Source organism: Daucus carota, chromosome 1 (genome assembly GCF_001625215.2).
Source record: "Daucus carota subsp. sativus chromosome 1, DH1 v3.0, whole genome shotgun sequence".
NCBI lineage: Eukaryota > Viridiplantae > Streptophyta > Magnoliopsida > Apiales > Apiaceae > Daucus > Daucus carota.
Window position 1 is genome coordinate 24,155,839 of NC_030381.2, and position 144,179 is coordinate 24,300,017.

At 34.5% G+C, this 144,179-nt stretch overlaps 9 protein-coding genes, 1 long non-coding RNA gene and 1 other non-coding gene across 11 annotated transcripts in view; 8 read left to right on the forward strand and 3 right to left on the reverse strand.

Annotated features, from left to right (window-relative positions):
• Positions 1–6,967: 6,967 nt before the first annotated feature.
• On the reverse strand, positions 6,968–7,600 carry LOC135150828 (uncharacterized). Its single transcript, XR_010289196.1, has 2 exons — positions 7,496–7,600; positions 6,968–7,368 (listed from the first exon to the last, which is right to left on the reverse strand). It is a non-coding gene; the product is annotated as an uncharacterized LOC135150828 (long non-coding RNA).
• A 7,312-nt stretch (positions 7,601–14,912) lies between these two features.
• On the forward strand, positions 14,913–15,536 carry LOC108219545 (uncharacterized mitochondrial protein AtMg00810-like). The gene is made up of 2 exons (XM_017393046.1): positions 14,913–15,096; positions 15,151–15,536. The coding sequence occupies exons 1-2, from the start codon at positions 14,913–14,915 to the stop codon at positions 15,534–15,536; spliced, it is 570 nt and encodes a 189-aa protein (XP_017248535.1).
• A 13,559-nt stretch (positions 15,537–29,095) lies between these two features.
• LOC108219537 (uncharacterized) lies at positions 29,096–30,589 on the reverse strand. The gene has a single exon (XM_017393034.2). The coding sequence runs from the start codon at positions 30,587–30,589 to the stop codon at positions 29,096–29,098; it is 1,494 nt and encodes a 497-aa protein (XP_017248523.2).
• Positions 30,590–33,200: 2,611 nt separating this feature from the next.
• LOC108205217 (cold-regulated 413 plasma membrane protein 1) lies at positions 33,201–34,880 on the forward strand. Its single transcript, XM_017375081.2, has 4 exons — positions 33,201–33,481; positions 34,070–34,177; positions 34,265–34,335; positions 34,437–34,880. Exons 1-4 carry the CDS (start codon positions 33,303–33,305, stop codon positions 34,688–34,690), a joined length of 612 nt encoding a protein of 203 aa, XP_017230570.1. The 5' UTR covers positions 33,201–33,302; the 3' UTR covers positions 34,691–34,880.
• Positions 34,881–38,172: 3,292 nt separating this feature from the next.
• Positions 38,173–38,610, forward strand: LOC108219527 (uncharacterized). The gene has a single exon (XM_017393022.1). It carries the CDS (start codon positions 38,173–38,175, stop codon positions 38,608–38,610), a length of 438 nt encoding a protein of 145 aa, XP_017248511.1.
• Positions 38,611–48,177: 9,567 nt separating this feature from the next.
• LOC135149985 (small nucleolar RNA snoR83) lies at positions 48,178–48,311 on the forward strand. The gene has a single exon (XR_010288340.1). It is a non-coding gene; the product is annotated as a small nucleolar RNA snoR83 (small nucleolar RNA).
• A 1,411-nt stretch (positions 48,312–49,722) lies between these two features.
• On the reverse strand, positions 49,723–52,942 carry LOC108197990 (probable NAD(P)H dehydrogenase (quinone) FQR1-like 1). The gene is made up of 3 exons (XM_017365843.2): positions 52,748–52,942; positions 51,959–52,576; positions 49,723–50,181 (listed from the first exon to the last, which is right to left on the reverse strand). The coding sequence occupies exons 2-3, from the start codon at positions 52,507–52,509 to the stop codon at positions 49,941–49,943; spliced, it is 792 nt and encodes a 263-aa protein (XP_017221332.1). The 5' UTR covers positions 52,510–52,576; positions 52,748–52,942; the 3' UTR covers positions 49,723–49,940.
• A 2,271-nt stretch (positions 52,943–55,213) lies between these two features.
• Positions 55,214–60,772, forward strand: LOC108196597 (cytochrome c1-2, heme protein, mitochondrial). Its single transcript, XM_017363953.2, has 8 exons — positions 55,214–55,345; positions 56,059–56,138; positions 57,442–57,656; positions 58,119–58,398; positions 58,491–58,562; positions 59,904–60,020; positions 60,131–60,196; positions 60,281–60,772. The coding sequence occupies exons 2-8, from the start codon at positions 56,079–56,081 to the stop codon at positions 60,395–60,397; spliced, it is 927 nt and encodes a 308-aa protein (XP_017219442.1). The 5' UTR covers positions 55,214–55,345; positions 56,059–56,078; the 3' UTR covers positions 60,398–60,772.
• A 2,230-nt stretch (positions 60,773–63,002) lies between these two features.
• Positions 63,003–64,046, forward strand: LOC108219519 (uncharacterized). The gene has a single exon (XM_017393010.1). The coding sequence runs from the start codon at positions 63,003–63,005 to the stop codon at positions 64,044–64,046; it is 1,044 nt and encodes a 347-aa protein (XP_017248499.1).
• Positions 64,047–68,228: 4,182 nt separating this feature from the next.
• Positions 68,229–69,272, forward strand: LOC108223981 (uncharacterized). Its single transcript, XM_064083984.1, has one exon. The coding sequence runs from the start codon at positions 68,229–68,231 to the stop codon at positions 69,270–69,272; it is 1,044 nt and encodes a 347-aa protein (XP_063940054.1).
• A 73,486-nt stretch (positions 69,273–142,758) lies between these two features.
• LOC108215113 (putative polyol transporter 1) overlaps positions 142,759–144,179 on the forward strand; it is a 4,084-nt gene continuing 2,663 nt past the window's right edge. Inside the window, exons 1-2 of the mRNA XM_017387499.2 lie at positions 142,759–143,049; positions 143,353–143,715. Of these exons, the coding sequence (XP_017242988.1) occupies positions 142,764–143,049; positions 143,353–143,715 (649 nt within the window). The 5' untranslated portion in view covers positions 142,759–142,763. The remainder of the gene's footprint in view (positions 143,050–143,352; positions 143,716–144,179) is intronic.

Genomic DNA, 144,179 nt, shown 5'->3' on the forward strand with positions numbered 1-144,179 from the left:
AATCAAGAACTAGTACAAGATTATACAAGTACCCATTCAGCCAACTTTCCAAAAAGAAAAAATTGAACATGAAAAAGAGCTAATTAGTCTGATAGTATCTATGCAACAATGTCATGTCCGTCTTTAGTTTTGCTTGTTACACTACATTCACTCATGGCTTGTATGTTTAGTGCAAACCAAATTCTTCCTTCACTGCGAAAACACCAGACTTGCACAACCACATCCGACTTCAACTTGTCATCCTCCTTCATCACCACAATTGATTCCTCTTTGCCGCCCTTCTGAATCACCACTTCTTCCAATTTGTTATCATGCACCACATTCCTCCAGACCGTTATCAACACGTAGTTTGAAGACGAATTCAGATCCCATTTAGCCAAGTTCATTGTATGATACTCATGCATCTTGTTATCCACCAGACTCACTTCCACATGTTCCTTTCTCCTGAGTGTTTCTTTCTCAGTATCAGTCACAAACTTTTCGAAAAAAATCAGTGTTGATTATTTTAACTGGCAAAGACAAACGATTTTGACCACGACGAATGTCACTCGGATACAAGACCTTTTGTGCAACAACAACGGTGGAGCCTCCAATTTCAACCTACTAATATAATCTCACAAGTTTTGAGGCAATTCTGAGGGTGGATAATTTTGCAGTTGTGTTGTCTTTTTCCGAAATGTCATTGTTCTTTTCTCAGCATTCTTTTGCCTCTTCTTTTTGGAACTCTCCTCCTCCCTCTCATCATCATCCGAGACAATGTAATCTTCGTTTCTAGAGTGTGTTCTATACTTCTTGAATTATTTTCGTCCACCATCATATGAGAATCGTACAAATTGTCTCTCCCATCTTCCGCGCTTAAATTCTTTCCATCTATAATCACCTGAGTACTACACAAGTTATTTCCCACGTCTAAACTCTTTTCATCTACGATCAATTGAGTACTACACAAATTGTCCCCACCATCTTCCGTACCTAAATTCTTCCCATCTACAATCATCCGAGTACCACGCAAGTTGTCTTTATCCCCGCCTTCGGTACTCAAATTCTTTTCACCTCCTATCATCTTAGTACTTCGGAAGTAATACACATTATCTTCATGATTAACAGTCAAAATCCCGACAACAACTCGGTGAGTTCTTTGTCTTGTTGGCACAGAATTAAAACATGATCGACATGCTTTAATCAAATCCATGTCACCAGCAACTCTACACTAGAAATTCTTCATACAGATTCTTATCTCCATTAACAACAGAACATTGAGCAACATCTGCAATTTTTTTATCAGCATGAGAACAAGAATTCAGTTCCAACATCTCTAATCTCGTGTACTGCAATTTCTTAATTCTCCCCATAGACCCCATCTGCATGAATATCACACATTATTTGATACGATTAAATTTTTTTATCAGTATATTAAATCGAGGGAGTATACAAATATTTATTAACAAAAATTTAGTCCCTATTAGGGGTGTAAACAAACCAAACTATTCGTGAGCTACTCAAGTTCCGCTCGGAAAATATTCGAATTTGATTCGGTAATAATCGAGCCGAGCTCGAGCTCGAGCTATTTGGATGTTTTACCGAGCCGAGCTCGAGCTTCAAATTACTCGGCTCGTAAGGTTCGCGAGCCTTATCGAGCCTCTATTATTTTCTAATTTTTTTATTATAAATATATTTTTACAAATATATTTAATATTTTATTTATAATTTATATATTTAATCGAATCGAACTCGAGTCGAACCGATCATATTTCGAGTTTTTGTCAATATTTGGTGACTCGATTCAAGCTTTCGAGCCGAACTCGAGCCTATCAAACTATTTACGAGCCGAGCTTCGAACTTGAAATTAAAGGCTCGGTCGAACTCGAGCTCGAGCTCGAGCCCCAAACTTTTCAGCCGAGCCTGACAGCGTTCGACTCGGCTCGGCTCGTTTACACCCCTAGTCCCTATCATAAAAGACATAAGCGTAATTAAAATTAAACTCAACTACTGGAACTTTATACGATCAAGTACACAAAATCTAATACATAAACCCATTAGTTATACTACACATGCAGAGATTGATTATCATATTTATAAAATTTATAAAATAAATTTAAGTGAACTTAAATTTTTTTATTTATAAATTTAAATAAATATATTTTATTTATTTAAATATATTTTTATTTATTAAATAAATATATAAAATTTTATTTATTTAAATTTACTTATTTAAGGTTTGTAAATAAAATAAATTTGATCTCTTGTAAATTTTATTTAAATATTTTATTTAATATATTTTATTTAAATTTATTTTATATTTTTTATTTGAAATAAATATATTTTATTTATTTAAATTTTATAAATTTAAATTCAAGGTTTATTTTAAATTTATACAAACCTTCAATTTAATTATTAAATAAATATATAAATTTATTTTATAAATTTGATAATCAATCTCTGGATGTGTAGTATAGCTAATGGGTTTATGTATTAGATTTTGTATAATTGATCGTATAAAGTTCCAGTAGTTGAGTTTAATTTTAATTATGTTTATGTTAGATCATGCCTTTTATGATAGGGACTAATTTTAGTTAATAAATATTTGTATACTCCCTCGATTTAATATGCTGATAAAAAAAATTAATCTTATCAAATAATGTGTGATATTCATGCAGATGGGTCTATGGGGAGAATCAAGAAATTGTAGTACACGAGATTAGAGATGATGGAACTGAATTCTTGTTCTCATGTTGATAATAAAATTGCAAATGTTGCTCAATGTTCTGTTGTTAATGGAGATAAGAATCTGTATGAAGAATTTGCAGGGGATAGAGTTGCTGGTGACATGGATTTGATTAAAGCATGTCTATCATGTTTTAATTTTGTGCCAAGAAGACCAAGAACTCACCGAGTTGTTGTCGGGATTTTGACTGTTAATCCTGAATATAATGTGTATTACTTCCGAAGTACTAAGATGATAGGAGATGAAAAGAATTTGAGTACCGAAGGCCGGGATAAAGACAACTTGCGTGGTAGTCGGATGATTGTAGATGGGAAGAATTTAGGTACGGAAGATGGTGGGGACAATTTGTGTAGTACTCAATTGATCGTAGATGAAAAGAGTTTAGACGCGGGAAATAACTTGTGTAGTACTCAGGTGATTATAGATGGAAAGAATTTAAGCGCGGAAGATGGGAGAGACAATTTGTGCGATTCTCATATGATGGTAGATGAAAATAATTCAAGAAAGTATAGAAAACGCTCTAGAAACAAAGAATACATTGTCTCGGATGATGAGGAGAGGGAGGAGGAGAGTTCTAAAAAGAAGAGGCGAAAGAATGCTGAGAACAGAACAATGACATTTTGGGAAAATCCAACACAACTGCAAATTTATCCACCCTCAGAATTGCCTCAATACTTGTGAGATTATATTAGTAGGTTGAAATTGGAGGCTCCACCGTTGTTGTTGCACAAAAGGTCTTGTATCCGAGTGACATTCGCCGTGGTCAAAATCGTTTGTCTTTGCCAGTTAAAATAATCAACACTGATTTTTTCGAGAAGTTTGTGACTGATACTGAGAAAGAAACACTCAAGAGAAAGGAACATATGGAAGTGAGTCTGGCGGATAACAAGATAACAAGATGCATGAGTATCATACAATGAACTTGGCTAAATGAGATCTTAATTCGTCTTCAAACTACGTGTTGATAACGGCCTAGAGGAATGTGGTGCAGGATAACAAATTGGAAGAAGCGGTGATTCAGAAGGATGGCAAAGAGGAATCAATTGTGGTGATGAAGGAGGATGACAAGTTGAAGTCAGATGTGGTTGTGCAAGTCTGGTGTTTTCACAGTGAAGCAATAATTTGGTTTGCACTCAACATACAAGCCATGAGTGAATGTAGTGTAACAGGTAAAACTAAAGACAGACGTGACATTGTTGCATAGATACTAACAGACTAATTAGCTCTTTTTATTGTTCAATTTTTTCTTTTCAGAAAGTTGCCTGAATGAGTACTTGTATAATCTTGTACTGGTTCTTGATTTTATATACGAAATATGAAATTTCATCAACTTTACTTCAGTCTTTCTTATTTGGACCAATTTCTGATTTCCGAGTTTTGTTGATGCTATCAAAGGTATGTGAAATATTATGGTAGTTACCTTTGCTACTATCTTTTGATCCCCTGCTAAAATGTTTTCTCTTCTTAAAATATTTTCACATTAGTAATCTACCTGGCTTATAGATATGGTAATTAACCATTCTTCTTTCTCATAATCTATATATTGTCTTGTTGCTATGTTGTGAACTCTCAATCCGTTAACAAGAACATCACACTTATGCAGGTGCTTGATATTATTGACAGTGCACATGTTATTGTTAAATTTGATAATGGATCGCATGTCATGCCTGACCTATGATTGCATCCTCATTGACAACGAAGATGGAAACGATTTAATTAGTTCAAATTTCAAAAGATTAATAGCTCAAAAGAACAAACTCTGCTTCACGCTTCTACTTTTTGTTTTCTTGTCCTGTAAAATTTGTTTGTTTAGCTTGCTAGGAACCACTGGCTGCACCATGGTTCTAGTTATCTGGAGAACCTTAACTTTTTGGATGCAATAAGAGCAAAAAGGCTCAGAATCTCTAGCACCAGATTTAAATGGTGTGCTGATTTCAGTAGCTATAGGAGTTTCAGAAAAGAGGCAATGTGCTAAACTTATTTTTTGCATTATTTGAATATATAAAAAGTTTAAATATTTTTGTTGCACCTTGACATGGATGGCTAGAGGTAATTTTGTTGCTAGACACCCTTAGAGCTGACCAGCTATTTTAATGTTGTAATTTAGTAGTTGATGGCTGCTTGCAACTTTTAGTTTTATCATTCATGTGAATATAAATAGTTTAGTGATCTACTTAGTTGTAAATTTTGAATGTCTGTCCAGAACAAGATTACATATTGTTCAAGAAGGCATCATTCTTGGGCACAAGGTTTCGAACAAGGGTCTTGAGGTAGATAAAGCGAAGGTGGAGACAATTGAAAATCTTCCTCCACCAATCTCAGTCAAGGGGATTCAGAGTTTTCTTGGTCATGTGGGTTTCCATCGACGTTTCATCAAGGATTTCTCTAAAATCACCAAACCCTTGTGCAACTTGTTAGAGAATGATGTGCCCTTCAAATTTGATGAAGAGTGCTTGGCTGCGTTCGAGACTCTAAAGAAGAAATTAACTACATCCCCTGTTATTACTGCACCTGATTGGAATGAGCCATTCGAAATGATGTGTGATGCTAGTGACTATGCAGTGGGAGCCGTTCTTGGTCATAGAAAGAACATCTTTCATGTGATTTACTTTTCGAGTAAGACTCTCAATTGTGCTCAGCTGAATTACACTACCACGGAAAAGGAGCTGTTGGCTATTGTTTATGGGTTCGAGAAATTCAAGTCTCACTTATTTGGGACGAAGGTGTTGGTTTACACTGATCATGCTACCATTCGGTATCTGGTATCGAAGAAAGACTCGAAGCCTCGGTTGATTCGATGGATTCTATTGCTTCAAGAATTCGAGTTGGAAATCAAGGATAGAAAGGGTACTGAGAATCCGGTAGCTCATCATCCCTCTCGGCTGGAAGATCAAGCGCGGACATCCAAGGATAACACTTTGATCAATGAATACTTCCCAGATTAACAACTGTTTGGGGTTCAAGAAGAAGAACCATGGTTTGCAGATATAGTGAACTATCTTGTGAGTAATGTCATTCCTCCTGGTTTGTCTTCTGCTCAAAAAGAAAAAAATTCTTCATGAGGTGAAGTGGTATCGTTGGGATGAACCATTCTTGTTTCGACAAGGTTCAGATCAAATTATCAAAAGGTGCATTTCATACAGTGAGATTGAAGGAATTTTTCAAGCTTACCACGACTTTACTTATGGCGGACACTATGAGGAGAGAAGACAGCTGCTCGTATTTTGCAGGCGAATTTGTTTTGGCCTACTCTCTTTAAAGACGCTCATCAGGTTTTGTTAAAATGTGATCGTTGTCAAAGGATTGGGAATATCTCTCGAAGGGATGAGATACCCCTCAATGTACTTCTTGAGGTAGAGATCTTCGATGTGTGGGGTATAGACTTCATGGGACCCTTTATCTCGTCTTGCAACAAACTCTACATTCTTCTCGCTATGGATTACGTGTCTAAATGGGTTGAAGTTAAGGCTTTACCAACCAACATGGTTGTAGTCACTACTAGAAAAACGTCAATAAACATCGGTTAAACACCGATGTCTATGAAAACCAAAAAACGATGTCTTTGTGGGCGATGTTAAAGGTCACCCCATTTAACATCGGTTTTAAACTGATGTAAAAGATGACAATGACATCGTTTTTTCAGTTGGAAACTGATATATATCTCTTGATGTTAAATTTCTAATGCACATCTATTATTTATATATTATTATAATATGATCTTTTTATCAATTTAAAGATATGCAAGACAAGCAAAAATCTTCCATTTGCATAGTAAACTGATGTTACTAACATATCTCACATCGATTTAAGAAATAAACCGATGTTAGTAGATCCTTTAACATCGTTTCTTGACCTGGAACTGATGGCTAAGTAGAATGCACTGATGTCTATCAAATTAATAACATCATTTCCTTTTTATACGCCGTTGTGTAAAATGGGTTGCACTGATGTTGATTACCTGCTTTTAAAATCGGTTGCTTTTTAAAACATGATGTCTGATTTATCTGCTTTTAAAATCGGTTGCTTTGTAAGAAATGATGTCTGATAACCTGCTTTTTTTATGCAAATTTTAAAAACAGAGCTGCCAAAAAATTACCAAAACCAAAATACTACAAATCAAACAACCAAAATCGGTTGCTTTGTAAGAAATGATGTCTGATAACCTGCTTTTTTATGCAAATTTTAAAAACAGAGCTGCCAAAAAATTACCAAAACCAAAATACTACAAATCAAACAACCAAATTAACATCCAAACAATCTCCAAATATATATACCAATTGTCATTCTCCTAACCAACTTCTACTACACATCCAAACATCCACCAGCATCCAAATTAACATCCACCATAGCATCCAAAAATCAATAACACCAATATATCCCAACAGTATACTAAACCATCAAACATCAACTACTACTACTACTTGACATTAATTCATCCATGATTTTTAAGTTCTAACTGTACTAGCTAGCTAGCTACGATATCCGAAAACATTCAAGCGAAATATATAGAGCTGTTTTTATATTGCAAGACAAGTACTACCGGTCACCAGCAGCTACATGATGGATTGGATATAATCAAGCGTCTCATAGCGAACGACGTCAAGCTCCTCCCTTGTATAAGTCTTGCGACTCTTTAAAGCCCACTGGAACACAAATAAACCTATGTCATTCCTTAACCAACTGAAAAACTTATATACTACAAAATTGAGTACTGTAAAAGATTAAATACTGCTACCCTATATATACTTGAGTACTGAAAAACTTATAAACCTTGTCTAGCAGCTTCATCTCCTCGTCCGCAACTAAATCTTTCATATAACGCATGACCACATATCCACATTCTGTACCGCCTGGTTGTTTAGGGCAGCCCTATACTTGAACTCCGACTTGAGCTCCGACGACCCTTTAACCTTCAACTTAGCTCTAAACTCTAACCCTTTAACCCGACTGGAACTTCGACTTCGACTGGAACCTCGACTTGAGCTACAGAGACAGCCCAGAGAGAGAGAGAGCAGCTTCACAGCGCAGTGAGAGAGGTGAGAGAGTGACGAGAGAGGAGAGTGACGAGGTGAGAGTGAGAGGAGAGGTGAGAGTGAGAGGAGAGCTCAGCTCGACTGTGTTTTGAATTTTATGTTTTATGTTTTAAGTTTTATATTGTATGTTTTTTTATTATAATTTATATTTATTTTTAATTTATTGAGGAGAGCTGGACATTGAAAAGAAAAGAGCGGGGGTGGGAAATTTTGCTAAGGCAAAAAAACAGGGGGAAGTTTTAGGAGGGAATGAATTATTTGGCCAAGGGGGGAAAACGGGGGAAGGCGCGCTTGTTTATTTTTTAAAACAGACTTATAACATCGGTTTGACTAAAACACCGATGTTTATATCAACAAAAGACATCGGTCGTTAAAAACCGATGTGGGAAACACCTTTTACATCGGCGGATAGAGCAACCGATGTCTAAGAGGCGATGTCTATTCTACTTTTTCTAGTAGTGAGTAGTCATCAGTGTTCTTTAGAAGAACATATTCACTCGCTTTTGTACTCCTCGAGTTATAATCAGTGATGAGGGATCACACTTTTGCAATCGCAAGTTCACAATGCTGATGAAACGGTTTGGTATCAATCATAGAGTTGCTACTGCTTATCATCCTCAAACGAATGGGCAAGCTGAGGTATCTAATCGTGAAATCAAGCGAATCTTGGAGAAAGTGGTGAGTCCTTCGAGGAAAGATTGGGCGTTGAAGCTTGATGAGGCCGTCTGGGCCTATAGAACAGCTTATAAGACTCCTTTGGGGATGTCTCCATTTCAGTTGGTTTATGGAAAAGCATGTCATTTGCCTACGGAACTAGAGCATAAAGCATATTGGGTCCTAAAGAAATTGAACTTTGATATGACAGCTGCTGGTGAGAAACGAATGCTTCAAATTAATGAACTCGACGAGTTCAGGCTTCAGGCGTACGAGAACAATAAGCTTTACAAGGAAAAAGTCAAGAGATGGCACGATAGGAAGTTACTGCAAAAGGAGTTCTTCATTGGACAACAAGTTCAACTTTATAACTCTCGTCTCAGACTATTTCCTGGGAAGTTGAAATCTAGATGGTCTGGTCCTTTCACAATTAAGACGGTGTTTCCACATGGAGAAATTGAAATTTTTAAGACAATACCGGATAAAGCATTTAAAGTGAATGGTCAGAGATTGAAGCCATATATCAGAGGAACGATGAATCGCGAGTCGGTAAGCATCATTCTTGCTATTGTTTGATTCGTGGGACTTCACGTCAAGCTAATGACGTAAAACAACCGCTTCGTGGGAGGCAACCCACGCCTTTATTTCGAGTTTTTACTAATAAAAAAAAGAAAAAAAAGAGTTAGAAATTTTTTTTAGGGTGGATGCACCCTGGTGGAATGGGGTGGGCGCGGCACACACAGGGCGGGCGAGGCAAACCACCAGGAGAAAACAGCCCCAGAACAATCCCCGTCCCCTGCCATTTCCGCGCGCACGCGCCATGGGCGGCGCGCCCACCTCAAACCGACATACGCTTCATATATTAAAAAAAATTCACTTGTTTTTAACAAATCCAGTAGGCCTCCACTCTATTCCCAGCCGTTTTTAAGCACAAAAAACCCCTAATTCAGCCTCCCATCTAAATATATATACAAACCCATCTCTTCCACTCAATCACAACTATCATATACATATACATACACCTATATACACACATCTAACCCTAAATTCATCTCTTTTCACCAAATCTCTCTATTCTCTCTACCACAACACACACCTTCAATTCCATGGCACCCAAGCGAGCTAGGAGGTCCGAGAGTAGTAGTGTACAAGCCGGGTCTACGGATTCATCGAGTATGGGTTTCGGGGTTATCAAATTCACAACTCCGGAGGCTCAAGCGGAATTTACTCGGCTTATGGGTAAGCGAATTGCTAAGGAAATGGGTTTCTTGCCTTCATCGGGTGATGGTGGGTTGGTGCAGATGATTCAGAGTAGGGGCTTGGAGTCGTTTTGTGAGGCACCGGAAGCGGTGATATTGAGTATTGTGCGGGAATTCTATGCCAATGCTCGAGCGGATAAGAATAGGTATTCGGTAGTTCGGGGTTTGACTGTGGACTACACTTTGGATGCGATCCGCCGGATTATTGGGGGTACAGCGAGGCAGCCAATTCAGGATGATTGGGTGCTCAAGAACAAGGATCACATGGATTTGGGGCAAATTATCTATGAGTTGTGTGTTCCGGGTACTGAGTGGAAGCGCAATCCTTCCACTAATGTGCGAGTCTCTTTCCCTACATCTACTATGAACAGGTATGTCCGAGCTTGGAACCTGTTTATTTGTGCTAGTATTATGCCCTCGGGGCACCCACACGATGTCACTGTCGATCGTGCTATATTGCTGTATGGGATTTTGAGTGGTGAGGATGTGGATATTGCACATGTCATCTATCAGAACATTCTGATGTTTCTGAAGAGTCACACCAGTGGGGCCATACCTCATGCGACAATAGTGACTAAGTTGTGTACTGCAGTGGGTGTTCGTTGGTCGGATGAGGAGTAGTTGCAGATGCCGAGCGCTGCTATTGATCATGCTACTATAGAGAGGTTACCTGAGTGGGATGGTGGCAGACCCCATCCTAGAGGGTTGGGATATATTTTTGATGATGCAATGGGAGGACGTCCCGGGTCACCACCTCCGACCTCACCAAAGCGAGCTAGAGCAGGTACTTCTCAGGGAGTGGAGCGAGCTGGTTTCAGTGATTCGCGATATAGGAGGCTCACTCGGCGTATGGACACTATACATCATATGCATCGCCGTTTTGCTCAGGATTTGACACAGGCCTTGGGGACTGCTTTTCGTGCTACGGGCGTAGACATTGAGTGGCTTGTGTTCGGTGCTGACATGGTCTATCCTCCACCATACTCTTCACCTGATGAGGGTGAGGAGAGTACTGGCTCCGACTCCTTCTAGGTACGTGTCTATCTTTATTATCACCTTCAATGTGGACATTAAATATTTTAAGTTCGGGGTGGTAATCTAAGGATTAGTAGTAGTGTGTGTTCATATAGGTTGCATGATGCGTATAGTTTAGCATAGTATCTCATATTGTTTGCATATTAGTACATGTTTTTTATATATATGCTATTGTTTAGTATGTGCTGGTAGTTTCATATAGTTGCATTTGCATGAATCTTGAAGTTGTGTTCCAAGTTGATTTCCTATGATGAGTTTAATTGCATGATTTCTTGGGCTAGTAGTCTTGATCATATGTGATGCCTTGTTACTTGGAAACTACTTGTGTGGAAATTGTAATTACACTTATGCTCTATAGATAAGACTTAGACTAACTTATTTCTTGAGTCCTTGCGTTGAGTCGGGCGTAGAATTTGGATTATTCCCTTTTTGAACATTAGAGTTTGTAAATCTTAAGTTTGGGGGAGTTAAGGGATGAATATGCCTTTCTAAAAAAAAGAGAACAAAAATTATCAGGTACTCCTTTGAGATCAATGGGTAAAAAATGTCATGTGGAAGGGACGATCCATGTACCTGTGCTGGTATTAAGTGCAAAGGTATTAGAATAAGCAAATTCTTGGTGACTTTTCACAAACCTTGATTACTGGAGAATTACTTGATTAAAACAAAAAAAAAGAATAATAAATTAGCGAAGTCGAATGGCGGTCGTGACTCACTTAAACTGAGAAGCGCCCCAACCTTAGACTTAGCAAGAAAAAGAAAAAACAGAGTAGAAAAGTAGGAGAGGCATGGAATTCCTTTGGTGACCCTAAATTGTAGTTAACTCTTTAGTAAAGAATTGTTTAAACCTTATTCTGATTAACGGCTCATAGCGAGGACTCTGTTGAAGTTTGATAGTCTTTGTTTTGTTTCACGAGAGAGCATGCTAGCATACACGATGCACTTCACACTTGTAGTGGAAGAGAACATGGCTAATATGTGTAAGAGACGAATGCCGAGAATGTTGCATATATATTCTGAGGATTCTATGTTAACAAGGATTACACTTCATGATTCGATTAGATGTAGGCATTTAGTTGCATTCATGCATTTCATTAGTAGTATTTGTGTGTGTGTCTATGCTTGAGGACAAGCATCCGTTTAAGTTTGGGGGTGTGATAAGTAGATTTATATTCACTTGGAAGCCTTCGTTTTGACTTAAATTGATGATCTGGACTCAAGCTTTTGATGTTTTTGATATGTTTTAGTGTTGTGTTGTGTAGGTTTCCTAGAAGGAGGATGGAGAGGAGATTCATAGCTTCAAGTGAGAAAAAACGGTGAAGCAATCGGATGCACGAGGAGAAAAGCGCTGGCTGTGCAAGGCTGATGAAGTGGCGCGGCCGCCCCACTTGTGGCACGCCCGCGCCAGTGGCGCTCCCGCATCAAGTGTGGCGTGGCCGCCCCACATTCTGGACGGGATTTCAGGCCCGTTTTGCCCATTTTTGATCCTTTTGAAGGCCCGTTTGCTGGGGAACTTAAAGAAAGGCATGGGGAACCTAGAAACATTCTAAGGAGCACGTGACGGCTACTGAGAAGATCGAGGATCAAGTTTCATTGTTTTTACTTTTGTAATTCTTCGAAGTAGGCGTAACTTTGGATGCTCATTTCGGATTTGTTTCGCAAATCTTGTTTTATTACTTTGATACTGTCTAGACTATTCAGTACCATGTTTACTCTTATTCCTATGATGAGGAGTAGTTCGATTATGAACTAATTGTTGTCATGGGGTTTTAGTGGATTTATCGATGTATTTCAGTAGTTAATTTGTCTTATTCTTATATGATGGTTCGATTTCATCGTATTGGTTGTGCTTATTCTTCTTAGATGCGTAGCTAACATCTAAGTTGTCTTGTTAATCTTTATTGAAGCGACAGTGGATATTTTTAGATTTAGAACTTGCCATGCGAGCATAGGTTTTGTGTTCGATAACATGAATTGTGGTGTGATTTTAACCATCTTGCATCGCCCTATGTAATCTCGATAGATAACTTGCTCGTAAACCGTTATGTTTTCAAAATCTATAGACATATAGGGTCTAAGCATAATTGGTGTCTGTTCGACTTCTATCTTAATTGTGGATGTGGAATAGTAGGGTATGCGTTTATCGAAAGATAGCGTATATCAGTTTCGTGTTATCTGATTAGTTATCAACCATCGCATTAATTGAATATTGGCATAATTCTGAATGAAGTTTTTGATGAAACTAGAACCCCATGTTTAATTCTCATAAGTAATCCAGTTTAATCACTTAGTTATAATTCTTAGTTTCAATAATTCGAGTTTAATTAGTAAGTTAGATAAAAACCAACCAACTTGTTATTTGTTCGAGCATTGAATAATAGCCATACATTGTTGCATAAGTGCATATTACTTGATACACCAGTCTCTGTGGGAACGAACTGAATTTGATTCTATACTACTTGTGACCACGTACGCTTCTGTGATTTTGTGCGAACAATGTGACAAGTGGAATTTTTTTGTGAACCTTGTGAATTGGCAAAACATAAACGGTCATCTTATCCCTCTAAAAATAAGAAAAAATCTACTCTTTTTTCTACTATCCATTTTGATGTTTGTGGTCCATTTAGACATCCTACACATGATGGGTATAATTGTTTTGTTGTCTTCATTGATTGTCATTCTCGACTTACTTGGGTATATTTTCTTAAACACAAAAGTGAAGTATTCGAGCGTTTTAAATCTTTTTATCACATGATACAAACACAATTTAATGCATCAATCAAAATTCTTCGAAGTGATAATGGTACCGAGTATAACAAGCCATTTACATCTTATTTCGACGCACGTGGTATTATTCATCAACTCTTTATGTGTTAAAACTTGTCAACAACATGGGCTGCTAAAAGAAATATTGGTCACTTACAAAAAGTAGCACAGTCTCCTATGTTAACTATGCATGTTCCCAAATATCAATGTGGTGAGGCAGTCATGACTGTTTCATATCTAATCAACCATCTTCCTTCAAGTGTCTTACAATTCAAAACACCATTGTCCTTTGTTCCTCCACCTTCCTCTCATCCATTTCCTCTTCGGTTATTTAGAAGTGTATGTTTTGTTCATAATCATTCTCCTTCTAGGGATAAACTTGATTCTCACGCTTTCCGATGTGTTTTCATAGGTTACTCACCCATTCAAAGGGATACAAATGTTATCATTCTCCCTCGCATCGCACATTTGTGAGTCATGATGTTACTGTTTGGGGGTCTATTTCTTATTTCACTCCCAGCTCCTCCTCTTTGCTTCAGAGGGAGATTGATCACATAGTCATGATAGTGAAGTAACAGGATAGTCACTTCCATTTATTAATGTGCATGTTCCAAACACTAACCCAGACACCAACCCAAATGTTGTGTCTGCTCTAAGAACTAACTAAAACATTAGTCCAAAAGTGCTTGTTCCCAACACCAGTCCAAACACATCAATAAACCCTCCACATTTTAGTAATGAGATTGATGATCTGAGTAGATTTAACAGACCGAATTTGTTCACATATTCTAGACGGAGAAATAATGATATCACCACTTTACCACATCCATGTACTTCTAACCTCGAGGTAGATCCTACAGCTCTTGTAATTGAGCCTGATAACGGTAACACTCTTGATGCCTCTCTTAATCTTCCCATTGCTATTAGAAAGGGTACACGCTCTTGTACTAATCATCTTATCTCAAACTTTGTTTCATATAATACATTATCTCTTTCTTCACTTGCTTTTGTGTCATCCTTGTCTAGTGTTTTCATTCCACATACTTGGCAGGATTCTTTATGTGATCCTAAGTGGAAAGATGCCATGACAGAAATGGCACTTGGGACTTAACTTATCTTCCCGCGGAAAGGAGGGTAGTAGGATGCAGATGGGTGTTCACTGTGAAACAAAAATCAATTGGGATGACTGATAGGTTCAAAGAAAGGCTTGTGGCAAAAGGGTATAACAGTTGGATGTCAAAAACGCATTCTCACATGGAGACCTAAAAGAAGAGGTCTGAACATTCCACTTGGATTTTATACAGCAGCAAATCTTGGGAATGTATGCAAGTTAAAGAAGAGTATTTATAGATTGAGACAATCTCCAAGAGTCTGGTTTGGCAAATTTCAGAGAGCAATAATAAAATTTGGCTACAAGAGAAGGGTAGTTCGGATAACACAATGTTTGTAAAAAGAAGAGGTGAAAAGTTCACAATATTGATTGTTTATGTCGATGATATTGTGATAACTAGCAACGACACATATGAGATTGCAGATGTTAAACAGAGACTTGCTTCTGAATTTGAGATGAAAGAGCTGGGAAAACTACAGTATTTTCTTGGTATTGAAGTCTCTAGATATTCGGGTAGTATCTTTCTTTCTCAATAAAAGTATACACTTGACCTTTTAAATGAAACAGGTTTGTTAGGATATAGACCTGCAGATTCTCCAATAGAAGCAAATCATAAGCTGTGTGGAGATGTTGGTGGCATTGACGATAGACTTCAGTATCAAAGATTAGTTGGACGGCTCATCTACCTCTCACACACAAGACCAGATATAGAATATACAGTGGGAGTTGTGAGTAGATACATGCATGATCCTAGTCAGCCTCATTTGGACGAACTTTATATCATATTAAGGTATCTAAAAGTTGCTCCTGAAAAGGAAGTGATGTTTACTAAAAACAATCATCTCGGGGTTGAGAGTTATACTGATGATGTAGATTGGACTGGATGTCTAGATGATAGACGTTCCACTTCAGGATATTGTACATTTTTTGCAGGAAACTTAGATACTTGGTGAAGTAAGAAGCAACCGTATTTGTATTTTCTAGTGCCGGAGCAGAGGACAGAGCTATGGCTCGAGGTGTATGAGAACAACTATGGATTAGACTGCTCTTGACAGAACTAGGACTTGCATTAGCTACTCCAATGAAGCTGCATTGTGATAACAAAGCACCATTGCCATTGCACATGATCTAGTTCAACATGATCGAACTAAACATATTGAGATTGATCGACACTTTATCAAAGAAGAGATCAATAATGATATCATTAGTATTCAATTTCAAGATCAGAAGATCAAATAGTTGATGTCTTAACTAAAGGTTTATGTAGAAATGTGCTTCATCATCTTATTTGCAAGTTGGGCATGAGTGATATATATGAATCAACTGATATGTATGGATCAACTTGAGGGGGAGTGTTAAGATGATGTAATCATCATGAGGTTAACAGTCTTATGTCAGTGTAGGGTTTACTGTTCGATACTTTGGGGCTAAGTATTAATCCCTATAGGAGTACAACCTCCTCATCTTGTAATAAAAAATTGATATATACAAAAACACACCATGCCTCCATCCCCCTGTTTTATATACTACAACACACATATTCACACATTTTTATTATCTTCTGTTGGCTAATCCACACACTAATTTGTGACATAAGTAGGTGGTCTCTGCCACGTCTTATCAACAACACTACATCCTTATCTTTCCATAGATAACTTGTTAGGTCCAGATACGATTGTAGAAGGGGGGGTTGAATACAATCGTCACAAAATAATCGCGGCGGAATAATCTGATTGGAGTTTAACTTGTTAATCAGATTTAAATTAATTAATATAACAATTTTTGAGTCGTTATATAATTAATATGTTTCGTTTTAATGTCCACTACTTCGTAGAATAAATTTGACAGGAAGTATTCTAACTTAGCGGATTAAAACAACCGAGTGATCAAAGCACAGAAAACTGTGGATATAACAATAGCAAGTTACTAACAACTTGGAAGTTTACAAAGCTTTGAACAAGAACAAATGAAGAGGTTGAAGCCATATAGATAGGCAACCATTGAACTAGTATGACAAAGCTAGGCATGACAATCCTAGGAAGTGCTATGACAAACTAACAAAGTGCTATGATAATTACATTAATAGGTATGACAATCTAATACATTGTCATGGCACAAATGGTAAGGTATGACAATCTAAAGGATTGTCATACCATAAAACCATCGGTATGACATACTGACCTTGGCCACCAAGTTAAGGAGTGACATGACAATCATTTGGATTGTCATGCCTACTGATCTCGGTATGACAATCTTTGATTGTCATGCCTTGAACAGTCGGTATGACAATCTGTTGTATTGTCATGCCTTCTGATCTTGGTATGACAATCTTTGATTGTCATGCCTGGATCAGTCGGTATGACAATCAAATTGATTGTCATGCCAACTGCCAAAACGCACATATCAGGGTGCAGTATGATAATCTAATTGATTGTCATGTCGTGCCCAAAAACAATAAAACAATAGATTTTCTTTATATAATTAATTCAATAATTATTCACTTAATTATATTAATTATATAAATTCATAAATTAAATTAATTCAAATGTGAATCAATTTAATAAATAAATTATATAACTCATATAATTATTTTGAGATGTGAAATAATTAATTAAATAATTATATAGTGAATTTCCTTCAGCAGCAGGTCTTCTGACTTCCTTTAAAAGATCTGATTCTTTGTCTTGATTGAACGACCACCTATTGTTGATGCAGACTATTTAATCTGAGTAGCTGACACACAAATGTACTGTCTGGTTCATCTATATCTAGCTGAATCAAATATTCTTTATCCATTAAACATTTGAGAAGTGGCTTGTTCGTCGAGTCTTTGTCTTTGTAGTTCTTCTTCATAAGTAGAAATAGTTTGGAATCTTCTGAATAAATAAAGTATTAAAACTTTATACCTTCTGGACTTCTGGACGTGCTACAAAATATTATTTGTACACTGAGGCTTGAACATGTCAATGAACTTCTTTCAGTGGTGTGCAGCAGCATCCTGAAATTCTTCAGACATATGATTTTAATAAATCACTTGACGTTCTTCGTACGGATTCCTTCAATAGTGCTTGCTATTTACTTTCTTTCTTATCAGAGTTGAGTTGATACTCTTAAATACAAATAGGCTTAACATATGCCTTTCATAACTCAACATGATGGGGGACTCGATCTCGCGTAAAATATGGAGAGTGGTAGCAGCTATAGCTCTTTGGAACACATGGCTAGCTCAAAATGACGCATTATTCTCTCAAACATGGCAATCTCATGAAAACATTGAGGAGCTGATCAGAGCTCGAGTGACTGCTCTGGGTAAGGTTTTCAAATCAATTTGTTTTGGTAATGACCCTATGTGGCGAATAAACCCGTTAGGAGCAATTAAAGTTTATTACAGTAAATTATCATGTGATTACTTGAACACAAGATTTAATTCTTTTGATCTGGTTGGTGGTGTTGACGAGGCTTGGGGAAAATCTAATGTTGATGAGGCTGCAGGGGCCATTCGTGGGTATGTTAGAAATAGCAAGTAAGTATTGTTTATGTATTTTCAGGGCCAAGCAACGTAAACAATATAGTCGAGGCAAAAATCGAGGCCATCTTACATGTCATTAGATTGGTCCTGGCAAAAAAGTTAAACCACCAAAGAATATTGATTTGATCAGGCTCCTGGCAAGCAATTGAAAGCATTCGAGGAGGGCTGTCAACTTATATCCCAGTGAAGGACTGGATCAAGGATTTAAAAGATATGGTCGACCACATTTTCTTTCTCAACTATGTGCAATCGTGAATTAATTGAAAATTGAGATATTTTGGCTATTTTGGTCTTGAGAAGAGGTTGGTTTGCAGATTATTGGGCCTTGTAAATGAAATGGTTTCTCCTGTACTAGGATCTAACAAGTAAAACGGCACTAGGGCTATTTAATTCTTTTTATAGCTGCAATAAATGAGGTGGTGTAAGCTCCGTTCAAAGCTACTTACCAAGGTCTAACCTTATCAATATTATGTACTTTCTTTAGACAAACTTCTTGTATTGCTGTTTAATTTAATCCCCGAAGCCAGGCAACACTATGATTCTTTATATCTACTGCCTCAAGACTTTCCTGTCAATTCTCTTTTGTTCTCACTTTTCTTAAAAAAGAGATGTGGCATGGAGGGCTCCAAAAATAGGTACTGTGAAGATAAACAAGCAGTATGTCAGCTTGGAGAATCATCCTCCAAATGAGCACAACAACGGGGTGGGTGTCATCATCCGTGATCACCGTGAAAGGCAAATTTAGGGAGCTTCAAGACAATGCTTGGTCTCTCTAAACAGCAAAGTACATTGTGGGGTATACAGGTAGGTATAACACATGCTTATAACAAAGGCTTTGATAGAATGGAGGTGGATACGATGAACATAAAGGTTTTTGATATAATCGATTTCCAGTACGTCATCCTTGTCCCTAGAGCTTTCTCACATGTCGTTACTCAATTAAACACTAGACATTCAAAGTATTACGAGGCAGGGAAGACTGAATGTCACATCGTTGTTATTCCTGCCTTGATGAATGGCCCTGCTGATTATTTGGCCAGGTATGGAATGCGTTCCATGGAGAGTTTTGAAGAAACTACAAGCAACTTCGCTGACCTTCAGACCTACTTGGAGAGTGACATGCGTAGAGCTGTTCCAGACTTCCTTCTTGCTACTGGATCAGCTTTTGGTCAAGAAGAAGTCATAGATGCAGATCCTCCAGACATTCCAGAACTAATATGTTAAATGCAGTTGTATCTATTTTAGTTTGTTGTAGTATAATTAGTTTTTAGGCTTGTTAGTGTCTAAGGTATAGGCGCATGATGAACTACCAGTGCTATTCTCAGTCCAGTTCTATTCTCAGTGTTTGCAATATGGTCTCAGCTAGGGTTGTTTTCAACCTGAGAGATTTCCACCTTTGTTTGCTGCAATATTCTCCTATTATAATGCCTGTTTCTCTTAGAAAAAATAACTTTGCGTAGCGTGGTAATATCATTGTTTCTTATTGTTAAGCAACAATGTATAATGATATGGGTCATCTTCCACTTAGAACCATTAGCTTAAGAACCCTTAGAACTTTCCAGTATTAATTAGGGTTCTGCAGCAGAACTTCACATGCAAAAAGTTTCATGTTTATGTATTATATTTTAGAATTATTTTTGAACACATACAACGATTCATAAAAAATGTATTTAAATTTAGATCCTGAAAATCTATTTAAAATCTAGGGTTCCACAGCAGAAACTTAGTGGTTCCAAGGTTCTATTTTAAATATTAGTTCTCTCCTCAGCGCGAAATAATATAGTTTAGCTATAATCAATAACTTATATAAAGTAGATGCGAGGGGCGTGTAGGTGGCGCCTCTTACATCGCTTTGGTTAAGCACCAACCTGTAATATTGAAATAATATATTTTAGCTTTGTTTGTTGTAACTAAGTTTAAATATATAATTTGATCTGAATTCGAAGAATTATAATTCAATTAAATCATACTTTTAATTTTGATTATTTTATAATTCCCAAAAAAGTTTCATAATTTCATAAAAATGATATCAAAAAATGATCAAAATGTTGATTCATATACTCCATCATTTCTTAACATTTCTTTTTCACTACTCGACACGCACTTTAATGCGCTTGTAGAACATAGTTCTTTAACTTTTTTTTAAAAAAAATTTCCTGAATAAAAATTTAGACATTAAATTTTTATTCAGAAAAAGAAATTTTCTAAAAAAAGTTATAGAACTATATTTTTTAGGCGCTTTAAACTGCGTGCCACACCCCTGTATCCCAATGTTAAGAATTGAGAGGGACGTAGGGAGTAATCTACTAGACCTGCAATAAATATTTTAAAAATGTTTATAATCATAATTTTAGAAGAAACCTAGTCTTTGTATACCTAATTATTCTCGGCATAAAAAAGAATTAAATATTTCATCCGGCGGTGGGTCGATCTTCTTATTTGAAAGTCAATTAAGATGGAAGAATTTTATCACCTATACTTATATTTCGTTTAGCAGGTTGTGTTGAAGATGATGAGCAGTGGAAGAGCTTTGGAGGATGCTCGAACCAGACCAAATGAGGGTGGGCCTTATCTGAAACAAGTTCTTGCAGATTTTTCCAACACATAATCAGACATACTCATTATTTTAAGCTCTCACTTTCTGTGCATCTCAATCAATAACAGCTAATATATCCAATTATCCACAAGTCGGTAGGATGGAAATGATCTCCTATATGCAATCCTAGCATAAGGCAGTATACTTCTCCAGCCAAGCAGATGATGAGATGAAGACCACTACTTCATGTTACAAAGATTGGAAATCAAACTTAATCGGTTGAGTTGGTGATTTAGTATTAATCCAAAAAATGAATCGGATTGAAAATCAGATCTATTTTAATATTAAAATATTATTAATATTTAGATATAATTATATTAATCATTTATTAACAAATATATATTAACCACATCATACAATTCTATAATTTGTTTCATATTTAAAGTTATAAAATATTTTAATTTTAACAAATTATTATATATACTTCGATTAAAAAAATTTATAAAAATTAATCAGATTTTGATAATCGCATCAATAGGGCACATTGTAGGAAATTAATCTGGAATTATTCGATTAAATTATGGATTTTTAGAAAACTGCTCGTAAGTCTGCATATGTTTGGTGCCTCTTATTCTGTTCTGGAAAATGTCATTTACTGAGGTTTTTCTTGTTCCCAGTTTTACTATCATCTACTTAGTTTATGATTTGTGCCCAACACTGAATTATGTGAATTTTTTTGAATTTATCGTTTATTAGAGTTATAATATTTTTAATATACTAATATAAACTATTATCGTTTGGATATAAAATTTATTACGCAGTAACATATTGATATTTAATCCTATTTTAAATTTTACTTTTTTAAACAAATATTATTGTCAACATACATGATTTTATTTTAGAATAATTCTTTTTTTAATAAGTTATTATATTATTTTATGATTCTAATTAGATGAAAAAAAATCCCAACACCAACATATATAAATTGGCTCAAAGCAGGGGTGGACGCGGATCCGCTTAGCCGGGTTAGGAGTGAAAACACGACCCAACCCATTTAATTCGGTTTATAAAAATTCTAACTCGCACTAACCTAAATATATATTTTTAACTCAACCCTATTATTCATATATTAGGTTGGATTGTGTTGTTTTGGGTTGCATTTAAATCTTATTACGGTTCGGTTTTGAGATCAGAATACAAAATTAAAATCTATTATTAACCTGTGAATATTGAAAACTTGACGTAAATTTTGAAATTGAATTTTTTTTGACAAGAGAGCATGACCGAAAGATGACCAGAATAAAAATAATAAATGATCGAATATAAAATTCAAAATGAGGATGAGTTGTAGGAAGTGTATTCTAAATGTTCAAAAGATTATCAATTAACTACTATTTAATCGACTATTATTTAAAAGATTATATTCACATCATACCACCGTTATGATTTAAGCAACAAAGCTCATATATAAATGACAAGTCCCTAATTAATCATTTTGGATATACAAATACAGTAACTTTTGTACCTGGAATGATATTGTTGTTGTGTATTTTAAATTTAAGCGAAATTTATATCTATAAAATATATGTATTTATCAACTTTACAAACTAAATATTAATATATAATTTATATAGTATAACGGGTTGTGTTGGGTTAGATCAATGTTGAAATTTTTTAAAACTTGACCCAAACCAACCTATACGAGTTAAAAAAACGAACCTATTAAAACTTCGGTTTTGAATGGTTCGGGTTGATCGGGTTAAAAAAGGGTGGTTTGGGGTGGTTTTACGTGTTATTCGGGTTTTTATTCACCGCTAGCTCAAAGGGTATTCATTTTTTAGTACAACTTAATTTTTTTTAAATAAGTAACTGTTTAAAACATCTGATATGTAATATTATATGTAATACTAAATGGAATTATCATAAATCTAACGTTGATAGTTATTTGACACTAATATTGAATTGTAACAAAGATTTTAAGTTAAATAAATTCAAAACTAAATTGTTATTAAACTTTTTTGACAAAGTCTTGTGAGCCCATTTATTATCAAGATTAGCAAATTTTTGTGTGGAATGGGAATTTCATTCCCTCCGCTTCCATTAGATTATCTTTTCCCATACCTCTCATTTTTATTCCTGATCTTCATTCCCACCAACCATACAAACACACACTACTAGAAAAACGTCAATAAACATCGGTTAAACACCGATGTCTATGAAAAACAAAAAACGATGTCTTTGTGGGCGATGTTAAAGATCCCCCCATTTAACATCGGTTTTAAACCGATGTAAAAGATGACAATGACATCGTTTTTTAAGTTGGAAACTGATATCTATCTCTTGATGTTAAATTTCTAATGCACATCTATTATTTATATATTATTATAATATGATATTTTTATCAATTTAAAGATATGCAAGACAAGCAAAAATCTTCTATTTACATAGTAAACTGATGTTACTAATATATCTCACATCGATTTAAGAAATAAACCGATGTTAGTAGATCCTTTAACATCGTTTCTTGACCTGGAACTGATGGCTCAGTAGAATGCATTGATGTCTATCAAATTAATAACATCATTTCCTTTTATACGCCGTTGTGTAAAATCGGTTACACTGATGTTGATTACCTGCTTTTAAAATCGGTTGCTTTTTAAAACATGATGTCCCTAAACCTGCTTTTAAAATCGGTTGCTTTTTAAAACATGATGTCTGATTACCTGCTTTTAAAATCAGTTGCTTTTTAAAAAATGATGTCTGATTACCTGCTTTTAAAATCGGTTGCTTTGTAAGAAATGATGTCTGATAACCTGCTTTTTTATGCAAATTTTAAAAACAGAGCTGCCAAAAAATTACCAAAAGCAAAATACTACAAATCAAACAACCAAATTAACATCCAAACAATCTCCAAATATATACCAATTGTCATTCTCCTAACCAACTTCTACTACACATCCAAACATCCACCAACATCCATCCAAATTAACATCCACCATAGCATCCAAAAATCAACAACACCAATATATCCCAACAGTACTAAACCATCAAACATCAACTACTACTACTACTTGACATTAATTGATCCATGATTTTTAAGTTCTAACTGTACTAGCTAGCTACGATATCCGAAAACATTCAAGCGAAATATATAGAGCTGTTTTTTAGATTGTAAGACAACTACCGGTCACCAACAGCTACATGATGGATTGGATATAATCAAGCGTCTCATAGCGAACGACGTCAAGCTCCTCCCTTGTATAGGTCTTTCGACTCTTTAAAGCCCACTGGAACACAAATAAACCTATGTCATTCCTTAACCAACTGAAAAACTTATATACTACAAAATTGAGTACCGTAAAAGATTAAATACTGCTGCCCTATAATTGAGTACTGAAAAACTTATAAACCTTATCTAGCAGCTTCATCTCCTCGTCCGCAACTAAATCTTTCATATAACGCATGACCACATATCCACATTCTGTACCGCCTGGTTGTTTAGGGCAGCCCTATACATTCCAAAAAAATTTTAATGACACTAGGCATTTCACAAAAAATGAAAAATAACAGATCAAATAAATACTCACTAGAAGGTTTTTAACTTTGGGATTCTTGTTTACCCGTCCTTCCTGGGCATTAAAAGACCTCACTGCTCTGTAAAATGTATAATTAAAAAATACAATGTCAAATCAAGAAATTACTCATTACATTATATATATTATTATAAATTGAAGTAAAAAATTACCGCATTAAAGCCTTTTCAAGGTCCTGGGGATGTGGATGATGAGGCAATGGATTAAGGATGAAAATTTCTGACTCCCAAAACACAATCAATATCCAATGTAAACTGTTTTCATTATATATAAACTAATGTGAAAATTTAAACTGTTTTCATTATAATATCTAATATTATAATTAATTTACCAACAACTATATATATATGACTAATCAAGGCAATACAATATTGTAAAACAGGACGCATAAAAAAGAGACGTACTTGTAGTTAAAAGGCAAAAAGTTCATTCGAAGAACTCCGTCTTTGAGCCTTTGCACAACATAATCATTAAATTTATCATTGAGCTTGTACGTGGACGGATGAAGAAAAGAAAACATCGCTGACAAATCTCTACTCGGCATATCCCGAAACAATGAATACAAATACCTAAAAATACAAACAAAAAATTATATTTGGTGAAGAAATATCATTACTATATAAAATTAGACCAGATTCGAAAAGAATATAAAAAAGAAGCTTACCCCATGTATGTTGATATAGCAGACTGTCCAATCATTTTAAACTCTAGCAATGCAAGTACATTCTCTTCAAGTAGATAAATCGTTCGTTCAATTCCAAAGATTTCAAAATCACATGGAACCGGTATTGAGTTTCCACTTTCCTTCATGACTGTCGATGCAAATTTGTACAACACCCTCACAGAATTAAATGCTTTATGTACTCTCTGTACCTCACTCATCTTCCGCACCTTTTTAATTTTCTGTAAATAAACATTTAAGCATAGAAGCCGTATTATTACTAAAGTGCAAATTTGAAAACAATATAATATTACATGTATATTATAATATATACTTCAGAACCAGTACTTGTATATTATAATATATACCTCAAAACCAGTACATGTATATTATAATATATACCTCAGAATTTAAACTGTTTATTTAAATTATATACCTCAGAACCAGTACTGGAGATGTAGCTGATCATGTCTTTGGGCCATGCTAAATGAGAACCGATGACTTGGTGGACGGTTTCTATATCACCAATTACAGGAACAGGCACCAAAGCATCGCCCTGGATGCTTTCGTCCACACCAACACGAAAAAATCCTGGTTGTAGAGGCACTCCATGAACCAATGTACTCAATCCATCTTCCTCATCAAAAACAACACCAAAAGCTACCTTATTATCGATGTTGTCCACTGCCAGTTCACATTTGCGAGGACCCTAGTTTAAAATTATACATCAAAATAGACACATTACATTACCATTACAAACAATTTAATTATATTCGACATTATCAAACAAATGAATCAAGTAAACACTGTAACTGTATACCTTTTGTTCCGGAGGACCAGGAGGAGGAATAATAACCAAATCAGCACCCTTTTTATCCTCATTGGTCATCAATTCATCTGCCATCAATTTTTTTGCAACTTCCAGCTTTTTGGTCTTTTGTTCTTGTTCTTGTTCTTGTTCTTTCACCCCTGGACAACTTGCTTTCTCGGAATTTTGATGAATTGGTGAATTTTGATTGCCCCAAGCAATCAGAGCTTTAAACTCAGCAATTTGCAACTCAAGATTATGAAATTGCTCTTTAGTAATGTGATTCCTCAACTTTTTCGGTAAGTCGAAGTACAAAGTTGGAGATATGAAGTTTCCAACCCCACGAACCCTTCCCGCATGCTTGGGAGTTTCCAATACAGTGGTGAGCACATCATTAGTTCCATCCGGCATGAATTCGCCATTTTACTGCTTTTCAAGTAACGAATCCTGTTAAAAAAATGAAATTAATTAGGCATGCTATTGAAAATGAAAGAAGTAGAAAATTAGAAGTCTTACAATTTGTTGAAATTTCTTTTCCAGTTTTGGGCTAATATTCCCATCCTTTGGCATACAGGCATTTTTCCACATAATTGCCCTATCTGGCCTTTCAGCAGGCTCCGACCTCCCCGACCGTATCTATAAAAAAATTTAACACATTCATACAAATAGAAATGTGAATACTATAATTTAAATGATACGACTCTTTCTTCTTCTTCCAATCCGATGTATCCTTTTCTTGACACTCGGTGTGGATATTTCTGTTTTCTCACTCTCTCACTCTGTTTTCTATTCTCTTCCTGTATACAAACATATCTTGTTAATTACTAACAAGTAATGCAATTTTACTAACAAGTAATACAAACAAATTTTTAGTAACAAGTAAAGCACACCTGCTAATCTTTTGTGACTCTAACTGCAACGAATCGTCTCCATGCTTTCTTACCGACAAAAGCATATTGTTTTGGTGACTTCTGTAGCTTCTTCTTCTGTCCAACATAAGGCAGCACATATTCCGCTGTCAATTTAGCCTTGAAATTTCTCCATTTTGCGCCTGCCGACTGTAGAATCCTCTTCCGACTTTCAGGAATCAGCTCAAATGTATCCTGAAGCACAAATTTAACAAGTTCAGACAGTACAAATTCTATAAATAAAAACCATGACAGTACAAATTGTAACTGATATACCTCAAGATCATTCCATATTTTCTCTTTTAATTCAGGGTCAACCTTTGGCCAACTTGGAATGTCGATTGGCACCATTGTCCTTGCTAGCATGCCTATATAAGACTGCAGTTTGTGCCGTTCGTCTCCAACTAGAACTGCAAATCAATTGAACTGTAAATTCAATTTCTCTCCCTTCGCTTTCTTCATCACCACTTTGTGCATAGCACAAATACCTCGTGTTGCTCCAGATGACCTGCTTTTTTTAGATTGTGTACTACTTTCTGTGGGTTATGGAGCTGTCTGACGGGAAACAATGGTGTCCGCTGGAGTAACCGGGTCAGGCTCTGGTATACATGGATTCTCTTCCAGGAGAGCTGGGGATTCATTTATGTGCTTCTCATCCAAGGGTTCTTTAGACTGTTCTTTAGCTATCTTCCCTTTCTTTACCATATTTCCTGCATTCACCAAATGGAGTGGGAATATATAAGAGATACAATCAAAATAAATTGAAATAAGGCTATAAACAGTGAAAACTACTTAACAAACTATAATAAACATCATTAAATTAACCAAATGGAGTAGGAATAAGAGATACAATTACCAATGACTACACGTAATTTAAGACAATACTATTTCCACACAAAAAGATTCAGTTTTATATTTATTCCCGTAAAACTACTTAACATGCAATAATAAAACTCCAAGTCTACCACAACAAGTTCATAACAATCCATAACAAGTTTGCAACAAGATATGATCAAAAGTAGCTGATAAATATATTTTGCATAAAGATATTTCTAGACTTAAAAGCTGATAAATAAACTTCTTCAGGAATTTTAAGCCTCTAATCACTTCTTCAGCCAGATTCCCTCGCCATCCTTTCTTTTATTGCCAACATTAGACTCTTCGTCGTCATCAACACCAACATCAACTATGGGGATGTTAGAGCAGAATGGGGGGTTCTCCAAGATCGTATCTCCAAGATCATCATCATTGTAGATCTCGTGATAATCTCTGTTCGTTGAGGTCAATACGACTGACCATTTAGAATCAACGGGATCTTCCACGTAGAAAACTTGTTTCACTTGATGCACAGACACATATTTGTCATTCTTGTGGCCTTGTCGACTAAGGTCCACAAGTGTGAAGCCAAGTTCATCAGCCTTGACGCCTCTGTCACGGTCAGCCCATTTGCACAAGAACAATGGGGCTTTAAATGAGTGGTAATTTAGTTCCCAAATTTCTTCAATCCTCCCATAAAATGTCATATCACTTTCTACGGGATTTAAATCCTTAGCACTCGAAACTTGGACAGTTTTAGCAACTAAGAGACTCCACTATTTTGAACAACCCTAGCATTGTCTCGTTCCTCTGTAAAGTATCGGATCCCGTCAACTAAATACCCATCAAAAGTTAAAACATTAAATGATGGTTTGCCTGCAAGCCACCTTATCGTTTCTGAAACACCTTCGACTTTCTCATTTAATTCAATAATAACATTATTCTGAAACCAATCAGCAAACAACCTATTATGCTCCCCAATCATCCACTGAATATACTTTTTCTTTCCTTCATAAACTTTTTCAAGCAACTCCTTATGCATCCTTCGAAAATGCATAAATTAGTTAGTTACAAACTAAAATAATGCTTCAATTCTTATAGAATAAATCAAGAAAAATGGCTTACTTAATATATGGAAACACTTCACTGTTGTTTAAGAGGACGTGTAAATGCGCCTCATCTCGTTCTTTCTCTTCAACAGATTTTATTGTTGCAGCCGATAGTGGACCAGAAAGTTTGCCTTGGTCCTTCGGCAGACCAGCAGTTGTGAAACTATTTCTAGAGAACTCTGCACAGAATTCTACAGATTCTTCTTTCAAGTATGCTTCGGCTATACAGCCTTCCAGAAAATAACGGTTTCGCACATAACTTTTCAACACTTTATTAAAACGCTCAAATGGGTACATCTATCTATAGAAAACCGGTCCACATAAACGTAATTCCCTGACTAGGTGCACTATTAGATGTATCATTATATCGAAAAAAGAGGGGGGAAATATTTTCTCGAGCTCACATAAGGTTAACACCACATCGGCTTGCAATTTATCAAGTTTTGACACGTCAACAATTTTGTTGCACATAGTGTTGAAAAAGAAGCAAAGCCTTATTATGCTAACTTAAACATTCTTCGGAAGCACCGAACGAATAGCTACAGGGAGTAATTATTGAAGAAGTACATGGCAGTCATGAGACTTCATCCCAAATATCTTTAAATCTGCCATGGATACACAATTTCTGATGTTTGAGGAATGCCCATATGGCAGCTTCATTGATGATAGTGACTTCAACACTTTTCTTTTTTCTGCTTTTGTTAGAGTAAAACAGGAAGGAGGCAGATAAGTTTTTTTGACTCCTTGTTCTGGAGCTAAATCAGTCCTAACCCCCATGTCCATCATATCAAGACGAGACGCCTCGCTATCTTTGTACTTGAACTTTAAATTCAATAACGTCCCAATAAGACTATCACACACATTTTTCTCCACTTGCATAATATCAAGGCAGTGACGAACATAATGGAATTTCCAGTATTCAAACTCAAAAAATACAGAGTTCTTATTCCAAGCACAATCCACCTTCTTCGACTTCCTTACTTCCTTTCCAAAAGAAAACTTAATGTTTTCTTGTTGTTCTAACACCTCTTGTCCAGAAAGGGGTGGCCTGGGCTGCCCAAACTCTTGTTGACCGTTAAAGGCTACTTCATTCTTCCTGTATGGATGATGTCTAGGTAAATACCGACGATGACCTTGGTAACATATTTTCCTACTATAAGGCAAGTAGTTAGCAACAGTATCACCACCACACACTAGACAACCCAAATAACCCTTGTTGACACAGCCAGACAAATTACCATATGCCGGGAAATCATTAATCATCCATAACAAAGCAGCCCTTAAAGTGAAAAAAGATTTTGTGAAGGCATCATATACATTCGGTTCACCTTCTTCCCAAAGCTTTTTCAAATCATCAACTAACGGTTGTAAGAACACATCAATGTTGTTACCTGGTTCATGTGGACCGAAGACTAATATAGTTAACATCATAAATTTCCTCTTCATACATAACCACGGAGGAAGATTATATGTTACCAATACTACCGGCCAACAAGAATAACGATTGGTCAGCCCATTGTTATGTGGGTTGATACCATCAACCGCCAAAGCTAGTCGAAGATTTCTTGGCTCACTTCCGAAGGCAGGCCACCTGTAATCGATATTCCGCCAAGAAGGTGAGTCGGCAGGATGGCGCATCTGTCCATCCTGAATTCTTTGGTTGGTGGAATGCCATGTCAACAACTCAGCTGTCGAAGAAGATTTAAACATCCGTTTAAATCTTGGAATGACCGGAAAGTACCACATAACTTTTGCCAGGACTTTATACCGTTCTCTACCATCCTTACCCACCTTCCAGCGAGAAAGCTTGCACTTTGGACACTCCAAAGTAGTCTCATATACACCCCTGTATAGAACACATTCATTGGGACACGCGTGGAATTTTGTATACTCGAGGCCTAAATTCGAAAGAGTTTTTTTTGCTTCGTATGAGTTAACAGGTAATGTATTATCCTGAGGTAGGAATGAGCCAACTGTCGAGAGCAAATCATTGAATGCGCTATCACTAACACCATATCTCGCTTTCCAATTCTGTAATTTCAACATTGAATCTAATTTTGTGCAGTCGCTGCCCTCAAATAAAGGTTGTTGAGCATCGGAAACAAACCTCTAAAAATCATGCGAGTATTTATCGTAGTCATCACCCCCCGAATTATCCCCCGGATTACGATATGCTGCTTCACAAACTGCAGCAGCTTCTGAAGCACCAGCAGCCACCGCTTCCGATGCAGCAACCGCTTCCGATGCAGCTTCAAAGGCTGTAAGAAATGCATCTGCATTATGCTCCTCTTCCTGAGGGGGCAGTGTTCTACCGGCAAACGAAATACCAGCCTTGCCTCCGTACCAAATCCAATCAATATACCCGAGACTGAAACCGTTTTCGTAAAGATGACCCCTTATTATTTTTACCGGAAATTTCTTGAAATTAACACATTTGTAGCAGGGGCAAGGTATTTTTTTAGGATTTTTACAGTTTTGCTCTGCGCAAATCAAAAACTTTCAACCCCAACTTCATACTCCAACGAATCCCTCTCTTTTGAAATCCAATCTTTCTCCATATTTATAGGATAACCTATTTCCTACCTAATTTTCATATCAAATATTTAAAAACAAGCAACGTACAATCACAAAAGCATGGTCATATATATATATATATATATATATATATATATATATATATATACACACACATAGAAATGCAACTATATATTATATAGTATTAAACAATATAATATATATTATAATATACATGTACTAGTCAGGTTACCCAATTTAGAGCAACAAAAATGAAAACATCATACTAACAACAATACTCAATTCAAACTTAGATTAACATAAAAACATGAAATTATGCTCAATAAAATTACTACTAACAACAATAATATGCTAAACATCATATAATTACATCTGAACTGCAACATGAGAAATTTAAAAATTAGGACATGCTCTGTAACATGCACAATAAGAACAATCACTCATCCAATTACAAATTTAAAAATTAGGGTTTCGAACTGAAACCCCATGATTCTAAAATTAGGGTTTAGAATTTACCCAATTCAAGCTTTAACCTCCAAATTAGCTCTAAACTCCAACTTGAACTCCGACTTGGGCTCCGACGACCCTTTAACCTTCAACTTAGCTCTAAACTCTAACCCTTTAACCCGACGACGACTTGAATTTCCGACTGGAACTTTGACGGAGAGAGAGCTACAGAGACAGCCCAGAGAGAGAGAGAGAGCAGCTCGACCAGAGTGATAGCGCAGTGAGAGAGGCGAGAGAGTGAGCAGCTAGACCAGAGTGAAAGAGTGAGAGAGGGGAGAGAGGAGAGTGACGAGGGAGTAGAGTGTTTTTGTGTTTATGTTTTAAGTTTTATGTTTTATGTTTTAAGTTTTATATTTTATGTTTTTTATTATAATTTGTATATATTTTTAATTACAAGATGGACATTGAAAAAAAAATAGCGGGGGTGGGAAATTTTGCTAAAGCAAAAAACAAGGGGGAAGTTTTAAGAGGGAATGAATTATTTGGCTAAGGGGGGAAAACGGGGGAAGGCGCGCTTGTTAATTTTTTAAAATAGACTTATAACATCGGTTTGACTAAAACACCGATGTTTATATTAACAAAAGACATTGGTCGTTAAAAACCGATGTGGGAAACACCTTTTGCATCAGCTGCAAGAGCAACCGATGTCTAAGAGGCGATGTCTATTCTACTTTTTCTAGTAGTGACAGTCTAAAATGATCTTAGTACTCATTTGTTTTGAGCTTAATGTAGTTGAATGGGTTCCGGCTTATCGATTAACGTAAGTTAAGATTGTTTAGCTATCATATTTAATATCCTGAAACGTTCATATATTACTGACTTGCTCATCCTAAAATCGGTGAAAGAATCATTCGGTATGCATATCCTGCTGTATGTCAGTTGTCAACTGTGAATTTTATAAAATTTGTATATTTTATTGTTTGCTACATTTGATATATATATGTTAGATTTTATCCCAAATTTTATTTGTAATAAACTAAAAATAATATAATCTTTCAAAAAAAATTAAAAATAATATAATAATAATTAATATAATTTTTTCCTTTATAATTATTTCTGAATAATAATATGTGTAATATTTTTTATATATATGTTTAAATAGGTTTTCATCTTATTTAAAATCAAGTGATATATATATATATATATATATATATATATATATATATATATATATATAATTCAAATTTGGATAAAAAAATATTAACAAATTATCATATTTATAAAATATTATTCACACATTTCAAATATTATTAATCAAACAATATTATTCATTCAGGAGATGATTCATTCATTAAAATTATTCAAATATATTAATCATTCAATTCAGATTTGCCAAATGACCATTTAATCAGCAAATTACTCTTTTAATTGCAAGAATAGCAATTATTTAATATATTACTCATATAATCTTATTAAATAAATAAGTCGGTAAACAATATCTTGAAAGTTGAGTCATATTTAGATCCGGATCAGACGAAGGTGCACGTGGCACCACTGAAATCACAAAAATCTAAACAACTTTAAAATTCTTTGTTCCTGAGCCACATGCCTGTACACGTCGACAACATACCTGTCATAGATAAATAATGAATACAGCTCACTGATATGGCATATGTGCAAAAACCGCAAGTATTTAATATTCAACTGCATCACGATATAGTAGTACTAGCATTTATCAAGCACACAGATAACAAAAATTGACCAGGAGCTCTGAAAAATGTGGAAGGGTAGTTTTCTCAAAATGAAAACTGATACGGCGGCTAATTCAGTGCTGAGTTCTGATTTTAAAGAACTTGGACAAGTGGCTAAGAGACTCGCTGATGATGCCATCAGACTTGGTGGCACTGGTGGATTTTTTACTACTACTCTTGCATGGATCGCTTCTTTTGCAGCTATGTAAGATCACTAACACTTTACTTAAAGTTACTGACACACACACACAAGTGCATCAGGAACTAGAAAATTTTAGTTGTGCTTATATGAGGTTGTTTGCCTGGCTTTAAGTCATTCCTGGATTTAAACCGAAAAATGTTTATTCGTGGAATAAGTTAGAAGTCGGCTTAAAGTTAGAAATAAAACAGAAATTGACTGACTAAAGTCAGAAGTTAGTTTGAGATATTTTTTTCGGTGACTTAAAGTCATAAAGCGTTAAGCTCAGCCAAACGAGATATATGTCAAGTTCGAGCTTTTTACTGTCAAGTTCGTTCGGATCGAGTCTGAGTCTAAAAGGAATCGAGTTAGCTATGCGATCTGGTATGAGTTTTTGAGCTTAACATGTTTTTAGTGTACTTAATTCTATTTTTATTGTTGTTGATTTAAATAAGAAAGATCTTATTTGTGTACTTCTTTGAATTGAAGAAGGATAGGCAGTCATTTACAGTTCGATTGTTAGAATCTTTATCATTTGTATACTATAATGTGATACTATCATTCTTGTGGCAATAATTTCGAAGTTATTATACTAATCGTAGAATTAAATTGTAGTTATCTGTTGATCCTGGATAAAACCAACTGGAGAACCAAGATTCTAACGGCACTTCTAGTTCCTTACATCTTCTTGACTCTTCCTTCAATTATCTTTGACTTGCTCAGGTAATTATCCTTCGATTTTCTTTGAATTGTCATTTATGTTCTTTGGTCAGATGTGTTATATATACACTTAATTGCTTTGAATTGCAGGGGAGAAATCGGCAAATGGATTGCTTTTGTCGCTGTGATAATGCGTCTGTTCTTCCCTCAAAACATCAAGAGTATGATCCTACCTAAAAAGAAATGCACAGCATTCGTTTATAAAGTAGTTTGTGTTTGCAGCCCCTTGGTTTGCTGATAATTCCTATAATTTTGATTGCAGGTTATCTAGAATTGCCAGGCGCGATGATCCTTATCTGTGTAGTGGCACCTAGCCTGGTTTCCGACTACATAAGGAACAGCTGGATTGGCGTAGCCATATGTCTTGGTATTGGATGTTACTTGCTGCAGGAACACATACGAGCCTCTGGAGGGTTTAGGAATTCATTTACAAAGAGCAATGGGATTTCAAATTCAGTCGGGATTGTTCTTTTGGTGGTGTATCCAGTCTGGGCTCTGCTATTTATATTATTTTAGATGTTATATTGCATCTGCTTGCGAGTCCTTTAAATCTTCTGTACTTATGATCACACAGTTGTGTGCAACTCTGCCTTTATTTCAGTTGATCTTTTAGTTTGTCTCCAGTTTTGTGTTGCTGGTGATTGTCACTGTTATTTGCTTGAGCGTAATAATAAATTAACAGCTAAAGCTGGTTTCAGTTTGAAAATTTTGCTTTAGTTTTTCGCTACTCATTCCTACATTGGGTACTGCAAGTCAATAATGATCTGCAGAAATCAGCATAATTAGGATTCAAGGACAAAATGATTTTTACTCCACTAGTTCTTTAATTGCTCTAACTTTTTTCATCATTTCCAATTATTACATTGGAGGGTTCCTCTTCTACCACCATCAGGCGAGCATCGCTTGCAGAAACCTCCGCACTTATCACCATCAGGTGAGCATTGTTTTGCATGAACGCACCAACACGTTCATTGGAGCAGGAGTTTTGTCACATATTTGTAGTTGTAGAAATTCTGAGCAGGTAACTGGTATCTATACTCAGAACTGGTAGAGATATCTTTAGCAGAGCAAATAACCCTCCAAAACAGTTTATGATTCTTACCCTTGTTTTCTACACTAAAATATATTATGAACCTGTGAGAATGGTAATTGGACTACCACAGCCATGCCCTCAGGCTGCACATACAATATGTTCTTCCTTTTTACGAGCTGCATTTTCTTTGGAATCTCAAATTAAATCTTTCATGAGAAACATGTTTCACTGTGATTGATTATTGATAAATTTGTTATCCCTGATTTTTTGATTTATTCTTACCCTTATTTAGATTATGTAAAGAACTGGCAAATTGTTTTCTGGTAATATGATTGTTCTTGGTCTTTTTTGTGATTCAGTTCATATTTTGAAGATTCTCAGAATAAATTTATAGTAGATCACTAGTTAGTTATTCCTACTTATCTTTTTGAATTGTTGAGGTATTTTCTGAGTTGAGCAAAATGGTTATGGAATGCGTTTAAAATTCTTAATGGAGAGGTTAAGGAATTCAAGAAATTGCATCTAGAATGTCTGCACTGAAGTAATTGTGAGTACAACTACAACATAGTACTGCATAGTCTGATAGTTGATTTTGCCGTTTATCAGCTAGTTACCATATTACCAGTGTACCACTCATTTTCATTACAATCCTATTTCATTCAAGATTTAAATTGGAACTGAACTTATAATGATGTCTTCTATGACTGAATTAACTTCTTCACATTTCCACCTTGCAATGCTCTTGCAGAGAATGAAGATGGAAGTGGTCTGGAGGTGTCCACCTTGTATTCAAGTTTCAGATGCTTTATTTCAGAATTTCCACTTTGTACTATGTATTCAAGACTTCAAGTTGATTCATTTGTATTATATTTTTAAGTTGTGAACCTGCAATCAGCACATGTAATGTGATTTAATTTTATTTCCAGGGAATTTCATTGTAATCGGTCCTGTTGGGTGGTCAGGGCACGACACGGGATTCGAGTCATATCGGTATATCCAAAATTAAATTGAGTCATGTTAGGGTAAGATACATGGATCAGTTAAATTTTCAGATCGAGTTCAGGTTGAGTCAAAAATGCAACCTGAATTTTCAGACCAAACACAAACCCGAAACTGCCTGCCCTGTAGACCAGGCAATTGTGTCGTGTCGTGTACTTTCGTGTCGTGTACTATGGATATGAGAGATGAGAAAAAGGTACTATACAAGACTCCTGTTTGAGAGAACAATTGCTGTTAGCAAAGCTGGCATAGTCGTTGGCCAGCTAGATTATATAATCCTCATGTCCCGTTTGGTACTACTTGTAAGTTGTAACTTGCACTTGCACCCACAGTTGTTCAATGTGCATGCTCCTTCCAGAGTGATATAAATATTTCAAGGTTCACGTGAACTCGTTCTTTTGCACAACTCATTCCCGATCTTCAAATTCCTATTTTAAACTAAAATTTTGATGAATTTCCTGTTACTAAATAAAAGAGAAGTCTGTTATAGTATATAAAAACAATCAAACAGTATTTTTCAATACATAAGTTTCCTGTGGGAAGAAGAAAAATTGAAGAATGGAAGTGAGGATTTTTCATCAACGATCTCTTGATCTCTACGGCATGTTAAAATTTTAAAACCTTTTCTCTTTAGAGTCTAAAATGAATTGCTAATTATATAATTGATTGCTCGTATTCTTGTATTCACATAAAAAAAATTATTAGATATTATGTCTCTTGGGTCCTGTTCTCTGACAACTGGTTGTCAGGAACAGATTATATAACACACACTTCTGAGGCGTCGGATCTATATTTCAAAGTTTTAGATTAAAACTTTTCCTTTTTAAGTATCTGTTATAATTTTCTGTGGATAGGAATTTTTCCTTTCCGCGTAAAATTTTTTCCTTTAAAAGTTCCTATCCGCGGAAAATTATAGCGGATACCTGGAAAAAAAAGTTTCAATACAGACCATTCAAATACAAATCTGATGGTAATGGAGTTAGATAAGGCCTCCTCCCTGACAACCAATTGTCAGGGACCAAAACCCATGTCTCTTAGTCTAAAAAAAAGTGCAGATAAATTAGAACAATAACTGAATGTTAGAAATCCGAACCTTATATTGGATACTTCCATGAACGAAGCTATTGTTGTCCTTAGTGTCCGTCCATCCTAAAAATGCCAACACGACGAAACCGTATAGAAATTTCACCGTTGTATCGATCATGTGCATTACCATATGCTGCCATTGTAATTGCCGCTCTATGCTTTGTCCTTTATTGTTATCCACTCTTTCTCTTCTGTCCCTTCTGTTATGCAAGACCCAAATGCGCGTTTCTTCATTTTTAATAGTTTTTGAAGTTTCATGCTACTAAAATAAGGCCTATTCATAATTTGCTGTATAACTTAAAATTTGATGGCACACGAGTAGAAGAAGCCTGTTGAGTAGCGAGCTAAGAGAATCTACTTGTTCCCATGACTTCTCATTCAAAGGATTCCACTAACTATGTGTGTATAATGTGATTTGATGATCGAATTTTTTAATATTTTTGTAGGCATTTGCTTATTATTAACCGAACAAATTGTAAATTGATGATCGAATTTTTTCCCTTTATCATTTTGGTCGTTGAAATTTTAAATTTGTAATAAGATCACTGGACATTATCCTTGACATTATTTAAAAATAATAACAATATCTACCAATCATATTACAAATTTGATATTCGGGTCATCAAAGTATGAAATAGTGTTCAAGTTTGATCACAACTCTCTAACTTACTCGTATAATTTTTATGCGGACGTAGTATGTACTATATAATATACTGCCATTTTTGCAGATTTAGATCCCAGTCAGAGCATGCCATACAGGCAACAGCTGCATGTTCTTCCTATATAAGCCACAATCTTATTCTACAAGATCATTCATTTCTGATCTCCATTCTCTAATAAATTAATCTTAGTGATGGGCAACTTGTGTTGTTCTACCATAATGAGAAAAAGTGAAGTACTGAACTGGCCTTCCACAGCAAAGGTAATTCACATGAATGGGAGGCTCCAGGAATTGAGAGTGTCCATAAAAGCTACCCACATTCTGTCTCAACATCCAGACTCCTTCCTTTGCAGCTCAGAGTCCATGTACATTGGTTCACATCCACCTAAAATTCCACCTGATCAACAACTACAGCTTGGTCATATATACTTTCTCATTCCAACCTCAAGATTACATGTACCGCTTTCTTTACAAGATTTGTGCTCACTGGCTGTCAGGGCTAGCACAGCATTGCAGACAAAGAGTCTCAAAATAGTCCCAATGACCGGACACGGACACTTAGTGGCTAAGTCCAAGCGCAGCAGCAACCCTTTGGCTGCATTTGAAATTGTCGGAAAGAAATCTTTGGTGGCTGGCTCATGGAAGCCGGAGAATTGAAATCCATGATTGATCACCACTGACACTGGTAAATATCCCAACATTTTTGGGCTGATCTATATTCTAATGATGCATAGTGACAAGATTGTTCCTACATTTGATTTCTTGGGCATTTCCAACCATTTATATAGCATAAATGTTTAGATTTTCTTTTAGTATATGGGGCTTTTGATGTATCTACTGATAATAAATACTCTGATTTTCATTGTTTTTTTGAAATTTAACTTACCCTCTGTAAAATTGGTCTCAATACCTATATGTCTACGAAGACAGTTTCTTCATAATCAATCTTCGGGAAGCAACTGCTGTAGCCAACAAACACAAAAAAGCACTTGTAAATTAATACGAAATCACTTTACAGGGACCACAAGATTCATCAGAGATCAAACCAAGAATATTAATGATGCAAGACAACAAAAATGGTATGAAAAGAGGACAAATTCACAACTAAACTAATACATTACACCGGCTCTGATCTTCCAGAAGTTGTTATTAAACGGGATGTGCTATGGTAGAATGGAGTTACCATCGTATACACATCCGTAATTCACATTAGGTGTCGGATCAACCAGCTTGACTGGAATTTCGGCTCCTTCTTTGACAAGGCATTGAGCACTGAACCATTGGTATCTTCCCTTCCGCACCTTGCCTCTGAACAACAACCGAAACCTTAAATCGAACATTCCTTCTTCTAAGCTTATGGTGGAAACCAGCCAAATACATGAACTAGATCAAGTACTTTCTTGGTTGCCATGTCGAAGAGAAGTCGAAATCAGCTTTTAGTTCATATTAGACTTGCATCTTCCAGGATCGTGGAGATTAGCTCCCATTTCATTTAATAAAACACCATTTCTCAACCAATGCTGAGGGAAAGTGTGCGTGGAGAAAGAAAGCCATTGGGTTAGAAACAAGGAAGCAAGAAGGCCAGCTAGGATCTGGAGAAAGAAAAAGATCACTGTTGTCTTTTACCATTTCACTAGCAAAGCTCACCTTTGTAGTCCTTCAGCTTCTTGAGCAGCTTCTGCAAGCTATAATCAATCTCAGCCATGCTCTGTCCCTCTTAAAGTTGAGGTTCCAAATTCCCGAATAAGTTAATAAAATTAATTTGAGAAAGTATTTTATTTATGATAATTAAGGTAATCGTATTTTGATAACGGAAGGATTATATTCAAGGTAGAAAAAGATGGTACTAATCATAAACTATATAAGTTCATAATCAAATACAAATCAATCTTAAAATAAAAGCTAAAAACCACTATTAAAACTCTTTAAATTACTAAAGGCACTCACCAATATTAATTACAACCCACCATAGCAACCCTCCACCCAAATCTGCCAAGATCTTTCCCCTCATTCCACGTCGCCACTACTTTCACCAACCCCATTTTCTCTCTCTCTTCTTCCAACTCTGCACATCCGCCATCACTATCCACTACCGCACTGCTCCTAACTTCACCATCATCATTATTACCTCTGTCCAACCTCTCCCCACCGTCACCATCTTCATCCTTTCTTCGCCATCGTCATCTTCATTTTTTCTCTGCCATTACCATCATTTTCCTTTTCTCGTCACGACTATCTATCTCATCTATGTTCCCCTTCCTCGATCTTTTTCAAACAATCATTCTCTGAAGAATGATTAGAGCTCAGTCATGAATTTTAACGTTGTTAAAATTCTGATATAGCTGTTAATATATTTATAAAAATCGATGATTTATTCCGTCCAAATTAGTGATATTCGCTTTAGAAAATAGTGATATACGTTATAAAAATTAGTGATATTTGGTTTGGAAAATAATGATTTATGTTACAAAAATTAGTGATTCCTTCTAATAAGTTAGGGGTTAATAGGCTAAATCATAATCAAACTGACCTCTAAGTTGCAAATTCAAAACTGAACTCAAAAAGTTTGCAATCGACTAACTAAACTAATATTTAGTTGCATCCTCTTCGTTTGAATCCCCTTCTGAATCTCTATTTCTTAACTCCTTCCGACATTCTGTCATCTTCGATCGAGCTTCTTCAAGTGAGTATCTTTTCTTCCTCGCTTCTATTTCTTCGTAATTCATTCGAGGTTGATTAACTCAAATAGCTCTGGTTAGTATAAATGGATCAGTATTATTTTCGATTAATTGGGTTTAATTATTGGGCTTTTGGGTTATAAAGTCTACGTGGAAGGCAATTAAGAAACGTGGCAGCCCATTTAAAAAATTTAACGTCTCTCCGTTACAATTGAGTATAAGTTAACGGATGTGCAAGTTTTTTTCCGTTTAATTATCAAAATGCAACTAAATATTAGTTTAGTTCGTCGATTGCACACTTTTTGAGTTCAGTTATGAAATTGCAACTTAGAGGTCAGTTTGATTATGATTTAGCCTATTAACCCAACAAGTTAGTGATTTGTATCTAGTGTTATTGATGATTGGAGATAGCTCGGATATATTAATAATCTGATTGTAATGTGAGATGAATGGAAAGTGACGATGTACAGGATCTCATCGCACCTTAAAGATGAAGAAGATGAACTACAGTGCGTGTTTATTTGTTTTGTATGTATAGAATGTGTATTATGTAACATTAGAAAAGGTGGGCGGCTGTTCAAAAATTAATGGGCTGGGCTGTAAATTATTTGGGTTGGGCTGGAGTTTGTAGTTTGTAAAATAAGATGGTTTGTCGTGGAACAAGACTCTATATATAAATAGGATTTGAAGTAGATTAGGATAACAATATTTGTTGTCCCTATAAATAAAAATATTTGTAGGAGTACTATGTAATGGATGGCGGGAGTAAAAGCCCTTGACAAAAAAGGGGCATTAATAAAATTTAAAATTTAAGTTTATGCCAAATTTAATATAATACTAAATTTAAATATTTATATAATCTTCGTCTTGATCAAAATTTTTGTTTTATTTGATTTTTTCTGGCATAATTTATCAAATTTTGAATAAATATTACATATAAAATATAACAAGACATAATAAATTTTGTACCACTAGAAATTAAACTTTCTGTATTTTAATTTATATTTTCCAGATCCTTTAAATATAATAATATAAATAATAAATAATAGTCAAAATTCAGTGAATTAGACAAAACAAAATCAAGATGAAAGAGGTGGGACAGGTGGAGTAGTATATAAATAATAAAAACAATAAAAGTTCTATTAACACTTTATTTTATGAATCTTATGAGTAATTTGAAATTTGAATTCTGCTCAATAAAATATTAAAAAAAAGAGGTAATTGCATATCGCACCCCCTAAGTATCGTTCAAAAACGATAGAGTACCTATACTTTAAGAAACTCAACTCGCACCCCTTATCTTTACTTCTCAAAACCGAGATGCACCCCTTGCCGTTAACTTCCGTTAACTCGGTGCACTCCGTTAAGTCACTATATATATAATTGCAATTCGCACCCCCTAACTTATGTTCAAAAATGATATTGTACCCGTATTTTTGGAAACCCAAATCGCACCACCTATTTTTACATTTCAAGAACGATACGCACCCCCTCCGTTGAATTCCGTTACCTTCCGTTAAAATACTCCTCCGTCTCAATTTACATGTCCCTTTTGCTTTTTGAGGAGTTAAATTGACTAATTTTTGACCAACTATTTCAAAATATGTATTTATTAAAATAGACTAGATTTAATTTTTGATGATATTTTTTAAAAAGTTTTTTGATCAATTTTTCCAAACAAAATAATTAAAATTTATATATTTTAATCAATAGATAAATTTATGTATTATTTATAATAAATATCACATAATATTTATTTTTTATATTTAAAATAGTGTATATTCTAAGTACCTAATACATATGTCACTAAAAATTTAAAATCATTCAATATGTAAAATCATTTTGACTTGGGCATAACTTAATTAAACAAAAATTTAAAAAAAAATATCATCAAAAAGTAAATCTAGTCTAGTTGTTTTCGCAAATAACAGAGGGTCCGAATTTCGCAAATAATATAGGTAACTGCAATTCGGACCCCCTATTATTTACCTCTATTAAAATAGGCTAGATTTACTTTTTGATGATATTTTTTTAAAACAAAATTTAGTATATTTTAATATGTAACTTTCTATTTCCTAAAATAATAAATAAATATTTTTTTAATAGTTGGTCAAAAATTAGTCAATCTGACTTTTCAAAAAGCAAAAGGGACATGTAAATTGAGACGGAGGAGTATTTTAACGGAAGATAACGGAATTCAACGGAGGGGGTGCGTATCGTTCTTGAAATGTAAAGATAGGTGGTGCGATTTAGGTTTCCAAAAATACGGGTACAATATCGTTTTTGAAAGTAAGTTAGGGGGTGCGAATTGCAATTATATATATAGTGACTTAACGGAGTGCACCGAGTTAACGGAAGTTAACGGCAGGGGGTGCATCTCGGTTTTGAGAAGTAAAGATAAGGGGTGCGAGTTGAGTTTCTTAAAGTATAGGTACTCTATCGTTTTTGAACGATACTTAGGGGGTGCGATATGCAATTACCTCTAAAAAAAATTAAACTCAAACTCGAGAACTCAATTCAATATATTATTTTAAGAGTTTATTGCATTTTGCACCCCATGGGTTTTTCGAAAAGTCATTTCTGGCGTATACTTTGTATAATTTCAGTATGCACCCCGCTGGTTTAAATAGCGCGTCAATTCGAACCCTTTCCACCCGTTTCTGTTAAAGTTGACTCGACTTGACCAGTTAACATTTAAATTTAAGGGCAGTCTTGACCATTCATCCTTTAATTTATGTTTAATTAATTTAATTCAATAAACCAACGTAAAATCCCTAATTCCCTCCAATTCCCCATCCCCTTTAACACCGTTTTGTCTTCCTCACACCAAACACTACAAACCCCGTTACTCACACTAGTACCCCGTAAACCTAAAATCAACAACGATCGACAATGAGAGGGCGATTAAGGAGTGGTTCAGGCGTAAATGATGTTAAAGATGTGAAATCGAGCGACAATGCTGATTTAGCCGTATTGAAGGGGGTGATGAAATCCCGACTTATGCTGGTAAGCACGATCTTTGTCTCTCACAAATGATTGCTTTTGGTTGTGCTTATATGGCATTCGTACTGAGTTGAATATTTTTCATGCATGTTGTCTTTTTGTGGCAATTAGGGTTTTGTTTTTATATATGTTTGTGGTCCCATTGATACGAATATGCTCGATTAATTAAAGCAGTGTGGTCCCCTTGTTGTTTAAAGCTTGAAAACATAATTTTTGTATGTAGATATGAGTCCATACTTTTCGATAAAACTCCAATATGGTGGTCAGTTTAACACTGAATTTTTCGAATATGTTGGGGGTGATATTGCCTTTTTTGACATATGTTATGTGGAGGGTTTGTGCTTGTTTGAAATTGATGCTATGCTTGGAGTGGTTGGTTGTAGTACTGAGAGTATAGACCTCTGGTTTTTTCTTAATGAATTAGAGGTCACAGCAACTAATATCATGCCTATTGAAACAGAAAAAGACCTTGAGCTAATTAAAACCTTGGTAGAGAGTAATTACAAGTTGGTTAGGCTGTATACCACCCCTAATGGCCCTGGTTTAGATGATGAAAATTGGGATATTTCATAGACTCAGTTGGCTATAGATTAGAGGATAGAGAGGATAGAGGACATTAGAGTTGAAGATGAAGAAGCTGTAAATGATGTTGTTGAGGAAGGTACAGATGAGGATGAAGGGGAAAAAAAGTTTCCACGGTGACGATTCCAACATGGATGCCAGTCAGAGTGACTGTCCTAAGCCTAAAAAGAAGAGGAGGGTGCCTCCACCTAATCCACCATATAGAGCTAGAATGAGAGGTAGGTATTCAATGTTGATTGGGTTATTTAAGAATACAGAAGAAACACCAGTGGTGCTAGATGAAGCTGGTAATGATGTGACACTAAAAATTGTGAAGAGGAACACGGGTGAAGGAAAGAGCAGCCAGAGAAGTCAGAAAAATAAACAACCTATTGAAGACAAACAAAGTCAGAGTCAAAGAAAACCAGGGCAAAAGAGTATGAGCACTGAGAACAAAGATGGTGCAGTTAAACTGAGCAGTGACACAATTCTTGGTGAAGAGAGGTTAATCCAGAGTCAAGAGAAGAGAAAAACAAGGCAAAAGAGTGTGAGTAGTAAGGGAAATGTTGCTGCACAGAAAGTTGGTGAAGAGAGGTTGATCCAGAGTCAAGAGAAGAGAAAAACAAGGCAAAAGAGTGTGAGTGGTGAGGGAAATATTGGTGCAGAGAAAGTTGGTGAAGAGAAGTTTACTCAGAGTCAAAACAAGAAGAATAAGAGGGGTGAAGTAAATTTGAGCCAGAGAATGAGTCAGAGAAATAGGGAGAAGAGCAATGAAGACAAGGGTAGCCAGAGATAGGGTAGCCAGAAGAATATTGGAGGAGGTTTGAGGCAGAGCAAAACGGGGGGGCCTAAGTTGACTAAGAAATCTAACACTACACAAGCAGAAATGGAGAATCAGGAAGAAGATGGAGAAAATGTTGCAAAGGATGAGGAAGAACATGATAGCCCCAGCTCAGAGAGTGCATATGACAGCAATGTTGAGAGGATGGCCATGAGGTGGTGGTGGACTTGAAGCAAAAAAGATGTGCACGCCGGAATTGGCAGCTCACTAGAATACCTTGCTTCCATGTTGTGGCTTGGATTCAGTTTTAGAAGTTGGACCCCATGGATTTTATTCATGAATGCTATACTAGAGAAAGGTATTTGCAGGTTTACAATCACATTTTGAAGCCCACTAGTGGGGAGCAATTTTTGGAACACACTGAGCAGGAGGCCCTTTTGCCACCAATAAAGAAAGTTGCTCCTAGCAGACCCAAGAAAAAAAGTGAGAAAAAGAATGATGTGGTCCAGCCCAGAGAAGATAACCCACACACAATGAAGAAAACAGGAACTAGTCTTAGGTGCTCTAACTGTGGTGAGTGGGAGCACAATGTCAAAAGCTGTCCCAAAGAGGTATAATAACATATCTCTCTCCATATTAGGTCATATACATCTTGCTTGCATCTAATATGAGTTTTTTTGCCTAACAGCAAACTGTTGGGAACAAAGAAGGAGATGCCTTCAAGTGGAAAGAAAGAAGAACCAAATGCAAATACTGCAAGGAACTTGGACACAATGCCAGATCTTGCACAGCTAAGGTGCATTCTACTTCATTTTTTTGTGCCAATTTAGTGTGTATTGACTGTTTTCATAAGATCTAAGTTGTTGTGTGGTTGTTCATGTGATAAAACATGTAGAAACTTGATAGTGAGAAAATGAGGCAGGAAGATGAAGAAAATGAAGAAACTTTGCAACAAAAATTAGATGACCTCCAAAAAGCACAAAATGAGATGTTTGCCGACCAAGATTTAGAGATGAAGAAACCACCTAGGTTCAAGAAACTTGCAGGAATATTTCCCAGATGCAGCCCCCTCAAAGATGGTAAACAACTGCTCGTTCATGGAGTTATTGTCAAGCATTTCAAACCACCCGCACAAACAGGCCCATCAGGAGTTGAGTACTTTGAAAGAGATGGTCAAAACTACACAGCTCCTAAGCAATTACAGGCAGCATTGAGGAATAACAAAGGTCCCATGGTCTAGTGCATCTCATGCATACTTTTATTTGGTATTGACACTATATTGGCAACTTGGAATGTTTTGGTTGAGATACAACTAGTGTCTTTTGAGAATTGCTCTGTTTCATTATCTTTTGAGAAATGGTCAGTTTTCTTGTTATTGAGCGAATCTTATTGTAGTTGGCCGCTTCAAACTTGAAGTTCTTTTGGTTGGTTGTATCTGATCTTAAACATTTATGCTTTCCATCTGCTTTTATCTATGTCATTCATTGTGTTTGGTTAGCATTTATACTTGCTTTCTACTTTATTTGTTTTCTAGTTTTACTTCTATCCTCAACTGTTTTATGGTAACATCTGTCCTCATCTGTGCTATCATGACCTCTCAAACACAAAACAAACATAAGGGAACCATAACTTAAGAGAATTCATTTGAAACAAATACATTACAAAGTAAGTGCAATTCGAAGAAAATGACATCTACAACTACCAACCAACCTATTCCTCTACATCAACATTTTGCATATTGCAGAAACTATACGAAACAATTGCAATCCATGTCACAATTAACAAAGTAAGTGCAACATTGCATCTGCACTTCTCTTCTTTAGATCCTTTTAGGTACTCCATGTCCCTTTCACCCAGGAAACCCCATCCCCCTGCCTCGGAACACGCCATATGACCTCCGATCTATTCCGAACCAAAACCAATTCTCTTGCACTGAACTTGTTTTTGTTGTGCTTCGAGTTTATTAATTTTTCTCAAAAGCCCAGGGATTATTGATCTTGCATGGTCACAAAGCGGCTCATCCAACCACCGGAAAAATCGACATCTTTCACAAGAATAAACCGACGACCGGCATTTGATTCTGTCCAAGCCATTTTTGCTACCAACCAATTACCACATACACATCTTTTAGCCATTATCGATGAAGAGGTAAAGAAAGAAGGGGATAGATATGAAGAAAACAGAGAAGAGATAAGAAGAGAGACAAATAAATATAATTTACTATATGTATATATATACGCACCGAAAGGGTAATGGTACTTTTACTATGTTCAGATTTGGTCAAATGCCCCTCACTTAACGGGCTTCAATATACTTAATGGTTTATTGATGAAAGGGTTCGAATTGACGCATTCATACCGGCGGGGTGCATACTGAAATTATACAAAGTATACGCCAGAAATGACTTTTTGAAAAACCGGTGGGGTGCAAAGCGCAATAAACTCTTATTTTAATAACTAGATCTCATGTTTAGCTAAAATGATGTATGAGCTTTAAGTATCAGACAAGTTCAACGTTGTGGGAAAAATTGCTACAGAATTTAATAATTTGAAAAAAATGTTATATTATTTTTGTGAAATTAAATTTTAAATTAAAATAAATTTATGAAAGAATTTAGAATTTTTGAATCCTTAAAATTTAATATTCTAACTAATAATTCAAAAATAAATTTATAACTGTATAAATATAAACAAAATGAACTTCCAATTCAGAAACAGTGATGATTGTAATTTTGAAAAGAAAGAAAGAAAATAGTAAAGTGAAGATGTTAAAAATTTTTACGATAAAATTAATAATTATTATAATCTTATAAATCTATATATTTTTAGCAATAATTATGTTGAAATTAATACATTATGATTTCTATGTGAAAATTTAAAATTACAAAACATATTTTCTTATCATATAAATTAATAATATATAAATATTCAAATTTAAAGATATTGTTGATCAATTTCACCTCTAAATTTTTTATAATAATTTATATAATTGTAAAATGGAAGGCCGAGAGAGAAGAAAACGTAAAATAATGGGCCGGAAGACAAAACCCAGCAGCTACTAGGGTTTTGAGGAGCGAGGACTTATATATAGACCACTTCGGGATGAAAGCAGCAGCCTCTGTAGCCAAGAGCTGTATATCCATCTTCTTTGTTGCTTATTTATATTGATTTATATGTTACAATGCTAAGAGTGCCTCCATTAATCCCAGATAAGCTAAAGAATGGTGCTTAATCTGATTCATAGGAGGCCAATATTAATTCATATGGAAGTTTCGCTGATAACTCCTTCCCTAAAAATTCCCTAGAAGGTGTTTACTAGTAGCTTTCCATACATGTTTTCTCTATCTATACTTTCATCCTTCATTTCCCCCTTCGTACTGACAGAACAATGAACAAACAGATTTCCAGAAAATATTTTTATATCTTTAAAATTTCACATAAACATTTTATCATGGTGAAAAATGTCAATTTGTTTTATAATACATGTCTTGGGTGCCTTTTCTTGATCCGACTCGGCCAGTAAAGATTCGTTTTTCATGGGATATCTTAGCAAAATTAAATACTCTAAAAGTTGTGTTCACTTCATGGAATGGAATGAGGGGAGAATGGAATGAAACTATATGAACAAGTTTTATGGAGATTGGAGAAAGTATGAGGCAATAATGATTAAATGTGAGTGAGTTAAAATTTTTCATGAAGAAGATGATGAACAAATGGAATCAACATTCCTTTCAAAACATGTGGGTTAGATTTTTAGTTAAAATAGTTAGAATGGAATGAGTGAAGGAATGAAAATTATAAACAATTTCACTAATCACTCACAATTTATAATATAAATTTCATTCCATTCTCCCCTCATTCCATTCCGTGAAGTGAACACAACCTAAGAGGCCGCCTGTTTGAGTGATATTAAAATAAGTGTTTCTTGTTTAAAGTAAAAAAAGTGAATTACTCCCTCTGTCTCTCTCATTTTTTTTACTGTTACTATTTTGGGATGTCCCTCCCATTTCTTTACGTTATTATAAATAGTAAGTTTTTCTCATCATTACATCCACTATCTCTCTCTACTATCTCATATTTAACAATAAAAACTACTATTACACTTACTACTTTTTTCCACTATCTCAAATTTATTATTAAATATTGATAGATCCCACCACTTTACCCATTTTTCATCTAACTTTACTCATTTTTTATACGTTTTTTATACATTGTCTTGGTCTCCGTATCTCCCTCCGATGTAAACAATTGAGGGAGACGAAGGGAGTAGAAGATAGAAGCAAGTGATTAAAATGTTTGGAAAATAAGTACAAGACTTAAAACAAAAGTTATGATTTTTATTTTTTTTTTAAGTTTTTTGAAATTTTTTACACAAACGGGTCAACAAAAGTAAATTTGCAAGCACTTACATTTTGCATCCAAACAGGCACTAAATGTCTAAATGTTTATACTTTATATCTATACAATTTATAAGATTATAAGTATGGGTATCAGGGTATGTGCACACATCATAACATCTGATAAAAAATTTATTCATACCTGATTACATATTAGAAAATATGATAAAAAGTTGTTTATGCCTGGCTGAAGTCCCCAGTACTTGTTTGAAATTGCAAATTACATTTATTTGGTTAAATTGATTTGATCTCTAAATTCCGAGTATCCATCCGAGTTGTATTGACCTGATTTTTTGGTACATTCGAATAATAGTGTAATCGATCAATTTTTACAATACTGCAATGAGATGTCGAAAATAAAGCAAACATTTATTGTTTGACAAATCAGTGACACTTGTACAATATTCTCAACAATCAATCAAATATCATATGACAAGAATTGGGTGGCTCTGGGTTTTAAATCTAACAGCAAAAATGTTACAAATCATACATACAAACAAAACCATATCTGCAAATGAATAGAGAGCTGTATAGGTGGTGTTGATATTAACTAGCTGGATCTATGGTTTCATTCCGTAGATTTTGGCTGAACAAGTCTCTTGACTATCATCGCCATGTACTTGCCTTGGTGCTCTGCTAAAGCAAGCTCTGTATCACTTGGTTGTCTTGTGCCATCACCTGAGTAAGCTCCAGCGCCGTAAGGTGAACCTCCTCTCACAGTTTCCATGTTAAACATTCCGGCTCCAAATGTATACCCTACTGGAACATACAGCATTCCGTGATGGACTAATTGTGTGATCGCTGTCCAACTGCACAAGGAAAAACTTTATATGAATACCGCAAAATGTAAAACATTGTAAAGGAATGGGTTAATTTATCTGTTGTGACTTGTGAACAAAAAAATTGGCTGCATACATGAAGTTGAAGAAATATATAGAGTCCTGGTCTTGGATTTGGTTTTCATATGTTCATTCAAGCTAAAGCCAGATGGAAATGACTTGGTACCAATTAAAAATATGGTCACCATCAGGCAACAAGGCACCACAGGAATCACCTAAACTCTTTTTAACAACTCCGTGTTCTCCACGAAACCCAGGCTGTTGTAATTGTTGTCGGTGATTTAGAAAGGAAGTGCATTTAGCTTAAGTTGGGCTCCAGTAGAGGAAAAGAGAGGGAGCAAAGGGTAGAATTAGCTTAAATTTTCTGCAGGGACTTATCATCAGTTATATGGTTCGATGGCCCAAAACTGACTTGGCAATGCTAAAGTGCATCTCTTTCTTCACTAACAAATTCAATTACTATGAAATATATTTACCTGTCACAGCTGATAAATGAATTTCTTTTGCAAGTTTGGAATGAAGCAAATTAATTTCGGCCCAGAAAACTATACAACTGTGACGTTTGAAAGAAGTCCTAAACGACCACTAAATAGAGCACACAACAAGTTGATCAAAATGTTTGCATTTCATATCTTTAACCAAACATGTGTATTTCAAAGTCTATGTATATCATAATTTATCATTGTTTAAAGTTTTAGTCCCTAGATAAAACTGAAGTGAGCAACTACCATAGAGCTCAGTTGATTGTGAAGGTCTCGTAATTATTTATGTTAAATTTAGAGATGAAATCTACTTACCTTTAATATGAGCATGGATCAAGACAAATTAACGTTCAATTTCTCTGTGGTTATGACTTGAACCTGCTTCAACATCCTGTAACTACACTAGTCAATGCTAAGAGCAAGTCTAATGCATAGCTATAGTTAATCCTAAAGGCTAAAGCTATAATATAGGATCAAAATTATAAAACTCAACTCCAATGCATAGCTATAGTTAGTCCTATAAATGCATCCACTTGGTCTTATATTTGAACAAAAGATAGCAATACCTCTCCTTACCACATCATATATATATTAACTAAAATTTAGAATTGGGATACAAAGAGGTCCACTTTAAATGGATGAGTTGGAGAAATTTTTGGTTAAATTTGGAATTATTAGGTTGTAATATGAAATATCAATGGAGTGCAAGTGCTATTTTAACACCAAAAAGCACTATTTGATGCTATAATATAGCAATGGCTATAGTCATTTTACATTTAGCACTGGACTTGCTCTAATATACTCATATTTTGCATATGTTATGGTGAGCTTGTTTGAGTAAACTTACTCGGTGAAGGTTACCGATGGGAAGGAACAGTAGACATGCCATAACAAATCAGATGCAGATAATCTACACTTTGTTGTAGTTACTACTGAAACTGACAATAACTTTTATATAGATAGAATATCAAACCCATATAGGTCAGTAATAGAAAGGGAGTTATAGACAGGATTAGATTTTATGCCTTTTTCCTTTGTATGTGAATTCCCTAAAGAGCTAAACTTTGCTAAATTACATACAGTACACATTTCACCCAATGTAAAACAACATAATCAAACATAAACTTCACTTCATTAGTAAACAATTCAAGTAGTGACTCAGAGAGCAGGGACTCTCGCTAAACTATATTAAATAAGTATACTATGAATCAATTATTTCAGTAAGAATAAGACAACAAAATTATGTAAAAAGAATTTCAACTTACGCTGTGGTTTCTTGTCCACCTCCTTGCGTGCCGGTACTCACAAAAAAGCCAGCAGGCACACCAGCAAGCTTCTGCTCATTCCACAACTTCCCAGTCGAATCAAAAAATGCCTTCATTTGGGAAGCCATACTACCAAACCTAGTCGGAAAACCAAACAAAAAACCATCAGCCTCCACCAGATCATCAACAGATATCACTGGAATCTCATTCCCCTTCGGGGGCACCTTCATTTGCTCCAAAACCTCATGTGACATAGTTTCCGGAACCCGATACAAAACCCCTTCAACTCCATCAATCCCATCCACCCCTTTCTTCATCCTCTTTGCAAGACTTTCCACATGTCCATACATTGAATAAAACACTATAAAAACCCTCAATTTCTTGATTGTTTGCACCAAAACCTCATCTTGAATTTGAGGTCTTGCATCAGAAACTTGGCTTTGCTCCTCAACAGTGATTGATCTCTCACTAACTACATCTGGTGCATCTTGCTTAGATACACCCAAAGGTGCTTTCTTTTTGCTTGGAACACAGCCTCCTCCCTTTCCCATCAGTGTGTGTGTGAAGAATTTCAAGAATCAACAACCACAAAAACTGACACGGACCCTTTACTCAAATCTGAATCAAGAAATGAATTTTCAACTAAAGATTTGAACTTTACAACAAAATAAACATGCCCACTACATAACAAAGGGGTCTTGATGAAGATTGGATATGGGAATGATTCAAAGATTCAAGGGAATTGTTTTGAAAAGGTCAATTTAACATTAGGAATTGAAAAAGATGTACCTTAGTGAATGTCTTGTGTTTATTCTGACAAGGTTAGGTTGACTTGGGCATGAAACTCTGAGAAGGAAACTGGAACTAAAATACAATCTCAAGCTGTAAGCTTCGCTGGCAGACGCAGTTGCTTATCGTGGGAGACAGATTGAATATAACGGAGATACTTCAAATATTTCTTATTTAATTCTGATTGAGTATCACAGCAATTCTTAATCACATGACACTCCAAATATATCCTTCATGTAATTTTAGCCTATAATTTTTAAAATTTTATAAAATATATTTATTATATCTTTATATACAGTGTTGTAAAAGTGAGAATCGGACTTAGTCGGCAAAGACACCGTCTAGCGATTAATAGGATAATCGGGTATTAATCAGACTGATTAATCGGATCATTAATCGGAATCAATTTAATATTATTTTTTAAACTAGATAAATATAAATATATTTATATTTATATTTACAATAGATTTACAATCATATAATTCTATAAATTGAAAAACCAATGATTTTATCCACAAATATCCATTTTCAAAATATTTAGGTCAATTCATCCCATAAGACAATAGTACAATGTGTCTTAAAATTAATTTTTAAATTTTAAATTTTTTTACTATGATTTTTATTTTTTTTAAATTTACCAATTTTTTACCGATTTTTGCCAATTTTACCGTTTTTCGACCGATTAATCCCGTCTTTGACCGATTTTTCGAAAAAAATGAATTTTTCAACGATTAACGCTTAATCGAGACGGTGGCCGACCGAACAGCAATTAATGGATGATTAATCCCGATTAATCGCTGACTTTTAGAACACTTTATATATAATAAATGTAATGAACAATTGTTTCGAATGGTAGTCCAGAACAAATATGAAAAGTTAGATTTATTATTGGATGGACGGTGGGGATTATATAATAATAAAAAAATATATATGCGTAATATTGAATATAAAATAAAATTTTATATGTCAATTTTTTCGTTCTATATGATATAGCAAAAGGTTTTGTAAGTTGCCTTAATAGAATACATTGTTTATATTTTTATGTTTTTAATAAAACAGAGATTAGGTAAAAATCAAATAAAATTTATTTAAATAAAATTCAAATAAAAGTAAGTTTTGTAATTAGAATATAATTTATATTTTCTAGATGTTCTAAATACCGCAGTATAAATAAATATATTTATATATAATATTAAATATGAAAAATTATTTATATATTTAATGATCGAAATCAATTTGAAAAAAATTGTAAATAAAATATATTCCCTTTTCTGTTTGTGTTATAAACAAAATATAGGTAAATTTTGTGAATATTGAAAAGAATAAGGTTTGTAATTAGAATAAAACTTTTATTCTAATTATTATTCTGAATAAAAGAAAACAAATATTTATAAGTGGAATATGATTTTTATTATCATTTTCTCATTTCTATTCTCTGTTTTAATCAAATATAATTGTTGAATAATCAATAATTTTTTTTATTTTCACTCATTTGGAAATATTGACTTTAATCATATTTAACAACCTATAAAGTATTAGCAAGGGAATTCGTATAATTTAAATAATAATATATTATATTACATATATTAATAGATATATATTTTTTAAAAATATACACCTATCATATAAATTATTAAAATAACTTTATATTTTTAAAAAGGCTCAAATTGCATATTGTGTCCCCTAACTATCATTCAAAAACGATATTGTACCCATACTTTCAGAAACTCAACTCGCAACCCCCTATCTTTACATTTCAAGAACGATACGTACTCCCTCTGTTAAATTCTGTTAAAATACTCCCTCGTCTAAATTTACATGTCCTTTTTGCTTTTCGAAGAGTCAAATTGACTATTTTTTGACCAAGTATTAGAAAATATTTATTTATTATTTTAGAAAATAGAAAGTTACATATTAAAATGAATTAGAGTTACATATTAAAATAGACTAGAGTTACATATTATATGTAACTCTAGTCTATTTTAATATGTAACTTTCTATTTTAAAATGCAACTTTTTAGTCTATTTTAATATGTAACTTTCTATTTCCTAAAATTATAAATAAATATTTTCTAATAGTTGGTCAAAAATTAATCAATTTGACTCCTCGAAAAACAAAAGGGACATGTAAATTGAGACGGAGAGAGTATTTTAACGGAAGTTAACGGAATTCAAAGAGTAGAGTTCGTATCATTCTTGAAATGTAAAGATAGGGGGTGCGAGTTGAGTTTCTTAAAATATAAGTACAATATCATTGTTGAACGATAGTTGGGGGTGCGATATGCAATTATCTTTTTTTTAAAATAACAACTCGGTTACAAGCGAGTAACATAAATAATGTAAAAATGCCCCGAGGTGAGAAAAAAAAACCAGGTTATAATTATGATTATTGGTTGAAGTGAAGCGTGGTTGTGAGTTGGAGTGTTTGAGCTAAACACACGGAGATCCTCAAACACATTGCCATCACTCCCCGCTTGCGACTCGGAATATAACAGATCACATCACACCACCACCAACAACAAGATTGAAAACACTTCTTCTTTTGTTTCTTTGACAGAACTAACAAACCCTAATCTCTGTACCTCAGATCATCAACAGGTCATCCATATAACCTCATTTTTTTATTTGTGTAAGATATCAGAATTTCGTGTTGTTGATGTATAGCATATTTATTTGTGGTTTATAATGTGTAGAGCTTCTTATGTACATTTTTTCATGGAGGCATATAGTCAGTTTTGATGGATGTGTAATGCACCAACAATATTCGTTGATTTTCTGTGCTGATATCATTTTAGAAAGTCGACATTTTTTCCTGTGTTTAAAATGTTTGTGACCCGCGTTTTGCTAAATATCTTGAAGAATGATTTATTCCTTAAAATTGGAAAAGTTGTGCAACAGAGATTGCTCACTGGATATACAGCGGTGATGACTTTTTAGCAATTTAAATTGATAATGCCGAGCTAAAGGCCGAAGAGGCCAAACTAAATTGTGTTGATATTTTATTGGAATGACAATTCTAAGCTCACCGGGAGTTATATTTTGTTAAGGGAAGTATGCATGCATGTACTCAGACATGTTTTTGTTTTCTTAATAATGCTTGATGACTGGTGAAAGTTGCAACTTTTTTTACTTATTCCCGTTGTAATGTTTCTTATTTCAATATGTGCAATCTTTTTGCCTCTCTATCTGATAAGTACTATTCAATATAGTGACAAAGCTCTTTTAAAGAAATGCTTCCGATTTCAGTGGATTTTATCTAACGACCTTAGTTTTTCTAAATTTGATGGTCCTTCTTTGCTTTTGGTGATCAGTTCTTGTGAAATTGACTGAAATGGCCGGAGGTAGAGCATTGCAGCAGTTACTGAGGGCGAGACTGCAATTTCAATCTACTGTAAGTGTAGTTTCCTGCAATGCTACACTTTAAAATTCACATGTGCATAGGACAAAATCTTTGAACTTTGAAGCACGTATCTCTGTTGCTTAGTAGCTTTCCCAAGCATGTGCACCGCAACAATAGTGCAGACACAAAATGCCTTTTCTTGTCGACTTTATATTTTGGTTATCAATTTGACAATCTAGTTGTTAAAGTGTACTCTTCATTCTGATTTCCTTTATCTTATCAAAGGAACTTTTATTGTTATGCCAAAATTATATAAGTTAATGAGAATTATGATTGAAGAAGGATAGCTACAGATTCAGATACAAATGGTGCCACTAAATAGAAGCTTATTTGATACTAAAGTAAGGACTTGAAAAGGCAACCTTCTACTAGTTAAATCATACTGAGCCCGAACCAAACTTAACCAGGAACCTAATTGAGTTATTACTTCATCTCCATTGTGACGCAATCACCACCTACAACTGCAATTCCTCCCCATTGTGCAGAAAATCCTCTTACGGACACAGCCACCTATAAGGATCATTCTACCTTTGTTGCAACATCTGCAAATTGTTCTGGAATTCCAAAACTAAAAGAACTTGTTTATTAAGCCTGCTTTATGATTATCAGTCTTTAAAATTAGTAGATAACTTCCAGGATTATTGGCCATCCCAAAAAGCCCTCTTTTCACCCATGGAATTTAGCCCACAATTGAAATTTAACAGAGCAAAACAACAGCATGCAACCAACACACCCACTGTACTATGTCCAGCCTGTTATTAACTTGTGCATGTTGATACTCTCTTTAGCCAACATATTTGGAATGTCAAATAGATTCGTTTGCACATAGATGATTATGACATATATATTGTTTCTAATCCATCCCATTCCATTTTGACCTAATCGTGACTGAGGTTTTCAACTTAAAAAAGGATTTATATAAAATACTGGAATCCATGTAAATTATTATCTTTTATTATTACCTTGCACAAAATTATTATCTCTCTCTATTCAAAGGATTCAGGAAACCTGTTACTCGTGAATATTTTTGTAATATTGAGTGCTACTAATCCAATCTATATACCTCATTGGAAGTTGAGTTAAACATTGTAATTTGATTTCAAGAGCTATGTAGTCAGTATCATATATTGTATGGATCCAAGGAGGTCACAGCTCCCATGTAACATTTTTCTTATTCATTAGTGAAACTAGGAAGTAAAATTTAAAATAGTATATTATAAATTATTATTTTTATAGCATTCTTTAAAAAACAGTACTATCTCATTCTCTGCTTTCTCTGTTCCTAAATTTGCAGGCCCTTCCGGTTTTGTCATCCATCAAGGCAAAGAATGACAAAGAAGGAACTGTTTACCTGAAGTCGCTAAGAGCATTTGCACTCCTTGGAGCAGGTGTATCGGGGTTTTTGGGTTTTACAACAGTAGCCTCTGCTGATGAGGCTGAACATGGTTTAGAAAGTCCAGATTATCCATGGCCTCACAGCGGTATTCTCAGTTCATACGATCATGCTTCGTGAGTTTCACCCAACTATTATCTATCTTAAGCTTCTTAAGCTACCAAGTTTGTGTGACCTTCATTAATGGCTAATATAAGACATAATTCCAAACATGTCAGTTCATCTATGTAGTACATATCTTCCGTGAACATGCTTCATATGACCAAGTTAATTGATAGAAATGAACGAAATTTAAAATATTCACCATGATGTGATTTGAAAAATAATTTTGTTCCAAATTTAAAAATCAAAATAAGAAAAATCTTTGGACTATTTAGCAAAATAAATAAATAAATTGGACTAGGGTGAATTGTTTACAGAAGAAATCACTACTGGGACTAGTTGCAGCAGTATAAAAACACCCAACAACTTAGTTAGGAACAATAGAATTGTGTATTCTAACTGTTGCTATATGTGGAGATACATTATAATATACTATATATGATTGTTAATGTTGCCGCGCAACTCAATGTGAGCAGGATTCGCCGTGGTCACCAGGTCTACCAACAAGTCTGTGCATCTTGCCATTCAATGTCCTTGATTGCATATCGTGACTTGGTTGGTGTAGCATACACGGAGGAGGAAACTAAAGCCATGGCTGCTGAGATTGAGGTGGTTGATGGACCTAATGATGAGGGTGAAATGTTTACTCGTCCTGGAAAACTAAGTGATCATTTTCCTAGTCCGTACCCAAATGAGCAAGCAGCTAGATTTGCAAATGGAGGAGCCTACCCTCCAGATTTAAGTGTTATTACCAAAGTAATTTATGCCATCTGGTTTATTGTCTTGAATTTTTTTGGTTTATTGCTTCTTTTTTTTCCTAAAAAATTCTCACTATTTTTTCACTTCAGGCTCGTCATAATGGCCAGAACTACATATTTGCCCTTTTAACTGGTTACCGTGAACCTCCTGCTGGTGTGTCTGTAAGTTCTATATCTCCTCATTTGTTTTTGTATCTCTAATGATGCATAGTAGTACAGTACTGCAATGATATAATGTGATAACCTATGGTTAAACAATATTACAGTATATGTAAGCTACTATGTGCCTCAGTATGAATTATAAAAAAAAAACTATTATGCAATGACTAATATGTTGTTAGTGACACTGTATATTAGTATATGTGTGCGTAATATCTGCTTTTACTCCAACAGGAGCAATTATTGTTCATTCTTATGCTGTCATTCTCAGCACATGTACATTATTCCAGTAATGTTTTCGAATAGACTGAATTTTTCTGTAAGCAGAATCATGTACAAGTGGAGTCTCTTTGAAGGCACTGGAATATGAAATTGTGAGAGGAGATATCTGGTTGTAAATGAGAAAGTTGAAGCACGTATAGATATATAATATTAGTAATATTGCTCTTAATAAAAACATTCTTTATGATGGAAGTCCCATAGGAGCAAAGACAAGATTAGAAAGCAAATAAATAACAAGTCTGGTATTAAGTCAAGACTTATGTACCCAAACTCTTCATTTTGCCTCGAAGTACCCGTGTCGGATAGTCGACACTCGGACATGGACACTTGGACTAGGACACTTATTTTCAGCCAAAAAGATGTAAATTTTTCAGAATATTACCGAGTCAGACACATTGACACATATCCATGTCAGACTCTTCTAGCCGAGACTGAGTAACATAGTTCAAGACTTTAAAATATCTAAGCCCAAGCTGCTGCCTTACAGACTTGGATCTTCTTTTACGTTATGTTTTGGACTAGAATATCAAATCAGCTAGGAACTCTGACTATAGAATGCTGTTTCTTTAGCTTGTATATTGGGAATCATTACCGAATGGAATGACCTCGAACATGTTTGTGGCCATCTCTTGATGCTTCATACATCTGCATTGGAGGTACTGATAGAAAGGTATAATAATATAATAAGAGTATTTGTGTTTAGTTACTTTAGTATACTCCAATAAAATTGACCACCAAAATAACAATTCCAATTAACTATTAACATGAACTATATTGTCGATTGGATTTGTGCATTCATGTTGCTTATATCCCCTTCTACTGAGTGAGGGGCACAAGATTATAGTAATGTATAAATGTGTATTACATATAACACATTTATTGAGTCGAATGATGCTAAAGACAAGATTAGCAGTCACTGCATATTTGTCCAAAGAATGTAGCATATCCAGTCCCTTCTCTTGAGTCTTAATTAGCAGATAACTTGATTCAAGTATTAAGCATGAAATCTACATGGTAAGCTACTTTCTTTGCTTAACTAACCCCAAGAAAACGTTATTTTAGGTCCGAGAAGGCCTGCATTATAATCCTTACTTTCCCGGGGGAGCTATTGCTATGCCTAAAATGCTCAATGATGGTGCGGTTGAGTATGAAGATGGCGTCCCTGCAACAGAAGCTCAGGTTTGTACTAGATTTCTTTAGGGGCTTGTGGCAAATATTTGGATTGAGTTACTTATAATGCCAAGTGTTTAAAACTCGTCTCAAAGTTCTGATCCATGATGGTGCTACAGATGGGCAAAGATATTGTGACCTTCCTGGCATGGGCTGCAGAACCAGAAATGGAAGAGAGGAAACTGGTACACTGAAATCACATTAACATATGAAACAGCGTTGCAAAAGAGTAGTAGCCCGCTAATTCTTTGTGATTTTGTTTTTTGCAGTTGGGATTTAAGTGGATTCTTGTACTCTCTCTGGGATTCATTGCAGCAGGTTACCAAAGACGCATGAGGTGGTCCATTATGAAGTCCCGTAAACTTGTGCTCGATGTTATCAATTAATCAACAGTTTCCGGCTTATTCCTTGTTTATGAAGTCTTGAGAACCAGCAGTCATTGTTACTGTAAAAGGATCAAGGTTCTTCAAGTGACTTATTCCTTCATGTCCCTTTGGTAGTCATAATAAAGATGAAACATTATAGAAACATAGGGAGAAATAAGAGATGTGTGGGCAGTCTCTTAAAACCGAATCCTATGAACAAGGTAGAATTCAGAATAACTATGTAGCTACATTTGGTATCAAAGTACATTGATACAGTGTTGAGATTAGTAAGCTGGAAAAGTGATAAAATAAGTCCATAAATTATTTGTATTTTTGCTGACATATTCATTCACTCCAAAAACATAGCAATGTATGCAACGGAATAATCTTAGAACATATTGTTTGCTTTAATCTGAAAAAATAACAGTGTTACACTATCATCAGTGTCCTAACTCTCTGGCTTTCTCTGATCCTTCAAGTTTCATATTTTATCGTCCGTCCCTTTACTTGGAGTTTTACCGAAACTCAAAATCGATAAATATAATGCATTTGCTTGAGAAAAACTCAAAAAGTATGCACATTTTGGATCAAATGCCCATCCGCCGATGGGAGATGCAAAAATGCAAAAATATAATGCATTTGCTTGAGAAAAACTCAAAAATTATGCACATTTTGGATCAAATGCCCATCCGCCGATGGGAGATGCAAAAATGCAAAAATATTATGCGCGATATGAAAAATCTTTAGCTAGAAAATGAGTTGACATATAAAAAATAAAAATATAAATAATTACATAATAATATCGCACTTCAATCATAGTTTTCTCTTATATATAATTTTAACGAAATTTCTATAGATAACTATATTTATCAAACCATTACACATTTATAAGACTAAAATGATACATTCTATTTATAATAATATGAAATAATAATAAACTGATATATTTAAAATATATCAACTACCAAAATCAAATGTGTGATGTGTTACGGGTTCAGCAAATTTATATAACATGTATATGGATCCAATTTAGGCAATCATAATATCAAAAAAATTATTATTTTAGAAATATATAGAAATGATGGAACATTTCAAAAAAGAAACGGTATAAAAATGACTGGGACGGACGGAGTACAAGATTTTGGTTGTAGCAGAGAATGGCGTGCACCACGTGTAATGGTAAATGGCAAAGGCACGTAGTATTTGTTATTCGAGGACATCATCGGCTGTTATTGATGAGCTGGACAACACAGTTGGTGGCCTCAACAATTTCTGGGCTAATTTTTTTTTTTTTTTCACAACTGGGCTATTATTATTTCTGAAACTGTTTCCCTTTGTGGTTGGGCTCAAATCTCATTGTACGTAGCTTCACAGGTCGCCCTGGAGGTAGGATTGTTGGTCTCATTGTTGCAAGTGGAAATGTCTGTTTTTATTCACATTACTCACTCAGTTTACGGAAAATTCTTGCAACATGTAGCGCGCCCTTTTCTTTTTAAGCATAGAATGGAAACTAATAAACAAAAACTGATGGGAAATCTGAATATAGATTATATGAACGGTTAAAATATTTGAATAATGTGAATGTTTAATGAATAAAATTGCCAATTTAATGAATAAAATTGTTTGGTGTTGTAATATGGATGTCTAGAATTTTCTAGAAAATGGTCCCTTGACTTTCTAGTTCCTATAACTTGTGTCTTTTGGCTTTTTGCCTTCTTGTAACTCTCTTGTACATAGCCTATATAAAGGCTCTATTAGGTGCTTGTAAATGATCCATCTCTCAATATAATATATTAGTCTCTCTCAAAGGTGTTTTATCAATAATGTATTTGTAACACGTTATCAGCACGAAAGCGAAGCGAAGTGTTTAACAAGTTTCGAGCAAGGCCGCCATCATTTTATTTCTATTATCTGCTATACATTTCCACCCAGATCAGAGGTACAACTTAAAAACTTTTACTTTATGTTTGTTTTATCCTCCTCGCATGCTCCGTAATTGGGTGTACAAATAGTTGCTGTAATTTTAGAGCTGTATTACATTTATCGTTCATGATACATAGTCCGTATTGCAAACCTTATCATTTTTCTTTTTGTTATTGACTATGATTGATAATGAAAGCTCTGATTAGTAGCTTATAGAAATGACGTCAAGTGTGGTGTTACTTATTTGGTTTAGCAGAGGTCTTGTATGCAAGTCATCAAGTTGGTTTCATGCTTTGATGGATTTATTTATAACATGCTCTTATATGTACCATTATTAATACTTGTTTTAATACTTGCATAGTAGCATTCTGTTTGATTTTTTTCTTGTGGTTACTTGTGGTCAGCGATATAGGATATAATTTTTTAAAAAAAAAAAAAAAAAACTCAGTTAAGTGATTCATAGATGGTTTTGTCGTAATCAAATTTTATTTCTGTAAAGGAAAAAAAAATTATTTGTTTTTGGTTTATTTAAACAGAATATTATGTGCTGCTTCAATTATTTATTTAGGTCTTGTATTTTGTGTGTATGTACCTCATATGTTTACTAGTTTAAATATTGGCTTTCTAATGAGAATATTTTATTTGATTTGATTTAATTTAATTTAAATATTCTACTAACTTCTCACAATTTGAGTTTAGAAAAATGTCGAACTTTACAAAACTTGAATTTGAGGCTCTTGATATTACGGGAAAGAATTACTTGTCATGGATATTGGATATCGAAATTCACTTGGCTGCACAAGGTCTCGGAAATACAATTAAAGAAGAAAATCAAGAAACTGAGTCAAACCGCGCAAAAGCTATGATCTTTCTTCGCCGCCATCTCCATGAAGCACTTAAAAGTGAATATTTGACAGTGAAAAACCCACTTGAATTGTGGAAAAATTTGAAGGATAGGTATGATCATCAAAAGACCGTGATTCTTCCAAAAGCTCGTTATGATTGGATGCATCTGAGGCTCCAAGATTTCAAAACCGTCAGTGAATATAACTCCGCACTTTTTAAAATAAGTTCTCAATTAAAATTATGCGGAGAAAATATTACTGATGCGGATATGCTAGAAAAAACTTTCTCAACTTTTCATGCCTCAGATGTACTCCTTCAGCAACAATATCGTGAAAAAGGTTTTACAAAATATTCAGATTTGATTTCTTGTCTTCTTGTTGCTGAACAAAATAATCAGCTTTTGATGAAGAATCATGAGTCTCGCCCAACTGGATCTCGCCCATTCCCTGAAGCGAATGCGGCAACATACAATTATGGGCGTGGACGAGGTGGCGGGCGTGGACGAGGTGCTAATGGTCGACGTGGACGTGGTTTTGCTCGTGGACAAGGAGTCCGTGGTCGTGGATCTCAAATCCAAAATTACCCTATTTTCAAGAATGATAAATCTAATTCCAACCCGAAGTTGGAGAAAAATATTAATAAAGGAAAAAGGGTTGTTGAAAGTGAATGCTATAGGTGTGGAATGAAAGGTCATTGGTCACGTACCTGTCGTACGCCAAAACACCTAGTTGATCTTTATCAAGCGTCCCTGAAGGACAAAGGCAAGAATGTTGAAACAAATTTAGTTTTCGAAAATAACGACCATGCAGACAATCTCCTTGCAATGACTTATTTGGATACTGCTGATTTTTATGAGACTCCTGACGGCACCACTACCCTAGATGATAAACAGAATGCTTGATGTACTTATTTGATTTATTTTAAATTCGCATGCATATGATTGTATCTCTTCATGATTATCCTTACTAATTATATATTTATCTGTTATTGAAGCAATATGGAAATTTTAGATTTGAGATCCACGACCACGGACTCCTTGTCCACGAGCAAAACCACGTCCACGTCGACCATTAGCACCTCGTCCACGCCCGCCACCTCGTCCACGCCCATAATTGTATGTTGCCGCATTCGCTTCAGGGAATGGGCGAGATCCAGTTGGGCGAGACTCATGATTCTTCATCAAAAGCTGATTATTTTGTTCAGCAACAAGAAGACAAGAAATCAAATCTGAATATTTTGTAAAACCTTTTTCACGATATTGTTGCTGAAGGAGTACATCTGAGGCATGAAAAGTTGAGAAAGTTTTTTCTAGCATATCCGCATCAGTAATATTTTCGTGTTACAAATACATTATTGATAAAACACCTTTGAGAGAGACTAATATATTATATTGAGAGATGGATCATTTACAAGCACCTAATAGAGCCTTTATATAGGCTATGTACAAGAGAGTTACAAGAAGGCAAAAAGCCAAAAGACACAAGTTATAGGAACTAGAAAGTCAAGGGACCATTTTCTAGAAAATTCTAGACATCCATATTACAACACTCCCCCTTGGATGTCTAATTTTCAATAATCGTGCCTCGTTAAAACCTTTCTAGGAAAAAACCCATTGGGAAAAAATCCTAGTGAAGGAAAAAGAGTACATCGATTTTGAAAATTTTATTTCAAGTCTTTAAGTCGACGCATGCCAATCTTATGTACCAATTTTTCAAAAACTGATGGTGGTAGCGACTTCGTGAATAGATCTGCAAGGTTGTCACTTGAGCGTATCTGTTGGACTTCAATTTCTCCATTCTCTTGAAGGTCATGTGTGAAGAAAAATTTGGGCGAGATATGTTTAGTATTATCGCCTTTGATATAACCTTTCTTTAGCTGCTCGATGCATGCTGCATTGTCTTCGAACATTACTGTTGGTGTCTTGTCATGATGCATGCCACATGACTCCCGAATATGCTGACATATTGATCTCAACCAGACACATTCTCGACTAGCTTCATGGATTGCAAGAATCTCTGCATGATTAGAGGAAGTAGCAGCCAAAGATTGTTTTACAGATCGCCATGAGATGGCTGTATCCCCATAAGTGAACAAATAACCTGTCTGTGATCGAGCTTTATCTGGATCAGATAAATATCCTGCATCTGCATAACCTGTTAGCACTGCTTTAGATTTATTAGAATAAAATAAACCCATATCGGTTGTGCCTCGAAGGTACCGGAAAATATGTTTAACTCCATACCAATGCCTCCGAGTTGGGGCATTACTATGTCTTGCTAATAGATTCACAGAAAATGCTATATCTGGTCGTGTATTATTAGCAAGATACATAAGCGCGCCTATAGCACTGAGATAGGGTACTTCAGGACCGAGTATCTCTTCATTTTCCTCTTTTGGTCGGAACACGTCCTTTTTCTTATCAAGTGATCGAACAACCATTGGAGAGTTAAATGGATGTGATTTGTCCATGTAAAACCGTTTTAAGATCTTTTCTGTGTATGATGATTGATGCACAAAAATTCCATTTGGAAGATGTTCAATTTGTAATCCAAGGCAAAGATTTGTTCTCCCAAGATCTTTCATTTCAAATTCTGCTTTTAAGTAATCAACTGTTTTCTGGAGCTCTTCAAGAGTTCCGATGATATTCAAATCATCAACATACACAGCCACTATAGAAAATGAAGATTCCGTTTTCTTTATAAAAATACAAGGACAAATAGGATCATTCTTGTAATTTTCTTTTAGTAAATATTCGCTTAACCTCTTATACCACATTCGACCAGATTGCTTTAATCCATATATGGATCTTTGTAACTTAATAGAATAAAGATCACGAGAGTATAATTTAGATGCTTCAGGCATTCGAAATCCTTCAGGAATCCTCATATAAATATCTTTCTCAAGGGAACCATACAAGTATGCTGTCACAACATCCATTAATCGCATTTCTAATTTTTCAATAACTGCCAAACTAATAAGATAACGAAAAGTTGTAGCATCCATTACAGGGGAATATGTTTCCTCATAGTCTATGCCTGGTCTTTGTGAAAATCCTTGAGCAACTAAACGTGCTTTATATCTAACAATTTCATTTTTATCGTTTCTTTTTCGCACAAATACCCATTTATAGCCAACAGGTTTAGTCCCTTCAGGGGTGCGGACTACAGGTCCAAAAACTTCATGCTTATTAAGTGAGCTCAATTCTTTCTCAATTGCTTCTTTCCATTTTGGCCAATCTTCCCTACGTCGACATTCTTCGACAGATTTTGGTTCAAGATCCTCGTCTTCCATCATTATATCAAGCGCTACATTATATGCAAAATTTTCATCGACGACGATGTTATTTCGGTTCCATTTCTTTCCCGTGACAACATAATTTATTGAGATCTCTTCTATTTCAACATTTTTAGGTACCTGATCCTCTTCCGGGGTTTGGTTATTCATGTCACGGGTTTCTTCTTGAGTCTCTCCTTGAGATTTTATTTCATCTATTTGGGCATCATCATATTTTGCTCCTTTTCTTTTTCGAGGATTTTTATCTTTGGAACCAATTGGTCTACCTCGCTTCATGCGAGGTCTTGACTCATTTGCTTTGATAATTTGTCCTTCAGGAACTTCAATTTTTGCAGGAGCATTTGCAGCTGGTATGTGTGACTTGGTCACTCTATTGATATCATTGAATGCATCAGGCAATTGATTTGCTATGCCTTGTAAATGGATTAGTCTTTGAACTTCTAGTTCACATTGGTTTGTACGAGGATCAAAAGTGTTCAATGTTGATGCATTCCATGTAATTTCTTTCTCTAGCTGCTTATTTTCTCCCCCTGATTTTGGAAAAATTTTAGTCTCTCCCCCTAATTTTGGAAAAACATTTTCATCAAAATGACAGTCTGCAAATCTTGCAGTAAATAAATCACCTGTCATCGGTTCAAGATATTTGATTATTGAGGGAGATTCATAACCAACATATATTCCCAACCTTCTTTGAGGACCCATCTTTGTGCGTTGTGGTGGGGCAATTGGGACGTATACCGCACACCCAAAAGTTCTAAGATGGGAAATATTAGGCTCTCTTCCGGAGGCCAGTTGCAAGGGAGAGTACTTGTGATAGCTTGTAGGTCTGATGCGTACAAGTGTTGCTGCGTGTAAAATGGCATGCCCCCAAACTGTAACAGGGAGATTTGTTTTCATAATTAATGGTCTAGCAATCAATTGGAGTCTTTTAATAAATGATTCTGCAAGACCATTTTGTGTATGAACATGAGCTACAGGATGTTCAACACGTATTCCAATTGATGCACAAAACTCATTAAAAGCTTTTGATGTGAATTCTCCGGCATTATCTAATCGAATTGATCCAATATTGTAATCCGGAAATTGTGCCCTCAATCGGATTATTTGCGCAAGTAATCTCGCAAACGCCAAGTTACGAGATGATAATAAGCACACATGTGACCATCTTGTTGATGCATCTATCAATACCATGAAATATTTAAATGGTCCACATGATGGGTGGATGGGCCCACATATATCACCCTGTATTCTCTCTAAAAATTTAGGAGATTCTGTTCCAATTTTTGCTAAGGAGGGTCTGATAATCAATTTTCCTTGAGAACAAGCAGCACAAGAGAATTCATTAGATTGAAAAATCTTCTGGTTTTTCAATGGATGCCCGTGTGAATTCTCAATAATTTTTCGCATCATAATTGATCCAGGATGCCCTAGCCGATCATGCCATATAACGAAGTTATTTTTGTCAGTAATCTTGTGGTTACTTGTGGTCAGCGATATAGGATATAATTTTTTTTTTAAAAAAAAAAAAACTCAGTTAAGTGATTCATAGATGGTTTTGTCGTAATCAAATTTTATTTCTGTAAAGGAAAAAAAAATTATTTGTTTTTGGTTTATTTAAACAGAATATTATGTGCTGCTTCAATTATTTATTTAGGTCTTGTATTTTGTGTGTATGTACCTCATATGTTTACTAGTTTAAATATTGGCTTTCTAATGAGAATATTTTATTTGATTTGATTTAATTTAATTTAAATATTCTACTAACTTCTCACAATTTGAGTTTAGAAAAATGTCGAACTTTACAAAACTTGAATTTGAGGCTCTTGATATTACGGGAAAGAATTACTTGTCATGGATATTGGATATCGAAATTCACTTGGCTGCACAAGGTCTCGGAAATACAATTAAAGAAGAAAATCAAGAAACTGAGTCAAACCGCGCAAAAGCTATGATCTTTCTTCGCCGCCATCTCCATGAAGCACTTAAAAGTGAATATTTGACAGTGAAAAACCCACTTGAATTGTGGAAAAATTTGAAGGATAGGTATGATCATCAAAAGACCGTGATTCTTCCAAAAGCTCGTTATGATTGGATGCATCTGAGGCTCCAAGATTTCAAAACCGTCAGTGAATATAACTCCGCACTTTTTAAAATAAGTTCTCAATTAAAATTATGCGGAGAAAATATTACTGATGCGGATATGCTAGAAAAAACTTTCTCAACTTTTCATGCCTCAGATGTACTCCTTCAGCAACAATATCGTGAAAAAGGTTTTACAAAATATTCAGATTTGATTTCTTGTCTTCTTGTTGCTGAACAAAATAATCAGCTTTTGATGAAGAATCATGAGTCTCGCCCAACTGGATCTCGCCCATTCCCTGAAGCGAATGCGGCAACATACAATTATGGGCGTGGACGAGGTGGCGGGCGTGGACGAGGTGCTAATGGTCGACGTGGACGTGGTTTTGCTCGTGGACAAGGAGTCCGTGGTCGTGGATCTCAAATCCAAAATTACCCTATTTTCAATAATGATAAATCTAATTCCAACCCGAAGTTGGAGAAAAATATTAATAAAGGAAAAAGGGTTGTTGAAAGTGAATGCTATAGGTGTGGAATGAAAGGTCATTGGTCACGTACCTGTCGTACGCCAAAACACCTAGTTGATCTTTATCAAGCGTCCCTGAAGGACAAAGGCAAGAATGTTGAAACAAATTTAGTTTTCGAAAATAACGACCATGCAGACAATCTCCTTGCAATGACTTATTTGGATACTGCTGATTTTTATGAGACTCCTGACGGCACCACTACCCTAGATGATAAACAGAATGCTTGATGTACTTATTTGATTTATTTTAAATTCGCATGCATATGATTGTATCTCTTCATGATTATCCTTACTAATTATATATTTATCTGTTATTGAAGCAATATGGAAATTTTACATTCTCGCATTGGGCATATAACAAAAGAGGAAGATATGTGTCTTGTAGATAGCGCAACGACCCACACTATACTTAAAAATGAAAAATATTTCACCTCTTTAAATAAATATGAAGGCAATGTATGCACAATTTCCGGGAGTATAAAATTGATCGAAGGCTCCGGAAGAGCTACTATATTACTACCCGAAGGAACAAAATTTATTATAAATGATGCATTGTTCTCCCCAAAGTCACAAAGAAATTTATTAAGTTTTAAAGATATTCGTAGAAATGGGTATCACGTTGAAACAGTGAATAAAGGGAATAAAGAATTTCTTTATATTACAAGTATCACTTCGGGTAGCAAAAGTGTTATAGAAGAATTGCCAGCCTTTTCTTCCGGATTATACTATACCCATATTCGAAATATTGAGGTGAATGCCACAGTAAACCAGAAGTTTACTGACAAAAATAACTTCGTTATATGGCATGATCGGCTAGGGCATCCTGGATCAATTATGATGCGAAAAATTATTGAGAATTCACACGGGCATCCATTGAAAAACCAGAAGATTTTTCAATCTAATGAATTCTCTTGTGCTGCTTGTTCTCAAGGAAAATTGATTATCAGACCCTCCTTAGCAAAAATTGGAACAGAATCTCCTAAATTTTTAGAGAGAATACAGGGTGATATATGTGGGCCCATCCACCCATCATGTGGACCATTTAAATATTTCATGGTATTGATAGATGCATCAACAAGATGGTCACATGTGTGCTTATTATCATCTCGTAACTTGGCGTTTGCGAGATTACTTGCGCAAATAATCCGATTGAGGGCACAATTTCCGGATTACAATATTGGATCAATTCGATTAGATAATGCCGGAGAATTCACATCAAAAGCTTTTAATGAGTTTTGTGCATCAATTGGAATACGTGTTGAACATCCTGTAGCTCATGTTCATACACAAAATGGTCTTGCAGAATCATTTATTAAAAGACTCCAATTGATTGCTAGACCATTAATTATGAAAACAAATCTCCCTGTTACAGTTTGGGGGCATGCCATTTTACACGCAGCAACACTTGTACGCATCAGACCTACAAGCTATCACAAGTACTCTCCCTTGCAACTGGCCTCCGGAAGAGAGCCTAATATTTCCCATCTTAGAACTTTTGGGTGTGCGGTATACGTCCCAATTGCCCCACCACAACGCACAAAGATGGGTCCTCAAAGAAGGTTGGGAATATATGTTGGTTATGAATCTCCCTCAATAATCAAATATCTTGAACCGATGACAGGTGATTTATTTACTGCAAGATTTGCAGACTGTCATTTTGATGAAAATGTTTTTCCAAAATTAGGGGGAGAGACTAAAATTTTTCCAAAATCAGGGGGAGAAAATAAGCAGCTAGAGAAAGAAATTACATGGAATGCATCAACATTGAACACTTTTGATCCTCGTACAAACCAATGTGAACTAGAAGTTCAAAGACTAATCCATTTACAAGGCATAGCAAATCAATTGCCTGATGCATTCAATGATATCAATAGAGTGACCAAGTCACACATACCAGCTGCAAATGCTCCTGCAAAAATTGAAGTTCCTGAAGGACAAATTATCAAAGCAAATGAGTCAAGACCTCGCATGAAGCGAGGTAGACCAATTGGTTCCAAAGATAAAAATCCTCGAAAAAGAAAAGGAGCAAAATATGATGATGCCCAAATAGATGAAATAAAATCTCAAGGAGAGACTCAAGAAGAAACCCGTGACATGAATAACCAAACCCCGGAAGAGGATCAGGTACCTAAAAATGTTGAAATAGAAGAGATCTCAATAAATTATGTTGTCACGGGAAAGAAATGGAACCGAAATAACATCGTCGTCGATGAAAATTTTGCATATAATGTAGCGCTTGATATAATGATGGAAGACGAGGATCTTGAACCAAAATCTGTCGAAGAATGTCGACGTAGGGAAGATTGGCCAAAATGGAAAGAAGCAATTGAGAAAGAATTGAGCTCACTTAATAAGCATGAAGTTTTTGGACCTGTAGTCCGCACCCCTGAAGGGACTAAACCTGTTGGCTATAAATGGGTATTTGTGCGAAAAAGAAACGATAAAAATGAAATTGTTAGATATAAAGCACGTTTAGTTGCTCAAGGATTTTCACAAAGACCAGGCATAGACTATGAGGAAACATATTCCCCTGTAATGGATGCTACAACTTTTCGTTATCTTATTAGTTTGGCAGTTATTGAAAAATTAGAAATGCGATTAATGGATGTTGTGACAGCATACTTGTATGGTTCCCTTGAGAAAGATATTTATATGAGGATTCCTGAAGGATTTCGAATGCCTGAAGCATCTAAATTATACTCTCGTGATCTTTTAAAAGAGGAAGATATGTGTCTTGTAGATAGCGCAACGACCCACACTATACTTAAAAATGAAAAATATTTCACCTCTTTAAATAAATATGAAGGCAATGTATGCACAATTTCCGGGAGTATAAAATTGATCGAAGGCTCCGGAAGAGCTACTATATTACTACCCGAAGGAACAAAATTTATTATAAATGATGCATTGTTCTCCCCAAAGTCACAAAGAAATTTATTAAGTTTTAAAGATATTCGTAGAAATGGGTATCACGTTGAAACAGTGAATAAAGGGAATAAAGAATTTCTTTATATTACAAGTATCACTTCGGGTAGCAAAAGTGTTATAGAAGAATTGCCAGCCTTTTCTTCCGGATTATACTATACCCATATTCGAAATATTGAGGTGAATGCCACAGTAAACCAGAAGTTTACTGACAAAAATAACTTCGTTATATGGCATGATCGGCTAGGGCATCCTGGATCAATTATGATGCGAAAAATTATTGAGAATTCACACGGGCATCCATTGAAAAACCAGAAGATTTTTCAATCTAATGAATTCTCTTGTGCTGCTTGTTCTCAAGGAAAATTGATTATCAGACCCTCCTTAGCAAAAATTGGAACAGAATCTCCTAAATTTTTAGAGAGAATACAGGGTGATATATGTGGGCCCATCCACCCATCATGTGGACCATTTAAATATTTCATGGTATTGATAGATGCATCAACAAGATGGTCACATGTGTGCTTATTATCATCTCGTAACTTGGCGTTTGCGAGATTACTTGCGCAAATAATCCGATTGAGGGCACAATTTCCGGATTACAATATTGGATCAATTCGATTAGATAATGCCGGAGAATTCACATCAAAAGCTTTTAATGAGTTTTGTGCATCAATTGGAATACGTGTTGAACATCCTGTAGCTCATGTTCATACACAAAATGGTCTTGCAGAATCATTTATTAAAAGACTCCAATTGATTGCTAGACCATTAATTATGAAAACAAATCTCCCTGTTACAGTTTGGGGGCATGCCATTTTACACGCAGCAACACTTGTACGCATCAGACCTACAAGCTATCACAAGTACTCTCCCTTGCAACTGGCCTCCGGAAGAGAGCCTAATATTTCCCATCTTAGAACTTTTGGGTGTGCGGTATACGTCCCAATTGCCCCACCACAACGCACAAAGATGGGTCCTCAAAGAAGGTTGGGAATATATGTTGGTTATGAATCTCCCTCAATAATCAAATATCTTGAACCGATGACAGGTGATTTATTTACTGCAAGATTTGCAGACTGTCATTTTGATGAAAATGTTTTTCCAAAATTAGGGGGAGAGACTAAAATTTTTCCAAAATCAGGGGGAGAAAATAAGCAGCTAGAGAAAGAAATTACATGGAATGCATCAACATTGAACACTTTTGATCCTCGTACAAACCAATGTGAACTAGAAGTTCAAAGACTAATCCATTTACAAGGCATAGCAAATCAATTGCCTGATGCATTCAATGATATCAATAGAGTGACCAAGTCACACATACCAGCTGCAAATGCTCCTGCAAAAATTGAAGTTCCTGAAGGACAAATTATCAAAGCAAATGAGTCAAGACCTCGCATGAAGCGAGGTAGACCAATTGGTTCCAAAGATAAAAATCCTCGAAAAAGAAAAGGAGCAAAATATGATGATGCCCAAATAGATGAAATAAAATCTCAAGGAGAGACTCAAGAAGAAACCCGTGACATGAATAACCAAACCCCGGAAGAGGATCAGGTACCTAAAAATGTTGAAATAGAAGAGATCTCAATAAATTATGTTGTCACGGGAAAGAAATGGAACCGAAATAACATCGTCGTCGATGAAAATTTTGCATATAATGTAGCGCTTGATATAATGATGGAAGACGAGGATCTTGAACCAAAATCTGTCGAAGAATGTCGACGTAGGGAAGATTGGCCAAAATGGAAAGAAGCAATTGAGAAAGAATTGAGCTCACTTAATAAGCATGAAGTTTTTGGACCTGTAGTCCGCACCCCTGAAGGGACTAAACCTGTTGGCTATAAATGGGTATTTGTGCGAAAAAGAAACGATAAAAATGAAATTGTTAGATATAAAGCACGTTTAGTTGCTCAAGGATTTTCACAAAGACCAGGCATAGACTATGAGGAAACATATTCCCCTGTAATGGATGCTACAACTTTTCGTTATCTTATTAGTTTGGCAGTTATTGAAAAATTAGAAATGCGATTAATGGATGTTGTGACAGCATACTTGTATGGTTCCCTTGAGAAAGATATTTATATGAGGATTCCTGAAGGATTTCGAATGCCTGAAGCATCTAAATTATACTCTCGTGATCTTTATTCTATTAAGTTACAAAGATCCATATATGGATTAAAGCAATCTGGTCGAATGTGGTATAAGAGGTTAAGCGAATATTTACTAAAAGAAAATTACAAGAATGATCCTATTTGTCCTTGTATTTTTATAAAGAAAACGGAATCTTCATTTTCTATAGTGGCTGTGTATGTTGATGATTTGAATATCATCGGAACTCTTGAAGAGCTCCAGAAAACAGTTGATTACTTAAAAGCAGAATTTGAAATGAAAGATCTTGGGAGAACAAATCTTTGCCTTGGATTACAAATTGAACATCTTCCAAATGGAATTTTTGTGCATCAATCATCATACACAGAAAAGATCTTAAAACGGTTTTACATGGACAAATCACATCCATTTAACTCTCCAATGGTTGTTCGATCACTTGATAAGAAAAAGGACGTGTTCCGACCAAAAGAGGAAAATGAAGAGATACTCGGTCCTGAAGTACCCTATCTCAGTGCTATAGGCGCGCTTATGTATCTTGCTAATAATACACGACCAGATATAGCATTTTCTGTGAATCTATTAGCAAGACATAGTAATGCCCCAACTCGGAGGCATTGGTATGGAGTTAAACATATTTTCCGGTACCTTCGAGGCACAACCGATATGGGTTTATTTTATTCTAATAAATCTAAAGCAGTGCTAACAGGTTATGCAGATGCAGGATATTTATCTGATCCAGATAAAGCTCGATCACAGACAGGTTATTTGTTCACTTATGGGGATACAGCCATCTCATGGCGATCTGTAAAACAATCTTTGGCTGCTACTTCCTCTAATCATGCAGAGATTCTTGCAATCCATGAAGCTAGTCGAGAATGTGTCTGGTTGAGATCAATATGTCAGCATATTCGGGAGTCATGTGGCATGCATCATGACAAGACACCAACAGTAATGTTCGAAGACAATGCAGCATGCATCGAGCAGCTAAAGAAAGGTTATATCAAAGGCGATAATACTAAACATATCTCGCCCAAATTTTTCTTCACACATGACCTTCAAGAGAATGGAGAAATTGAAGTCCAACAGATACGCTCAAGTGACAACCTTGCAGATCTATTCACGAAGTCGCTACCACCATCAGTTTTTGAAAAATTGGTACATAAGATTGGCATGCGTCGACTTAAAGACTTGAAATAAAATTTTCAAAATCGATGTACTCTTTTTCCTTCACTAGGATTTTTTCCCAATGGGTTTTTTCCTAGAAAGGTTTTAACGAGGCACGATTATTGAAAATTAGACATCCAAGGGGGAGTGTTGTAATATGGATGTCTAGAATTTTCTAGAAAATGGTCCCTTGACTTTCTAGTTCCTATAACTTGTGTCTTTTGGCTTTTTGCCTTCTTGTAACTCTCTTGTACATAGCCTATATAAAGGCTCTATTAGGTGCTTGTAAATGATCCATCTCTCAATATAATATATTAGTCTCTCTCAAAGGTGTTTTATCAATAATGTATTTGTAACATTTGGCACTTTGTTACAAAAATAATTGTTTGATAGATAATTTTTTTAACATGTGATCATATAATTTTTCTTCTATTCATATACTCATAATTATTTAATAGTATGAGAAATGTTAAGTATCTAGAATATATTTTAAAATTTATTCCCAATATCATGTGACCTAATTTAATATGCATATATGACGTTTTTCGATTTTGAAGATATCACCAAACAATAAATTTGCCAACTAAATACTGGAAAATCGATTCAGAACTCGATTTGAGGTCTTTTTAACCGGGAAATTTGTGAGTCAACGGAAATTGAGGTTGTAACCGAAATTAAAAAAAATGTGGTTGTTCCTATTCGTCGGAACTCGTATCAGAGAGTGGTGTTTATAAAAGTAAGGATAACTGTATTTGTGCTCTACGATTTGTGTTCGCAGAAAAAAAATAAAATTTTCTCTACAAGTCTTTTGCTCCCAACAATTTCGTTGCCCGCAATATTTCTACGTACCCCTATTTATATTAAGTCATATGTAGTTCTTGTCGCTTGAGAAACCTACTAGAAAACAATTTTCTCTTAAACCGCCTTTCTAGAAAGGGTGTAATACGATGACACCTAGTCATGGCCCTCGAAGAATGTTCGTAGTCCTAAGGCTTTTCGAATTACTCTCGGACTGGGATTCTCCCGGACTCGTTGTAACCTCCGCTCAATGACTTAACCCAAATGTAAGGGCACATCTTTACTCCCCAATGAGGACAATCCACCAAATTCCAAAGCAAGTCCTTATAAAAGATATTTTTGGGAAGATCTTTAAGCTCCCTAGTAAGAGCAACCCATCAAAATACTAAGTAAAGAATCTCAACTGTATCGAAATGATACCCGAGGATGATTGCTCAACAGAATGCAGAGTATGGTCTTTTACCTTTCACGGCAAAATTCATCTATGCTTAAAAACATACCCATAACACAAGATGACTTCGCTCACCCTTCATATCTTTATATAGATCATTCCCATGTTTAATAATTTTTTAAATACTTCCTTTCCGTCCCATTTGGGGCGATTACGTATCGGATCAAACCGTAATATCCGCATAAATTGGGCCGATTAAAATTTGTTCCAAAACAAAACCGTGTTGAGGTTTTTAATTTTGGTTATACAATTTTAAAAAACTACGGGCCATGAATTGATTTTGGTTTAAACTTAACCCAACTCGCTTTCAACCCCAACCACATAATATATTATTATTATATATACATGTATATGTATATTATATTTTTAATTTTACTTTACACTTATATAATTATATAATCTTACGAACCAACTAATTCTTAACTATGGGAACGACCTCAAGTCAGATTATGTCAGGTATACCAAATAATGTAGTTCCTCCCGATTAAGCCTCATCTCAGTCTCCCATGGTTCCACAGGCTTCATTTGAGAACCATACTTGATGTCCTCTGTCACTTAGTTGACTGATACTTAGAAAATTGTGCTTGAGATCTTTAACTAATGCAACATTATCAATGATGACATTTCCTTTTGAAATCAAGCCATATCCCAAGGTATATCCTTTGATGTCATCACCAAAGGTAATACTAGGGCCAGCTCTTTCCTCAAACTTACGGAGCAAGGTAGAATCTCCAATCATGTGCCTTGAACATCCACTATCAAGGTACCAAAGATTGTTGGTCCTCGAATGTATTGCGAAAGGGGGGGGGAGGTTGAATGCAATACAAATAAATTTAAATCTTAATTCAATAACAAATCGAAGATTTAATTATATCAGTAAAGTGAGATGCAAACTAAGTTATGAACACTTGTAGTTTAACTTATCAAAATAAATGATTTGTTTATTTTGCTGTTTTGCTACAACCTCGAAGAATTAATTTCGAGCTTCGTTTCTCAAGGAATACACTTGTGTTTCACTACCTTGGTGTTATCTCTGTTTGATCTCTCTGTATTTGCACTTACTCTGCTCAAGCTCAGTTCCTATACTTATATCAAAATTTAACCTTACTTGGGGACCACGGGTTCTGTAGATCTATAAAGTAGTCTTTTGCTTTTGCGGCTACTTTACAGAGCACAGCCCATGTGACATTCCTAAAATGCATTTCTATAGTTGTTACATTGTATGAAAAGCAACCTAGGAACATTCTATTTTGAGTAACTCAGAGGTGAACAAAAGTGACTTTGTCTCCTTTTCAGGTAGCTATCCACGACTTTGTGTATTCTTGAGCTTCAAGCAGTAGGCTTGATAGGTCTTCTACAAAACATCTTTCTGCAGCATTCCTAGGATTGAACATCTTTATCTGCCAAAGGATTTGACTTGATGTAGAATCAAATCTAATCCAAGATCTCCAGTGACAGTGACGTAGGGACATCAGAAATTGCTGTCAAAACAATAGTTGAGATAACAATAGCTTCCTGAATACGCTTTAGGTAGGAACGCCAGTGTTTTGCTGTCATGCGAGCGGAAACTTGCTTCTGCGGAGCTTCAGCCAAAGTTGCTGTCAAGAACAAACTTGATGTCGAGACTCTGCAACTGTCTGCCTTGTGTAGTACTTGTTGTCAAACATCTTGACAGTAGCAGTCTTTTAATCTTGTTATCATTTGTCTTCGCGCCTTGGGGCATGAACAATTTCGAATTGAACTTCTTCCAAGTATGACCATTACAGTTCTGACAGAGATAAAACTATACTACAAAGACATACTCTGGCTGTGATAGTATGTTCTACTTAGATAAATCTAAGTACATGAAAACGTTAAGTTGACTGCTGTCTATCACCCATAAATCCCAACAATCTCCCCCAATTTGTTTTTATGGACAATAACAACAAATTTATAATCTATACTTGCTGTCAACTTAACTAACATAGATCAGAACAGTTAAAACTTTACTTCTGAAAAATGTTAAGTTATACTAAATCATTTGATCATAGAATTTAGCAATTGATCAAACAAATGAAATAGTGAAGTGGATAAGTGCTTCTTAAAATAAGTATATAGAAAGAATTTTCACTTAGCTCATTTTTGAGCCAAATTGACATGTTCATCATTGTCAGAGTCCTCCCCATCAGCTGCCTAGTCACCATCCTCAATTATGAATGTCCTTTCTTTGTTTTGCTTGAGAAAATCAAAGTTCTTTTTTCTGTAGTCCACACCTTCAGTTGTGGAGCCCTTTTTCTCAATAGAAGGCCTTCTGCATTCATTAGAGAAATGCCCGGCTAGACCACAATTGCATCATTTAAATTTTGATCTGTCAACCAAACTAGAGGGTTTAGATTGACTTCCTCTTTTAAAGGGTCTTGAATTAACAGCATTTCTCTTAAACTTGAGTTTGGAGAATTTTCTGGCAGGAAAAGCTAGATGTTCATCAATGTCATCAAGCTCTTCTTGAGTGGAGGATTCATCATTTTCCTCAATGGCTTTGCCTTTGTTTTTCCAAGCTTCATTCTTTGCTTCACAAACATTAATGCTTGATGAAGCTCTACCAACAACAGTAGACTTTAATGCCTTCTCCTCTTCTTCATCCTTATCTGCAACAAGGGCCACAGTCTTCTCTTTCTTGGAGCTCTTTTCCAGTTCCTCATCTTGCTGAATTTCAAGTTCATAAGTTTTAAGAATACCATAGAGTTTTTCAAGAGTGTATTCATTAAAATTCTGAGCCTGCCTTAAAGCAACAGTCATAGGTTTCCATTCTTTGGGCAAGGATCTCAGAAACTTGAGATTTGAATATTTTACCAGATAGACTCTTCCATAGATCTTTAATGCATTTAACAGTTTTTGAAATCTGTTAAACACATCATTCAAAGATTCACCAGACTTGAAATGAAAGCTTTCATATTGTTGCACAAAGAGCTGCATTGTGTTTTCTCTAACTTGATCAGTGCCCTCACACAATGTTTTAATTGTGTCCTATACTTCTTTTGCAGTGGTGCAATTGATAACACTGTTAAACATGTCATCATCTACACCATTAAACAAAATGTTCATGGCTTTGTTGTCTTTATGCACCTCTTTCTTATCTTTTTCTGTGAACTCGGAAACAGACATGGGCACTTCAACATCTTCAGCTTCACTTCCATCAAGTCTCACAGCAGTGTTGATTTTAACTGGAACATGTGGTCCTTTCTCAATGCAGTTGATAAAGCTTGTATCAAGAGAGAGAAGATGCATCCTTATCTTTACTTTCCAATGAAAGTAATGTTCCTTTACAAGCATTGGAATTTTGACACCTTCATCCCTTCTTCCCATTGTTAATTTTTGGAGATCTTTAACTTCTTGTATGCTAGAAGCCCTTCTCTGATACCAATTGTTATTTGACAATGCAAACAATAAGTTAGATTGTAGAAGGGGGGTTGAATACAATCTACAAAAATTTTGAACTAATTTTTGTTTAACAGATCATATTCAAAACACAAGAGATATTTAAATCTAAACAGAAATTAAAAAGAACAGGGATCTTAAAAATTTCAGGTGGATTGTTTGATCCACATGAGAGATTTTTTATATTAAGAACCTTCCAAGTAAAAATACTTGGCTGCTTACAAAAGAATGAAGAGCATAAGCTTACAATTTCTTGCTTACTATCTCTACTGCTTTGCTCTTCATTTCTCAGTGTTTGGATACATTGAAGTGAAAATTACAATGTGAATAAATACTAATAAAAACTAGGATAGTCTACAAAAGCATACTCCTACTCCTTTTCTAGCAATTACAAATATAGAATTTCTTGGACTTGATAGTACATTTGGTAGCGTGGAATTCTTGTTGCTTTGCTAGAAATGGTAGGCATTAAGGTTCTCAATATTTGACTAAACTTCTTTTAGTTTAGCTTCCAAAACTGGAGCAACACCTTTCACATTAACTCATGTGCTTTTTGTCCTTTACTTGCCTTGTAGCTGTCAATTGGTAGTCATCAACTGCTAGATGAATTCAGCCGTTGATAGTACTTTGGTGACGATTGATAGCACACCTTGATTAGCCATTGATGAAATTGATGTAGCAGTTGATAGCTTGTTTATTTAGCCATTGATGCTTTTTGACTAGCCATTGATCTTCACTTCACTTGAATATATTACATGACTTCGAATACTTACAATTATGTCACCATGTCTATTCATCCATTGATAGAACAACTGCTAATCTAAAGATCATAAGATTTATCTATCAATTGCTAAGATTTATCTGATCAACTGCTATTATATAAGTATGCTAGCCGTTGATTAGCTACAATAGAAATTTACATAAGTATAAAATTGAATTTGCTTTGTATCATCAAGCATCACAAATTCCTAACTTTCTAACAACTATCAACTATTTAAGATGGTCATTAAAAATTCAAGATAACCAAAAACAACTGCAGATGATAATCGAAACATCACTACAAGAAAAATGGTTGAAAGGCATATGTTTATTCTATTTGTAATTAAAGAGGAATCAACTCAACTATGATAAGAGAGCTAAGTAAATAGCAAGCACTATTAAAGGAATCCGTACGAAGAACGTCAAGTGATCTATTAAAATCATATGTCTGAAGAATTTCAGGATGCTGCTGCACACCACTGAAAGAAGTTCATTAATATGTTCAAGCCTCAGTGTATAAATAATATTCTGTAGCACGTCCAGAAGTCCAGATTGTATAAAGTTTTAATACTTTATTTATTCAGAAGATTCCAAACTATTTCTACTTATGAAGAAGAACTACAAAGACGAAGACTCGACGAACAAGCCACTTCTCAAATGTTTAATTGATAAAGAATATTTGATTCAGCTGGATACAGATGAACCAGACAGTACATTTGTGTGTCAGCTACTCAGATCAAATATTCTGCATCAACAATAGGTGGTTGTTCAATCAAGACAAAGAATAAGATCTTTTAAAGGAAGTCAGAAGACCTGCTGCTGAAGAAGTGCTCAATATAATTATTCTTTTAATTAATTCACATCTCAAAATAATTATATAACTTATGTAATTTATTTATTAAATTGATTCACACTCGAATTAATTTAATTTATGAATTTATATAACTAATATAATTAAGTAGATAATTATTGGATTAATTATATAAAGAAAATACATAATTATATTGTTTTTGGGCACGGTATGACAATCAATTAGATTGTCATACCGCACCCTGTTGAGTGCTTATGACAGTAGCCATGACAAACACTTGGTTTGTCATACTGATTGAAGGAGGCATGACAATCCTTAGATTGTCATGCCGAAATCAAAAGGTATGACAATCCTAAAGATTGTCATACCGTTTCCATGACTTAGGGACCAAGGGTGGTTGTCATACCGTTTGTCATACGGTTGTCATACTGATTTGATAAGGTATGACAATGCTTGTGGTTGTCATACCTTCCCACTTGTGCCATGACAATGCCTTATATTGTCATACCTTTCCATGTAATTGTGATAGCACTTTGTTAGATTGTCATAGCACTTCCTTAGATTTTCATGGCTAGCTTTGTCATACTAGTTCTAGTGATTTGCCTATAAATAGGCCTTCACCTCTTTATTTGTATGTTGTTCATTGCCTTGTAAACTTTCATGTTGTTTTTAACTTGTTATTGTTATATCCACAGTTTTCTGTGCTTTGATCACTCGGTTGTTTTAATCCGCTAAGTTAGAATACTTCCTGTCAAATTTACTCTACGAATTAGTGGACATTAAAATGAACCATATTAATTATATAACGACTTAAATATTGTTATATTAATTAATTTAAATCTGATTAACAAGTTATACTCCAATCAGATTATTCCGCCGCGATTATTTTTGTGACGATTGTATTCAACCCCCCCTTTTACAATCGTATCTGGACCTAACAATTGGCATCAGAGCGAGGTTGATACCATTTTTCCGTATCAGATCCTATACACACTCTGTAACGTCCAAATATTTTTTATTCGAATTAATTTTATTCCAAAAATTAATTCTGATTTAAAATATTTTTCTTTCAAAAATCCAAATCTCATCCAAACACTATTTACTTTAAACCCTTAAACATGAGTACACAAAAGATCAGTAGCATTAAAATCCCACCGTTCAGCAAGGAACACTTTGGCCTATGGAAGAGGCACATGTTACTATTCCTCCGCACGGCGAATAGAAAATATATCGGGATATTAAACAAGGGTGTTTCTACTCCGATAAAGTCATATTAGCACACGAAGAAGATGGTGTGTTAATACCTCATCAGACTATTCCGAAAGAACTTCATGAGTACACAGATGAAGAGAGTGAACAGATGAACTTAGATGACGCTCTTCAACTGATTTTGGTTGAATCTCTAGATCTGGTCATGTACAATGCTGTTGTAAATTGTACGAATGCAAAGCAAATCTGGGATACGTTAGAGATTATCAACGAAGGCTCAGAAGAAGTTAGGGAGAATAGGAAAGAGATACTGATGGCTCAGTATGAACAGTTTGGTTCCAATCCCGGAGAAGGGATTTCAGAAGTGTTTATCAGACTTAATAATTTGATAAATAATTTAAATCTGAATGGGAAATACTATGACAAGAAAGAGGTCAACATGAAGTTACTCTTAACACTTCCCGAACATCTGGAACACAGAATCACTGCAATCAGGGAAAGCAGAGATCTTAATGAGATTTCTCTGGAAAGACTCTACGGAGTTTTGAAAACTTATGAACTCGAGCAAGTTCAGAGTAAACAGAGATATGGCTGGGGTAAAACACAGAACCTCTCGAGAGCTCCAGTTGTTGAATCACCTACACCGGAAGAAAAGAAGGATGTTGTTGTTCCTTCTAAGACCACTCAGGAATTTGTTGTACCTGAAATGGGTCAGACTACTTCTTCCAGTGGTGACGAAGAGTTCTATACAATGGAAGAATTAGAACAGTTAGAAGATCAATCTCTATCACTGTTTGCCAAGAAGTTTGGAAACATGAGATTCCAGAAGAACCCCTCCTACAAGTACAAACCTACTGGCAACAGGTTTCAAAAAGGAGGTTACTCATCTTCTACAAGAAAAGGAGGATACAAGACTGGGATGGTGGACAGAAGCAAGTTCAAATGCTTCAACTGTGGTGAACCGGGACACTTTGCAACTGAATGCAAACAGCCCAAGGTTCAAGGAAAGAGAAAAGATTCGTACGATGAGCTAAAGCAGAATTATGATGCCTTGGTTAGAAAGCATCAGGGTACTTCTGGAGGTCAAAGCTTCAAGAGCAAATCATATCTGGCAGAAGGGAAAAGTTGGGATGATACAGATAGTGATGAAGAAGTGCAGATTAGGAATGTTGCTCTAATGGCTAATACTGGATCATCTTCACCTCCTCCTGCTGGAAGCTTTCAGGTAAATCCTACATGCTCTACTTTTTATGCAATTAGGACTTGAAAGAGATGATGCTATTAAAAAGTTGAAAGCTGCCAATCTTAAAATTGATGCGTTAGTCTTAGACATTCATGCTTATAAAATGAATGAGATAAACGTATTGAAACCTAAAATTGAACAACTGACTATGGATTTAGGATTACAAGTTGCTAAAGTCAGAGTTCTAGAGAAAGGTGAGATTGCTTTAAGACGTCAGCTAGACGAAGAGAAAGTGAAATGAAAAGCCTTTAAGGATGCCTCCACTATAGTCAAAGAGCTTAATAAACAAGAGATCAAGAGAACTGTTGGAATAGGTTTTGACTATAACAAATCTGTAGGTAAGGCTAGTAACATTACTCCCTTTAAGAAGAGTGCTGAGGAGAGAGGAATTCCTTTTGTTTTGAAAGATTCCCCTCAACCATTATTTAAATCCTCAGAAGCTGAACCTCTGTTAGAAACTCCTGTTGTCATTAAATATGAACTCAAATAGGAAGACCTTAAAATGAAAGAGAGTAATGAGAAGAGAGATGAGATCCTGACATCACTGAAACCAATCAAAGTGAAAGGCAATGTTAGGTTGCCTAAAGCTGGTTTAGGTGTCAACTCTGAGAGAACTAAATTCAACAAGCCTAATAATTTTGTGAACAGTAAGAACAGAGATAATAGATGTCATTCTACTGAGAACTTTAAATCTGTTAACAATGTTAGAGTAGAATCTCTTGATGTTCCTACTACTTGATTGATATTCGTGTTGCTCTTGTTTTTGATTCATGTCATAAATATTGTGGTGTTGATAACTGTATGCTTTGTGCTTTCAATACAATGTCTGCTTATTTTAGAAATTTGCATGCTAAAAATGAAAACACATCACCTAGACAACACACAATCAATAAGCATGCTAGATCAAAGACTGCTAGTCCTCCTCGTGTTAGGAAGGAGACTTATGTTCCAAAGCCTAAAACCAAAGTTTATAAGGCTGTTGTTAAGGAAGTAAGTTCAGTCAAGAGTGAGCCAAGTATCAGTCCAAGAGGCTCTGTTGTATTACCTGATAGAAATCAATTCTTTAAGTTTGCTGGACCCAATCAAGTGTGGGTCCCAAAGAAGGTTTAATCAAGTTGTCTTTTGCAGGGTGCCAGTGGAATTGTACGAGTTGCTTGGGTGCTTGACAGTGGAGCGTCAATGCACATGACTGGCACAAGATCCCTGCTGGAAGACATAAGAGAAGCAACTGGTCCGTCAGTTACTTTTGCTGACAATAGCAAAGGTCGTACTGTTGGATATGGCAAGTACAAAGTTGGAAGGGTCATCATAGAGGATATTGCTATAGTTGAAGGACTTCAACATAATCTCCTGAGTGTCAGTCAGTTTTGTGACAAGGGATATTATGTTCATTTTGAAAAGGAGATATGTATCATTAAACATATTAAGGATAAGCGTCCTTCACTATGTGGCATAAGGAAAGGCAATATATACGTAGCTGATTTGTCTTCAGGTCCAGGGAATGCAGTTCACTGTTTCTACGCTAAGGCGTCTGCTGAAGATAGTTGGTTATGGCATAAAAAGCTCTCACACCTTAACTTCAAAACCATGAACTCTCTTGTCAAGAGAGATCTAGTGAGAGGTTTGCCTTCCCTGGAATTCTCAACTGATGATCTGTGTGAAGCTTGTCAAAAAGGAAAAGCAAAGACAACATCTCACAAAGGCAAAACCTAGTTGAGTTAACTAAAGATGAATGCAATGCTACCATAAATGAAATGTCTACAGAATTGTATCATTTGCATGTTTCTTTAAAATCTCTCACTAAGGAAAATAGTAGGATTAAGGAAGCTAACACCTTTCTTAGTGATAGAAACAGTGCCTTAGAAGCTCAATTTATTGAGTTTGAGAAGCTGAAAATTGAGTGTCAGACAGCCAAGGATGATCTCTTGGTTGTTCTGAAGAGAGAAGAGATCATAAGAAAGCAGCTTGATAAGGAACAAGAGATTATTGCCAAATGGAAATCTGGAAGAGATGCTTCCACCAACATCATTAACATGCAAGGTAGAGAGACCTTTGTAGAAAATGAATGGAAGAGGAATAAGAAAGTGCTTGAGATATCTGAGAACAGTTCAAGTGATGAGAATACTGATGATGATCATCAGTTGAAAAGCAAAGTCTCAACTGATGAGAGTCATCAGTTGAACAAAAACTCATCAGTTGACAAGAATGTTCTCAAGAAGCTTAACAAGAAATATGGCTCTGTTAAAAAGAATTTTGTTAAAGGTGAGAATAGTTCTTCTGAGACCAGTGATAGTGTTAATAACACTCTTAATTCCAGTAACAAGAACAAAAAGAAGTTGGATACTAGTGAGCATAAATCTGAGGAGACTAAAAAGAAGAAAGGAAATAGAAATGGTAAAATAGGAGTTAACAAGCACACTAATTACACTCCCAATGCTAGTGCTCTTAGGAAAACCTGCAGTAAGTGTGGTAGTGTAAATCATTTATCTGCTAATTGTAAGACTGTGATTGCTCCTAATTAATCTCTGCCTGTTTCTATGACATCTGTTCCTCACATGAACTTATCTGCTATGAATATGATGCCTGGTTTATTGCCTCACAATCCTTATTCTCAGCCTAACATGCCATATATGTTCAATCCTTATTTTAATGCCTTCAACATGCCTCAATTTCATTCAAATTTGCATGGAATGAACAATGTATGCATGCCTCAAAGGCCTGTGTTTGAAAACAGAGTTGATATTCCAATTTCTCAACCAAAACCAAAGATTGAACCAATTCAATCCAAGGAAAAGGTTGAGAAAGTGGAAAAGGCTGTTAAGACTAACAAATCTGGACCCAAAGCAATTTGGGTACCAAAATCAACTTGATCTGTTTGTGAAATGTGTGCAGGGAAACCACAAGAAGAATTTGTGGTACTTGGATAGTGGATGCTCCAGGCACATGACTGGTGATTCCTCCCTGCTCACAAAGTTTGTGGAGAAAGCTGGCCCTAGCATTACCTTTGGAGATGACAGCAAAGGATATACTATGGGATATGGCTTGATTGCAAAAGAGAATGTCATCATTGATGAAGTTGCATTGGTGTCTGGTCTTAAGCACAACTTGCTTAGCATCAGTCAGCTCTGTGACAAAGGTTACAAAGTTAATTTCACTCCTGCAGCTTGTGTTGTCACCAAAGGAGATGACAACAATGTGGTTCTGATTGGACAAAGGAAAGGAAATGTGTATGTAGCTGACTTCAATTCTGTAAAATCTGAATCTATTACTTGCCTTCTCAGCAAAGCAAGCTCAGATGACAGTTGGCTATGGCATAAGAGATTGTCCCATCTAAATTTCAAAACCTTGAATGAGTTAGTAAAGAAGGACTTGGTAAGAGGTCTACCTAAGCTGGAATTCTCCAAAGATGGACTATGTGGAGCTTGTCAGCTAGGAAAGCAAAAGAGAAGCTCTTTCAAAAGCAAATCTCTTTCATCAATTGTGAAACCCCTTCAGCTCTTGCATATGGATTTATTTGGACCAGTCAACATAATGTCCATTTCAAAGAAGAAATATTGCTTAGTGATTGTTGATGATTTTTCAAAATTTACTTGGACTTTCTTCCTGCATTCTAAGGATGAAGCTGGGAAAATCATCATCAATCATATCAAGGCATCAAACAACAATCCAGATGTCAAAGTTGGAAGGATAAGAAGTGACAATGGAACAGAATTCAAGAACTCTGTGATGAAAGAATTTTGTGAGGAAGAGGGAATTATTCATGAGTTCTCTGCACCAAGAACTCCACAACAAAATGGTGTTGTTGAAAGGAAGAATAGAACTCTTATTGAGGCTGCAAGAACCATGATTAATGAAGCTCAACTTCCTACCTATTTTTGGGCTGAAGCTGTGAATACTGCTTGTTTCACTCAAAACATTTCACTAATTACCAAACCTCACAATCTAACTCCCTTCCAACTCTTCAAAGGAAAGAAGCCAACAATTAGCTTTCTTCATGTATTTGGATGCAAGTGTTATGTTCTAAGAAATCAAGGTGAAAATCTTGGAAAATTTGAGGCCAAGGCAGATGAAGCTATTTTTGTTGGATACTCTGATGGAAAATCATTTAGAGTGTATAATCTGAGAACCAACATTGTTATGGAATCAATCCATGTAGTTTTTGATGATAAGAAGATTCAAGGATTCTCAGATGAAGGATTTCATGATAATCTCAGATTTGAGAATGAAGGTGAAGGTGATCTGTATGATAGTGATGATGACTGTGATGACATTATTCAGAATGTTGGAATTAATCCTGGAACTAATGTTCCAACTGATGACTCTCTAGTGCAAGAAACAACTGCTATTGGAAATTCAACTGAAGCATCAGTTGAAACTTCATTGGAGGGATCAGTTGAAACACCTCAAGGATCATCAGTTGAAAGAATGTCTCAAAGTTTCAATCAATCTAGAAATAATGAGATGTCAAATTTAGGGGGAGCTTTCCAACATGGGAACCTGAACTTCAATTATGAAGCCACATCATCAAGACAATCACTTCCACCACAAAGAAAATGGACAAGGGATCATCCTTTTGAGCTAATTATTGGAGATGCAAATGCATCTGTACAAACAAGAAGAGCAACTCAAGATGAGTGTTTGTACATTGCATTCCTTTCACAGGATGAACCTAAAGTCATAGAAGATGCTCTCAAAGATGCTGATTGGGTTCTTGCTATGCAAGAAGAATTAAATCAATTTGAGAGAAACAATGTATGGAAGCTGGTACCCAAACCTAAAAACAGAACAATTGTTGGAACAAGGTGGGTATTCAGAAACAAGGTGGATGAGAATGGAGTTGTCACCAGGAACAAGGCAAGGCTTGTTGCTAAAGGATACTCACAATCTGAAGGAATTGATTTTGATGAGACCTTTGCACCAGTTGCAAGACTGGAAGCAATAAGAATCTTCCTGGCCTATGCTGCTCATGCAAATTTTAAAGTTTATCAAATGGATGTCAAGAGTGCTTTTCTAAATGGTGAACTGGAAGAGGAGGTATATGTCAGTCAGCCCCCTGGTTTTGAAGATCCAGAATTTCCAGAGTATGTTTACTTTTTATTAAAAGCACTCTATGGACTAAAGCAAGCACCAAGGGCATGGTATGACACTCAGTCTCAATTCTTGTTAGATAATCATTTTTCCAGAGGAACTGTGGATAAAACACTATTTTACAGAAATGTAAATGGTGCCTTTATTCTGGTTCAAATTTATGTAGATGATATAATTTTTGGTTCTACAGATGAGAAACTTTGCAAGAAGTTTGCTAATCTAATGAAAAGTCAGTATGAAATGAGCATGATGGGAGAGCTCACCTACTTTCTTGGTTTACAAGTTAAACAAGTAAAGGAAGGTATATTCATAAATCAAACTAAGTACATCTATGATCTACTTAAAAAGTTTGATTTATCGGATTGCAAAGAAGCTAAGACTCCCATGCCAACAGCCACCAAATTAGAGTTAAGTCCTAATGAGAAATCTGTGGACATCTCTAATTATAGAGGCATGGTTGGTTCTCTTTTATATCTGACAGCTAGTAGACCAGATATTATGTTTTCCACATGCCTCTGTGCTAGATTTCAAGCTGATCCTAAAGAATCACATCTTATTGCTATAAAAAGAATATTCAGATATCTTAAGGGAACACCAAATCTTGGTATTTGGTACCCTAAAGACTCTGGATTTGATCTAATTGGATATTCAGATGCTGATTTTGCAGGATGCAAAATTGATAGAAAAAGTACAACAGGCACCTGTCAATTTCTTGGTGACAGATTGATTTCCTGGTTTAGCAAAAAGCAAAATTCTGTATCAACCTCTACAGCTGAGGCTGAGTACATTGCAGCTGGAAGCTGTTGTGCACAATTATTGTGGATGAGAAATCAATTACTTGATTATGGATTAAATCTCTCAAAAATCCCAATATTTTGTGACAACACCAGTGCTATTGCTATAACTGAAAATCCAGTACAACACTCAAGAACCAAGCACATTGACATCAAATACCACTTCATAAGAGAACATGTGATGGCTGGTATTGTTGAAATGCATTTTGTTCCAAGTGAAGAACAGATTGCAGATATTTTCACAAAGCCTCTTGATGAATCCACATTCACAAGGTTGGTAAGTAAATTAGGTATGTTAAATTTCTCCTAATTTTGAATGAATTTTTCTGTAATTTGGCAGCCAGAATTTGATTAATTTTGATTTATCAAAATTGAATTAGTTATAATTCTGGATAAAGTCTATAATATTTCAACTGATGAACTAGTGAAATTGTTTCAACTGATGTTTGAAACAACATCCTCTTGTTTTGTTTTTCATTCAACTGATGACACCAGTTGAAGACACTTTCAACTGATCTTCATCAGTTGAATAAGAAGTTTAAAGAGGTGCTTATTCCATCCGTTGAAAGCATTATCAGATCTGAGCCGTTGAAATTTCTTTTGTCTCTCTCCTACTTTATACACACGATCGTGTGTGTAATTTTTGTAGAGTTCAATAAGAGTAATTTCTTCTCAACGGTAATTTCTCAGCCAATCACAGCAATTTTCTGAGAAAGTATTTAAGTGCTTTAATTTATTTTCATTTCTTTTCATCTCACTCTTTCGAATTCTCAAAGCTCTCTTCTCTCTCTGTGCAAAAGCAAGCTCTAATTTTTCTTCAAGTTTTCTCTGTAACTGCAATGGCACCAATGAAGAAGTACACTGCACCAAGTGGGTTCATTTATGAGAAGAACAACTTCGCATCATTTGTGGATACCAAGGCTGTAGAGGAGAAGGAGTATCACAAGATGATGGAGTTCATCAAGTCAAGCCAGCTCTCTTATGCTATGCTTGAAGCTCCTACCATCTACCATGAAATAGTGGAGGAGATGTGGACCTCTGCAGAGTTTAATAGTGAGCATGAAACTCTAACCTTCTCTGTCAATAATGAAATTCATTCTGTCAATGCTGATGTTATGAAAGCATGCTTTAAAATTCCTGAAGACACTGTTTTATCTTTGCCTAGTGATGTTAAGTTGGTTAATTTACTTTATGCCATGAATTATGTTTTGCCAACTGATGCCTTAGGTAAAATAGAAAGAAGTGGTCTTAGGAGAGAATGGAGTTATTTGTGTGATGCATTTATTAAGGCATTCTCTGGTAAAATTAGTAATTTCAATGCTCTTACTTCCCAAATTCTACAAATGCTTTACATGTATCTGACTAATGAATATTTCAACTTTGGTGGTTTGATGATCCAAGAAATTGGAGAGAAACTAGGTGATAAAACTGGTAGACCTAGGAATATTTATTATGTTAGATTTCTCATGATGCTAGCTAATCATCTCAATAAAAAGCTAGTTATCACTAACAAGGAAGCCAAGCTTCCCAGTTTTGTGCAGGAAAAGAGAGTCTTTAAAGACCTCTTTAGGATGAATCTATACCCCTCCTTGGAGGTGGTGTACCTGCCAATTATGGAGGCTGAAAAGGTAAAAGAGGTACATGGCTTTCCTAATACTCTATCTCAACCCTCACCTTCTTTGCTTTCTGCCATCAGGGCTGTTGAAGAGACCCATCAACAGTCCACACAAGTGGCAAAACCTTCTAAAACCAAATCTTCTAAACCAACCTCAGAGGCCTCCCAAAAGGCATCTGTTGTAAAATCCAAGAAACACAAACCTGAGGGGAGTGTGATTGGAGGTTGTGAGGGGGAGGGAAAGGGTGAACATAAAAGAAGCCCTAAGAACAAGGATGGAGAGGTGAGTGTTGACCAGCCTGGCCACTCTGCAGTCTCCCAAAAGACTGCAGATGTTAATATGGAATTAAACTCATCCCTAGCAGCATCCTCCCAAAAGGATGTTGCTATTGAAAATAGTCCCCAACCAGGGACACAGCTAAAAAGGGGGAGGGACACCACTTCTTCACCAATAAAAGCTTATGGGAGAAAGAAGATGAGAAGTGACAAAGTTAAGCACTCTGCACACACACAGGCATCTATTCTGGATTTTATGCCTGTAATTTCTCAAAGTCAGATTGATGTGACTCCAGTAAATGTGGAGTCACAGCCCCCTTCTTCATCTCAACAAATCACCCATATTTATGATCTTACCATCTCTACTACTCAAACACAATCCCCAACCTCTTCTGTGGATGTGGAATTAATTCACACTACACTTGTAAATTCTCCATCTTTGGATTTCATGGAGAAGCCCCCATCTGAGATTGATCATCATCATTTTGATGATTTGTTGGATCTTTCTCTTCCACTTCCTTCTTCTGTGATAGTGTGTTCTGTGGATTTTCCCTTAAAATCAATCACCACAGACTCAACTATCACAGCCTCTAAACCTATTTCTTCATTTTCTTCAACTGATCTCCCTCATCAGTTGAATAGTGTTTGTCCTTCAACTGATCTGCTTAACAGCTCTCATCAGTTGAATGCCCCCTCTACTTATGTTTCAACTGATGTCCCTCATCAGTTGACAACTGCTGCTACTTCAATTAACTTACCTTTTTCTACAGCAGTTGATCACATGGTAGCACAAACACTTCTAGGATTGAGTGGAGTGAGCTATGGAGTGGAGAGGCAGCCTAGTGAGCTGGCAAAAGGAGAGGGTGTGGAGAGTCTGGCATTTTCTTCTAGCCAGGAAAAAGGAGAGGATAAGAGTGACCCTTTAGTAAGGGTAAGTGAGGGAGAGGTAAGTGGTGTGGTGAGCCAAGGGGAGCCCTTGATGCAAGAAAAGAGAGAAATTGAGAGAAATGCAGGTGTCAATGAAGGGTTTAGTGAACAAGAGTTTCAAGCTGAATACAGATCCATATTGGATAGTGTCTCACTAGACCCTGAGACTTTTACTCATGGGATGTCCTCCATTCAAGATTTTGCCAGATTGGACAATCAAGCAGCTGATAGGCACCTCAATCTAATTCACACTACATCTTCTATGCTTAGAGCAAAGGAGGCATTTACAGCTCTGCCTGCCAATGCTGGAGATGATTTTCATTATGATGATAGTGATGAAGACCTCAATGATGCTCTTGAGGAATCCCTTGTTGAACAACCTACAACTTCTCTACCTTCATGGCTCTCCATGCAGTCTGCCAATGCAATTGTTGTTAGCATGGAGCTGGAAAGGCAAGCTTCCACCATTCTTCAATCACAATCTGGAAGCTCATCCTCCTCTCCAGCCATCTCTGCCACCATTTCCAGTCAAGCTCTGGACAATCTCAAGCTTCACAAATATCAATCTCTCCATTTTTCAGCATGAGATAGAGCATCTGAATTCTCTCATTGCCTCTGTTAAGACTGATCTGACCAAGCAAATTGATGAAAAGCTTCCAGCTCAGGTCAAATCAGCTCTTTCTGAATCTGAGCAAAAACAACTCCAATTGGAAAAGCACGTGGAAGCTCTGGAAGGAAATGTCTATATCTTAAACTCTAGAATGGATGAGATGTTGCAGCATCAAAGAATTCAGACTGGACTTCTTCAACATCTTCTTCTTGCCTCTGGTGTTTCACTTCCCAGTCCATCCCCTACACTTGCTGCTAACAAAAAGAGGGAGAAAGAATTACCAACTCCTGCAGAATTGATCAGTCAAATTCCTCCTCCTTTCCACACTGAAAGGGAAAAGCAAAAGATTGAAAGGATGAAAGAATTAGACTCTATTGCAAAGAGAGTGGCTCAACTGGGCAAGAAATCTTCATCTTCTGCAGCCACCACAGCTCAAATTTCTTTTCCAACCACAACTACAATTCTCAGGGTAATTACACCTGAGATTGTTATTCCTTCCAAGACAGAAAAGGGTGAGCCATCATTTTTGAATGAGTTCAAGGCCATTTTATCTCCAAGCAATTGTGGTTACTCCAAGCCAGGAAAAGACTCAAGCTCAATCTATTTTCCACTAGCCAGGCCTGATAAAAATGAATACAAGCTTTTGGGCCAAGAGATCAAAAGTTACAAAGACTGTACAGATGTGGCTTTAAAAGCTCATTTTGCCATCATCTACAGAGAAGGCCAGAAGCTGTTTATTGGAACTGGCCATCCTCACTACTCATTTGCAAAAGCTGAAGAGGTGGCCAGAGAATGTGAAAAAGAGGAGATTGAATCTCAACTCTATTTGGATCAAGAAATAGAGGTTGATGAAAGGTATGCTATTGAGCTGGAAGAGGAGTTGGCAGCTGAGCTTCTAAATGAGAAAAGATTGCCTCTTGAATCTTCTCCAAAGAAAAAGAGAGTCAAATCTAAAACTAAGATGCCTGAGGCAGCCAAGAGAAGAGAAGAAGTGCCAGAAAAGCCTATCTCAAAGCCTTCCTATCCAATCAAGGACACCACAGTGGTACATCCAGATGTCAACTTCCATGATGAGCCAATAATGCCAAAGGAGGAGCAAATTGACTTGGAAGATATCCCAATTCCAGCTTTTCTTGTTCAAGAATCTTCCAAGCCAAAGAAGAAAGTCAAGTCTGTGGCTAAGAGGATGGCTAACCCTCCTAAACCTCCAAAAGAACCTGAAAATCCTGATGACTATCTCATTATTGCTAACATTGAAGAAATTTCTGAGTTGGAGCTGGAGCTGGACGATCTTCAAGAAGTAAGAGGAATAGAAGCAACTTCAAAATTACCTGAAAGATTGGTGTTCTCTTACAAAAACAAAGGTGATGTCATCTGGCCTCTTCACAGAGTTCTGAATTCTGAGGGATTCAGCTCTTTAACAAAAATATATGGATCTATGAAGAGGACAGGAGGATTTACACCACCTGCAAAGCAAATGGTACTAAAGAGAATCCTTGAGATCAGGAAGGAATGGAACTCAGATGCTAGTTTGCAAAGAAGGCTGAAAATTCCCTACACTGGAAAGAAAATTCATCATGAACCTACTCCAGTCATGGAATTTAGGGACAATCAAGGTGTTAGGAGATTTTTCAGACCTAAAGATCAACTCAAGGTTGCTAGCTTGAATACTCTGAAGACTCTCCAATCCACGCTCAACAGACAAGATAGTGATGAAGAATGGTTCTACAGGATCTTTCAGAAACAGATCAATATTCTTGAAGAAAAACTTAAGTCCAGAAGAAGAAGATCTTCTAGGAACAAGTAACTGCTCAGTCTAGAGGAGCATAATCATCTGTAAACTTTTCTAACTCTTGTATTTAAATTCTGCATTTTATTTTATTAATGTTTTGTTATCATCAAGTGTAGAATTTATGTCTGCATCTTCTCCAGTCATAAATTGGGGGAGATTGTTAGGAATCAATAATTTTTGATGATAACATAAACATTTTTGTAACATGTCTTACTTAGAATCTTTATCAAATTTCAGTTGTAATTGTTATATTTCTTGTCTTTGAGAATTGTCAACGGATGGGTAGAATAGGATGGCTAATTGTAAATATCCAATGCCATGTAATTTTATCTAAGTGAAGGATATTCAACTGATGAGATGTAACTATTCAACTGATGAAGACTGGATGATGTTTCAACTGATGAAAATCAAGCATTCAACTGAAGACAAAGTATTCAACTGATGATGCTGAGGAATTCAACTGATGAGACTGGAACATCATTCAACTGATAAAGTTTGTAATTCATTCAACTGATGAGCCGGGCATTCAACTGATAAAGTCAAGAGCAGTTGAAAGCAACCAGAACTTTCAACTGATGAAGCAAAGAGCAGTTGAAAGTGACTAAAGCTTAAGTCTGACAAATCACATGGATCGAATTACACTAAAATAGACATGGAAGCCTAATTAGGAAAATAAAGAAGAAGCAGAAACATACTTATCTCATGCAGTGCAATCTGGATCAAATCAAGATGATGGTCAAAGATGAAGACATCTCAGAAAGCATGCATAAGACAAAGTTGTGCAGCATTCTTTTTAGATTAGAGTGCATTTTGTAATCTAGCTAAAAGCTTTGTAAAACTTGGAGTATATAACCAAGTTAGAAGCATCAGTTGAACTTGTTCAAATTACTTGAGAGAAAAATCTGAGAGTTAGAACTTGTTTGAGTGAAGAACCAGCAGCTGTGCGAATTGTAATCAATCCACAGATTCTTCTATATAAAATCTCACGGGTGGATCATTCAATCCACCCGTATTTTTAAATACTTGGTGTTTTCTGTTTTACTGTGATTTAGTGTATTGCTTCTTGAATCTTTTAATTTGTAAAAGATTGTATTCAACCCCCCCCTTCTACAATCTTTCTTATAGTTGGTGTAAAATAACAATCACCCTGTTATTATAAAATCAATTAAAGAAGTGAAATCTCAGAACATGAAAAAACAAACTTCAAAATTAATAACAAAATTGCAGTTAACTACTAAATAAATTATATACCTGCCGAACATCATTTTGCTGCGATGCTGCAGCCTCAGCCACAACACGAGCTAACTCATCAGGATCCATAAGCCCAAGATGTCCTCCTAATACACGAAGAAGCGCTCGATCCTAACATATAGCTCAAACACAGTCAGCAGGAGTATGAACAGGTGGATGACTCTGTGATTGTGAAGACTGTGTGCTACAGGTTGAGCCAAAGATAGATGGGCGTCTTCGTTGTCCCTGACCCTTGACATAGTTCTTCTTCACAATAGAGGCCCTCTCCCAAACCTCCTGATCAATATGCGGGGGCTGAGTGCCCTCAGGATAGAGCTCAGCAACTAAAGTGCGATAATTTTTCTGTCATCATATTTATGCTTAGTTAGTTAAAACTCAATTTTGTAAACCCTAGAGATTTATGCCAATATTATATGCTTAATTATATATTATACCTTTATACTAATAACAACCATATTGATATCACCATAAATTATTTTTCCTTATATTCTATTCTTTAGTAGAACTACAACTAACTTGGACATAATAAGTGTATAAAAGTTTAGTTTTATTACCGCTACTTCTTGAGCAGCAGGTATGCCTTCACGAGTAGCCACGTACACATCCAACCAGTTGATAGTACCCAGAGATTCAGACTCTTGTACAAAACATATTTCCAATAATTGAGAAGTAAACATGTGATGGTGGTTACACACATCGAAACTATGCTTACATACCTTGTTAGCCATATGTTGCCCCTGGGATATACTACCTCCCTTGTATGTACCTTTGGCCTTCTCAGCACCTCCACATCTATTTCCGGAGGTAGTATTACTTTTGTGCACAAACTCAAGCTCTGTCCACTGAGCACACATCTGAGCCCAAATATCAGCGCTACACCACCATGGGTTATACTTATGCATTTGCAAATCCCCTTGACCTGGAAATGCATTGCTAGCATTCTGCAGGGCTTTGCGCGCTCTTTTGACAGATTGTCTTTGGTTCGATCTGCACATTTCACCAAAACAGATCAGAAATAGTAGGACCGTCTTCATTCGCAGATTGTATCTTTTTTGACTATGTATGTTCACTTTTTTGGTCGAATTATAAAATATTATAGCCTAAAAATATAGTATCCGATATAGTTTAGTGTTCAAAAGCACGACAAGAGAACAATAAAGTATATTATTTTTCCAAGCTAATGTTAAAGGACTTTTCTATTTCCAAACAGATAAAGTAGTCATTAGCATGCTAGAATGACATGACATGATCATTAATAAATTGACGAACAAGAGATGAACCATATAGCTAGCACTATGAGTAATATTTTTCATGTTTTAAGTGTTATGACTTGACAAATCAATAATTAAATTCCATCATTGTAGTACCTGAAATTCAGCCCATACTGCATCCTTATGTGCTGTAGGTGTGCTAGCCCACCTAATGGCAGGGGTAGACCAATTCTGAAGGCACAGCTGAGAGATGCACTTCACGATTCTATGATCTGCAAAATCACTACAATAAACAACAAAGTCATCGATCACTAAGTATTATGCCAATGAGGATGATATAAGTTCTTAAAGGTGGGTATGAGTAGATATGTACACGTTATATGGGGTATGACGAAGTTGAATAAGTTCCCGGTCGTCTAGGTTAGTAGGTGCCCTGGGGATTTGAGTGGGCCCCCTACCCAAGCCACGCTTTTTAGGAGCTGTGGAATCCATCTGTATTAGGGATGAGCAAAACCGAACCAAAAACCGAAACCAAAACCGAAACCGGAAAAACCGGATAAAACCGAACCATCAAAAACCGAACCAATTAAAAACCAAACCGAATAAAAACCGAACCGAATAATATGGTTGCGGTTTGGTTTTAATTTTTTGGAAACCGAATACAAACCGAACCGAACCAAATTAAATTAATTATATAAATTTATATAAATATATTATATATATCATTTAACATCTGTTGTATTTAAACTTGGTTTAGTTCTGGTGTTGCTCATAAAACATTGCAGAATGTCCTTAATGCAAGCAAAGCCATGACAGAGCATGACAAAAAGCAAATTCTTGGTGCATCTGCAAATTCTTATAATTGTGGATGATATTTGTACCCAAGCCAAATCATTTCTCTGCAGGCATGTTATTGATTTCTTTTGTTATACTTTTTTTATCAATTTTTCTGTGTAAAATTGCTATATAGTCAGAATAGGTTCAATGGTTCATACAAGTGGGCTCTGCTACCATTACTAGTGTTGAGAGACCATCCAAGTATGTTGTTGAAGAGCCTGGTAAGTGGTAACAGGTAATTTGCTATTGCTGAAGCTGCAGTAGTCTCATACATTTTAAATTAAAAACTTTAGTTCAAGCATATTTATGATTAAAAATTTATGAGTACATATAATTTAATTTAATTTGGTTTTAAAACCGAAACCGCACCATTATAAACCGAAACCGAACCAACGGTGTTTGGTTTGGTTTTGGTTTTTGATTTTAGAAACCGAATAAATTTGGTTACGGTTTGGTTTTCGGTCGAAACCGAACCAAACCGAACCACGCTCATCCCTAATCTGTATACATGTAATAGAGATAGGGAAATAAGCAGAGGCAAACATATAGATATATAGGCAATGCATATTATTAGACCCGTGGATTATATAATGTTTTACATGTATATATCTAAGAAGTCGTGAGGCAACTAGCAGAAGCAAGAATCATGGACTATATATATATATATATATATATATATATATATATATATATATATATATATATATATATATATATATATATATATATATATCCAACTATCATTAAAATATCAAAAGAATCAATTACTATTTAGGCATGATTCATTACCCCAACCACAGATATACAATTGGCACAATATAAAAACAAATAACATGTTAAAAACAATGTCAACATGTAAGTTGTATTCTTGCAAATATTCAGATACTAAATAATGAATTTTCTTAATGTTTTTATATGAACCAGAAATGTAACGATAATATCGCAATGTACTTGTGGTTTTAGTAATTTACATAAACTCTAAAGATGTAATAAAAACTTTTTAACCAATGGTGTTGAACATCATCCATGATATAATGAAATTTTTGAATGTATCAATTAATAAAAATCTCAACAAGAACTAATATTCATCATACTAAGTATCCAGATCAAGTTTAGGTGCCATTGTCCGAGTTATCGGAGTCAGAATCATCTTCTTTTGCAGATTCATAACCATCATTTTCATCAGTGTCTATTTCAGTGTCTGTTTCTATCAATAACTCTTCGTTGTCTGTATCAATGTCTTCCTCTACAAGTAATAACTCGGGATCTATTTCATGTGCTTCATTTTCGTCATCTAATTGGATTACTTCATCATCGTCCACATTAATCACATTTGGTCTATGAAGAGTACACTTGTGTAGTTTGAGTTGGTAAAACGAACAGTTCATTGGAGTACGCAGACTTATGGAGGTCGATGTCAACAATTCCATGTCTATCAACACGTCTCCCTTTTTCTGAGTCGAACCAACGACACTTGAACAAGTTAATATGACCCCAATATGTACCCTTGTAAGATAACTCTATGATTTCTTCCAACTCCCCATAAAATACTTGATTAAGTTCATTTCAACTATCACTTTGGACACATACTCCTGAGTAGTCTGAGACAAAGGTAGATATCTCATTGAAACTGTAGGCTTCACATATGGACCCTTCAACGCAAGCTTTATTTTTCACTGCCCTCTTAAGCATTCCCATCAGCCTCTCGAAAGGGTACATCCATCTATATTGAACTAGACCCCCAACACGAGGTTCATAAGGAAGATGTATGGTCAAATGCTCCATATAGTCAAAAAAACAAGGAGGAAATATTTTTTCCAGTTTGCACGTGATCTCTATTTATTTTTTCCAAATAAAATTTTAATATTTAAATTATATTTAGAAATAATTTTTTTTGTAAAATAAGTTATTGAGAATATTTTACAAAAACTTTAAAATAAATATTAAATAATAAAAATGATATATAGAAATAAGTGAACGGGTTGCTTAAAATATAGGGGTTGTTTTGCTGACCGTAGTTTCAGAAATATTAGCTTATTTTTATAAAAAAAAAGTATATAAAATTATGTTTTTTTTTTCTGAAATAAATTCTTACTATTTCGTCAACTAACGAATATAAAATTTTAATATTTATATGCGAAATAATTTTAAAAAATGTGTATTTAAAAAAAATACTTATCATTTAAACGAGAGGTTGCAAAACAGGCACATAGCAGGCATATAGTACTCCCTCAGTTTCGGCCATTTGTATACGTTCACTTTTGGCACGCATTTCGAGACTCTTATAAAGTATGATTCTATAATGTTTTTTCTAAATATTCCTTTTTTGAATAAAAATTTAAATATCAATTGTTTTTTTTTTTTGAAATTATATCTTAAACGAATCTTTAAAAACGTGCGAAAAAATAACATACGTGACTACGTGGGATGGTGGGAGTACTCAAGTTTCCGAGTCTATCAAAATTGACTACTCCCTCTGTCCCATTTAATTGTATACGTTTCTTTTCAACTGCTCGACACGCATTTCAATGCTCTTATAAAATATAGTTCCGTAACTTATTTTTGAGATTTTCTTTTTCTGAATAAAAATATAACATCCAAACTTTAATTCAAAAAAAGAAAATTTTAAAAATAAATTACACAACTACATTTTACAGGAGCATTAAAGTCCGTGCCGCTTCCCCGTCCCCCAATGTATACAACTCAGAGGGACGGAGGGAGTATCTAAGTTGCTGAGTTTACTAGTATGATTGACGTAAAAGAATTTTGTTACATGGGACAGACTCAACTAGGGATCGTTTGGGTGAGCTTAAAATAAGTGTTTCTTGCTTAAAATAAATAAATTGAGTTGAAGTTAGAAACAAGTTAAGACTTATAAGTGATTAAAGTGTTTGGCAAATAAGTAGAAGTCCTGAAACAAAAGCTAGCATTCCTAGCTTTTTATAAGTGCTTCTTGACTTTTTACACAAACAGTATGAAATAAGTGCTTCTAACTTATAAACCCAGAAGTCGGCTTAAAAGCCGTTGCCAAACAGCATCTAAGTCCAGTGCAGTCGCCGGGGACGGCTGCTACTATTCTACGACTCAACAGTCAACATGTGTGTAGAATTGAATACAATATCCTATCACTCACTGTCTCCAGGGGTGGATGATTGGGAAAATGCAAGGTATTTTCTGGAATTTTTAAAGGTGTTTTATAAAGTGACTATGAAGATTTCTGGCTCTAAATACTCGACATCGAATTTGTTTTTCAATGAACTTGTCAAAATGCATGTTAGTATCTGGAAAATGTGCTCAAGTAAGGATCCTAAATGTTGTGACATGGCAGGGCGTATGAAAGAAAAATATGATAAATATTGGGACAATATTGATAATGTTAATTTTCTGCTTCATGTGGCTGTTCTTTTGGATCCTCGTAAAAAGATGCAGTATGTTGAGTTTACTTTTGCTCAAATATATGCCGAGGATAGGGAGAAACAAATTTTGATGAAAGAAAAAGTGAAAAATACTATTGAGGCACTTTACAAAGATTATGTGAGATTACAGGAGAATGTTATCAGTGACACAAGAATAAAAAAAGGCACTTCAAGCTCATCAGATACAATGCCTATAATAATAGACGATGAAGATGATGTGGACTTAGAGCTGGACTTTCAAAGACACCTAGAGGCTGAAGAAACCAAGGAGAACAAATCTGAAATAGATATTTACTTGTCTGATGGTGTCGAAAGAGGTGCCACTGATGACTTTGATGTTCTTCTCTGGTGGAAAGCAAATTCCACGAAATTTCCTATTCTATCGAGTGTAGCAAAGAATGTTTTAGCGATGCCTATAACCACTGTAGCTTCAGAATCTGCATTTAGCACCGGCGGAAGAGTAATTGATCCGTTTAGGAGTTCATTAACTCCTAAAACTGCAGAAGCTTTGATATGTGCTCAGGATTGGCTAAGGTCAAAACCAACGGATATCGAGAGTCCACTTGGTATTCTTGAGGATACAAGGCAGAAACTTGAAGAAGTTGAATTAGGTAATCACTACTTAATCTCTTGCAGTATTTTAATTTACTGAATTTATCCTTGATAACGAATGGTTAGTTAATAATTTTTTTTTAATTTTGTAGATGAATTGTCAAAAGGCCCAAAGTATCTACTTCAGGCTGTTATTGAAGAGTAGAGTTGTATTCTGTTAATCTGTTTCAAAAGCTTGCTTGGAGGCTTGAAGAATTTAAAGACTATTCCAGAGATTTAAATGCAAGAGACATTATAAAGCATTTCTGTACTCTATTTTCTCATTTGTGAAAACTATTTAGCTTTTGTTATCACCTTGTACTGAAATTTGATGTTTGATTTGCAAGCCTAACATTTAAATTTTAAACTCTTTTGTTATGCTTAGATGACATTTGCAAAATTCTAATAACAATATATCATAATATTAAATGATTAATTATTATGGTTTATAAATAAAAAAAACCGAAACCGATAACGGTTAACCGAACCGAAAAAAACCGTTTTGTACGGTTCGGTTACGGTTAATAGGTAGAAACCGAACCGAACCGATGCATATGGTTTGGTAACGGTTTTATCAAATAACCGAACCGAACTTAACCGTGATACTCTCGAGATTTTGATGATCACACTAACAGCAACTTGATAACATAAAACTGTACTCTGGTAGCTAGCTGAGAACGAGATTATAACTCTGGTAGCTAGCTGAGAACGAGATTATAACTGTGCTAACAACTAATGTCTTTTGAAGTTATCATTGTTCTGTCAGCAAGCTTACAGGAATATTGACAGACTATCAGCAAGCTCACAGCGTACTGACAGGATGCTTATCGGATAAAGATCAAAGTCTATTTTCAAGGAGATTTAATAGGAAACGACTTTGTAAGGATTCTAATATTTATATATATCTTATATAAATATTAGAGCTCAGTTTTATAAAGAGTTTCATTCAAAAACGTTTTCCTAACAAATAGGAGATTTTATTTCAAATCGATCTTATCTTTAACAAACTCCTATTTAGTTTCAAACGGGTTTTTAATTTTTTTAATGTCTTACTGAGATGCTTTCAAACATGTTTCATCTTTTACTCAGTAAAGATAACATTATTCAAACGTTCATTATTCAAGCAAATTAAACGTGAGGTTGTTGGGCCAAGAACGTTGGATAGTTTGTTGAGTTATGACCGTTTGGAATGATGGTATATAAACTTGAGTGTGGTTTCTATTTTGAGTAGAGAACAAGAACACACTTCAAGCTTCTGAAATACAACACACTTTCATTGCTAAATCTTTATTTGAGCTCTAGTACTTATATTTGATTATATATCTATATTGAGTTCATAGTTTCGGTTGTATTATACTCATACATTGTATTGTTCAAAGTGTAAAGGTTTGTTGCTGTGTATCGAGCTTGTGAAACAAGGGAACAAGGGGACTAGTTAGCTAGAAGAGTATACTTGGGAAGTATAGGTCTTGGAGAGCTTTTGGTTCGTGGTTCAGGGGTTTCAGCAAGCTGATAACAGGAACAAGGGATAAAGGGAGTTATATTATTGAATCATTGTAATCGTTGACATTATTGATTAATAATATAATCTCTTACCAGTTGGTAGGGGACCAGGACGTAGACCATTAGGGTTAGGGGTCGAACCTGGCTAAAATTCTCTGTGTTGCTAGCTTACTGATTATATCTGTTTTGCATTGCATCTGCATTGTTAGCTAGCTGACTGTTTACTCTGAAATTAACAGCAAGCTGTCTGTGACAGTATAACTATTCGGTAACATTAAAAATCGGGTATATTGAAATTAAACACCTATTCACCCCTCCTCTAGGTGTCTAATTTCAATTGGTATCAGAGCTGTGTTTGTACTAATACTTCTGTAACAGGAATAGTATCGATCGATATGGCTGATAACTTTCAGGGAAAGTCCGATTTTAGAGCTCCTCTCCTCACGGGTTCTGACAACTACAATTGGTGGAAAGGCCAAATGGAGGCTCATCTATCCAGAGATCCCCTAATGCAAAGAGTTGTGCAAAGAGGTCCTTATGAATATCGTGATAGCGAGGGCAAAGTCAAGGACGTTGATGTTCTCACAGCGGACGAGCTATCAAAGGTTGCTGCCAATGGAAAAGCAAGGAGTACATTAATCAATGGGCTGAATCAAGCTGAATATGACAAGGTCTCTTCTCTCAAATCTGCAAAAGAAATTTGGGATGCATTGGAGACATATCACGAAGGCTCAAAGGCATTAAAGAAAGTCAAGCTCGGGAAGCTTATGAAAGAATTTGGAAGCTTTGCTATCAAGAAGGGAGAATCCATTCGAGAAAGCCAAGCTAGATTCCAAGTCACTCTCAACAGTCTTGAAAGACTTGGCAAAAAGATTCCTCAATCGGAAATCAACATGAATATTCTAAATGCTGTTCCATTCGAATATGGTGCCAAGGTCACAGCATTGGAGTCAGCTCTCAACATTGATACTATGGATCACCTGGCTATATTTGCTGAATTGGAACAATTTGAAGCAAAGATTGAAGCTAACAGCTCAGAAAGCAGCAAGCTGCCAACAGAGAAAATGAAGAATCTTGCACTGCACTCCTCTGTCAGCAAGCTGGAAACAGATGAGGAAACAGAATCAGATGAGGATCTAGCTCTTATGTCCAGGAAAATCAAGAGAATGATTGAAAAGAAAAACAAAATGAAGCGAGAAAAGGGCAAAGCGTTTGGTGCAAAGAAAGATCCAAAGGATGATGCATGTTTTGAATGTGGCAAGAAAGGGCATTTCAAAAGGGATTGCTACAAGCTGAAAAACAAGTCAAAGCCGCCTAGACAGCAAGCTGATTACAAGAACAAAAAGAAATCCAAGGCACTTCTAACTTGGAGTGATGATGAAGATGAGTCAGCTTCTGATGATTCTAGTGATGAGATGGTGAATTTGGCTCTTGTTGGTCTCGATGGCTCAATTGATACAACTGATTCAGATACGGACACTAATAGTGAGGTAAACTCTATTAATTCTGAATTAAATACTATTGATACAACTGCTTGTGAACTAACCATGCAGGATAAGAGTTGTTTATCAATAATGGAACTCATTGATCTAAAGAATGAGAATTACGAGCTCGAGAAAGAAAATGTTCATTTGAAGAAAGTCATAGGTGATTTCTTGAATGAAAAGAGTGCCAAAGCTAGTAGTGGAATCATTGCTACCCTCAAGGAACAGATCTCACAACTTGAAGGGAACAACATGCAAATCCAAAGAAGGAATGATACACTCATGAAGGAACTCAGCTCGCTGAGAGCAGATCTTAAAGCTAAGGATGCAAGCTTGGAGGCATTCGAGTTAAGCAAATCCCAAAGCTTAGCCGAAATCTCTATTCAAGCTGAAAAGATCAAATCATTGGAGCAAGAAGTCAAAGATCTTCAGAAAGCCATGGGAAAGTTTGTTCAAGGAGAAGAAAGTCTCAAATCTATAATGAAACAAGCTAAAGGTTCTCATGACAAAGGAGGCATTGGTGCAGCTTCTACATCCACTTCTTCAATGAGATATGAAGGGAAAAATGGCATTCCATATAATTATGCCATGCCTTGGGTGACTTGTCACAAGTGTGGAAAGAAGGGCCATCTTGCTAATAATTGTCCAATGAAGAATTCTCAATCAGCAAGCTGGGGAAGGAAGTCAGCTCACTGGCAGTATGCTGACAACAGAAACAGACAGAAGACAGCTCCGGGACAGTATGCTGATAAGACCAGCAGAACATGGAAGAAGAGTTCTAAAGTGGTCCAAATGTGGATCAAGAAATCTGATCTTAATGTTCTATATGTTTTATCAACTAACACTGCTGGACCCAACAAAATTTGGGTACCAAAACGTTGAGTTGTTTGTGTTTGTTTTGTAGGTTTGTCTCGTGTCTAAAGTAAAGCCAAATCAATGGATATTGGATAGTGGATGCACTAGGCACATGAGTGGAGACAAATCTCAGTTTCTAAGCTTGAAGATGAAGAAGGGTGGTCGTGTCACAATTGGTGATAGCAAAACTCTTCCTATTCTTGGCAAAGGAACTATAGGTAATAGTATCATCTCTATTAACAAGGTACAATATGTTAAAGGTCTTACTTATAACTTGCTTAGTATAAGTCAGTTATTTGATGATGGTCATATTGTTAACTTTGGTAAGGATGAATGTACTATACTTGTTGGTGCTAACAAAACTCCTCTAGTTGCAAAACGAGAAGGAAATATATATGTTTTGAACTTTGAAGAACAGGAGGCAGGTGTTTGTTTAGCAGCTGTAGATAATAATCCAGAAATTTGGCATAGAAGGCTTGGACATGCTCATATGGATCATCTCAGCAAGCTGTCAGCAAAGAAGCTTGTTCGAGGACTACCAAAGCTTAAGTATGTCAAAATGGAGACATGTTCTGCTTGTCAATTGGGAAAGCAAACAAGGACTCCACATAAGGCAAAGAAAATGGTTTCTACTTCTAAACCTTTAGAGCTTCTTCACTTGGATCTCTTTGGTCCCGAAGCTTATAAGAGTATTGGAGGTAAACAATATGCCTTTGTTATTGTTGATGATTATTCTAGATTCACTTGGGTATTATTCTTGCGTACTAAAGATTGTGCTTTTAGTGAATTTGAGAAACTAATCAAGTTGCTTGAGAACAAGCTAGATACTAGACTTGTAGGTATTCGAAGTGATCATGGTGGGGAATTCCAAAAAGACTTCATTACTTATTGTGAAGAAAGAGGAATCTCACATGAGTTCTCAGCACCTCGTACACCTCAGCAAAATGGAGTTGTAGAACGTAAGAACAGGTCCTTACAAGAAACAGCTAGGACATTGCTGCAGGAGAGCAAGCTGCCAAGAAGCTTTTGGGCAGAAGCTGTCAACACAGCAAGCTATGTTCTTAACAGAGTGCTTATCAGGCCAATTCTCAACAAGACTCCTTATGAATTGCTAAGGAAAAAGAAGCCTAATATCAGTTATTTCAAGGTTTTTGGATCTAAGTGCTTCGTACTCAAAACCATTGATAGGGATGGTAAATTCGACTCTAAATCTTATGAAGCTATATTTTTGGGATATTCTTTAACAAGTCGTGCTTATAGAGTATATAATCTTGCTAAACATACTGTGGAAGAGTCTATTGATGTTTCATTTCAAGAGACTACTGATGATCTTGCAAGGGATGAGGAAGAATGTGCAGGTACAGGTACTAGCAGCAAGCTGACAGTGAAGGAAACTGGAAATCAGCAAGCTGACAAGTCAACTGCCACAACTTCAGAAGGCTATAAAGCTACTGAATCCACTCCATCTCTTGAGGAAACCTTGGATAAGATGTCAAAGCTCACATTGGATGAATCCAGAGGTCAAACTTCATCAGCAAATCAAAATGTTGTTGATCAGTCTCCTCCTAGGCAGACTACAAGGAATGAAGAGGTCATAGCTCAACATAATCTAACAAAATCAACTAGAACAGTGAAGAATCATCCTCCACAGTTGATCATTGGAGATAAATCAGCTGGAATCAGGACAAGGAAAGCTCAAGCCAACATTTGTGCTTATGCTGCCTTCATAGCTCAAGAGGAACCAAAGAATGTTCAAGAAGCTTTACAAGATGAAAATTGGATCATGGCAATGCAAGAAGAACTCAACCAATTTGAAAGATGTGATGTTTGGGAACTTGTAGATCCACCAGAGGATGCTTCAATTGTTGGAACCAAATGGGTGTTCAAGAATAAAGTTGATGAATTTGGTACTATCACTCGGAATAAAGCTAGACTTGTTGCACAAGGATACAATCAGCAAGAAGGAATTGATTTTGATCAAACATATGCTCCGGTTGCAAGATTGGAATCTATTAGGATGCTATTGTCATTTGCATGCTACAAGAAGTTCAAGCTACATCAAATGGATGTCAAAAGTGCATTCTTAAATGGATATCTAAAGGAGGAAGTCTATGTCAAGCAACCACCAGGATTCGAGGATGAAAAATATCCAAACCGTGTCTACAAGCTCAAGAAGGCACTTTATGGATTAAGGCAAGCACCTCGGTCATGGTATGAAAGGTTAAGTGAATTTTTGATCAAAAATGGTTTCATTAGAGGTAAAATTGATCCTACTTTGTTTACCATTATTAAAGGTCAAGATATATTAGTTGTTCAAATATATGTAGATGATATTATATTTGGATCTACTAATGATTCTTTGTGTAAGTGGTTTTCAAAGTGCATGCATAGTGAGTTTGACATGAGCATGATGGGAGAGCTCAATTATTTCTTGGGGCTCCAAATTAAGCAAACTCCAGAAGGAATTTATGTGCATCAATCCAAGTATATCAAGAATCTACTCAAAAGATTTGGATATGAGAATATCAAGGCGAAATCAACACCGATGAGCGTTGTCAGCAAGCTGACAGCAGATGAAAATGGTAAAGATGTTGATATTCGAATGTATAGAGGTATGATTGGTAGTTTACTTTATCTTACAGCCTCTAGACCTGATATTATGTATAGTGTTTGTGTTTGTGCTAGATTTCAAGCAAAACCAAAGGATTCTCACTTACAAGCTGTTAAAAGAATTTTTAAATATTTAAGTGGAACCATTACTTTGGGCTTATTCTATCCTATCACAAATGCTTTTGATCTTGTTGGGTATAGTGATGCAGATTATGCAGGTAGTCAAACTGATAGAAAAAGTACAAGTGGTGTTTGTGCATTTTTGGGTCAAAGCTTAGTTTCTTGGTTAAGCAAGAAGCAAACTTCAGTTGCTCTATCTACGGCTGAGGGGGAGTATTTAGCAGCTGGTAGCTGTTGCTCTCAAATGCTATGGATGAGACAACAATTGAAGGACTTTGGAATCAAATGCAAGCAAACTCCTATCTTTTGTGACAACACAAGTACAATCAACATTTCAGAAAATCCAGTCAATCATTCAAGGACAAAGCATATTGATGTTCGACATCATTTTCTGAGAGACAATGTTGCAAAGGGTGCTGTCAAGCTAATTTTTGTGGTTACAGCAGATCAGCTAGCTGACATCTTCACAAAACCTCTTCCTGAAGAACGATATGTCGTGCTGAGAAGGGAATTGGGCATGTGTGATGTGCAGTCAGCAAGCTAATAAGCTTGGTCCGGGTACTATCAGCTTACTCTCAGTTATTATGACCATTATGTGCTGATTTTCTACCCTTTTGATGATTAAGGGGGAGAAAATTTAGGAACCTGGTTTGTGTTGTGAATGTTATATCTGTTGTATAGTTTAATGTTATAAGATTGCTATATTCAGGGGGAGTATTATTACTTTTCCTAAATATAGTGTAATCATCAAAAAGGGGGAGATTGATACTCTCGAGATTTTGATGATCACACTAACAGCAACTTGATAACATAAAACTGTACTCTGGTAGCTAGCTGAGAACGAGATTATAACTCTGGTAGCTAGCTGAGAACGAGATTATAACTGTGCTAACAACTAATGTCTTTTGAAGTTATCATTGTTCTGTCAGCAAGCTTACAGGAATATTGACAGACTATCAGCAAGCTCACAGCGTACTGACAGGATGCTTATCGGATAAAGATCAAAGTCTATTTTCAAGGAGATTTAATAGGAAACGACTTTGTAAGGATTCTAATATTTATATATATCTTATATAAATATTAGAGCTCAGTTTTATAAAGAGTTTCATTCAAAAACGTTTTCCTAACAAATAGGAGATTTTATTTCAAATCGATCTTATCTTTAACAAACTCCTATTTAGTTTCAAACGGGTTTTTAATTTTTTTAATGTCTTACTGAGATGCTTTCAAACATGTTTCATCTTTTACTCAGTAAAGATAACATTATTCAAACGTTCATTATTCAAGCAAATTAAACGTGAGGTTGTTGGGCCAAGAACGTTGGATAGTTTGTTGAGTTATGACCGTTTGGAATGATGGTATATAAACTTGAGTGTGGTTTCTATTTTGAGTAGAGAACAAGAACACACTTCAAGCTTCTGAAATACAACACACTTTCATTGCTAAATCTTTATTTGAGCTCTAGTACTTATATTTGATTATATATCTATATTGAGTTCATAGTTTCGGTTGTATTATACTCATACATTGTATTGTTCAAAGTGTAAAGGTTTGTTGCTGTGTATCGAGCTTGTGAAACAAGGGAACAAGGGGACTAGTTAGCTAGAAGAGTATACTTGGGAAGTATAGGTCTTGGAGAGCTTTTGGTTCGTGGTTCAGGGGTTTCAGCAAGCTGATAACAGGAACAAGGGATAAAGGGAGTTATATTATTGAATCATTGTAATCGTTGACATTATTGATTAATAATATAATCTCTTACCAGTTGGTAGGGGACCAGGACGTAGACCATTAGGGTTAGGGGTCGAACCTGGCTAAAATTCTCTGTGTTGCTAGCTTACTGATTATATCTGTTTTGCATTGCATCTGCATTGTTAGCTAGCTGACTGTTTACTCTGAAATTAACAGCAAGCTGTCTGTGACAGTATAACTATTCGGTAACATTAAAAATCGGTCATATTAGCCATAACACCTATTCACCCCCCCTCTAGGTGTGTAATTTCAAACCGTGCACACCCCTACTCACTGACACAAACATATTTACGTTGCTATCGCATTCACAGTATTCAAACAAAAACAATTTTGAAGCGAACTGACTTACTATCATAATACTCTTCAATTTATATCTTCATTGGAACTACCCGGTACAGCTTTAATAATATTTTAAAATTCTCTTAAATGTTTAAAATTATGGTATATATTAATATAGATTTAGATTTAGAATATTATTTACTACACAAGTTTTATTAATACTTATTAATTGCATTATATTATTGGAAAGATTATTAAGATATTTTAGTAATTAGTTTAAACATTTTAATTATCATTACAAATTATAAACTTACTACAATAATTAGTAGATATATGTTATAATAGACAAGAATCATGACTCCGAATAGTTCGGCCGGACAGGATTCAAATAGTTTAAAAGCCTCATTCATATCAAATTCTAGTTTTCATTGAAGTATAATCCTTAATATATAAACCGATGCTGCACCGTGGTGACAATTTCAGATAATAAATCGTGCGCGGCTCAGCAATCAGATCGATTTCGAGTCAAGTTAAAATCATTTAAAATTGAATAAAATTGAAAAATAAAATTTTTAGAAATGAAATTCTAATTTCAGGTTATTTCGGTTCATTTTGGATCAATCAGATGATTTTCGGATATTTTTTCAAATTTTTTCCCGACAAATAGGACTGCGAATTGAGTCAGGCCGGATCATGTATAATATTGTCGCCTAAGCCGAACCATATGAGTGGAAGAAGTCATGACAACGCAAGCAGAACACCAAATGAGTGTTGGATAAAATGGACAAGGTTTGACGGAAAAGACCAAAAGTGGTCCGCTTTTTCGGAGGCTGCAGCTCAAACTTTTCTTCTGAACCACTTGTGCAGTGCATGGCCATAATTAACTCTTTTGTGCCATGCTCTTGAACAAAGGACTGGCCGACCTGTATAAACTTTTGTGGTCAAGTACCCAAAACTAATCAAATTATACAAGTCCAACCCAATGATTCACGGCATACTTACCTAAATACTGGCCACAGAGCACAGATGACACTAAATCAATGTGCAGATTCAGACCCCCTCTTTTTGTTCATCATTTATACTTTTCAAGTTACGTGTGAGATTTTACAATGAAAATTCTAATTTTCATGACATTATTCAATTTGATGTACGTGCATATTTCCACTTATCACATTTCAATCACCCGTGGATTTATCCTCTGTTGTCTTCGGGTTCGACGGGTTTATCCTATGTTGTCCGGAGTGTCCCGGGTTCGACTCTGGCTCACCCCGAGTATTATTGTAACAGTACTAATTTTTAAGATATATAAGTCTGCATTATCAAAAAAATTATGGCAAAAAGAATTGCGTAAATTAAAATAAATATTGATGGTCAAATTTGAAATATTAACAATTAAAGTTTGATATTTAGATTTAATGGTATTTGTTTACATTATTTAAAACTCGGTTATGATGCAGACAGGGAGTGTAATAAATTTAGAAGTCAATTAAAACTGGTGTACTTGACATGTACGTAACTTTCACAAGTCACACCCAAACTTTTTTTTTTTTTTTTGCCTTTTTCTTGTCAAACAGTACGTCCCCCATTCTTTGACTAACATTTCATCTGACTATTTTGAGGGCGTCTCATTCAGGAAAAATTGATATTATCAAAAAATATTCATAAATACGAAATTGGATATGAAATTATATACTCGTTAAAACGGTTGCTTTTCAAATTACGATGGGCCAAGTGCATACAAGGTCACATCACATTTTTGGAAAAAAAAATTACAAATGGGTATTTTTGAGAAAAGCCTATCACATGTATAATGTATTAAAAAAAAAAAAATACTGCAAATACAGATAGAAGATAGCTAAAAGAAAGTTTGTAAAATGATTCATTTACTAATATGTTTGTTATTATGCAATCTGCAAACCTCTAGCCTTTTTATAGGCCTTGCACCATACCACTACTTGTAACAGAAACTGTAACTAACTCCTCTCATTTACATTTCACTCCCCACTATTTATAGTAAATGGCATTATTAGCCCTGCAATACTCCCCCTCAAGCTGTGCAGATGGAGGTCAAATGGCCCCCAAGAAAATATCTAACAACACCCAAGTCTTTCATATGAAACACTTGAGACAACATGTGTTTGATGTCTGAGATTGCTGCACAATTGTTGCCAGCAATCAGAAGATCATCCACATAGACCAACACAAGAGTGATTGTGTCTGCTGCATGTTTAGAGAACAAACTGTAATCACTTTTGGACTGTGTAAATTCAATATTCAACAATGTGACAGTTAGCTTCTTATTCCATTGCCTTGGAGCCTATCTCAAGCCATACAAGCTCTTTTTGAGTCTGCAAACCAACTCAGGCTTTGTTTTCAGCTTTAGATCAATTACTCCTTTTGCAATTCTACTTCCAATACCACTGTAACCTTGTGGCTATTTCATGTAGACAACTTCTTCCAAGTCACCATGCAGAAAAACATTGGTGACATCCATTTGCACTGCTACCCAATCAAATATTGCAGTAACAGCCAGCAAAGCTCTAACAGTGGACATTTTTGCCACTGGAGCAAATATTTGTTCATAATCAATTCCATAAGTTTGCTTGCATCCTAAGATTACAAGTCTGGACTTATGTCTTCTAATAGTATTATTTGGATTGTACTTGGTTTTGTACAACCATTTGGAACCTGTTGACTTGCATCCTGGAGGTAATGGAACAATCTCCCATGTTTGATTCTTCTCCGATGCTTCCAATTCCACATTCATTGCTTTCACCCAATGATTATGCTGCACAGCCTTAGAAAAATCAGTAGGATCAGCAGTCACAGTCAAAGAAGCTTGAAAGCAATTAAACTGCTTGCTAACAGGAACATTTGTAGCCACATTGTAACACTCAGCATGTGCCATTGCTGTTGTATAAGATTCTAACCATATAGGTTTTTTAATCTGTCTACTGGATCTCCTCAAAACAGCCTCAGTTTGATGAGAATTATCAGTTTCAGCATCATGACCATCTGATGTCACTATTGGCTGAGTAACCAGGTCATCTGCAAATTGTGCAGGTTCAGCATGTGGCATTGATGTTGGAAGAGGTGTCATGTAGTATTCTGTGGAGACCTTGTTAAAAGGAAACACATGCTCATGGAACTTTACATCCCTTGACACAAACACACCATGTGTGACCAGATTCAACAGTCTAAATCCTTTTGTGTTTGGTGGATAACCAAGAAAAACATATGGAGTTGCTCCGCTAGCAAATTTATCAAAAGAATACTGACCATTTGCACCAAATGCAAGGCATCCAAAGACCTTAAACTCATCATAATCTACTGGATCTTTAAACAACACCTCATAAGGAACTTTATAGCCTAAAACTTGAGTTGGAATCCTGTTGATGATGTACAGAATAGTCATAACACAGTCTCCCCAATATTTCAGATCAAGTCCTGCTTGAAGCCTCAATGCTCTAGCAACTTCCAAAATATTTCTGTGTTTTCTTTCCACTCTGGCATGCTGTTGTGGTCTGTTTGCACAAGAATTTTGATGTACTATACCATTACTACTATAAAATTCTCTACAAACTATGTCACTAAATTCAGGTGCATTGTCAGATCTTAACACCTTCATGCTCTTGCCAAACTGATTATACACATATTTGTAAAATGCCTTAAGCTTAGAGAAGAAGTCAGACTTGTGCTCCATCAGATACACCCACACCATTCTAGAGTGATCATCCACAAGTATTAAGAAATATTTATATTTGTCTCTAGTTGGTGTTCTGTATAGACCCCAAGTGTCCACATGAACCAAGTCAAATACTTCATCTACATAACTAGAGCTTTTCTTATAAGGCAGTTTTGAGAATTTAGCTAAAGGACAAGTGACACAGATCTGTGCCTCTGAGGGCACAAAGTCCTTGACCTCAGCAACTCTAGACATGATAGCTTTAGACACATGTCCTAGCCTGTGATGCCACAAATTCCACATCTTATGCTTTTGAGTGCTCTCTGCATTATGTGCTGCAACATGCTGTGATTCTATAGCAGAATCTGACAAATAGTACAGTCCATTCACCAGATTTCTTGTAGCTCTAGTTATATTTGTAGAATTGTCTAGAATCTCACAATAATTCTGATGAAATTTGACATTGCAATTGTTATCTGCAGCCAGCTTGTGTATTGACAGCAGATTATGCTGAAACTGTGGTACATACAGCACCTTGTTGAATTTTAAGCCATTTGACAGCACTAAATCCCCAACATGAGTAATGACTGTAGCAGCTCCAGTTGGCAGGTTGATTGTAGATGTTTTGTCAGCTGGTACCACATTTGTAAGGTGCTCTAATGAGGCTGTCATGTGATCTGATGCACCAGAGTCCATGATCCATTGTAAGCTCTTGCTCTATGCTGAATGACAAATAGCCATACCAGAAAATGACTCCAATTCATCATCAATCTCATGCTCTTTAGAAGATTGAGGCAACAACTTGAGAAGTTGTGCTAGTTGTTCAGCTGTCAAGTGCACATTAGAGTCTGCATCTTTGCTTCCATTTTGATGGATAGCATTATTACTATATTTTGGCCCTAGTTTATTTCCTTTTCCTCCACCTGGAGCAAACCTTGCACCTTGTGGCTTTTTTGAGTTCTTATTGTACCAGTCAGGAAAGCCTCTTAAACCAGCACTTATCCACAGAATGACCTCTTTTATGACAGTTTGTGCACACTACAGCCTTATCAACATTAGCATTTACTCCCTTGCTATACATAGCAGATATCTCATCTTCACTAGAGCATTTAAGCACCTCTCTTTGATTCTCCTCTTGCTGTATAAGAGAACAAGCCACTTCTACTATTGGCAGTGGATTAGACATCAATAATTGACTCCGTAGAGCACTAAATGTGTCATCCAGTCCATTTAGAAAGTGAAACAATTTTGACTCCTCTTTCTGAGTATGCAATACATCTAAGAGTTTATTCATTTCAGGAGTAGAGTGTTCTAACACAGGTAGCATGTTCATAGCTTCAATTTCATCCCAAATACTACTCAGATTTGTGTAAAAATCAACAACACTCAACTTGTTTTGATGCATAGCAAACAGATCCTTATTCAACTTGTACTTTCGTGATCCATTAGTAATAGCAAATTGATTCTCCAAAATAAGCCAAATCGCACGAGCAGTATTCACAAACAAGATCGATTTGCGTATAGAATCAGAATCAGAGTTATGAATCCAGGAAATTACCAGATTGTTGCACGTCTCCCATTGTGCGCTCTCAAGCACATCTGTGGCATTCCGAACAATCTCTCCAGTAACAAAAACCTAGTTTCGTTTCGAGGCTAGCTGAATCTCAAATGATCGCTTCCAGGTGCGATAATCACTCGATCCAGTCAACTTATCAATACTAACCGATAGAGGTCCATCAGAGGGATGTAGATACAGTGGATTTTGCATATCAGTATACGTAGTTCGTGAAGTTGACGCCATTGATATAGCTTCAGTGATGATTAATTGCTATCAATCTCGTCTGTGTGGCTCTGATACCATAAAGAAAAAGATACTAGAAATGCAGATAGAAGATAGCTAGAAGAAAGTTTGTAAAATGATTCATTTACTAATATGTTTGTTATTCTGCAATCTGCAGACCTCTAGCCTTTTTAAAGGCCTTGCACCATACCACTACTTGTAATAGAAACTGTAACTAACTCCCCTCATTTACATTTCACTCCCCACTACTTATAGTAAATGGCATTATTAGCCCTGCAATAGTACTTTCTTCGAATATCTTGGTATCTTGATTTTTTGCAAGTATTTCAAAAATTTTAGACATCAAAATTTTAAAAATACATCAAAAAGGTCGAGAAGAGTATTTATTTAATATGTAAATGAAGAGAGTATTTATTTAGTTATACATATTGAGTTTTTAGTAAAATATTTATTTTATTGTTGGGGATGACGTTGAAACATTCAGAATTCTAAAAAATTTGAAGAGCAGATATTCCAAGTTCTGAGGACTATTGTTTTTTCCAAAATTATTATCGTAATTATTATGTCTACATTTATGAGAAAAGTTATAAACGTTTGTGTTAAATTATGACTAGATAATTCCAATTTCAAATTTTTTATAATATTTATAAACATCCGAACATCTAAAATTGTTTTTGTAAATCGTTGGATACTATACTCTAATAATTAATAAGCAGAATAATGATATTGATGATTGTTAAACTTGGAAGATATTAATGATTAATTGATAGTGATATTTAAATTACTTACAAATGATAAATTACATATAAATTTTGGTAATAAAATATATTATTTATGATTAAATCAAAAATCATTATAAATAATACTCCTAAACTCCAATTTAGCTGTGGACTTCATAGAAACTTGCTGCAAAATTTATCAAAAAGAATTAATAATTTTTTAACGAAACACTAATACCATCTTGTGCAGTAATAATCATCACAACTATCAAAAAAAATTATTATTACCACATGATGACACTATGAGGTATCCCTACTTTGATGTGTTTGGCTGCGTATTGTTTACAAATCAAAATTTATATATATTTATTAATTTTAATTTATTTGTATTTTATGTCAAACAATTAGTTCACAATTACTTTGGTGCAATTTCTTTTTCTGATAATTTTTTTTTGTAAAGCATATTATAACATAATATATATTAATACTAATTCAACATAATAAGTAAAACATAAAATGATAAATAAGTATGACACGAAAATCTACAGAATGAAAATCTAGACAGCCAAGCAAATTGAAGCACTCATAAGTCACGGGAAAAAGTTCATTAATATGTTCAGACATCGATGATTAATAAAGCTCAAGTGATTCAGAGATCAAAGCCGTCTACAAATTCAGGATTCGTGCGAGTGAATTTCAGTGTCGTCTCAATGGTTATTCATAATTAACATTTGAAACATACTTAACTCAAAATGATATGATCAAGTGATTTATCAAAAATAGTACGAAGTCCAGAATCAGCGTTAGTCGTTTGTGAAAAAGACCTGAAAGCATATCTTCGATACAAATTTATTTATATTTATTTTGGTATTTGTGATAAACGTTAAATTTAAATTCACTTAGTAATCCTCCCAAATAGGTCATTGATTTAATTGATTAATCAAAGGTTAAAGGTTATTTTTGGCAAGTTAATTTTGACATACCCGTTTATTCATTCGCACTAAAATTCAACCGTTTTAAGAGAAATTCTCGGTACGCAATTTTAGACACGAGAAATATTCAAGTATTATATTTCCTCTGTTAAATATTGCAATATCAAAAATTACATGAAACTTGAAAAAAAATTGTCGATTCAGTAACATTCTTTAGACCACTCATGTAACATTAAATATACATGCTAACACGAAAGATTATTTCCCGTTTATGATCTTTTATCTCGCATGTAAACATTTATAAATTATTTTATTTAAAGTAATGTATTCTATATTTAAATGTTTTAATTATCTCTCGTAATAAATTATTTTAAATCTTTCAAAAAAATAATAAATCACGTGATAATCAAAGATATAATTTTTCCAAGAAAAGATTTATTCACTCCATACTAATTTGGTCTTCAAAAATATTAATATCAATTTTATGTGTCCATCTGGAATAGTTTCTCCTGGTCTCTCAAATTTTTATTTTTTCGGAGAAAAATATTCGCAATATCTAGAAATTTTTTTCAACAAATCAAAATCATGATTTATCATGAACATTATTTTTATAAGTATTTTCATATCAAAACATTCGTCAAAAGTCCTTCTCGGTTATTTAAAAGACAAATTGTTTCCGTTTTTCAGAACACGCCTTTTATCTTAGAAAATTGGTTTAAATACTCTAAAATAATTCTCGATCCACCAAAGTATTTTATATTTATGGGAATATATTTTAATTATTTATTAAATTTTTAATTTTGGTCAAATTCCCTCTTCGGTAATTTCAAAAGAATTGTCGTATTTTATTTAGAACCCTAAGGGCTGATTTAATCGTTTTAAATCCAAATAAAATACTTCCACTTGCCAAATTGATTTTAAATATGATATTATCCAATTATATGTTATTCTTAATAAATGGTAAAAGTTTCAGACTTTTTCGAGAACTTTTATTTTTGAGCGTTTTCTAGTTGTCTGTTCGAATTTCGGCTGATCGTTTGACCTAGCTAGGGTTGACCAAAAATTGTCATATTATGAAGTATAGAATTTTCTAATATGCTAAGATTTATCATAATTTTTCTGGAATTTATATCGCACGTTCTAAAAATCACATTATTTAAGTGTAACATATTTTTACCGATTTTTCGATAATCGGGCAATATTCTGAAGCTTTTTAGAGCTGAGAATTCAGCATTTTTATGAGTCAAAAAGCCACTTTATGGTTTTTGGGGGACAAGGGGACAAGCTTGGTGACCAAGGTTTGCTTTATGATGTAATGGATGACTTCACCCATGTTATGTCATCCATGACATCACCCTCCCAAACTTGCCTATAAATACTTGCCTCCCCCATTCATTTCTCTCAAGCTAATAGCCAAATACATGCTGATATTTTGAAGAAGCAAACACTCTCCCAAAGTTTATTCAAGTGCCCACTTCTTCTACTTTATCTTTAAAACCTTCGATTCATGTTATATTTCGACGTATAAAATGTTTTAATTCCTAAAGCTCCGTTCCACCCAACCAAGCCTCGTTCATCTTAGCTTGTTCATTAACCCTCTTTTCAACCTCCTAGAGGGCTGTCCAAATTCGTTTGTGTGCTTAAAATCATATCGAACCTCCGACGAATTTTTCCGGCGAACTTTCGTGCATTAATCGTGTAAGTGGTTATTTTTAGCTTCACTATATTTATGTCTTAACTGACCATTTTTCAAAGGGTTTTTGTACTAAAATATTCTTTTCATCTTAAATCTCTTTTGATTTCAAAATACTCGAGTTGGCCACTTGTTATTATTGGGAATATATTTGCACTAACCATACTTGATTATATTTGTGCTCCCATTCCTTTTACCCCTCATACCCTTTCTTGGTTTGGTGAAAAATATTGTTTACGTCTTTTTGCTATCGTACGGTACTAACCGAACAAGTTACATGGTGACCTATTTATTTTTCGATCCCGTGTGTGTGTGGGTGTGATTATCGACTACGCTATATATTTATAAATCACCCACCACTAATTAATCATAATATTCATAGCGTGTCCGCTTTTCACGACTTGCTCGGTGTTATTAAAATCAATCCTAATCATTCGTAGTGCGCCCGATTTGCTTGACGTACTCGGTATTAAAATCAACTATTTATATTTTCCGCGAGATATAAATTGTTGTATTAACCACCGTTATATTGTTGTTATAATTGATTGATCACTATTTAACCGTGGTTATTTGATTAATATTGCGGATCAAAACTCTTTTTAAACAAAGGATATTTTCATAGATAACTTTTTTGGTGAGGTGATGTGAAATGAGGTGATCTTCGTTTTAAGACCCAAGCTTTTGATATATTGACGGGGAGTTGATAGTCATTGCACCATGAGGAAGAAGAAAGACCCAATAATTAATATCTAAGATCCAAGACCGGCAAAAAGTTTAGATTTACACAGACTACACCTGGAGCTACATAGATTTTGAGCCAAGATTTATATTTGTAAAGACTTTTAGGGGTTTCGCCATCGCAAACTAGGATAAAAAAAACCTCGTGTGGTATTTTCCTTTCTTTACGCTTTACTTCCGCATTTACAACTGCTATAACTCTCGATACAAGATTTTAAAAAGTGGATAAACTTTTTAAAACACCATAAATATTTTAAAATGGTGATTAAGCTATTCAACCCCCCCCCCTTCTAGCTTAATTAACCCTTCTATCGGGACCTAACAAGACCAGTGGATTAAACGTCGACACGCATGAAATAGTTCATCCCATTTATCAAAAGAAAAATCGATCAGGTCAATGGACTCGCGTCGAATCATACCTTCATAATCGTATAGAAAATAACAATTATTATAACGTAAAAGGATCAAGAAGCAGTGTCAAACATTACTTTATTTATGTGTATGTGTGCGTGTATATATATATATTCCATACATCTATGTAATGCCAAGTTTTTGTTAATTAGAATTATAAATAAGTACAACACCTGGCGTTACAAGAGTATACACATACATATATGGGATGCGCCAGGTGGAGAGTTAAGGGAATTTGCTTAAGGCACAGACCTAGCGCCACAACACAGTGCAAACTTTATTTAGGCGCCAAGGTGGAATAACTTAAGATTTATCTAAGTGTGGCACATGACATTGTACACAATGCATATATTGTTTGAGGCGCCAAGTGTAAGATCATCCCTCACATTCTAAGGAAGGATTTGGCGCCTCGCTCATTTATCCCTATATATGGGATGTCAAGTGGTGCAAGACAAAGAAAACTACCCGAGTAAATCACATGACGTCAATAAGAGTGGAAATCTTGTACAAGACGCCAGGTGAGGTACTTTAACCAGGGATGACGTTAGTTCATCTCTGCAACCAAATACCGTGAAAGATTTGAGGTTCTAGGTCCTGGTTAATCATGGTTAAGCATGAAAGTCTAGAAATAGAGAAGCCGACTTTATTTTGAAGTTAAATCTTGAAATATCTGATTGCGAACATAATAAACCTTTAGGTTGCGGGCAATTTCGGAAGGAATTTTGACAAAAGGGTGCATAAACATATTTTATATTTGAAAGGCTGAAATTCCCAGGGATCGATGTGTACAACATATCATACTTTAAGGGTTATATTATAATAAAACCTTATAACAATAGGTGACATAGGACAACTTGGCTAACTATTTTTTTTTGAAATCTTTAGTTAAAGCGATACTCCTTCTATCCCGGTAGGTGGTATACGTTCATTGTTGGCACGTATTTCGAGAAACCTATAGAATATACTTCCACGATGTTCTTTTAATTTTTTTAATAAAAATATAAATATCAAACTTTTATTCGAAAGAAAAAAAAGTTTAAGAAAATATTACTAAACCATATTTTAAAGGAGCCTTAAAAAGCGTGCCAAAAAATAACGTATATAATTGAATGAGATAGAGGAAGTAAACAACTTATTAGTCGCACATAAAAAATTTATAAATCAACTTCCGAATTACAAGTCATTGAAAATGAAAATTTTGTGTTTTTAGTATTTTATTTCTATTTTAAAACTTTAAATTAAAAAAGTTTATAAAACCAATATAAAAGATAATTTATAATATTTTATTATTATATTAATTTTATTACACATAAATTGTAAATACAAAAAATATTAGAGAATTTACCAAGTATACTAACTTTTGAATTTTATTTGCAAATATATTACTTCTCTAAAATCTTGCAAATATACTATCTCTCATAAGATATAATCAATTAAATTGCAAAAGTACTACATTCACTTTTTCATTTCTTTATAACTTACCTCTCCTCTCACTCTTTTCTCTCTCTTCTCTTTAAATATAGAGTCATTCCATGAATTATCAATCTCCCGTTTCGATCTTTTGTTTCAATATCCAAGACACTTCCACACCAAGCTCCCCACTATATCACTCTATCATTCTTGTTCAGCCTCACCTTAGCTTCAAAATACGACAACTCATAAATTATCAGACTGCTCGAAGTGTTCCCAAATCGGTGTCGACTCATCCGAGCCGGCTCGGTCACCAGATCATGCAGTCTCAAAACCCTACTGTTGGTCCTTGAATGTATTGCAGAAGGGGGTGGTGTTGAATGCAATACTGATAATTTTAAATTTTTATTCAACAACTAATTTAAGATTTAAATTTATTAGTAGAAGTTTGATGCAAACGATAAAAAACACAGTAGTTTAACTTCACAAAATAAATGGTTTATTTATTTCGTTGTTTTGCTACAACCTAAAAAAGAGTTTCTCGAGCTTTAGTTCTTCTCAAGAGATACAAGTGAGTATTCTTGCGCTTGCTAACTTACTTGCTCTATAGATGATGATGTTGTCTATATATCTATCAAAGTATTTCACATCACAGCGAGCAAAGTTGTGAAAGTCAAAAAGTAGCTTTTGCCTTTGCGGCTACTTTAGAGATTTCAGCCCAAGTGACTTTCCCAAAATGCTAATCAAACAAATGTTACATTGTATGAAAAGCAACATGGGATCATTCTATTTTGAGCTCAACAAATCCCTGCGGATAGTGACCACAATCTATCACCCATAAATTTTAACACCTACCCACATGCTCATTCATCGCCGTGAATGAGGCCGATAAATTGATTGCTTTGGATTTAGTTGGTTGCTTTTGTGTTGATTTTTAGTTTGTTGTTCTAATTGATTTTTTAATTGCAATGATTGGTTATTTTGCTTTGGTGGCTGTTTTTATGATATTAGCATTGGCCCCGCATGAGTATTCATTTTTCGGTCTTTACAACTATTTGCAACTTATTATGTAAATATATATGATTTTCAAAAAAAAAATTCAAAATTACATTTCTGGTTGTATATATGTTTGCTAGCAGTTGTAGGGATGGTTGCATATGAGCGCCACCACCATATTTTTTGCAAATATTTTTGAAAATAGTATTTTTATAATTTATTTTAAAAAGTGACAATATTTTTGAAAAAAAATCCTTTAAACTTGGTTATTTATGAAAAAGGCCTTGTATATTATCTAATCACATAAAGTATAAGTTGTTATTTATAATTAACATTCACATATTATTCGTAAATATTTTTTTAAAAACTGATCTAAACGGTCCCGTAATCTCCGACTCAGGCCATCTCCAGCAGTTGTGATTCAAAAATCTAAATTTGGATCACCAACTGATCTAAATTCTGATCTAAATTTCTGACCAACTCCAGGAGCGTGATCCAAATTCTGATCCAAATTACTTTTTGTATATTATATTACATAAATTTATATTAAACTATATAATCTTAAATTTAATTTTTAATCATTATTAACTGCTTATATTATATTATATTTAATCAATTAATTTAATTATTTTTTAACATCGATCAACGTATCTCAAGATCAAGGAAATGAAGATGAAGCACAAGGATCTCAAAATGATATGAATAGTTACGAACAATATTTTGATTATCTCGGAAGAAACTGAAATAATCTGTTCGACTAAATCAAAATTTATATTTCAATGAAATTTGCTTTGCTATTATTCTAAGTTTTTACCAAAACATTAATTTTATTAATTAGTAATTATAAACTATTATTAATTAAATATTAATAATCACAAATTAATTTTAAGCCCGATAAACGAAAGATATAGAAATAACAAAATCATTATTTTATAATAAAGTAGGTGATCCAAATTTGGATCAATGAACAGTGGTGATCCAAATTTGGATCAGTACTATTCACTGATCCAAATTTGGATCACTTTTTGGATCACTGCTGGAAGAGAATTTGGGTAATCTGCCCCAAATTTGGATCTTTAGATCACTGTTGGGTTTGCTCTCATTCCTCCAAATTAAATTGCTTGTATTTCCTTCAGCAAATTAGTCGGTCAACGAGTGTGAGTGAAGTGTGATAATTGCGCACTGAAAGATTGAGTTGTGAACTTGTGATTGACAAGAAGTAATCATGACAAGTACGAATTATGTAATAATATATGTAGAAAGAAAGTTGAGAGAGCTAGACAAGAGAAAAGAAGTAGACATGATTGTATTATTCATCTCATCACATTGCAAGCTCAACAATTGGCTTTTATAGGTCCTTGGTAGATAAGTTACAAGACAAGTGAAAAGTCAAAAGTCACATACATTATTGATAGGTCAATCCAAGAGCCAAAAGTCATGAGGTCAATCCAAAAGCCAAAAGTCATCCACCTTTATATTTCATAACACTCCCCCTTGGATGACTTGTATCAACGTCATGCCTCGTTAAAACCTTACTAGGAAAAACCCAGTGGGAAAAACCCTAGTGAAGGAAAAAGAGTACATGAGTTGTACAAAATAAAAACATATCGTTTATGTCTCCCCCTCGTCACGATATAACTATAAAAATCAGTAAATATGTCGAAGTATGCTCATCCCGTGTACTAATTTCTCGAAATGAGTGGTAGGAAGTGCCTTTGTGAAGAATTCTGTTGGATTCCTTTAATCATCATTCCTTGCACGTGATGCTGCCTGCAACAATTAAATTCATAGCAAAAGAAAATATCCACTATAATTTATTCAACTTTTGATCCCCTATTTCTTTACGCCTGCAAAATTACCTTAAAACTTTATAGAATATGTTAGTGGAGATCGAATAAAATCACTTTGTAAGTTCAGGATTAACACGCTCTTAAAGCGAGCGATCCCTTAACAATGAACACTAACCGAAAGCGGAGACTTACCTTAAATAATTATGTCAAACCATGTATGATAAAACATGTCATAGTTTACTTAGATACGGTACCTCAGGACTGAGAATTTCTTTCAAGTGTTCAGAAAAGTCAGTGTACTATCGTGTATTTATAATCCTTCTGGGATTCCCATATGACAACATATCATTCATCTAAGAGTAATTCTTCTTTCAATATATACACCAAAAAACACTTTATCACATAATATAACATCAGGTGCAACTCAATTCAATGTTAACTAGAAACACATTCTAGTTTCCATCTGCTCTGGCCAGAGACTTTATGAGTTGTCACCTATAGATATACAATGATAACACGTATTTGTCCCGAATCCCTTTTCCATTTGGGAGGGTATAGTTCTCGAGAGTTTATTATACTGCTTCTGGCAGTTAAGATCCTTCTAGGATGATTATTGTCAAGTGGGTCGTATAAAACTTAAATTGAACATTCACATATTGCGGGATTATTTCGCAATCAAATAATCATTTCCACCACAAATACTATTACTCTTCATAACCAACACAAGGTTATCATACAATTATTTGAGCTTTACATATCTATAATTTCATTTTATTTTCGCACAAATAATCATACATATCCCACTGACTTAACACCTTTGGGTGTGTGAACTGCAGTTTCAAAAATTTCTCTCTACTTTTTTTTTAGAGATAATGATTCATAGGGCGCACCACTTTCACAACTTCTGCTGTGAGAGGACTACTAGTCCAAATAATTTTTCTTTGTAATTGCCTCAATTATATCATTTATTCTTTGGCCAATGTTATCAACATTTTCTAACAAATTCTGCTTCATGATCCTCATTGTTATCAATAACCTCAAGTTCTATAAATATCATCGACGTCGATTCGATTTATGGTTCCACTTCAATCTGGACAAGGCATAATATATCGAAATCTCAATAGTTTTCATTACTTTTATTTTCTCTAATTTGTCATGTCTATAATCTCTACTGGAGATCCTTCAATGCCATGTCTATAATCTCTTCCCGAGATCCTTCAAAAATTATTGATTTCTCAATCTAGCCATCATCAATTATTGCTCCTTTTCAACTTTTTTTTTTGTATAAGATATGGAACCAACTTGCCTATCACGCTTCAGGCGTTCTTTAGACATAGTAGTATCTTGAGGTTGTCCTTCTGCGACATTTAAATCATAGGAGCATATGTAGCCGGTGTCCATGACATATATTTTCTGGTCATCAAAATGAATTATCTTATGAAATTCTGGTTCATATTCTTTGTTTTGAGGATCAAGATGAGGCAATGATAACTCATTCTCATATTTCTACTTTCACCGGCTATTTATTTTCTCCCCCTGATTTTGGGAAAACAAACTCATTAAATCAAGTCCAACAAATACATATTGATGATTCCAAATGCACTCATATGTAATATATATCCAATTGAGGAATCGATCTTACTAATGTGGTGGAAAATCTGTGATGACCAAATAATTTATTTAAATGGGGAGAGATTATGAAAATTTTGTTTATATGATGATGCGAATCGATAAATATGTGATACAAAATAATCACTAATTTGAGATAATACTCATTATGAGATGCACCAGCATTATAAACATATATTTTAAATAATGAATCTCGCATACGTCAGGCTGCGAGTTGATAATACTTTTGTATACAACCATATATTTCACAAAATATCTCACTGTTCAACAATATGATATTTTCATCTCATGCCATATCTTCATTAATTTATTCTCAAAGATGATAAATCACAATTATATCTTTGCTGGTGATCAATTTTCCTTTATAAGCAAATAATATATGTACCACTGAGAAGAAGAATCTACAGGTTCTTCAACAAAAGTGCATATAAAATTACTATTCGCATCTTTAACAAATTAAGGTGGCTTAGCTAGTCAGGCCAAACTGTAAACTTATAAGTAAACTTCTGGTTTACTTCAAAATCAATTTCAATTATGCTTATTATAAATTAGTGGAGAATCTTTCTCCAAAATACTTTTAGTGTCATGAATTAGACTCACTATTTAAAGGCCTTAATATCTCAATGCAATAAATTATATAAATTTTATTCTTCAATTTTCTTGGGAGAGAATAATTGCATCAATACTTTACATGCTCTTCTGGAGTAAAATGTACTTCTGAGAGTAGATAAAAATATACATGCTCTTCGAGAGCCTTATACATGCTCTTCCGGAGCTTTATACTTTCTCTTCCCGAATCTTATATTTAGAGAAACTATAATGAGGCATCCTATATAATCCTCCCCTTTGGATGACTCATTTTAGATATGAAATATTGATACTAGTCATTTTTATATCAATCAAGAGAAATATTCCTTATACACATAATAAGAATATGACTTAGAGAATTTGTAATGTCATGACCATTGCTACTATCATGGTTGATATCCTCTGATTTTCTAATACTGTCACATAATGGTACGATATCATTTGTTGCAATTCATAATCATTTCATCAATAATTCAAATTTAGTAAACCACATTTAGTCACGATATCAACTCATGCATTTAACACCCCAAATATTTCATCAATTGCATAAAATTGTATCTGCGGGACATAATATAATATTTATTTAATCAAAATCTATTATATCCAAATATTATACTATTCTTTATATAAAACCATCCTTCAGGGATATTATATCATCTAGGATAAACTCATGATTTGAATATTATTCTACTATATCACTCTTCTGGAATGTAATCAAGTGTTTAAACACACAACATTGATTTTATAGACCTCGCTCAATATTATATTTATGAAAAATATGATCAATATCCATTAGAAATTTCACAAAAATTAAACACAACGTCAATGTGTGATGATAAAAGAATTTTATTATATAGAGACAACTTCTAGTTGTTATTACGTGCAACTTCTGGGTGCAATTATATACAATCAATCTATTAAAAACAACGTCAAATAGGTGTTGTCGATAATACCAACATCATGTAGCTCAAGTGAGATAAAAAAAATCACTTTTACAAATGTTAAGTTTTAAATCAATTTTAAATTTAAAGACATGGAGTGATATTAACATTCTATCAACATCAAGAATATCACATAGAGATCACATAATATCACTTATTTGAAGCATGAATATGTAATATATTTAATATGTGAGCAAGACATAATGTGTGCCCATAAGCCATCTCTTCCAAACCTTAATATATAAAGTTTTGACTATCTCAAAATTTGGGATGTCCTCTAAGAAGAAAGATTAAATATGGACAAGTAAGGATCCGTGTATCATATATTAATCCGAGATACATAGACAAAGACTAGAGGTAAGATCATACATAATGTACATAGATAAGAATGATATATAATTTTTATCTCCCTCATAGAAAAATTAGCCAAGTCATTAATAAAGCTTACTATCAATTTAAACTCATATGAAATAGATAATGACTTGAGAAAAATCAATTTTAGGATAAAGTGGAGCACATATGACTCATGACCTTTTAAAGATTAGGACGACTTACTATATATTAATCATGTACAATTTATGGATTAGAGAGACATTAATAAATTATAATTTCTTTTTTCTGGATTCATAATAAATTGATCACATGTACACAAATATAAAATTTTCATATATCCTATTTGTCAAATTAAAAATAATGTAGTGTACGAGAAAGAGAACGCAAGTGAGAATCATCACATGAATTCTACACATATTTTGAGAGTGACATAATATATAAATCTATAGTAATCCACCGAAGGTAATCATCAAAATTATATATAATGATCACTGAAAATATAATATGGCAGAAAAAATAGCAACATGGTTTTCATTAGTAAAAAAAAACAAGTATCTCACACATATTCAGATTCCAAGAGAGCCGAGAATAGAGATCCAAAATATTTCATCCAATTCCAAAAGGGTCCAAAATAGTTTATTGAAATCCAAAGAATTATTCAAATCCAAAAGAGTCAAAATAATTTACTCAAATCCAAAAATATCCAAATAATGTGTTTAAATCCATAAGAGACTAAAGCATATCCATATCAGTCTATACTAACTCCAAAAACTATAAACATCCACATATCCAAAATCGATTATTTCAAAAGCTATTCCAAAAGCAAACTTAAAAACATGTAAACATCTAAAATGATTCAATTTATGTATACTTGGATGAATTCACAACTTACATGTATCATATCAAGAATACTAACTAGTTTAAGTTATAGAAAATTAAGGGACTATTCCAAAAATATCCAAAACTTCTCAATTTTAATGTACAACTAATTTAGTATAATTTTAGGAGAATATCAAAACTAGCATCACTCAAACATATAAATTTAGTATAGTACCATAAAATGAAAAGAATGGTGAAGGGAGGCTTACCTTAAAATCTTATGATTTGATGATCAATTCATTTGAGTTCAAGATTCCTTACTTCAAGAATATCGTCTTTGAAAGACCACTAATTCGGAAGAACAACAAACTTCTCGTAGCAAGAACAATCTTCATCGATCCTCTTAAAATATCAAGTACAAGAATTTGTGAACAAAGCAGGAGAGTAGGCTTACAAACAAAATAGAAGAGGGAGCCGTACAACATATAACAAAATAAAAAAGCATATCGTGCTGATAACGTGTTATGTAATAATATATGTAGAAAGAAAGTTGAGAGAGCTAGACAAGAGAAAAGAAGTAGACATGATTGTATTATTCATCTCATCACATTGCAAGCTCAACAATTGGCTTTTATAGGTCCTTGGTAGATAAGTTACAAGACAAGTGAAAAGTCAAAAGTCACATACATTATTGATAGGTCAATCCAAGAGCCAAAAGTCATGAGGTCAATCCAAAAGCCAAAAGTCATCCACCTTTATATTTCATAACAGTTTAACTCTTTTTTTTTTTTGTTAGATAAATTCGGTATGTCAGTCTTGTTCGACTTAATCTAAAATAAGTTGTTTTACTCCCTCCGTCCCGGTGGGTTGTATACGCGCTCACGCATTTCGAAGCTCCAATAAAGTATAGTTATATAATGTTTTTTCAAAATTTTTTTTTTTGAATAAAAGTTTAAACATCAAATTTTTATTCAGAAAAAAAAAATTTAAAAAATATTGTGGAACTATACTTTAAAAAAGCATTAAAAAATGTACCAAAAAGTAGCGTATACAATTCATTGGGACAGAGGGAGTATATATTTAGTAAAAATTATTTATTAAACAGAAAGAACACTTTATTTATTAATTCACAATATATTAAGTATAAAATTTATTATTATCTTAATAAATGTTTAAAATTAGTATATATTCAAACTGATCATATGTGTTTTTAAAATATTTTGGAAATCAAAATAAATTATCAGCCAAATGAGAACACTATTTCAAAAAAAAAAACAATACAAACACTAAAAAAATCAACCCAAATGCTCACTGAATATTGTAACACACAAGTGAAACTGTGAAAACACAATGAAGTTCTGGTCAATGTTCAAGAATGATGGGCAGCTCGCTGCTGTACCAGATTATCAAAATTTTTGAGAGCGGTTTGACTAATCTAGCTTTTTACAAATAAGAGTTTATTTTGTGGAGGAAAATACATTAATTTTTTCAAAATAAACTCTTATTTTTATATCAAATAATAAGGAGAAAAATACATCATATTCTATTTTTTCTGAAATAAACACTTATTTTTATGTAATAAAGAATATAAAACATCTTTTTAACATTTACATCCAAACAAATTTAAAAAAAAATCATTTTTTTTCTTTTATATCAAATAACGAATATTAATTACCTATTTAACTTTTATATCCAAACAAATTATAAGAAAATTCACTTTTTAAAAAAACAAGAGCTTATTTTTAAAAAACAAATTGTGGCCAAACATACTTTAGTTTGTAGTTTGTACTCGTTCCTTATTTATTTAATCCCTTTCTAAAAGCACATATCTTTTAAAAATTAATTATAGATTTTACTTATTTGTTTACAGTATTATAGCATATATAAATTGTCGACAAAATGGGAGATCTGATAAAAATACATTTCGTTAATATATAAGTTTTATAATTAAATAATACTTATTAAAAATTTAGAAATGTTAATAAATTTTATGAAGTTTACACACGTTAACGAGAAGCCGGACTTCATTTTTTGTAAAGGAAGGAACAAGCTCGGGAGACGAGCAGAAAAGCTAGTTTATTTCTTTCTAATTCTACATTTGTATTTATCTTCTTCTGTCTATTTTTTTTAATTTATGAAAGATTTCAGCTGGGTCGAATGAATATGAATGAAATGAATTGAAACTTGCATTATGTTATAAACAAAACCCTATAAATTTTATTATTTTCTCCATTGCATTCTTTATATTTTATTCTACATTTCACAAAAGAATGCTACATTCATTCTTTTTTTTTTTCTTTTTTTGAAACAAAAGTGTTGATATAATAATAAAAAAATCATACGACATCTACACCTATGATCGTGTCGAACAAATAGCAAACGCCTGTTTTCACGAAAAGACAAATAAACGATATTTTGAAGATAATGTATATACAAATAATACAAGTACCCGCTTCATGCTTTTTCGTTGAATTGGCGGTACCATTTTCATCATGCTATGATACTTTGATAGAGCTATCGTTTGAGTTGTCGATCAGAACTGAATTCCATACAAAATTTCATCATCAAATCAAGACTCTCGCTTAAAATTAAGAAGAGAAAACAAAACTCTAACCATTGAGAGAACCAGGGCCGGCTCAACCAAATTTGGGGCCCTAAGCAAAACTTAAAAATGAGGCTCTTCCATATTTATATATAATTTTTTTTTGATATAATATAAATTTATTAATACAAGACCCTTATCTTAATATTGGATGTTGAACGATGAAGATGAGAAAGATACCAAAAAAAAATTATAATAGTTCAGTAGCGATTCGTTGAGGAAGAGTTATAAATAGATGTACACACAACAGTGAAAACTGAAAAGACAAACTCAAACACTAATTTCATCATAATTATTCATGATATATATATATATATTTGTTTTTGAACAAATATTCATATAAATATGATAAATATTATTAATGGAAACATAATAAAAATAATTTATATTTCAAGAATTTTTCAAAAAAAATGATACTTTACTTAATTATTCTCATTTTTAAATAATAAATCAAATTTTTTTATATTAATTAAATATATTAAAAAAATTAAAATTATTAGTAAAAGTTTGTTTTCAACAAATTTTTGATAAAACAAATATTAATATTTATATATGCAGATATATATAAAAGGGTTTTAAAAATTTGGGGGCTCTTTTTTTGTTTGGGGCCCTAAGCCCCTGCTTAGTTTGCCTTATTGTAGAGCCGGCCCTGGAGAGAACACAACCTGAAAATACAAGTCGAAAATTGAAATAAAAGCAAATTGAAAAAAAAAATAAAACTAAAAATTTAGATCTAATAGTTGAAGTCACATGATTGATGATTAACTCTTCAATCCGATATTCTCCGCTTGAATCGAATAAAAAAGTAAATCAAAAGCCCTGATGATATAGATCTAGAAAAACAAACCAAACTTAATCAAAAGGATAGAAATCCTCGAAGAGGAAGAATATCGAAGGAAACAAACCAGAAAATATAAATTAAAGAGTTTGGAGTTGTCCACTGATCAGAGCCGATGGAAGCCCCTCAGATAATGGAGAATACTATTTAAAGGCAGAGAGAATTTTAGGATTTGCAGGAGAGACGGTGCTACATTCCTTCTTATACTTATTTTTTCTCATATCTTACTATAAAAATTTTGTGCACTCATTCAATTTCTTTTTCAAAATTTTTCTGCTGCCTCCACTATTTTTATTTATTGTTAATTATTACATTTCATTTCATTCTCCCCAACCAAATACAAATAAATAATTAAATTTATCCAACCATATTCTTTAATAATTTATAAATCCTCACACACTTACCATTTATAAATCATACTCCCTCCGTCCCTTTGATATGTATACGTTTGGATTGGACACAGAAATTAAGAAAAGTGTATAAAGTAAGAGAAAAGAGAAAGAAAAGTGAGTAGAGTGGTGGGACCCATCAATATATAATTGACAAATTTGTAAAAGTGAATGAAAGTAGTGGGTGGTTGAGATTTTTATATTATAAAAAGCCACCACTTTGAAAAGGTTTTGAAATGTATAGAATTAAGTGAGACATCGAAAATGTATAGAGATCACACGGACGGAAAGAGTAATACACTTTTTTAAGTTGCAAATAAATTTTAAAGTATAGCTAAACCACCGATGTTCGCGGAGAAAAACATCTCTTAGATCCCCTGATTGAATTCATTATACATCGAAGCTTGGTGCGGGCTGTCACTTTCCTAGACTACTTTGATGTAAAGAGGTGGTGTCACATTCTACATTATTGGGTACCTTATATTGTCATACCAACTTGATCCACTTCTTATATACTGTATCATGCAATGCTAGCTGTAACGTAGATTCATAGTTAGGCAAATTTGAAGTTTCAGAAGAATCTTAAGTGATATGTTTGGCACACAACTATAAAAAGGACCTTCTTTTCTTTTCTTTTTATTTCTATTTTATTTGTTTCATAATCAGAAAGAGAATAAAAGCCGATGTATCCGCAACATGATTGTTTATATATCCGTCATCAGAAAAGAAAGCAGAAAGCTAGGACACGAGCACGGAAAATGTATTTTTGATGACACACAAGTTTAAGCTTTCTTGTCGAATGCAGTTGTTTAAATATATGCGTCATGCTTTTCATATTTTCATGTGATGGATGTTCACAGTTCACCGTTCACACAAAACACACATTCAATTCAGCTACTTGGAAAGGTCAAACACATGTCTTCTTAAGAAAAACAAAGAGAGCAATGGTCAAAAAAAACATATTAAAGTGCTCATAATATTTTATTATTTTATTAAACACCTGTACAAAAGTAATTATTAGATTCTGTGGGTTTTGGGATACTCATGAGCAGGCTTTTACGGTGCAGGAGTGACTTCAACTTATTTATCGATCGGGTGGCAGATTAAGAGAAACATTTAAATGAAATCTTAGAAGCCAAAAAAAAAAGGCAAAGAAATCTTGTTTTTTCCGGGTTTGGAGCTTATTGTAGCAGAATAAGTCATATGTATCCAAACACTTTTAATAATATATCCAAACTAACTTTATGCATCTATAATTTACTTCTTCATTTTAAGCAATGAGTCGTCAAATGATGGGCCGATCTTAACCTTTTCACTTGAATTAGCTAAAATTATATTTCATTTGTTCCTCTCATTTCTTTCTTTGCGATTTTTTTACGTTACTCGGCATATATCTTAAGGCACATATTAGACATAGTTTCATAACTTAGTTTTAAGATTTTAAATTTTTTGTATTAAAATTCAAACTTTATTATTTTATTCAGAAGAAAAAAATTAAAAAAAAGCATTAAAATGCATATCGAGCCCCTATCCCCTGATATAAACAATTAAGGGAGACAGAATGAGAAATAAATATCAAATGAATAGCTTTTAATATGCGTTTGTGGAGTAAAATTAATATTGATTGAACTTTGCACATTATTAATATTCGTGAATGTTAATACAACCAAGTAAAAAGTTATGGATAATAGTATTTTTGATAGAATATTTAGATTTTTTAGAACTTTATTTACCATTTATTTTTTATTAAAACAAATAAAATTAACTATAAATTAAAACAATGTAAATAGACTTTCTAAATTCTAAATATATTACTAGAAATAATAGAATTTACAAAATTTTATTTGGTTGTGGCAATATTAAAAAATAATGTGTAGAACTTGAATAATATTAGTTTTACTCGGCTCACAAATATTTAGAATTTTCTGTTAATTTTAGTGATTAAAATGATATCCTATTAAGATTGATGAGACAAATGATATATAACCTCCCCTACTTTTTTGACCACTTTGATATTTAACCCGTTTCGAATCCAGCACGTGAATGCTCTATAATTTTTTTTTTACAATAGAGAATGCTCTTCTTGGGTAACTTAAAATATATATAAAAAAAATTATCTTTTATGTAAAACAATTACTCCCTCCGTCACATTGGGTTGTATACAGTTTCCTTTTTGGGACGTCCTATCAATTGTATACATACCAAAAATAGTAAACTTTTATAATATAAAAAACTTAACTACACCCACTACCTTCTTCCACTACACTCACTTTATACATTAAATATTAGTAGGTCCCACTATTTTACTAACACCACACTCATTTTACACATTAAATATTAATGGGTCCCACCACTTCACCCACTTTTCTTACTTTTCATCACCAAATTACACTTTTTCTTAACCTCCGTGCCACTTCCCATACGTATACTAATCACTGGGACGGAGGGAGTATGTCTCATGGAGAATGCTCTACTGATTAAACTAGAGGCATGTTACGTGTCACCCTCTTAACAATTCAATCTTCATTTATTTAATACTAAACCAAATGAACAATTAAGTACGACCATCAAGTATATAGCCTGTCTAGCCTCTCTTTTAACACTAAATCTCTCTAGCCTCTCTCTTGTCGTAGCCGCACGGGGCTTCCATCAGTTTTCACCGGTGGAAAACCCCGAATCAGTTAATTATTTTGTGGGTTAAATGGCGTTTTGGTCACTCAACTGACCGGAAACTTGCAATTGGGTCATCCAACTCAAAAAGCTTTCAGTCACATCATTGTACTCTTAAAAAATTTCATTCAGGTTACTGACCGTTACACTCCGTTAAATATTTGACGGAAAGCTGACTAAGCGTCGTGACTTGACTTAAATAAATCGACCGTGGCATGTACAGTCAGTTGAAGCGGCATTTTGGTCACTCAACTAACTACAAACTTGCAATTTTGGTGACCCGATTGCAAGTTTGTAGTCAATTGAGTGACCAAAATGCAGCTTCAGCTGACTGTAAATGCCACGGTGTATTTATTTAAGCCAAGTCACGCCGCTTAGTCAGCTTTCCGTCAAATATTTAACGGAGTGTAACGGTGAGTAACCTGAATGAAATTTTTTAAGAGTACAATGATGTGACTGAAAGCTTTTTGAGTTGGATGACCCAATTGCAAGTTTCCGGTCAGTTAAGTGACCAAAACATCATTTAACCCATTAATTTGTTTTCTTCTTAGTTTTTACTTCTTCTCGAGAGACTCGGGAGACTTAGATTTTAAACCATCAGAGATTTCGTTGTCTCTCTTCCAAGCGGGCCGGTGGATTTCGGTCTAATTTCTCTTGTTTTTGTGATTTTGCTCTGAATCTATTCTCGGGAGAATTTTTAGATCTGAAACCATCGGAGATTCCGTTTTTTTTATGTTTCAAGCAGGTAGATTTTCAGTCCGATTTTTATAAATTGTTGGATTGTGTATAATATCATTACTTATTGTTTGGAACTTGTTTTGCAATATATTTTAGTAAAAATTTGATGATTTGAATATTTTCAAAAATTTTAAAGAGGGCCCCAATTTATTTTTTGGCCTAAGGCCCCTGAAAGTTCAGGATCGGGCCTGCTCAAACAGGATTAATTCGAACCGGATGTGGAGAAGAAGGTGCTTGTAAATATCTCATCTTCAACAAATCGCGTGATTCCATAAAGAATGGATTAATCAGTGATTGTTTGTATTTTATGTTTGTTCAACGAGACTGTTTTTGTAGATGCCGTATGACTTTTCATTATTGAATTGATTTTCTACTCAAAAAAAAATAATTAAGTACGACCATGCATTTCATAGTCTCACTCAATTAAGTGGTCAATAATATCACTCTCAAAATAGGAGGATTAAATCTTATATCTATATCATTCATATTTTCTCACATGATTCATAATTTACATACGCACCTTTACTATTAGAGCATTTTCAATGGGGTTGGTTATAATGGTTTGCTAAATTGGATTTGTAGGATATTATGTAAAATATGCTGAACTTGTACATTTTACTTCGATTCCATTAGCTATATTGATTGGTTATAATTTAAAAATAGTATGTTATTCATATTTTAAATTGTTATAAATAAAATATATCACGTTAATATGGTAAAAAGTGATGTGTAATCTTCATACAGAATTTTTACAGGCCTTTAGTGAATCAACAAATATAGGCATCCATATGAGGTTACCTATAATTATAGACAAGAGGTGTATGGTTGTAGTGTGATTTTTTGAAAAGATTGACTATATTTTTTTATTTTGGTACGCCAACTAAGTTTTTAACTAAGGGCTCCTCATGGTTTGATAAGCTCTTACCAGGTTAAAGACAATTTTTGATAACTAGAATCAAGTTATATTAATTTTCGTGTAAAAATAAATAATTTCAAATTAGAAGATCATTACACCATTATCATTATATAAACTATTTATGACATAATTAAAAACTTATCATGCATAATCTTCACGGCGGGTCAGTCCAGTACATTATATTCTTACATGTACCTACATATTGATTTAATATTTTTAAACTTATGTATATTGAAATATGGTCATCGTTAATCAACATAATAGTCTTAATATATAATTATCATCCTCATCAACAATAAATCACGACTAGAGATATTTAAGAATGATTATATTTTTAATTTATATGATCTCATGTTCAATCACTTCTTTAACTATAAAATACGTAATATAATTTGTAAAACATTTATTTCGTTAACATTTATTCACTGTAAATAAAAAATAATAAACATACTTATTAATAAGTAAAAGATAATCTTATAATAGGATATTTAAACTATAATTTATTCTCTTTAAGGCAGCTATACCAACAATCTTTCACTTGCAGTAGAGGCAATCAACATGTATCGCATACCGATCTGACTAATGTGTTTTTCACGACTTTTACTGCGAATTGTGATAAAAGGCCTTAGTCTGTGGGTCTGTAAATTTATTATTTATATGAACTTAATATATATGCATTATATAATTAGTTATTGACTCTTGTTGTGAACTATTCCAGCTTACAATAACATTATATTGATAAAATACAAATTCAGACTGATACACTATTTCATCATTATCGGTTAGGAAATTAACATCAATGTAATATTTATTACTAATTTTTCGACTTTATGAATGGATTCTTAATTTTCAAAAATTTAAGAATATTCTTAATAGTTGCCCAGTTATCTTAACCTGGACTAGACCGAAATCTACTTGTCATGCTCAAAAAATATATATATAAAGTATCAGGATGCGTACATATCATTGTATACAAGATAGATCCAATTGTTAAGGCATACAAAATTTTATTCATGTGTCCTTATTCATGCAATGATTTAGGACTATTGTCAGATATCGATATCCCAAGAAACATCGGGACAAATCTCTTTTTAGCATTTTGATCCCAAAAAGATGCAATACCTTGTCAATGTATGTGCAATGACTCATGCCAATTTACTTTCTTGACCTATATCTATAGATCTTGATTCAAAAAAATAATAAGTTGTCTCTTCTAAATCTTTTCTCTAGGAATTTTTTCTCCCACTCAAGTCTTAACAACATGTAGAGAAGGTATAAGTAATATATCATCGACATACAATAGTAGAAATGACATAGGCTCCCACTAACCGTTTGTAAATAGAAGATTCTTTTTCGTTTTAAATAAAATCAAACTTTTTGACAGTCTGGGCGTACTAAACATTCCACCTGCTTGAGACTTGCCTTAATGCATAAATGGATCGACGCAACTTACATACATTTCCGACATCCTTTGAATTGAAAAAATGTTTAAATTACATCATGTATACATCCTCTTGTTTTAATAATAAAGCTCATAGTTCTAGGAGCATCACAAACGATGTTGGTTAAAATTGATCGACTAAATTAGACCTGTAAGAAACTGTGTAAATAAACTTGGCTATGTTGTTTGACTATATTTCAAAAATAGTATCTTATTATTGTTTTAATTTGTTATAAATAGAATGACCAAATATAAATTATTTCATGGTATGGTAATAGATGATGTGAATTCTCGTTGCACGTCTCTACAGCTTCGCCAAATATAGTCAACATCATTAGATTGACTATAATTCTGGACAAGGGTAATGCGTGATTGTAATGAACAAAATTTTATATATCATCTATAATTTTTAATTATAGTATGATTTATAAAATTTTAGCTAAAGATTTTTTCTTTAACGGTGTTAGCTAGCTAAAAATGTAAAATCCTTAGTTAAAAATTATTGATAGATACTATAAATAAAAAATAATAGAGATTGTGTAAAAAAAAACCCAACTCTAATGCTACATTCCCCTTGTTTATAAATATGATTAACCTTTTGATGGTGGCTATGTTTGTTGAACCTCTGCAGGTTTGTAAGAAATCTATAAAAAGATTCCATATCATTTTATTATCATTTTGATCATATATATTCTATTTATAACAATCTAAAATATTAATGACATACTATCTTTAAAATATAGCCAATCAATAGAACCAATACCATCTAAGAGCATCTCCAACGGCGTTGGCTATAATCGTTGGCTAAATTGGACCTGTAAGACATAATGTAAAATTTGCTGAACCTGTAAGACATTTTGCTTCAATGGTACTGGCTATATTGGTTGGCTATAATTTAAAAATAGTATGGTATTAATATTTTAAATTGTTAAAATAGAATATATCAGTTCAATATGGTAATACATGATGTACAATCTTCCTACAGATTTTCTTACAGACCTGTAGAGGTTCGACAAATTTAGCCATCCATAGGAGGTTGGCTAAATTTATAGACAACAGGTAAGCATGGTTGGAGTTGAGTTTTTGAAGCTGTTGGCTAAATTTTTTTATTTTAAGTAAGCCAACTCATCTTTTAGCCAAGGGCTTTAGATGGTTGGAGATGCTCTAAGCACAATTTTAAACAATGTTCAACATGTCCAATTTAGCCAACTAATTTAGTTAATCCCGATGGAGATGCTCTAATATATTATGTAAACTATGTAAAATTTGTTGAATTTGTAAAACATTTTTACTTTGATTGTACTGACTATATTGATTGGCTATTTTCTAAAAATGACGTGTTATTATTATTCCAAATTATCATAAATAGAATATACTCCCTCCGTCTCTTTATTCTTTTCCTATTTGGGATGTCGGTACTGTTCATAACATGAGATAAATTACTAATTTACATCTAATCTATAAAACTAAATATAGTCATGAGTGATCTTGTTAGATTCGTATTCACGAGTACTTTAATACAGTGAAGTTTTTATTTTTAATGCTACTACGAAATGAAAGATATTAACGATTAAAAATGTGTGTTGGCAAACGTGAAAAGTACAAACAGGAAAAGTATTTAGAGACGGAGGGAGTATAATTAACATGCATGTTAACAAATTTTTAGACATATAGCCATAAAGTCAAACTTTATGACTTTATTTACAGGTTTCCCGGATATAGCCATAACGAGGTTGACTCTATTTTTAGACAAGGACGTGATTGGAGTGAACAAATTTTACATGTTATTATAAATTTTATTTATGATATGATTTATTGATTTTTAGCTAGGATTTTAGAACATCCTCAAAAGTGTTGACAAAGAGTGATTGGCTAAAATGGATCGGTAGCGATTAGAGCATCTCCAGACTCCAACCCATCAAAACCCTTAGCTAAAATTCATTAAATCATACCATAAATAAAAATTATAGATAATATGTGAAATTTACTCCACTCCAACCACACATAACCTTTGTCTAAAAATATAGCCAACCAATTGATGTTGGCTATATTTCGCCAACCACTACAAGCCTATAGCAATATCTGTAGCAAGATTTCGTATCATTTATTACCATATGATAATATACATTCTATTTATAACAACTTGAAAAAATAATAACTTTACTATTTCTGAAATATAGCCAACCAATATAGTCAGTACCATCGAAGCAAAATGGCTTACAGTTTCGACAAATTTTACATAATATCTTATAGGTCCAATTTAGCCAACCACTTTTAGCCAACACCGTTGGAGATGCTCTTAAAGCATCTCCAATGGCATTGGCTATAATCGTTGGCTAAATTGGACTTGTAAGATTTTATGTAAAATTTGTTGAACCTGTAAGACATTGTGCTTCAATGGTATTTGCTATATTGGTTGGCTATAATTTAAAAATAGTATGTTATTAATATTTAGATTGTTATAAATAGAATATATCAGTTTAACATGGTAATAAATAATATCTAATCAGCGGGAAAGGGGAAAATAAATTGTGGGAGATGACGTGGAATTCGCTACAGATTTGTAGTGGATCGAGAAATATAGTCATCCATAGGAGGATGGCTATAATTATACACAAGGGATTGTTGTGGTTGGAGTTACATTTTTTGTGAACATTGGCTATATAAAATTTAATTTTGGAAAGCCACCTGGGCTTTTAGCTAAGGGCTTGGGAGGGTTGGAGATGCTCTTACATAAAATTTGTCGAACATGCAAAATAATGTGCTCTGATTAGAGTGACTATATAATTGACTATATTTTAAAAATGATGTATAATTATTATTTTAGTTGTTATACATAAAATATATTATTTTAATATGATAATAGACGATCTGCAATCTTGCTACACTTTTTAAAAATTGACCAAACATAGCAAACTATTTCATATTAGTTATATTTTTTGTTAAGAAAAATAAACTATTGAAATGCATATTTCTTTTATATAATATGTATTATTTAGTTATGACATATCACCTGTTATTTTTCCCAGGGGTTTAGAACTCTGAACACTTAGAATCTTCTTAAAACGTGTCTGAGTTAGTTTTCTAAAAATTTCCGATAAATCGATTACTCCTCAATAATGTAGATGACATATTTGATTTTCAAAATCCAATTAATTTTTATGCTTTTTTAATCGAAGTATATATAATAAATTATTAAAATTTAAAATATTATATTACTTTAATTATGAACAATTGTGGAATATATGATGTAGTTGCTATATACTTTGACTAATAGTATAATAATAAATATTAAATAATCTTTTAATTTTATTATAGATTCGATTTTCAATCCAATTAATTTCGATTTCCGATTAATCTAAATTAGTAGCTCAACCGACTATGACCGCAGTGATATGTCAGTACTCTAATTTAACAAATCTCAAAGATTCTGAATATTTTTCTCATTTAGTATTTAGTGTGATTAATCATTTCCTTAAAAAAGTTGTCACATTATGGTCATTCAGCACGAGTCAACGTCAACTGTCATCAACAACTTCCTTTTTTTACCACGATAATATACTTTAGAATGGGACACTAACATGCCGTGAGAAATTAACACTGTGATCAATAACTAATGCTAAAACAAATTACTCTATAATTATATTTTAGTTGAGTTAAATCAATGATAAAATTCTACCGCACACAGTGCAGTGGCTTCGCTCTATTTAAGCACTCTATAATTATATTTTAGTTGAGTTAAATCAATGATAAAATTCTACCGCACACAGTGCAGTGGCTTCGCTCTATTTAAGCAGTTGAGTGTACAAATAATTAGCCTCAGAACCCAAACTCAATATTCATCCACTATCACTTTGTACTGCAATTGCTCTCTTTTTCTTTTCTTCGCAAAGATGGTCGGAACTTCTGATCTATCCAGAGAAGTTTTCGCCGACTCCTCATCCTTGAACAATCCCAAAAAACCTAAAAGAAATAAGTATGCATTTATCTGTGCTATTTTAGCTTCCATGACTTCCATCCTACTTGGCTATGGTATGTTTTTAGATTCTTCTTAAACGAAGTGTTGAATTTTACGGAGACCATTTTTTTCTCGGAGACTTTTAAGCATAGTTGAAATATTATATAATATATTATTATGTTTAGCATGTTATGCTTGCTATATATATGATTTCGGAGATTTCTAAGGTGAATTTTGTAGAAACTTTTAAAATGTACGTGACGTTATATGTTCTGTTTTCATATGTCCTGTGCTTTGGCGGAACAAGCAATTCCAAAAACTGCTGTTCGGAAAAGCTGCTAATCTAACCTGTGTGTTTGTTTTTGTGTTTTTGTAAGACACGGGAGTGTTGAGTGGAGCAGCCATCTACATCAAAAAAGATCTCCGATTCACAGACGTCCAGATCGAAGTTATCGTGGGAATAATCAACATCTTCTCCCTCCTGGGCTCCGCCGTGGCCGGAAGAACCTCAGACTGGATCGGCAGACGTTACACCATGGTACTAGCCGGCGTCATATTTTTTCTGGGAGCCATTTTGATGGGGTTTGCCACAAACTTTGCATTTCTCATGGTTGGCCGGTTTGTTGCCGGACTTGGAGTTGGTTACGCTATGATGATCGCTCCGGTGTACACGGCTGAGGTTGCTCCGGCGTCGTCCCGGGGTTTTCTCACTTCATTCCCGGAGGTTTTCATTAATGCCGGTACGTTAAATATTTAGTTTTCCTAATTTGTTCAGATATGGATATGGTAGACTACATCATATTTGTTTCCTTGATAATTACATGATCTTAACTGCAATTAGTTTTTTACATGTAGTAAGACTATTATTGTTCATGATGTTTATCACAAATATCTCATGTATATAAATAATGTGGCAGAAATTAAGCCTTATACAGCGGAGTGAGTGATGTTAATAGTATTTTTATATGGGTCATGTTTTCACAAACAAAATGTTCTCACTTGGACACGTATGTCTTCTAAATTAGTATTAGTTTTTAATCGCTGCAAAATATGGGTTGTTATATATATTAATATAAATATATATATGTTACATGTTTTTTTAATCAAAAATATATTTTTCGATACAATAAATTCTATTTTTGGTTTGACTAAGATCCTATAATTGTGAACTCTCTAGAGTAGAAATTCGTTTTAGAATAGGAGT

Coding starts and splice junctions, on each gene's coding strand:
- LOC108219545 (XM_017393046.1), top strand. CDS start 14,913: ATGTTTGTAAAAAGAAGAGGTGAAAAGTTCACAATATTGATTGTTTAT. Junction 15,097..15,150: donor TGAAGTCTCTAGATATTCGG/GTAGTATCTTTC, acceptor TAAATGAAACAG/GTTTGTTAGGATATAGACCT.
- LOC108219537 (XM_017393034.2), bottom strand. CDS start 30,589: ATGTTGAAATTACAGAATTGGAAAGCGAGATATGGTGTTAGTGATAGC.
- LOC108205217 (XM_017375081.2), top strand. CDS start 33,303: ATGTGGAAGGGTAGTTTTCTCAAAATGAAAACTGATACGGCGGCTAAT. Junction 34,178..34,264: donor ATTATCTTTGACTTGCTCAG/GTAATTATCCTT, acceptor TTTGAATTGCAG/GGGAGAAATCGGCAAATGGA. Junction 34,336..34,436: donor CTTCCCTCAAAACATCAAGA/GTATGATCCTAC, acceptor TTTTGATTGCAG/GTTATCTAGAATTGCCAGGC.
- LOC108219527 (XM_017393022.1), top strand. CDS start 38,173: ATGAGAAAAAGTGAAGTACTGAACTGGCCTTCCACAGCAAAGGTAATT.
- LOC108197990 (XM_017365843.2), bottom strand. CDS start 52,509: ATGGGAAAGGGAGGAGGCTGTGTTCCAAGCAAAAAGAAAGCACCTTTG. Junction 50,182..51,958: donor GGTGGACAAGAAACCACAGC/GTAAGTTGAAAT, acceptor TTCCTTGTGCAG/TTGGACAGCGATCACACAAT.
- LOC108196597 (XM_017363953.2), top strand. CDS start 56,079: ATGGCCGGAGGTAGAGCATTGCAGCAGTTACTGAGGGCGAGACTGCAA. Junction 57,657..58,118: donor AGTTCATACGATCATGCTTC/GTGAGTTTCACC, acceptor CAATGTGAGCAG/GATTCGCCGTGGTCACCAGG. Junction 58,563..59,903: donor AACCTCCTGCTGGTGTGTCT/GTAAGTTCTATA, acceptor ACGTTATTTTAG/GTCCGAGAAGGCCTGCATTA.
- LOC108219519 (XM_017393010.1), top strand. CDS start 63,003: ATGTCGAACTTTACAAAACTTGAATTTGAGGCTCTTGATATTACGGGA.
- LOC108223981 (XM_064083984.1), top strand. CDS start 68,229: ATGTCGAACTTTACAAAACTTGAATTTGAGGCTCTTGATATTACGGGA.